The following is a 131518-nucleotide window of genomic DNA, read 5'->3' as shown; positions in this document are numbered from 1 at the left end:
CCAGTGTTCCTGTGACTCAAACTCTGAGGGTCCTGGCTAGAGGGACTTGCCCCTCTGCTCAAGGTCAGACTGATGCCACATGTGGATCAGGAAGGAATTTTACCCCATGGTCAGTTTGGTCCAGGTGTGGGGTGAGGCATCTTCCTCTGTAGCAGGGGAGTGGCCTCTACCTGGGATCTCTTGAGTGTATTTTAACAACTTTTGCAGCAGCAGGATGTTGGCTGCTGCAGTCCCATTTTCCCTGTGGCAGTGTTGGGTGTGATGTCTGTGTTGTATCAGGGGTGACTGTCATTTTGCTCAGAGGTTGGACTATGGCTTTGTCTGGGCTTGTTTGTACAGGGCTGATCCTGCCTCAAGTAGGAGATTGGATTAGATGTGACCTCCGAAGGTCCCTGCCAGCCCCGCTCGTTCATGATTCTAATCTTTGTGGAGACTGCAAGCCCTGCTGGACCCAGGTGGGGTTTTGGGGTTGGTGGGGAGGTGGAGCAGAGGGGGTCTCTTGCTGTGCATCCCTCCCTTATGCTCATGATAGTGCAGGGTCTGGAGGGGAGGCCCCCCCATCTGAGCCTGGCAGGGCTGGAGGCTGGATGGCCCTGCCAGTGTCGTGTGTGTGGCTCAGGCCTTGCCTTGTGCTCAGGGGTGTCCTGTCAGGGTAGCTGCTACAAGATGGAACAGGACTAGGCGCTGGCACTTGTGCTGTCACTGCCCAGCCCAACAATAAACATGCCTTATCTTGACATTTTAATTCCCCCACTATCAGGATGTTGATTTAATGTGGGCCCTTTGTCAGACAGGCTCCCTGCCTGGTGGAGCAGCCAGCTCATTCACATGCCAGGGGTGTATTTCACGCAGTGCCAATTCCCCGGGTCAGGAGAGAAGCAGCTTTTGAAAACAAATTAGACCCCATTACGCAGATTAGAGCTCCATTCATCTCCCTGCTTTCCTCTCCTTCCCGGAGCCACTGAGGAAGGTTTGACACTCTCCTCCCCTCCCCTGGAGCAGCCTGTCTGCCTCCACCAGGCTTCTTGGATGGAATCCCCCGTGGGATGGAGAGGGTGGATGGGGGACACTGGGTGACCCCCCCCCCCATGGCATAAGGCCCATGTCCCCAGTGGGGGGATCCTCTCCAGGGTGTGTTTCCAGCAAAGTTTCCATCTGCAAGGTGTATTAACATGCTGTGCTGCCCCCAATGCTCCTAACTCAGCCCCTGTGGCCCTGCCTCCCACCCCCAAATGTGCACAATGCTTGGGTGCCTGTGAAGGGGCTGAGGTGAGGCCTGGGGCTGGGCTCTCCCAGCCCCACCGAATCCAAAACAGCAGGAGAGTCCGTCTTGTAGTCTGGGCCCTGCTGTGCCAGGTGCTGCCCGCTCTGCCCTGGAGTTTAGCACCAGGGACTTGCCCAAGGCCAGGGGAACTGGGTGGTGGCAGAGCCAGGAAGGGCATGGGCTCCCTTAGGCCAGCGCTCCACCTTGCTGCTGGCTCTGGTCTTTGCCTGGGGCTGGGCCACCATGAAAGGGGAGATGGGAACTTCCCTCCTGCCTGCACCTCCTGGCCCCTCCGTGTGCTTTGAGGTATGACCTTCCTTACAGGAAGTGCAAGGGAGCATGCGTGCACATGTGTGTGTGTGTATATATACACATGCCAGCCTGCGTCTCAGTCATGCTGTGCTACCAGACACCGGTGTCGCAGTACATAACACGGCAAATGACAATCTGTCATCTTATTTTTTAATGTGTTTCATATACATATTTAATATATTTTTGTATTCTGCAATATATTAGACTGTATAACTTTGCCATAAAAAATCCCTCGGACATGCTCATCACTGGTTTGGAAAATTACATTAGCGATATATATTCCATCTGCATAGCACATTAGACCATTATCAATTTATTCTCCTAATAAATTTAATTCCTGAAACTTTGAGTGGGCTTCAGAGGGGAGGTTCGCAGGGGAAAGGGGCATTCTCATGCCAGCCAATTTCTGAACAATAAACTGATGAATATTAACGAACACCTCGCTTTGCTAATAAAAGGCATTGATTATTCATCACTACCTTCACGCTGAAGCAAGAAAGCAGAAACTTTCAAAATATTTTTCTTTAAAAAAAAAAACCACAAACCCAAAAAAGAATAAAACCCGCCCACTTTTCAAATGATCTTGGTAAGAGCCAGCATTTATTATTTATTGGTTTAATTTTCAAATAGGGCCGCACAGTCAGGCCGGACTCTGGAATCCCTGGTCTGCAGGGGAACGTGATGATTTCATTAGCCTCAGCTCATTCATTAGAGATGAAGGGAAATTGATTTCCTTGATCAGGGGGCGGGTGTTTAGTGAATGTTTGTGACGCAGCAGGTCAGTGCTGCCCCCTTTGCTTCTGCCATTGGCTAGCCCTGCCCCAGACATTTGTGCCCCCATGTTTCGAGACCCAAACTGGAGCATTCAGAGCTTCTAAGGCTTCTTGCTGGTCTCTGGGTCTAGCTTATGGCTGTCTCCCAGGGCAGGATGGTTCCTGTTACAGTGGCTTTGCCCGATGCCCTGATCGAGATAATTGGAGAGCTCCTGATAGGGGCTGAGGCCAGATGCTGGTCTGGGCCTCTGCCGGGGGTCATCCCCTCCCTCAGCCCAGCTGCTGCGCAGTGCTAAGGGAAAGTACTGGGAGATGGGGCCCAGCTGGGTCCATCTGAATCTGGGTCCAGCAGCACTGGGTGGCCCAGGCCCCAGGAGGCTGACTGCCAGCTTCCCTGCCTGTGGCTGACTGGCTCTGAGGTGCTGGCCCCCATACCCCGGAGACTGGGGTCCCCCAGCAGGATAGGTGGAGGCCCACTGTGCCCCATGCTGGCAGAGAGCTCCCAGCAGCCAGCCACTTTGCTGCTCCGGAGGCTGTGAGGGCTGATTGGAAGTGACAGCATGGTGGCCCAGATGGCCGTGGCTCCTCAGTAAAGCACTGGGATTAGCAGAAGCTCAGGGTGGTGCCTGGAGGGAGGGGAGGGGAAGGGGATGCAGTGCTGTGAACCAGGGCCTGAAACAGGAGGAGAAAGATAGGGGGAAAAAAACATCCTCTCCCACCCCTGGCTGGGGCACTCCTCCTGCTGCAGCCAGTCCTGAGAGGCCTGGGCCGTGTCAGCCCCTAGGCTTCAAAAGCAGGTTGGCGCATACAGATCACAGCACCATGGAGTGGAGGGCAGGAAGCTCCCCTGCCTGTCTGCTGCTCCCCCAGGGGAGCATGTCTCAGAGGGAGACATACAGAGAGAACTCGGGCTCTTGTATTTGTGCTGCTCCTGGTGCATTGGGGCAGAGCTTGGAGACTTGAGCACCGCAGCAGCAATGCTGGATACTGCATCTGTCTCACCTGTAATACCAACCTGTTCCCAAAAAACAGTGGCTGGAAATTGGAGTGCATATTGTCTGTGAGACGCTGTGGTCAGAGCAGTTTCTGCCACATACTAGGCACAAGCGAACATGAAGGCTGCACAGGATCCTCTGAGGCTCTGTGTACTCCTGCTGCTACTCGGTTACTTACTACAGGAAAGATCTTCCCCTTCATTCTGCCTTTCAAAGACAAGGTGCATATGTTATTCTCAGGCACATTGTATGTGAGAAAATATGTTATGAGCCTGGCTAGGAGGGCTTGGCACTGGTAGTGCCATGTGGAAGACCCTGTGCTCCAGGACAGCCCTAGAGGCTTCTGCCTAGGAAGGTCCCCAGTGGCCTGGGTGCTATGACAAATCAGACCAGCTAAGCCCATCTCCTGGAGGGGAAAGCCAAGGCCCTAAGGGGTTCAGGTGCTGACATATGGCAAGTCTGCAGCAGAGCCAAGGATGCCCAGGTGTCCTGAGTCCCAGTTGGCTCCTAATCACAAGCCCATCCAGCAGGCAGTCCTTTGGGATGCTATGAGACTCCTTATGGACTGGTCTGCACATTCCCAAGCAAACCTCCGTCACCTTGCATGTGCCCCAGTCACACCAGATCTGGATTGGGGCTCTGGCGTGTGGGTCCTGGGCCCAGTGCCTGGCAGATACAGCCAGGCAGAGACCCCACACAGGATCACAGCTGCTGCTCACTGGGCTCCCAACAGAGACGCAAGACTCTTCTGCAACTGGCACAGTGGAGAGAGCCCACTGGGCCCCCAGGCAGCCTTAATTTCCTTGGAGAATAAACATTGCCAGCATCATCCAAATAGGATGAAATAAATGCCAGCACTGGGGAGGGGGAGGGGAGAAAGCAGTTACCCCCCCCACCTCCCTCAGTCCCCCTTCCCCCCCAGGGTTTGGCAGCCACTGTGCTGGGCTCAGGCCCCTCATCTGTATTCTTCACCACTCCCTGCCAGCCCCGCACAGAGCGAATTTCAGCTGAAACTCATAAATAAATCCCTGTCTGCCCAGGCTGCATTTTATTCATTGCTCCTTTTGTGAGACACTGGCATAAAGCAGATCCCCCCGGATTCAGCTTTAATCTCACATGTTAAATATTAAAGCTGTGGCTTCTATTGCCTCCACCTCCTCATGGCCAGGCACCCTCAGGAAGGAGCCCCCCCATTTCTGTGGGGCACCCTCCCCAGGGTCTCCCTACCCTGGGGGGGGCAGGTCTCTAGGGGCATCTAGTGTGTGGTGGAGATAATGCCACTTCCTCCTACACCTTCCTCTAGCTCTGCAGTCAGCTGAGTCCCTCGTGGGGTCTCCTCCAGCCCAGGGGGCACAAGCCCCACACTGGCCACGAGGGTCACAGACCCTGGCTTGGTCCCTGGCTACTATCATTCCCCAGCTTGCTCACAAGCACAGCTGAGTCCCTTTGCTGTCCCCAGCCTGTTGACTGCAGCATGCTAGATGTACATCTCAGGCACTAGTGCCCTCCTGAGCCTGGCAGCTGGCAATCAATACTATCTCTGAAACAGCTTTTGCTGAGCCTGGTGGGCTGGGAAAGAGAGGGCAAGCAAGTTTTGTGAGGCTGGAGGTTGGGACATGGTACCAGCAGCTCCAGTGGGTCCTTGCTGCACCAGGTACTGCACAAACACACAGGAGGAATGTCCCTGCCCATGGAGCTTGTGACTGCCTGAGACCCACAGCACTGCAGTGCCATGGGAGGACACAAGCAAGAAGCCTGAGGCCAGTTGCCAGCACTGCGGGGTGATGCTGGTGCTGGGCTCTCCCCAAGGGGCTGTGTATACCACATCTGCCTTGTGGCTGTGGATCCATCTTGGCAGGCCCATGCTGTTCCCCCCAAGCCAGGGACCATCTGGGGCAGCTGCACATGCAGGGGCTGACTGCAAGGGATTGCATGTATGTATACTTTGTGTCAGGGTTGAGGGTTGTCTTATGCAGTGTAGATTCTGGTTGTATGGGATGATTTGGATAGGGGTGATCCTGCCTCAGGCAAGGGGTTTGGACTAGATGACCTATGGAGGGCACTTCCAGCCCTACTTCTCTATGACTTTATGTATGTGCATGTGTGTGCATATGTGTGCAAGCAGCACAGATACATACACCATTGCATACAGCCCTCAAGACAGACCGTGGCAGGTGCAGGGCAATCATACCTGAGTGAGAACGGTTCCTTGGGATAGGGCGGACATTATAGGTCATGGAGGGCACTGGGCTGAGCTCCAGCACCTGCCGTGACAGGGCCTGTCTAGCAGTGACAGCCCTGCACAGCCGCTCCTTCTCCCCCTCCATAAATCAGCCTCAATTATTGGGCTCCTGCTGCCTCCGTGAAGGGGGGAGTCCCTGGCGAGCCGTGAAGGGAGCAGCAGCTGCGAACATAACCATCCGTCTCTGCTGTAAACATGATTAGTGCTGGATCCGGGCGCGGGTGGCAGCGGGGGCGGCTCTGCCGATGCTTAATGACAAGGTGAGGTATTAATGGGGGGTTGCAGTGCTGGCCAAGCTGATTTCCCAGTGCCTGAAACACTGGCAGCTCACAGAGGGCAGGGAGTGGGTGGGCAGGAGGAAGAGGGGGCTGTAGGTTCCCATGGGCCGGAGTGGTCACTGGGGTGAGAGCAGGGACCCAGGACACCTGTATTCCTGCCTCAGCTCAAGCACAACCTGGTATGTGAGTGCAGACCTGTGTTACTATGTCCCTTTGGGCCTCAACACCCCTCATCCCCCTCCAAAAATTAACCCTTGCTGTGCCCTGACCCAGCGATGTATACCACACACTCCTCCCCGGGGGCTGAGCAATGCCTGGCACTGGGGTAGGGGGACAGAGGGGGAGGCATCAGCCTCGTTGGAGCCAGCCAGGGACTGTGGTAGTGTGAAGAACCAAAGAAAGACTGCGCTGAGACCACAGCCCTGCCCAGCCTTTCCCAGGTAGCCTGCAAAGAGACCTGGGGCCAGAACTGAAGGGAAGAGACTGCGCTCAATTAACTGATGTACGTGTGTGTGCGTGTGTGTGTGTGTGTGTGTGTGTGTGTACAGACAGACACATACAAACAAACACACATATACACAAGCCCTGACATTGGTGGGGGGAAGTAGGAAGTAGTATGTGTATATGGGTAGACAGACAGATACACACACACGTGTGCCTGGATATTGGTGTTTGTGGGACAGAAAAGAATGTGTGTGTGTGTTTTGTGTGTGTACAAACAGCCAGACACACAGAAGACTTGACATTGATGGGGGGGCAGAAGGAAAGAGCGTGTGTGTAGACAGACACACACACACACACACGCACGCACATATACACATACCCTGACATCTCTACGGGGGCAGCAGGAAGGAGAGGGGGGTTTACTCTCTGGGCTCTTGCACCCTGTCCCTGCCAGCTCAGCCCTGTCCAGGCCAGGGCCCCTCCTGGAGAAGGCTGCTTCTGCATCACATTACCATGCTGTGCTTGCCAGCCTCCCCCGCCCCAGCCCCCGCGGGGACTATGAGCGAAGAACCAATTCGTCACCTGCTTGGTCGGTCGGAGCCTTTGCAAGAATTACAATCAGCTGGAAAAACCCCGTCTGCAGCATGCGTGGGTTTTGCGGGGGAGAGGAGGGCGGGTAGGCAGCCGCTGGTTTTCCAGCAGGATTACTACCTCCGTCAGGTGATGGAGTGCCCTTGGTTCCTGGCAATGCCTTTGGGCAGTAGGCCCACAAAGCCCTGCATGGTGGAGGCAGGTTCCCTGCCCAGTACAAATCACAGCTCCTCTAGCTCATTACCCCTGTGATTCTCAGCCGGGTGCTGTAATGCCCTGGGGGAGCTGTGAGCTCCTTTTAAAAGTGCCGTAGGGGCACTGTGCAGTATTAGCTGTGCAAACGTTGGTGCAGAGTCACAAGAGAGGCCCAGCACTTTCCAGCAGGAATCCAGTAGGGCCGGAACAGCCTGCGAGTGGTTTGCCAGAGAAGAATCGCTCTGTTCACGTCTGTAGTCCAGTGACGCATGAAAGCAAGAGCTGGCATTTGCCGAGGGGCCTTAAGCCTGCAAAGGTTGAGGCAAGCTGCATTAGACCCAGCACTGAGACACAACCCAGGAGTCCTGGAGCTCAGCCTCACCTGCATCCAATTGTAACACAGGGGATGGGGCGGGGGGAGGGCCCACTCCCACGGAGCTCAGCAGTCTTGGGTGGACTCTAGGCACTGCCTGAACATGCCGGGGAGACAGTCTCGCTCTTGGGTGATCAATGATCATGCTCACCCCTGTCCAAACCATCACAACCCCATTGTCTGACTGCTGAGCAACATGACACTCACCCCTGACAAAGCAGCAGGCATCACCCCCACCCCAGGGATAGCAAGGGAGTCGTGCCTGCCATTGTCCCGCTGCTGCAAGGTTGGGGGGGGGGCGGTCATAGACACTAAAGTGATCCCAAGCAGAGGCTGTGCCCTTGCTGGAGAGGAAGGGGACCCCCCGCCCCATCTATACCAGCCTGACCAGGGGTGAAATTCCTTCCTGCCCCCAGTGTAGCATCAGAGGGACAAGACCCCCTACCCAGGACCCTCCAGCTTTGGTCCCAGCAGGAGCACTGGCACAGCCCCATTCTTCCATCCATTCACGCTGTCACAGGGTCCATCCAGCCATTCGGAGTGATCAGCCATGCCATCCAGGCAACCCCATACAGACCTCGCGGCCCGCCAGCCGCATTCAGACCTGTCTCTTTCCCCATACAAACCTAGCTACTCCATCTACCCAGGCATCCATCTGGCCATTCAGCCTTCCACACATCTGTTTGTCTATCTGCCCATATGTCCATCCATTTGTCTGTCTAGCCATCCATCTGTCCTTACTTCCTTCCACCCATCCTTCCATTTGCCCATGTGTCCATCCATTCATCTGTCCGTCCAGCTCTCTGTCTGTCCCTCCAGGTGTCTGTCCATCCAGCAGTCCATTGGTCCAGCCACCTATCTGTCCATCCATCCATCTGTTTGTCCATCCACGCTTCCCCTCTTCCATCCATCCATCTGTCCATCTGTTGCCAGTCCATCCAGCCACCAGTCCATCAGTCTGTCCATCTGTTTGTGTCTGTCCAGCCACCCCGTCTGTCCATCTGTCCCTCCATCCGTTCAGCTGTCAGCTGGTCTGCCAATCCATCTGTCTTTTCAGCCGCCTACACGTCTGTTCTGGCATCCACCCCTGGGACCGGGGGGAGGTTACCTAGGGGCAACTGGGCCAGGTGGATTGAACCGGGGAGGTGACCCCGGTGGGTTGCGGGGGGGAGACGCGCGGCCGCCGGGATGCGTTGTTGCCATGGTGACGCCGGGTTCCCCCCAAACTGGGCCTGCTGCTGCCGGCACCGGGCTGCGGAGCTGGGGGGGGCGGTCCGCGCACCCACACCTCGGCTGCATGGGGTGCGCGTGTGCACAAATGTGCGGGTGCGGGGGGGGGGGGGTCTGTGCGCGCGTTAAACAAGTGAAACTGCGGTAGTGACCGGAGGCGTGTGCGGGGTGTGCAGGGCTGTGCGTGTGCGGGCTCCCGGGGCCAGAAGCAACACCCCCCCCGCGCCCACGCGTGCTGCCCTCGTGGGCCCGCGCCCGGCTCCGGTTCAGCAGCGGGTCCCCGAGCTCGTGGGCGGCCCCGCACTCCGGACACCGCGTCCAGCTCGCCCGGCAGCCCGGCGGGGCGGGGGGGGGAGGGGATCTGGCTGTCCCGGCCCCCTCGAGCGCAGCTTCGGCACCAGCTGCACCGGGGCAGGGCGGGGGGGAGGGGGCAGCAAGGGCAAGCGGGGGAGGGGGGCCTGGCCGGGCTCCGGCCACCAGCCCCCGGGGAAGCCCCCCGCGCCTCCCCCGGCTCCATCGACCGGGCGGCACCCACCCCCGCAGCCTCGGCCGGCGTCTCCCCGTGGCCCCCGGGCCAGGACCGCTCCCGGCCGCTGCTGCCGCGCTCGTGGCTTCACCTTCGCCTTGAATTATTCCCCGCCTGGCTCCCGCCGCCGCCGGGTTCAGCGGGGAGCGCGGGCAGGAGCCCCCCGCGAGCGGCCCCCGGCCCCGCGCCGAGCTGGCTCTTGGTGACGCCGCACGTCCCCATTAAATGAAGCCGAAGCGAGAAGATTCCGTTAAATGGCTGCAAATAAATTAACGGAGCGTAATTGCTCGGGGAGGCAGGAGCAGGCTCCGGGAGCTAATTGAGATGGGAAGGCGGGAGTGACACCCTGGCAGGCAGCAGCTCGGACGCCCCCTCCTCACTACGCCCGGGGGCATCCAAAGGGCACAGCTGCCTCTCTGCACAGCTCCCCTCAGCCCCACCTCCTTGTGGGGGGGTCAGTGCCCCCTGTGCACATAGGGGGGGCAGGCCCCAGCTTCAGCTGAGTGTCAGCTGCTGTCCCTGAAATGAGCAGAGCCCTTTTCCTGGAGCAGGGCTGTGCCCACAGCGAGGTAGGGGGTCTTATACTTTGATCCAGGGCTCGAGGCACAGAGGGATAGAGAACAGACACCACAGTCAAGATCCAATGCTGGAGGCCCCAGCCCCAGCCCCTTTCTCCGCCCAGAAGCCCCCCTGCTCTCTGCACCCCCCCATGCTGTTCTGAACACCCAGCATCCACAAAGCTGACCCCAGTGCTGCCCCAATCCCTCTTCCATGCTGCCCCCTGGGGACAAGAGCTGTGCCACCGGGGTCAGAGGGAGACATGGGGCCAAGGACACTGGCAGCACCTAGGGGCCCCAAGTCCTAGGAAGGACACCTGGTGCTGGGTGAACACACTACACACACCAGGTTTCACACCTATACTACCCCGTGCAGCACCTAGTGCCACAATGAACACCTTCAGCCTTGCTATTAGAACAACACAGACGCAGCTGAGGCTCCAGGTCACTGGCGGGTGTTTAATAGCCAGGTTGTTTCCAAACACGACCGTGAGTCTCACCCACCACTTGCCTTTGCTCCAGGGATGCAGAACGCTGGAGACTGCCTGGAGTGGATTTAGGCACCGCCCATGACTGTAGCCAAACACAGTGATGATAGGAAGGTCCCCCCCTTCTTGGTGTCTGTGCTCTCAGCCATGTCGCATTCATCCTGAGCAGGACAGCAGCGGGGAGCAGCCGAGTGCCCCCCTTCTCAGGCTTTGCACTGGTGCATCTCCTGGATTTCTGACCTCCCAGGCAGGAAATGTCACCCCACGCATGAAGAATCACCCCCCTCCCCACCCCTGCCCCATCTCACACACAAGCCAAGAGCAACACGCTAAGAACCACGTGAAAGAAGCCTGTGTTCCACCACACGCCCCAGAGACCGCTCAGTCTGTGTTTATTTGCCACCGAACCAAAATGAAACCGAAAAGAGAACGAACCGTAGTCAGCTCGGACGAAGCAGCAGCAGCAGCAGCAGAGATCCATGCGCCATTCACCACAGGAAGAAAGGGACGAGGAGCCTCAGAGCCCCACACTGTTGAAAGGGGGGCTGAGGCCGGCGTGTAAAAAAAACCGATTGCGATAGGGAGTGGGGGGCGTTCAGAGCTCGCCTGAAGTCTTTATGACGTGGAAGAGGGTGACATTGTACAGGACCTGGTGGCCGTTGTTCCAGGTGTACAGCACCCGCTCCCGTGGGTTGTAGTCCAGCATGGAGATGTGGGAGTACTGGTTGTGGAAGGGGATGTCCGTGTACTCATAGCTGGAAGTGTTCGTGTAGTAGGCAAAATAGATCTTGGCACCAGCCAGGTGGGAGTTGGTGACATAGAGGGTGCCACAGATCATGAAGGCCTCGCCGGCACTGCGCTTGGGGTAGCCTGTGTCCCAGCTGCGCAGGACCTCTAGCGTGTGTGGGTCCACGCGGCTCACCACAATGTTGCCGGCATTCTGGTTGGTGGTGTAGACGGCCCAGAGCCCGTTCTCATCCACCATGAAGTCGATGTCAGAGAAGCCACCCCACGAGTAGGGGAAGGTGTTGTTGTAGCCGGCACCACTGAGGCTGCGCTGCACCAGGACGCTGCGGGAGCGGAAGTGGTACTTCACTGCCACGTTGCTCTGGTACTTGTTGTAGTACAGTGAGCCATTGAATACCACGTGGCCTGTCCCAGCCCAGGGATGTGGCAGCAGGTGTTGCACGAAGTTCTGCCCCGTCACGAAGTCGTTCAGCGTGCGGAACTCAAGCACGCGTCGCCCCTTGTAGTAGCCATCCATGTACCAGACCTGGGTGGGCGAGAGCCACACAGAGGTTAGAGGCATCTTGGGCAGGCAGGCAGAACCCCCTCACTGCCTGCCCCACTCAGGGACCTCCCTAGGCCCTGAGACAGCCCAGGGCAGAGACACCATGGAGACCTTGCAAGCCTCTGGGGAGGAGGGCTCTAGTTGTATGTGCGGGGAGCTGCACCCTGAGCAGGGCTTGGGGGCCAGCTGTGCCAACAGCATCCTCCACCTGCTGCAGGCAGCGATGACCCCTCCACATGCCATGCTGTTGCTTGGGGCTGCAGCATCCCAGCCCCACTCAAGAGCTGGAGTCAATGCACAGTGCATCCCTCGGGCTCCAGATTCAAAGCCAACAGCAGCCCCAGTGCTCAGTGTCAGCTAGTCCAACACACCGGCTTAATTGCTTCAAAGGAGAATGAAAAGGGAGTGAGTGCATGTTCCTCCCTCCACAGGCTTCAAGTTGCTGAGTCCCCCTGCAGCAGGCAAGCACATGCCCTGCAGCAAAGTCTGTGCGTGGGGCCCTGCCTGCTTTGTGGAGGAGCTTCTGAGTTCAGCCCTATGGGGGAGAGGGATGGGAGATGCACAGAGGACCCAGCCCCAGCCAGGGAAGACCATGCAGCTGCCTCCCTGTGGAGGCAAAAGCTGTGACTGCAGAGGAGAGGCATCAGCAGCCACTGCAGAGTCCAGGCAAACTCCTGACGCTGGCCGAAAAGCCAAGAGGCTTTTTCCCTGCTCAGTCAAATGCTCCAATCCTTGCCAGAGCCCAGCCTGGTCCCTCCAGAGGGCACAGGCTGAGATTCTCAGGCAGCCTCCAGATGCTGGCAGCAGGGAAAACCTGGAGGAGTCCCCTGGCACAGAGGGGGCCCAATTCCTGGTGCAAGGTGAAGGAGGGAGGGTCACTGGTTCAGGGTAACAGCCCCTCCTTCCCCTGCATTCAGGGCTCTAGCTCAGCCTGGTGATAAATGAAAGGCCGATGGCATCTGAGCCAACGGCTCCTGCCTTCCTCTCAAGGCTTTAAAAAATCCAATTTCTCCCAGTGCCAAGGGCGACGGCCCATCCATTAGTGCCTGCTGTTGCCCAGGCCATAAATAACGATGTGCCATTGGAAGTGACGCCTGGTGCCGCCATCCATCCCCTGCCCTTGCTAATCACCTGCGCTGCTCCTAGTTGTCCATGCAGGGCAAGCATTCCCCTGGGGTGCCAGGGTGATAAGGGGTCTGGGCCTAGGCCTGAGCCTGGATTGGGGTCCCCTATGCCAAGCGCTGCGCAGACACAGGGGAAGGGGCAGCCCCTGCCCCACAGGGCCCCAGATTGCCCACAAGGCTCCCCAGTCAACGCACCATGGACAGCTACACCCCAGCCCCACAGCTCATGGAGAAACACCCCGGACACCTTTTATTTCCATGCTCCCTGGCATGGCAGCCTGCAGCAAACCTCAGTTCCCCATCCCCTCTGAAAGAATGCTGTTTCTAACCCAGAGGCTTCTTAGTTGGCATATAAGTCATCCCAAAGCCAATGGAATTAGGCCGGCTGAAGACCTGGCCCCCAATCTGCTAGTGAGCACTCCCTTGTCAGGAAGTGCCCACCTGTGACCAGTCACTGGGGCCCTGTCAGCTGCACAGGGTTGGAGGGGTGGGAGTTGCTGAAAACGTCAAATGCAAAACCTAATGGAGAACATGAGAAGCTGTGGCTCTGGCCCCAGATTTCTCCCTCCAGACTCAGACCTATACATGGAGGGTGCTGCTGGCAGCCAGTGTGCTAGCATTTATCACATGTCCTTTGACCCCACTGCAGCAATCCCAGCCTCCCTCTGCCTCTGCCGAGCTTAAGACACAGGAGGCTGAACATTGGCAATGGATGTGCCAGCCCCTGATGGATGTTTCTCCATGTTGGATTAGACTTGTTTCTCTTTCTCTCTATCCACCATGTGCCCTACACACCAGTGTCAGGCTAATTTCTAATGAAAAGCCATGTTGTGACAGAGGGACCCAGCATGGGGGATTTTGCAGCTGGGGGATGTCCCAGCGAGAACCCCTCAGCAGCCTCCCAACCTGATAAGCCTCAGGTAGCAGCCTTGGGTAGCAGTCGCAGCTGCTTTCTATGGGGCAGGGAGGAGAAGGTGCCCCTGTCAGGAGATGCACGAGCAAGAGCCTGGTGCCAGTTCTGGGCTTTGCAAAATTTGGACTTTCTGGGGCTGCTTTGAGCTCTCACAACCCCAGGAATGAGCCCACTTTGTGGCCAGACCCCCAAATTGCCAGGGGAAGGGTGTGGCTGCAGCTTCAGTGGGTAACCCTAGAGGTGATGTGAAGACCAGGCGGCCCCCAGAGCCCCTCACAGCTTACACCTGCAGCACTCACCCTGCTATCAGCACTGGGAGCCATGGTGTCTGTCATCCAGGACCCAAAGCGTGACCCTGAGGCCCGAATAGTGATGGGGTTGCTGACACCCGTGAGCTTCCCACAGCCTGGGTAAGGAGAGAAGAGAGACCAGTTACAACAGAGGAGAGAGGCTGGTCATGGCAAGGATGCCTCCCTCAAGGCTATGATGGAAGCAGGACCCTGCAGAGCCCCCACAGCCAGGCAGAGGCTCCAGCCACTCCCAAGCACCCTCAAGGGGTAGTCATCAGCTCCCACCGCAGCAGGCCAGGAGCGAAGTGGGTGATGGGTATCTGGAAAAGCACACAAACAGGTGCTGACGGGCCCCCACCCTGCTCTCAGTAGGGTGGGGGCTGTTCCACACGGAGGCATGTGTGGCCAAAGCCAGGTTCACATGCATGTACCTGTGTTCCCACTGAGCGCTTGCTCCTTTTTCCAAATGTGATACTGGGAGGCCAGAGCTACAAGAGCCCCCAAACCAGGAGAGCTCCAAAGAGGGAGGGTGGTGGGGGGACACATTCATCCCTTTCCCCAGTGCCCCCTGGAGTTCAGACTGTTCTCAGCTGCTGGCCCAGCCCTGCCCAGCTTTGCCGGCTCTATGCTAAAGGACCAGGCACCGCCAAGATGGAGATCACTCATTCTGGGGCTAATTGAAGCTGGCACCAGGCAGCCGCCAGTTTCCTTTCCTTTCATGGCACAGCGCTGATTCCACCATCATTGTGCCTAGGAACAGAAGCGGCTGCACCAGGCCGGGAGCAGGGAGGTAGAGCTGCAGGGGGGCAGAGCATGGCAGCTTCCCCGGGCAGGCAACAGAACACCATCTGCAGTTTGGGGGACAGGGGGTGGAGCTCACAGAGCTCCCACACAGGAGATGGCTAAAGTAAGCTCAAAGGAGGGGGCACTGCAGTCACTGCCCATCAACCGACTCGCAATTTGTTGTAAGCAGGTGCCAGCCTGAGGTTGCCCAGACCTATTTTACCGGGTCACAAGTTGCCCTGGCTTGGTTCCTGCAGGGAGCACTGCAGCTGGGGACAGAATCCAGAAGTCCTGGCCCCCAGCCCCTCCCAAATACCTGGTGGCAGCAACAGTGAAATTAACACCACCACTGCAGGGACCTGAGTCACTGGGAAGACCCCTAGGCACATGAAATGGGCGCACACAGGGCTCAGGATGCACCAGAACATGCATGAGCCAGGCCTGGGGTACGGCAGGGGCTGGCAGACAGGGGCAGACTCAGGTAGGCAGAGTCACATGCACAGGGGAGGAAGAGGGCACATACCCAGCTTCTGCATACAGGCATGCAGCCGGGCCTCCAGCACCAGCACGCGCTGCTGCAGCTCCTCGTAGTCATAGGCACCCATCTCCTCCTGGATGGCCAGCAGGCTGCCTGACAGGTTCCGCACCTCCTCTTTCAGCTGCACAATGGTGCGTGTGTCTGCCTTGTACTGATCCAGCACCGGGATCAGTGGCAGCAGCTCCGTCATCTTGTCCTTCAGCTCCTGCCAGCACAGAGGGAAGAGGCACAGCATCACTGCCTGGCTCCAGCCTGTGTTCCCCTTCCCACCCTCAGGCATCTGGGAGGGTGTGCACACTGGTATCTACAAGCTAGTATTGCCCCCTCCCTTCCGTTGGCTGCCTCTGTTCAGGCAGCATCCAAGCCTGGAAGCTCTACACAGCCACAGCTCAGTCCGCAGCTGGGACCCATGCCCAACCCCACCAAGCAGCCTGCTGCACAGACACCACATGAAGCAGCCCCTGTCCCAGTCCAGCTGGATCCTGGCTGCCTGTTATCCCCATGCCCTTTACTGCACCTCTTGCCACAGCCTCAGCTTCAAAGGCTGGAGCTCCATCCCAGGGAGGGCTTGTGGCATGGAAGGCCTCCCACCAGGCTCTTCAAAGCTGGCTGGTAATTGCTGCTGCACCTTTTATGATGGCTGCCTCAGGGGAGTGAGAACTCAGGCCTTGCAGAGGGCAGGGATGCCAGGAGCCTGTGGGGCCAGGCTGGGCTGGGGGCAGGCGCCAGCTCTCGGCAGTGCTCACATGGAGCAATTGCCATGACCCTGAGCACCTATCCTGCTCCTGCTCCTCCTCCCTGGTTCACCCAGCACAGAAGGCAGTTACAGCCATGGAGCCAGAGCCATCCCCAGCATGACTCCCAGCCCCCTCCCTCACCTGCTCTCTCTCTCTGCAATTTCCCAGCAGGCATCCTTGGGCCATAACTCCTGCGCTCGATGGGATTGCATTCCCATCTCTGGGGCGAGGCACCTGCCGCTGTGATTAAACCAGCCACGGCGTTCGCTACAGCTCGGACATTTAATCAATGCCTCGTCTCTGCAGCTGTCAGCGACATGGCCCTGCTCCCACTCTGGCTCCCCCTGCCCCCACCCCACTCCCTTTGGCCTTGTTTCAGCACTCCAGACAGGCAGCTCTGGAGAGCTTCATCCATCAGAGAATGTGGGTTTGGGGGCAAACTGGACTCCACGCTCAGGGCTAGGGGAGAAAGGGGGGGGGGTCTGAAGGGTCCCGCACAAGGGGTGTCAATCACCACAGTTAGCAGCTGTCACCTGTCAGGCAGCACCTGGGTGGGTCACAGCCCTTTGCTGCTGGCCACAGGATCCCCAAGCCAGGCCAAGGGTCTGGAAGGGTGTGAAGAGCAGGGCCAGGATCCCTGGCTGCCTTTTCACTGCGCCCTCTCAGCCCTTGGTCCAGGTGGGCAGTGCTGTGCCAGCTTAGCAGCTTTTGCATCCCTGGTGCCCTAGTGGGGTCAGAGCTGGCACAGCCCCGGTCTCATGGAGAGGCAGAGGGAATGAGGGGGACCAGACTGGGGCCAGTGACTTTCACCCTGGGCTGGGGCTTTGCACCATGAAAGCAACAAGTCTCTGAAAAGCCGTTGAGACTGGGACAGCTTTGAGGCAGGGACTGCTACTCTGCTCTGTGTCTGTGCTGTGCCCAGCACAGGGCAACACTGGTCCCTGCTGCTGACCAGGATGTTCACAGCTGCTGGGGACTCTGGGCCCTTGCCAGACACCAGGGCTGTACCGCAGCTGCTCCTGGCACCCCAGAGTTTACACCAAGCCCTGCTGGCCCGAGGGCAGTGGTGCCGAGCATCCAGGTACTGGCCACTGTGAGCCCCTGGGCACCAGGGAGGGGGCAGCTTGGGGCAAGCTCCCAGAGCTACCTGGAAGCTCTTTGCATTGAGGCTCTTCTGGCTCTCAGTGGCCACCTTCAGCCGGGAGTCCAGCCCCTTCATGAGCGACTCTGTGTTGCGCACGTACTGCAGGTCACGGTAGGTCCGCAGGTCCAGCACCTCCATGGACTGGGAGATGTTCTGCACCTGGGGTAAAGGCAGAGCCCAGAAGTGAGAGTAGAGTCCAGCACCACCCCACTCTCCCTGAAGGCTGGTGCCAACTTGGCCCCCACTCTGCTCCCATCTCCCAGCCCCAGCCCTATTGTTCCTAGCACAGCTTGTCCCCACCCAGGGCCACACAAGCCCAAGCTCAGCAGCACTCGGCATACAGGACCAGCCTGGCAGCAACCCGCTGCACGGACTCTGCCTGGCAAAGGGAGCAGGGGGAGGTGGGGGGAGGCCAAGCCGCCCACGCCCCAGTGCTATTAGCAGGCCTTGGAATATGACAGAGCTCTGATTTAATGAGCTAGCTCCAGAGCTGCCTCATTAGTGCCTTGCTCCCCACCTCTGCCTCCCCAGGAAGGTCACCGGCAGCTTCTCCATCCAGATCTCCCTGAATCCAACTCCATGAGTCCTGCTTCTGTCCCCACTGCTCCCACTTTAATAAATGTCCTTAAGGAAAGAAGGATGGAGCAGAGCAGATGCCAGGCTGGAAGCCCCTTCTTGGTCTGGGAAAGCAGTGACTATGTCTCATGGCTGCATCTGCTGCCCTCCCTGGCTTCATGGAGCTCTGTGATCGGGCAACAACAGAGAAAGGAGTGGGACCATGCACAGCTGCTGACACCTAGATGCTCTGGGCACCGTGGCTGTCCCTCCTGGCTGGCTGGAGGCTGGGGAGGCTTGGCTAATCGAGGTTTACCTGGTGGTGAGTTGGGCCCAGCCCGGCCCGGCCACTGCAGAGGCCAAGCGGAGGATGGTAGCAGGCAGCTGGGTCTGGGGCAGACCTGTCCCTACCCCCTGCTCTCCTGGCACTCGCTTGCTATTTCCCTGCCTGCTTTCTCCACCCTGCTGCTCCCTGAGGCAGGGGCTGCCTCTTGCACACACCTGGGCAGTGTTCAATACAACAAGGCCATTCCCTTCTGGACATGTATGTCACATGGCATATGCATGTCCTTACAGGAGAGGGAGGACATTAGGGCACCAGAGGCTTCCCTGACCTCTGAGAACTAGCTCTCTCTGACTCTGCTCACACAGCAGCAGGGTAGAGGTATGTTTGGGGGAGTGGGCTGATTTGGGCAGCAAGGAAAGCCCCGAATCTGAGCCCTATCCATGCCCTGCTACACAGCCTTTGACAGGGTGCTTTGCAAACACTGGCAATAAAAATGCAGTTGTTTCTCTCAGGCAGCAATTCCAGAGCAGGGGAAAGGCAACAGTGGTTCCCCCTACCAGCAGTGGAGAGGCAGCAGCAGCTCCATCTGCCCCATGGCTGGTTCTGCTGCCGCCCTGCGCCCCCTCCTCCACTCCGCTGTGCTCCCTGGCTGCCTGTACCTCTACACCACCATTTGTCCTCCTGCAGCAGCAGACAAGCCACCTCCTCTGCTGCCTATATGAGAATGACTGAGCGGTTCAGTAGGACTGAGCCCAGCTGGGGCTGGAGGGCTGTTGCTAGAGGTGAACCTGGCTCCTGGTGGAGTGAGGACAGCTGTAACCACCACTGCCCAGAGCAGCCAAAGGCCAAGGGAAATCACCGCACTGAGTGCCACAGCAGTTCCAGTTCCCACAGCACCAGGGTCTGCAGCTACCCACATCAGTCACCACCTGGCCAGACCTGGAGCTCCCTGCCAGCTGCCCTCATGGACTTGTGCTTGGTGGTCCTGCCTGTCCTCACCTCCCACACACTGGATTTGCAGGGTCGCAGCCAGTGAGAGGGGACATCCCTGCTCAGATAGTTTGATGAGACTAATAACTACACAGGTGGATTCACAGTGCCTGGCCCCTTAGATGCTCCATTAAGTACTAAAAAGACCCTACCTGCATGTCACTGGGAAGGGGAGAGAGGGGGACTCCCTCCTGGCCTCTTCCAGGCAGCCAAGGAGGCAGTTCTGACAGCAAGGAGCCACCTGGGGGGGGCCAGGCTGAGCCAGCGGGTTTTCAGGGCCAGGGATGCCACAGCTACTGCTGCTGGTCCAGAGTGGAGGCCAAGCCCTGGACACACATGCGGGGCCAGGGCTCTTACCTTCTCCATGAGCTGCCGGAGCTGGCGGCTGCGCAGGTCTCGGGAGCAGGTGCCCTGCACTGGGATGACAGCCGTGCACAGGCATTTGCCATCGGGGGCCTGTGCTGAGGTGTAAACCTGCCAGCCCTCATCAGGGCTCTGGAACAGTGTCTGTGGGGACAGGGGGGGAGCGGGGGGGAGGCAAGAGAAACATGGTTAGGGGCAGGGACAGCACACCAGGGCCTGGCTCTGGCTCCAGCAGCCCTTGGGAAGAGCTGCAGCACTGCAGGTGCATCAGGGAATCCAGGTATCACCTTGCCGCCCCTGCAGGCAGCCCTGCCAGTGCCCACAGTTGGAACCCGAGAGACACATGCCATGTGTCCTGACTGGCACCCTCCCACCCACCTGCCAGGTACCCACAGGGCAGCAGCAAGCGCAAGAGCTGGAGAAATATTTAGTGGCTGGTGGGCAAACAGCAGAGCCTCGCTGCAGAAGGGAGAGCAGGGAGAAGGGCACTGGTTGCCTCTGCAAAACCCAGCCCCACTCCGTGATTGGCACAGGCAAGATTTCTGCCCCCCTGCCTGTCTCTGCCAGCCAGGCCTGAGGCAAACACTGCGCCCACAGGCCCAGTTCTAGGATAGTGGTGGCAAGAGGAAGTTCCCCACATAGGCAATACCAGCAGTAGAGCTTTTATCCCTTTGGTGCCCAGGTACCTTGGGAGCCAGGATGGAGTTAAACTCCACCCGCTATGATCCGCACCTGGCTGCAGTTTATCACCAGCACTGGGTAGCTCAGGAGGCCCCAGGGTACTAGGGCATGGGGGCGTTGCCTACTCACTCCACCTGGTGAAGTCAGCTGCTCAGCTGCTTCCAGCCCCACCCACCCAGCACCCAGGAGCTCTTACACAGAAGCACCTACATTTGCCCACAGGGGCCCTGATCGGGGGGGAGGGGGGGAAATGGCGGAGAGAAAGGCAGGCCTCGAGACAGGGACAGGCCTGGGTGGGAAAGGGTGAGGAGGTGATGACTAGCTCTGAGGAAGCCAGGCTGCAGCCACAGGCAGCTCTTGGGGAACCCCAGGTGCTGCCCTGCTTTCAACCTCACCACCACAGCCCACTGTGTCCCCCGCCCCCAAGAGGGCTTCCCCACCAGGCATCACCTTGAGTTCCCCAAGTGTCATTTATGGCCGCCACCTTGCCTGGCAGAAACTGCATTGACCCAGCACCCTCCTCCCAGGGCTTCCAGCTTCTAGCCTCCTCCTGAGCTCTGCAGATGCTGCCCTCAACTCCCTTCTCCCCTGTGCCTGTTGTAGCCCTTCTGCCACCTTCTCGGGATGTGCTGGGGACCAGGCCACCTGCTCCCAGGGGCTGTGCCTGCTTATGCAGCACCTGAAGCAGCAGGGCCATGCTCTAAGAGCATGAATGAGGCCTCACAGGGCTGGAAGCCACAGAGTTCCTACTGTATTTCTCTCACCCCATGGGAAGAGCCATGTGCCTCACTTGGGAAAGGCAAATGAAGGGGGGAAAGACCCATCTTTGCAGCAAGTTTCTGAGCAGCAGCAGCAGGAAGCAGAGCCCAGCTCATCATCCTCTCCCTGGAGACCTCCCAGCAGACTCTACCTTGGCTTTTGCCCTGTCCAAGCTTAAGGGGCAGATCCTGCTTGTACCATATTTCCTTGTATGCAAGTCTCACCCCCCCACCTTTCCCAGAAGCTGTGTCTAGGGGGAAGCGCATGTTGCTTGTGACAAAATACAGCGTGTATGGCTGGGGAGATGCCTTTCTGGCTCCTGAACACAGAGTGAGCTGCTGATCCTCTGCAAGAGCCGGCGCAAGGCCAAGGAAGAGGCAGAAAGCAGGTGGAGATTAAGCCCAGAGAGCAAAAGGGGCCTCACTGTGCCCCCCCTCCCCTTCTATTTATAGCTGCTTTCCCTGGGGCTTCCCATTGCATCTGGCTGCTTCCTCAGCCATGGCTCCTGCCAACAGATGGGGACAGGCCTGGCCCCTGGACCACAGCCGGCTGGGATTGCCTCCCCCTTCCCAGCAGAGAGGGTCTCCCACGGATGGTCTCCCACAGATGCTGCTACTCCTGCTTGGTGCCCTCATTCCCCGCTCCCCCTGGCAGGACTGGGCTCCACCAGAGACTGGGGAGAGCTCTCCCATCCTGCCCAGCCCTTGCGGGGGGTTTTGCAGTGCCTGATGCCATGCAGAGACGGCAAGTGTCTGAGCTGGGGGCTGCTGCATGGGCAGCCCACTTCATGCCCCGGCTGAGAGGTTATACCAGCCCCATGATAACTGAGCTGGGACATCCTAAGGAAGGCTGCCACCCACTCACACAAGCAGCCAGGGATCCTCCTGGCCCATGGGCCCTGTCATGTACTCACTCAGGGAAGCAGCATCCCCAGGGCCTGCACATGCGTAGGCAGTGGGAGAACACAGTATGGCCTACGCTGGCTGCTGGTGTGGCTGCAGGGTGGCACAAGGGTGGATGCAGGACCCAGGCATCTTGGTTCCCTGCTCTATGCACCAGAACCCATCCCCTGCCAGAGCCAGGGCAGGACCCAGCCTCCCGGCTTCACCCATGGGGCTGTGAATGGCCTGGGCTCACAGCAGAGGCAAGGCCCTGCCCGAGGTGAAGCAGGGCTTGGGGAGGTCACAGCACTGAGCTGGGCAGTGCCAAGCTGGACAGGGAATCCTGGTCCCTGGCTCTGACCAGGGACTTCCCTAGGTGCTGGACTCAGCCCCAGCCCTGCCCCTGCGCCCCATGCTGGTCCTGCTGCCCCTGGGCATCCCTCAGGCTGCAAGTCCTGCTGGAGGGGCAATAGCCCCACAATGATGCAGTGAAATGCCCCATGTTGGAGGTTCTGCTGGGGTCTGAGAAGGGTTTTGGGGGCACAGGTCAAAGTGCCCATTGAGCTTATGGCTGGGGTGAAGTGGGATACGCACCCCAGGGCCAGGTGGGGAGAGGCTGTGAGTAGGAGCAATCAGGCCACCGGAGCTACCAGACTGCAGTCCAGCAGGAAGAGCCCCAGCCTAGGGGGAGAATTGAGCCCGGCAGCTAGGGCAAGGTGTGAGCCCAGATGCTCGAGTTCTTCCCCTTGCTGGAGCCTCCGTGCTCAGGCAGGGCTCAGGCACATGGGGACCCCCTTGGCCAGGTCAGCTCAACCCCTACCTCCTTCCTGCCTAATCCGAGAGCTGGGGAATCCCCCCAACAGGAGCTCGCATCCCCCATGGACACTGTCTTGGGCCCAGCACCTCAGACTAAACCGCCAGCAGCCCCGGGAGCCGGAACCCAGGAGTCCGGGCTCCCCCCATGCAGTGCACTGGCCCCAGGCTCAGCCCCTAGAGACCAGGTGGCAGCGAGCTTGGTAGGAAGACCCCGGGCAGGCACCTGCTGGCCACAGGGCGAGGGGCCAGCAAGCAGGCACCGGGCGCCCGCCACCCACACTGCCCAAGCCAACACGAGCAGGAGCGGGGGGGGGGGGTCTGTGCCCCTCCTGGCGGTGGTGGTGCTCCCGGTGCCCCCTCCCCGCCCGGCTGGGGGCAGGACGCCGGGATTCCCTCCCTGCTCTGCCCGCCACTGAGAACCAGGCGTCCTGGGGGGGCCGCATTGTGCCCCCGCCCAGAGCTGGCCCTGCCGGGAGCGCCAGGCTGCGGGCGGGGCGGGCTCTGCCCGGGCTGCGGCATCCCCGGCTGGGCCGCCCCCCCCGGCGCGGGACTCACGATCCGCTCGGAGGTGCCGGCGCGGGAGACCGCGGTGCCGTTGAGCCCCACGAGCGCGGGCAGCGTCTGCGACATCCAGTTGGTGACCATGGCCATGGTGCTGAGCACGGCGCCGATCTTCAGCAGCGGCACCGACATGGCGCCCCCGCCGCATCCCCCGCCCGCCCCGGCCCGGCCCGGCCCGGCCCCGCCGCAGGAGCCGAGCGAGAGGAGCCGCCGCTCCGCGCCCGCCCTTATAAGCGCCGGCTCCGCCGTGACGTCGCTCCCGGCCGGGGGCCAGGCCCGGCGCCGCGGGGAGGGGCGGCGGGGGCGGGGGCGGAGCCGGCGGACGCGGCCCCGGGAGCCCCGCAGCGGCAGCGCCCCTCACTCCCGACCCGCAGCCCCCAGCCCCCAGCCCCCCCGACCGAGCGGCGCCCCCCTCACTCCCGACCCGCAGCCCCCCGCCCCCCCGACCGAGCGGCGCCCCTCACTCCCGACCCGCAGCCCCCCGCCCCCCCGACCGAGCGGCGCCCCTCACTCCCGACCCGCAGCCCCCCGCCCCCCCGACCGAGCGGCGCCCCTCACTCCCGACCCGCAGCCCCCAGCCCCCCCGACCGAGCGGCGCCCCTCACTCCCGACCCGCAGCCCCCCGCCCCCCCGACCGAGCGGCGCCCCTCACTCCCGACCCGCAGCCCCCCGCCCCCCCGACCGAGCGGCGCCCCTCACTCCCGACAGCCCCAGAAGGCGGCACGGGCCGTGCCCGGCGAGCCCCCGGGACACCGGCCAGGGGTGGGATGGGGTGGGGATAAAGCCCCGAGATCACACCTCTCCCCGGCCGCTGGGGGCGGGGGCGGCGCTCCCTGGTGGCCGCGTGGGGCAGCCCCTTCGGCCGCCCGGGAGCGCCCGGGAGTCGGGGCGGCGCGGGGCCAGCACCCTGGAGAGCTCCGGCCGCGGCGCGCGGGGCCCCCGCCGGCCCGACCCCGCAGGGCCCCGCAGCCGGCGCAGGGCCCCGCCCCCCCAGACCGAGCCCGGACGCCCCAGGGCAGCGCCTCCCCCCAGCGGCGCCCCAACACGCGGGGCGCGGAGCTGCGGTCCTGCAGCGCCACCTTGTGGGCACGAGTGGGCACTGCAGGCCCCACGCGCGGATTCTGCCACCCGGGGAGAGGCAGAGCCCCGGGGCAGGGGCCGAGGACTCGCGGAGCCCGGCCTGCCCCGGGCGCGAACTAGCGCCTCACGAGTCTAGACCTTCCCCCACACCCCACTAGCGGCGGAACCCAGCGCCCTGGCCAGGGACGGCATGTACCACGTATGATGCATATACACGGGCTGTGCGCACAGCGCCTGGCCAGGAAGGCGTGTGCCATGTATGACATGGGCACAAACGGGCACAATCTACAAGCAGCACAGGCCATGAGCACAGTGTTCAGCTGGAAAGGCATGTGCTACATATGCGCATACACACAGGATATAAGCACAGTGTCCTGGCAAAGGAAGGCATGTGTCACGTATGGCGCATGTGCACAGGCCATGAGCATGGCACCCGGGCAGGAAGGGTATGTGCCACATATGTTGCATGCACACATGGGCACAATCTGCAAGCAGCACAGGCCGCAGGTACACAGACTGGACACACATGCCCAGGCAGAATTTGCAGGCAGCACAGGTATGTCACACAGAACTGGGAGGCACATGGCTGTGTGCACATGACAAGGTGACAGCTGGAGACTGGACCCTCCCATGTCCAGCCCAGAGCTCCCAGCAAGGCCCATTCCCACAGCCCCCCCGCCCTGCCCGCCTTCCACATCCCTGCCACTCTTTATTCCAGCCAGATTCCCAGTGTAATCACTGCATACAAATTGCTCTTAATTTGGGCTCCTTTTCTGGCACTTGGTTGGTGCTAGGGAATGAGACTCCATCATAACCAGAGCCAGAAAAGTGGCAGTGGCTCCCTGAGAGCGCCAGGAGGCCTGGCGGTGTGGGAAGGGCCTGGTCAGGCATGCACACGCAGGCAAATATGCATTTGCTGCATACATGCATGCACACATGTGACCTGGGGCAGCAGAAATGTCCCCATGGCAGCACACAACACTCTGTGCCCTGTCCTGCCCTAAGCCCAGGGCTGCTTCTGCAGGCCTTGGGGCCCCTGCTCTGAAGTAGCTTCAGCTGCCTGGCTGGAGGCCTGATACCAGGGCAGATGGGCCCCTGGGCTGATACTGCAGCTACCCTGGGGCCTCCGAGTTCTCTGCACCCAGGCCTGTCTCCTGGGAGCTGCACAGTGACTCCAGACCATGCTAGCCTCACCCCTGTTCCAGGTTCCAGGGCTCCAAGTCAGAGCAGGGAGCTGGCCCCAGACCAGGCCCTTCATCTTTGCTGAGAACAGCAGCTCCACAGGGTCGCAGCACAGGTGGGCAACACATTTGTGCAGACCATAGATCACCTTATCCTACCCCCAAGACTCATCAGGCTGACAGAAGCAGAGGAACAGAGCATCGTGAGAAATCATGAGAGAGCAGGTGTATGCATGCTCACATGGCACACACATGCCAGTGCATGCAACCACCATGCACACCAAGCACATTCACCCAGGCAGACACAGCACCACACAAGCTTGTGTGCACAGCCCTGAGAGCCAGGCCTGGCCCTAGAGAGGGAAGGAGAAGGGCCTGGGCCAAAGTCCAGGAGACATCCTGCGTGACCCTGGGGCATCCTGCATGCCACGCAGACCATCTTGCACAGCCAAGAGAGCTGAAACTAGTGCTCCTTGCCCTGATACACACGTGTTGCAGGCTGCACCTACTTAGCCAGCCCTCCTTCCAGCCAGGGACTCGGGTGCCATCACCTTTCCCTGCCATGGACCCAATGGGAGTTGGAAGGGGAGCAGGCTGCCCCTGGGGCCCTGAACTTGCTCCAGCCCAGCTGGCCCCAGAGCCTGGGAGCTTTGCATGGTGACAGGACCCAGGTCCAGCCTCAGAATGCTGCCCCTGGTGCCAGGGATACAGCAGACTCCTAACCATCCAGCCCCAGGGCCACAACTAGCCCTGCACTGCCCCATGTCCGGTCATTGTAAAACACCAGGGCAGCACACTGGCCCATCACACCCAGCCTGTACACGCCTTGTACCTGTACACTCCTTGCACCCACACACCAGCCACTGTTGCCTTCCAGGAGCCCCCGCTTCCTGGAGCGCCTCATACATATTCATCAGGCAGAGCTGCCTCATAGGAAGCTGCTCTGCTAATTGTGAGTAATGCTGGGCTAGGATGAAGCCTTCAGTAGAGCTTGGTGCTGGACAAAGCCCTGCTGCCACCTCCATCACCTACTGCTCCCCCTGCACCTCCTGCTGCACCCCAACATGGCCCCCAGCCCAGGGATCCCAAGGAGCCGCCAGGGCCCCTTGCACTCTCCCTCCCACACAGGAGCCTGCTCCCAAGGGGCTGCACTGTGGAGACCCTGGGTAGCCAGGGAAAGGCAAAGGCTGGTGCCTGGAGAGCTGGTTGCAGGGCACTGCTGGGCTCTGAACCATGACCCCATCACAGTTCTCACCCCACTGGGCTGGCCCAGCCACACCAGACCTGAGCAGCATGGCAGCCAGAAGGGCCCACGGCTGCCCAGAGCCACAGCAGAACACAGCAGGACCTTGCCCCTTCCCCCTTGCCCTGGCACCCATTGCTGCATGAGGCCAGGCTGGGAGATGTGGGCCCCACAGCAAGCTCTGAGTGTGACCAGGACAGCAGGCAGCAGATGGGGCTCAGGAGGGCCCTGGCAGGACCTGCAGCACTGAGGGGCACCAAGGAGCACAGCCAGGCCCCCCATCACACTGAGAGTACAAAGCATGGCCCAGCCTGTGTCCTGAGATGCCCCAGTGGCTCTGTGCTCCTCTGCCCCAGCAACAAGCAGCATCCACTTGTCCCCCAGCCCAGCAATGGGGCAGGGGCAGCTCAACCTCAGCTGCAGAATCTGGGGGTTGCCAGACAGAAGCCCAGGGGCCAGGCCCTGCGGGGCAGCAGCACCGACTGCCCCAGGCCAGCTGGGACCTCTCCCCTGTAGAAGTGCCCAGGCCTCATGGGCAGGACCGGTCAGGCGGGCGGCCTGCACCCTCAGTGCCCCGGGAGGGCGAGGGCAGGACCCCAGCCGCCCTTGCTCTAACCACTCTGGACCACAGCTACCCCGAGCGGGGGACGAAACCCAGGTGTCCTGGCTCCCCAGCCCTGGGGCCAAGCAGCCTCCCCACCGCTCTCGACAGCCGGCGCAGCCCCTGTCCCCCGCTCCCCAGCCAGAGCCCAGCGCCAGGGACCCGCCCGGGCGCAGGCGCTGCCCCTCGCTGGGCCCAGCCGACCCGGGCCCTGCGCAGCCCGGAGCGGGCACGTGGGCAGGAGCCACCCCCGTGGCCTGGGGCCCCGCTCACCTGGGCGGCTCGGGACGCGGCCGCGAGCAGCAGGAAGAGGCCGGGCAGGAGGCGCATCCTGCGGCGCGGAGCCCGGCCCCGCCCGGCCCGGGCTGCTTTGCCGCCGCGGCCCCAGCGCCCCGCGGTCCGGCCCGGCCCGGCCCGGCCCCAGGCGGCGGCTCCCCGCGGCGGCGGCTCCGGGCTCGCGGCGCCCGGGACCCGCTCTGCGCCCACGGCCCGGGCAGGGCTGGGCTGGGCTGGGCTGGGCCGCCCGGGCCGGGCCGGGCGCAGCGAGCGTGCGCGGGGGCGGCCCGGCCCACAGCCCCGCCCCCGGACGCCGGGGTCCCCGGGGGGCGCCCTGGACCTGCGTTTCCCGCCTCCCCCGCGGAGATCTCTGGATCCCAGTGGGGGACTCCCCTGCGGCCGGACGTGCCCGGTGGGGTCCGAGCCGCTGCCGCCTGGGACCCCGACCCCGATCCTCCTGTGCCCGGGGCTGCCTGGGGCATCTGCCCCCCCGCCGAAGTTCCACGTGCCGGGCGGGGGCGCTCCCGGAGCGCAGGCAATTAGCGGTAATTGCAGCCGCGCCCCCGCCCCCGCCCGGCACCTGCCAGTCAAGCGCCACCGGGGGGCAAGCGGGATGGGGGGGCATGTCGGGCCCGCCGTGCCCCGCATCGCTGCCCCCAGCGCTGGATGCCGGGGCAAGGGGTGGGAGGGGTACGGCTCGTTCCCATGGAAACCAGCGGCGCGGCAATGTGGGAAACTGGGGGGCTGGATGCACGAGACAGAGCCAGTTCCCATGGCAACGCGGGGGCACGAGGGTGGGCTCCCGGGGGGTCGATACAGCTCGTTTATTGGTACAGTCTCCGCGAGGGGGGGGGCCGGGCAGGGGCTGCCCGGGGGACAGGGGTGCATGTACCTGGGTGTGTGTGCACGGGTGTGCGTGCACGCATGTGTGCAAGCACTCTGTGGGTGTGTGCACACGTGCGTGCATGTGTGTGTGTGTGCGTCCCTGTGTACCCCCCCAGCGTGTGTGCACATGTGTGTGCACGTGCACCTGCGGGTTGTGCACTTGTGCCTACTCTTGCACCTGAGAGTTGTGCACAAACTGAATGTGTATGTGTGTGTATGCACACCTGCACATGGGAGGGGGTGTGCACACAGGTATGCATGGGTGTGCATGCAGGTGGGTGGGTGTGCATGTGCCTGGATGCATGTGCACACATGCTTGCATGCACAGGTGTGTGAGCATGCACCTGGGTTGTGTGCATGTGTATGTGCATGTGTGTTTGTGCGTGCATGAGGGTGTGTGCAAATGTGTGTGGCTTCACTCACCCCCTGGGCCATACACGGGCCCCAAGCACCTGCCCCAGGCCCCCTCTGGCCCCTGCCTGCCCCAGGTGTCCCCCTCACTGCATGCCCCAGCAGGCTGGATGGACAGACAGATGGTCGTGGGGGCCAGGGTGGGGGCATCTGCGTCAGGCTAGGTCCAGACCCAAGTCCAGGTCCTGATCCTGGCCATGTCTCCAGTGCGTCACTAGGGCGGCTCCTCCCGGAGCCTCATAGCACCATAGGGGAGTGGGAGGGGGGTAGTCCACACCTCATTCAGTCTGTGGGGGGGCCACCCTGCTCCGTCCACAGCTGCCCTGGGTGGGCATTGAGTCCTGAGAGCGCCCGGGTGGGCAGGCAGGGGGGTTCTGGGGACGGAGGGGCCCAGAGCTGCCCCCCTTCCTGCAGTAGCTCAGCCTACGAAGCAGACGGGGCCCAGCTCAAAGCCGAACTTCTGCCCCGCACCCCCAAAGTCGGTGACGGCCACATCAGCCAGCGGCAGCCACTCCACATGGGGCCCCCGCACCTCCAGCACAGTGCGTGACTGTCCCCGACGCACCTGTGGACACACAGGCCAGAAGTCAGAGGGCAGGGGTCAGAAATCAGAAGGGGAGCAAGCAGGTCAGAGTGGGGCAGGGGACAGGGGCAGTGGGCAAGTATTAGAGGAGCAGGGGACAGGGGGCAGAGGTGACGGAAGGCAAAGGTAAAGGCAAGGACGGGGCAAGGGCAGGGTCTGTTGGGAGCCCTGGGATGCCTAGCTCACCTGGCAGCCATCAGCAAGGGCATGGATGGGTGCGCTAGGGTGGCTGTGTCCAAGCTCCTCGCCATTGGCGCCGCGCAGTCGCAAGGCCCGGGTAAAGCTGTTGGCTCTGGCATCAAACCAGGCAGCTGCGTTTTGGCAGGTGAGTGCAAAGGTCTGGTAGGCGCTGGCACTCAGCAGCCGCAGGAAGGTGACCTGAGGCACTGGCACTACGTGCCCATCTGCATCCACATATGAGAACTGCAGGAGGGGGCATGGGGGGGCAGGTGGGTGCCAGGGCATGGCCACAGAGCCCCTCTGCCCCCCAGCTCAGGACGACTCCCTGGAATCCCCACCTACCTTCTGGCCCCGCTTGAAAGAGCTGAACCAGGACTCTGGCTTCTCCCTGCTCCAGGCGGCCAGTCGGACCTGGGGAGGGAGGAATGGGGAAGCTGGGGGGCACCAGGCCCTAGCTCCAGCTCTCCACAGCCTCAGGCAGCACCAGGCCTGCTGGTGCCCTCACTCTCAACCGGCAGCCCCGTGCCCCCATCCCCCTGTCCCCTGCACTCACAGCCTCAAATTTCTTGTCAGGGAAGAGACAGGTCTCGCCGCCAGCCGTGAAGTTACAGAAGACTCTGAAGGCATCTCGGGAGCAGCCCTGGTTGGGGTCGATCCAGTACTCGCCTAAGGAGGCAGGGAAGGGTCCAGGAGGGGCTGCTGCATGGGCCACAGCTGTCCCCCTGCTCCAAGACCACAAAGGGGGGAGCAGACAGATGGATGGACCAGCTTCCACCCTCTCCAGGCTGACCCCAGTCCTCTCCCCAGAGCCCTGCAGACCCAGAGGAGCTGGCTCCCTTTGACCCCAACTCACTGCCTCTCTGCTTCTGACAGACCTGGACCAGACTCCAGGGTTCCCAGTCCTTCCCCCAGTGCCCCCCAGATCCCCCACAGTGACCCCAGCCAAATCCTCCCAGTTTCTGAGCCCCCATTGGCAGCCAGAGCCCAGACTCCAAGGTCCCTGCCCCTTGGCTGTCACCGTCAGGCAGATGAGGGTGGGAGAGCTGCAGCTCGGCACAGGCACGGCCAGGACTATCAGGGGTCCCACGCGGGTGCCGCAGCTGCTCCACCTCAGCCTGCAGGGAGCTCAGCACCGCATGAACCTCCTCCAGGCCCTCGGTAGATTTGGGGGACAGGCCTGGTGCTCCCCGGCGTTGCCTCCGGCTCCCCGCCAGCGGCAGTGGCTCCAACAGCTCCGTTGAGGGGCCCTGGGGTAGATAGGCATCAGGTCAGATAAGGCAGGGGCAGTGCCATTCTCCCCCCCCCCCCCACCTTGCGCTCACTCACCGGTGGCCCCGGGGGGCCAGGGGGTCCCATGTCTCCTCTGGGGCCCAGCGCCCCCTGCAAAAGGAGGAGAGATCCATGCAGGAGGGAGTCTAGATAGATGCCTGGGTTCTCTACCCTCTCTGGGAGGGCAGCAGACAGTGCCCTCTGCCCCATCTTAATGCCCCCGCCCGGCCATACTCACCGGGGAGCCCTTGGAGCCCTTCTGGCCCACCGGCCCCTGCAGTGAGAAGGGGAGGGGTCAGGGAGTGCCTGGGCAGGCTGATTCAAGGCTGATCCCCAGGCCTCAACCTGCCCCCCACAATCCCTACAGGCACAAAGACCAGCTGCTTGGACAAGTGTGCCAGTGATGTGTGTGCACACAGAAGTGGTGTGTGTGTGTGCCTGGAGTGTGCATATGCAGTGCATGCACCCTCATGACCCTGTTGGCCACATCAGACCTATGTGGCCCCCCCACAGCCTAGCACATACTCACCGAGAGCCCAGGTGGTCCGGGGGGTCCAGGGGGACCCAGGGGACCGGCCATGCCCTGCAGGAACAAGATGGGGTCAACTCTGCCCCCCCACCCCTGCTACCACCCCTGCTGCCTCCCCTGCAAACCAGCCTCTACCTCCAAACACTGGGTCCCTCTGCTCAGTGCCCCCCTGCAGCCCAGCCCCCACACAACCCCTAGGAACTAGTCCCCACCCCTCTCAGACCTGCCATCCCCTGGGTCCTCACCCAGCCCCCCACCGCACAGGCCTCCCTGCAGCTGTTGGAAACCAGCCCCTACCCCTGAGTCCCTGCCCAGGCCTCCCACCCCATACTCACAGGATCCCCTTTAGGCCCCATGGGGCCCTGGACGCCAGGCAGCCCTTGGTCCCCCTTCTCGCCCATCTCTCCAGGGGGACCAATGAGCCCAATGAGTCCTGCATGGCCCTGGGGGGCAAGAGGTGCCAGTGTCAGAACCCCGCCCCCAGTCCCTGGGGCCCTGAAGGGGTGGAACTGGGATCATGGGGGCTGTGGTGGTGGGGTGTCCAGAGGGTCACAGCGGGGGGAACTCACCTTGTCGCCCTTGTGCCCAGGGTCACCCTTGAGTCCTGGCAGCCCCAAGGGGCCCTGCGGGGAAGGGGGGAGGGAGTGGGGGTCATCTTGGCCCAGGCCAGCCCTGTTCCTAGTCCAGCCCAGCCCAGCCCATCCCTAGCCCTGTCCCCATCACACACTCACCATGGGCCCTGGTGGCCCTGCCTGCCCTGGTGCACCCAGCAGGCCCTGCTCGCCCTGGGGGAGACACAGTGTTGGTGTGGGGTGGGGAGTAGGATGGGGGCCCCAGATCCTGCCCCTGCCCCCCACCCCCTTGCCAGGGTCTCTTCAGGGAGCAGGCTGCAGCACACTCATATACACCCTGAAGTGCTGGAGCATGAACAAGCACACATGGGCCAGAGCACATCTCACACAAGTGTGCATACATACCAGAGTACACCTTGCACAAGTATGCATGCATGTGCCAGACCATACCCCTCACATGGGTGCCCACATGCACAGAGCCAGCGGCTGGCTCAAGTGGGCTGAAAGCTACCCAGCACCATTTCCCCTACCCACCCCCCTGCTCCCCCACTGCTGTCACTCACCGCAGGGCCTGGGATCCCATGCAGGCCGTCGGGGCCAAGTCGGCCTGGGGGTCCTTGCACCCCCACGGGCCCCATCTTTCCAGGTGGCCCCTCTGTGCCTGGCTCCCCCTGGCGGGAGACAAGCTGCGTCAGAGCATCATCAGGCTGGGAGGCAGGTGGGGAGCTGTTCCCCTCCTGTGGACCCAATCCTGCCCTAAGCCAGGGCATGGGCTGGCTCAGGGGTGGAGGCGCAGGGGCTGTTCCCCCCACCCTCTGATGCAGCATCTGCCCAGCTGGCTCAGGGTGGTCATGTCACAAGCACAGGGGTCTCAGTGCTGCCCGGGGGGCGGGAGGGGGGCGATCACTGCTCACCTTGGTTCCCTTGTCGCCCTGGCGGCCCTCGCGTCCCATTGGCCCTGCCGGCCCCTAGGCAGAGACAGTAATCAGCACTGCCCTGCATCTCCCATGGTGCCCCCCACCCTCTGCACCCCCACTGAAGGCCCCCCTGCACCCACCCGCACTCACCCTCCGTCCTGGGGGGCCAGGGGGGCCAGGTTCCCCTGAGGCGCCAGGTGGGCCCTGGAAGAGACCAAAGCAGTGTCAGCAAGAGCTGGGGGCGGGGGGCACACAGGAGATTGGAGGCAGGGGCAGTGCTGGGGTCTGGGTGGGGCAGGGCGGGTCAGCCCAGCCCCCATCACCATTACTTACGGGGGCACCGGGGTTTCCACCATCACCCTTGTCCCCAGGGGCTCCGTCCAGGCCCTGTGACAGAGACAAGTTAGTAGCTCTACCATCCTCCCCCTCCCCACACAGAGCAGAGGGAGAACCCAAGTGTCCAACCTGCCTGATCCCCTGCCTCCAAACCCACAGATACCCCTACCCAGCGCTGGAGAGAACTCAGACATCCAGGCCCCAGCCCCCCGCCATCTTAACATCCCTCTCAGAGAAAGGAGAGAACCTAGGTTCCTGGGCTCCCAGCCCCCCTGCTCCCACCCCACAGCACCCTCTGGCCCCCCACTCCCCAGGCTGGAGGGAACCCAGGCATCCAGACCCCAGGCTCCCTGTCTCTCTCTCATCAGGGGACAATGCTGATGGATCCCACACTGCAGGAGCCCCACCTCCCCCAGCCTGTCCCTGGGGGTGGGAAGCAAACTCACCGACACGCCAGGGTCTCCGGGGGGGCCAGGATCTCCGGGGAAGCCAATGGGGCCCTGCGGGGGTTGGGGGGGGCGCGAGTGTGAGTGCAAGGGTGGAGCACTCATGCCAGTGAGTGCTCATCTTGGTCCTCCGTTCCGACCTAACATGAGTATGTGAGGGTGTGCAAGGGGCCAGTGTATGTGATGGTGACTCACCTTCGGTCCCTAGATCCCCCCTGCAGCCTTCAATGCCCCGCTGCACCCTCCCTTGTACTCACCAGATCGCCCTTGGCCCCATCATCACCAGGGGGTCCCCTCTTGCCTGGCGCTCCAGCTGCACCCGATGGCCCCGCATCGCCCTTCTCACCAACATCTCCCTTGGTGCCCTGCCGGGGAGAGGGTATCACAGCCAGGCAGGGTAGGGGGGAAGGATGGTGTCAGGACCTTCCCTGACCTGCACCAGCCCCCACCGATGGCTGTGGCATGGTGTCACCCCCCTCCCTTCCCCCACTGGATACTTACAGGGTGTCCTGGCTCCCCTGCAGGCCCTGGGTCCCCCGCCTCACCCGGCTCCCCCTGCAGTGAGACCAGGCTGGTGTCAAGGCCCCAGAAAGGGGATGCATGGGCATGGCCCCCCCAGCTGCATGGGGTGGACCACATGCCAGAGGAGTGCTGGGGGGACACAGGATGCAGCTGGCTCTGTGGGGGTTTCAGGGCATGTGCCCCCTACCTCCTCCACACTCACCTTCTCCCCGACAGCACCTGGTTGCCCCACTCCACCCAACTGCCCCTGGGGGCCCTGCAGTGACAAGACATGGGGGGAGGTTACCATGGCTGGACCCTCCCCCCAGCCAGGGGGCCATGTGCCCAGACCCCACAGGGCAGTGCAGCCGTGGTGCTAGGAACAGCCCCCCATTGCCTGCCAGACCCTCTCTGCCCCCTCAACCTCTCTTCAGACCCCCAAGCCCTCCCCAGGCTGCCCCTCAGTGTCAACAGCACTGACCTCCCCGCCATTGGGGCCCTGTGGCCCTCGGGGACCTGCAGCTCCAGGGGGACCCTGCAGGGAGGAGAGCAGAGAGTGTCAGAGTAGTGGGGGTCAGGGGGGAAAGTGGGGGTGGGGGTCAGGGGGGTCATACCATGGGGCCAACGTCTCCGTTCTCACCCTTCTCACCAGGAGGGCCCGGCAGGCCCTGAGGAGGAAGCAGAGGGCAGGGGGGGCAGGTTAGCAGGAGGCAGAGTTCATGTCACCCACCCCTGCCTCTGGATCCCAGTCTCCCCCACCCACTGCCCTGCTCTCAGATTTGTCTGGTGGTACCCCTCACTCCTTCCACACAGCCCCCCACCCCCACCCCTGCCAGTACCCCTCACTCCAAACTCTCAGTCCCATGCCCCCTTCCTTCCTACCTGCAGTCCATCAGGCCCGCTGAGGCCAGGGAGGCCCCGTGCTCCCTCATCTCCCTTCTGCCCAAACATCCCCTGCTGCCCACGGCGCCCAGGCTCCCCATCCAGGCCCTGGAGGATGGGGGACAGGTTAGTGTCAGCTGGGGGCAAGGGGCACCAGACATGTCCCCAGGGCATGGGGAAGGGGAGGGGGCTCCTGGCTGGGCAGGCACTGGGGAACAGTGGGTGGGTGCTGGCTGGAGAGTCACATAGGGGGCCTGGGGTCAGCAGGGCTTGTTGCAGGGTGGGGGGTGTCAGGAAGGCTTTGGGGAAACTGGAGGGCTCTCTGGATACTCACCGCAGGGCCTGGATGCCCAACGGGCCCCTGAATCCCCGTTGGCCCTGGTGGGCCCTGGAGGGGGCAAGCAGCATCAGAACCAGGTAGGCACAACCCCCCCACTCCTAGTCCCCACCCCCTCCTTGTCCCTGGGGTGGAGGGAAGCCCAGCACTAGCTGATACCCCCTAGGCCCCCATACTCACCGGCTCCCCCTTGTCCCCCTTGCTGCCTTTCTGTCCTGGCAGCCCCATCTCACCCTGCAGGGCAGAGAGACCTGGTGAGACCCTAGTCACAGGGGAAACCAGAGCCTGTTGCCAGGGAACTGTAACCAGGGAAAAGCCATCACCAGGGGAACCCCTGAACAACTCCCACCCCCCACTTCTTTCCAGGGAGCTGTCACCATGGAAACCTTGCCATCCCCAGAGAAACTCCCATCCCGAGGGAACTGTTGCCAGGACAACCTACCATTCATCACTAAGGACCTGCCACTGGGGAAACCCCCATCACCAAGCCAATCAACCAACTTCCAGCTGACTGTAACCAGGGGAACCATCCCCAAGGAGACACATCCCCACAGGCAAACAGATCAGTGCTGGAGAGACCAGTCCATGGCCAAGGAAACCTGCTTTTACCAGGGCAGCCATCGCCAGGGAGAGCATCACCAGGGATGCCTGTATCACTACCACAACACACCACAGCCAGGCAGCTTCCATGGAGATCACAAGCTCCACAAGACCGCCATAGACCTGCAACCACCTCCCTGCTCCCCAATCCCCTACCTTGTCTCCGTCCTCCCCAGCGGGGCCCGGGGGGCCAGCTGCACCTGGCAGCCCCACGGGGCCCTGGATCCCATCATGCCCAGCTGAGCCCAAGGGGCCCCTCTCACCCTGTGGGGGAAGGGGCAGTGTCAGGGGGCATGGCCCTGGCTCCCCACCAGTCACTCCCCCGCACACACCCTGTGGGAGCCCGGGCACAGACAGAGAGAACCCAGGCATCCTGGCCCTGTTCCCTGCCCTGCCTTGAGGCAGCACCTACCGGGGATCCCTTCTCGCCAGCAGGGCCGGGAGGGCCATGTGCCCCGCCCCGTCCTGGCAGCCCGATGCCCCCGGCAGGGCCTGAGGGACCACGCTCACCAGGGGAGCCCTGGGGGAGAAGTGCAGGGGTTAGGGCAGAGACAACCCCCACCCCCTGGGACTCCCTGCCCAACTCCCCCATCCCATCCTGCCCCTCCCAGCTCTGAGGTCGGGGGGGGACTGGTTCCAACACTCACTGTGGGCCCAGGAGGGCCAGGAGGGCCTTCCCCACCCTTCAGGCCAGCTGGACCCTGAAGGAAGAAGAGACAGGATGGTTACAGATGGGAAGAGAGGCAGGTGGTCCTGCCCTGAGCCACATTCCCCCGGGGGGAGTATGTGGAGCGTGGGGGCCATGTCCCCAGGCCCCGGCTACACTCACTGTCTCGCCAGAGGCACCACGGGCACCGGGGAAGCCGTGGACACCAGGCGGGCCACTCCTTCCAGGGGTGCCGGCTGGGCCGGGGTCTCCCTGTGGGACAGAAATGTCAGAGTGGGGGAGCAGAGGACTCCCCTCTCAGGCCTACCATCCTTCCAGAGCAGCAGAGAACTCAGGTGTCTGGACTTCCAGATCCACCTGCTCCAACCCAGCCATACCTCACTGCCCTCCCAGAGCAAGGAGAGAACCCATGTGTCCGGGCTGCCCGCCCCAGGCACTTACCTTGGTGCCTTCTCTGCCAGCAGCACCTGGCAGTCCCTGCTCCCCAGGGGAACCGGGGGGACCTGGGTGCCCCCTCTCCCCCATCGGGCCGGTCTCCCCTGAGTGACCCTGGGGGTGGAGACAGGCTGTGGTGAGCTAGGGGAAGCAGCTGGTGGGCCAGGATAGGAGGGCAGGGAAGGCGGGGTCTCACTCACCTGAGGTCCCACGACCCCTGTGGGGCCAGGGGGGCCAGTCTTTCCATGGAAACCCTGTGGGACAGGGAGGGGCGAGGGTTAGTACGGGGTGACCTCTGGCCCTTAATTGGGCAGGGGGCAGAGGCAGGGGGCACTCACTGGCTCTCCACGCTGTCCTGGGTGTCCTGGCAGCCCGTCCTTGCCAGGGGGGCCCTGTCAAAGGCAGAGCAAATTGAGGGGGGCAGCAGAACCACAGGTATCCCAGCCCTGCCTCTGGTCAGGAGTGTGGGGGGGGGCATGTCTTCATGCTGTGGCCCTGCCCTGGTACACGGGCACATGCATGGACATGCCCTCACACGTGTGTACTTACTGGAGGCCCCTTGGGACCTGGGAAGCCACTGGAGCCTTGTGGCCCCTGGGGGCCCTGTTGTGGGGGGAAACAGCCATGAGACCCAGAGGAACCTGCCCCCCAGCCCTAAAGCCCCCCCCCGGCCCCAGGCCCCAGCCCCCCAGCGCCTACCCCCAACTCTAGAGTCCCCCACCCTGCCCCAACCCCCATCTTCCTCAGACCTCCCAACCTGCCCCAGACCCTCCAAGACCCCACCCACCCTCCACCCTGCAGCCCCCTCAGACCCCACCTCCAGCCCCAAAGCCCTCTATCCTGTTTCAGCTCCCCAGGTACCACCTCCAGCCCTGGAGCCCCCCAGCCTGTCCCAGGCCCCCCAGCCCCTACTCCCAGCCCTGCAGCCCCCCAGCCACTCCCCCACTCACCTTCTCCCCTGCAGTGCCAGGAGCCCCATCGTGGCCAGAGTCTCCCTGTGGGCAGAGGCGCCGGCTGAGGCAGCACAGATCTGGTGAGGGGTGTGGGGCACTGCCCCCCCACTTGGTGCTGGGGAGGGGAAGGGGGATAGGGGGGAACCATGGCAAGGATCTGGCCCAGATGTGGGGCTTTGGTACCACGGGTGAGGGGGGATGGGCTGCAGACAGACAGACAGAGGGTCGGATAGACGACAGACGTACCTTTGGGCCCGGCTTCCCTGTGCTCCCTGGCTGGCCCCGCTCCCCAGGCAGGCCCTGGCAGGGAGGAGGGAATGATCCATCAGTCCTTGGCAAGGGTAGGGGGACAAAGGCCCTATTGCCACAGGATATGGCTGGGCCGGGGGGGGGCGGCATCTGATTGGGGAAGGTTGCCATGGAAACAGGGGTCCCCGGGGGCTGAAAAAGGTGGGTTGCCATGGAAACAGGCCCCCACGGGCCAATGAGTCTGGTCTTTGGGGGCTCACAGAGGATGGGATGGGGGAGGTGCTCACCGGGGGTCCACGTGGTCCTGTCTGCCCGGTCTGGCCAGCCTTGCCCTGCAGGGATCCTGGTATCAGTGTGTGGGCCACAGGGCTACTGTGTGGCCATGTGTGGCCTGGAACATGCACACACCTCCACACTGAGGCACAGTGCACATGAACACACATGTGGACATACATTTGCATACATGCCTAGGAACTATGTGCACATGCATTGACATGCCTAGGCATGTAGGCACCCAGTGAATGTGCCACATGCCATGTGCATGCACTATTCAAATGCCTGCACTGTGCATGTTCACCACATACATACATGCACATACATGTACAGGACCCTGGACACTCACCCTTTTGCCTTTCTCGCCGGTCAGCCCCACAGAGCCCTGGAAGCCAGTGGAGCCCTGTGGGGTGAGCACAGGTCAAAGGTCACAGGTCAGGTTGGTGGCCAGTGCAGTCACCCATATGACCACCTCCCAACATGCACTGGGGCAAAGACCCCCCCCCTCAAACTCTACAGCTCACCTTGGGGCCCTGGCGCCCGGGGTAGCCTGGCAGGCCTGGGATACCCAGCTTGCCCTGCGGAGAGATCGCAGTCCAGCTCAGCACGAGGGCATGTGGAGTGATGGAAGGACAGAGGAACAAACAGACAGGACGGGCACTCACTCACCTTCTCTCCAGCCAGGCCAAGTGGCCCTGGCTCCCCTGCGGTGCCCATCTGCCCCTTCAGGCCCTCGGGGCCATCCTCCCCTCGCAGCCCCAGAGGCCCCTGGTCACCCTGGAATGGCAAAGATGGGGCGGGGGCTGGGCAGGAGCAGTAGGGATCACCCTTCCTGCCCTGCCTAGCACCTCCCACACCCCTCCCCAACCTCTGACACTTACCCTGTCACCCTTGGTGCCCATGTCACCCTTGAAGCCAGGGAATCCATCTTCTCCCTGCACAGAAACAGGTCAGCAGGGTCCCCCCCCTGCCCTGCTGGTGCCCCTCACTTTTGACCCACAGCCTCCAGCCCCTGCTTACCTTCTCTCCTTTGCTGCCCTTCAGGCCTCTTGCTCCAAAGGTCCCCTGAAAAGACATGAAAGGTTCAGAACAGAACAACTTCTAGGGCAGGGGCACAGGACAGGGCCTGGTAGCCCCAGGGGAGGGAATGGGACTGACCCCTGACTCATTAGGTGCAGGTGTGAGGGGCTGGTAGGGCCCCTCAAAGCCCAAGGCAGGCCCAGAGGATGTGTGGGAGTGGAGCTGAGGGGCACCAGGGTACCATGGGGCGAGACGTCTAGGGGAAGCTACAGTCTGCACCCACCTTGACTCCTCGAGGGCCAGGGTAGCCAACAGGACCTGCAGTGCCAGGTGGGCCCTGGGACGGAGACAGCATTAGAATGCCCAAACCATTCACATGCCACTACCCCACCCCCCAGGTACTGCCCCCAGACCCTCACCACCTCTGACCACCGCCCCAGCAGTCCCCTCAATTCCCAGACCAGGTGGAGCCATGGCTGTGCCCATGCCTCACTGGGCGCCCCTACCTGGAGGCCCTTATCCCCGGTTGGCCCCTCTTTGCCTGGGTGACCCTAGAAGAAGAAACAGTGATGGGACTAGGGTCACAGCCCCCTGACCCTGCCCCCTCCACCCAAGCCCTGTCCTCTCACCAGGTTGTTGATGGAGGTGATCCAAAGCAGGCAAGAGTGCACATGTGGGCATGTGTGTGCAGGCATGTATGTACATGGGAGTGTGCAGGTACACAGGGAGAGCCTGCCTGTGCTTGGGCATGTTTGCATATGCAGTCACACAGGGGCACACAAGTTGCGCTGGCATGGGCCTGTGTACATTGGCATGCGTACAGGGATGCAGGGAGCTGGTGGTGCCTGTATCTGGCCCTTACAGGGTGAGACCCTCCCTGCCCTGCCCCGCCCTGCCCCCATGCCCTGGTACTCACAGGGGGCCCATCAGCCCCAGCCACGCCTGGGATGCCTGGCTTGCCCAGCACGCCCTGTGGGAAGACAGGATGGGTCAGTGTGCACCCAGAATCCCCCAACTCCTCCACTGCCAGGGCAGGGGGTGCTGAGCCCCACAGGGTATGGGGAGGGGGAAGAGCCCAGGACAAGCCCCACCCACTCACCTTCTCCCCTGGCAGCCCCACGGGCCCCTGGGGGCCGGGCAGGCCCTGGCGGACAAAATAAAGCAGGTCACTGGGGCAGACAGACAGGTGGATGGGCAGACAGACAGAAAGACAAGTGGATAAACAGACAGCCATACCTGGGGTCCTGGGTTCCCCTGCTGACCGGGGGGGCCTGGCTCGCCCATGATGCCCTGGGGGTACAGTGCGGGTGCCGGTCAGTGTGGGCACATGCCTGTACCAGCCACACACAAGCCTGTACATACAGCCCGACTGCCCTCACACAGCCCTCCCTATCACAGTCACCCCTGTGCCATCCTCCCAGTGCCCTTCTCCATGCCCTGTATCTGTGGCTCCTGGCTCTCAACCCCAAGTCAGGAGCCCTCTGTCCCCTGGCTGTAGGGTCCCAGCTCCCTGCACAGTTAGTCCCCCACCCCAGTTGTGGGCTTGCACCTGGTTGCCTTTGGGCCCGGTAGCTCCATCGATGCCACTTGGGCCCTGCAGGGGGTAGGGGGAGAGAGGAGAGCATCAGAGCAGGGCGCAGGGCAGGCAGAGGGATCAACAGACAGAGGGACAGACAGGGGTCCTACCGGCGGTCCTGGGGAGCCAGGGACACCTCGCGATCCGGCCAGGCCTCTCATACCCTGGGGCCAAAATAGACATGTTACCACTGGGATGACATTGCCCCATCCCCACAACAAATGTGACTCACCCCCACCAAGAAACTGAGGCATGGGGGTGAAGCATGAGGGGTTCATCCCAACAAAGAGCAGGACAGTCTGCTGCTAAACCCAGGCATCTAGGCTCCCAGCCCCCCGCAACCCAACAGCCCCCTGCCCCAGGGGGAGCAAGTACCCAGGCATCTGGGCTTCTACCCCCTTTCCCCATCCCCTAGTACTCACGGGCTCCCCTGGCTGCCCCCGGGGCCCTGGTAGGCCATCTGTACCCTGCAGGAGACAGAGCTGCGCTAAGTGACCGCTCTGTGCTGGAGTCCCCCTCCTTCCCCCACCCCAACCCAGCACTTACCTTGGGGCCCATCTCCCCAGGGGGGCCCGGAGACCCCGGCTTCCCAACTTCGCCCTGTGGGGGAGAGCCAAAAGTGAGGGGGAGTATGATGGGGGGGCATGCAAGGAAGGGGGTGTAAGCTCACACTTACCTTGTGGCCCTTTTCGCCCGGCAGCCCCGGGAGACCATCGAAGCCCCGGTCACCCTGTGGGGACAGAAGGGACCAGCTTCAGTGCTGCAGGCACTGGTGGGGGCAAAGACGGAGGGGGGGGGCAGGAGCCCTGGAGGAGGCAGAGATGCCCACTTGCCCTGGCTCCACTTTTGCCCCACTCCCCATCCCAGAGCTGGGATAGACCCCAGGCATCCAGGCTCCCATTAGCCCCAGCTCTAAGCTCCTAGACCCCCTCCCACAGCAGGAAAAGAACCCAGGTGTCTGGGCTCCCACCGCTTCTCAGAGCTGGCAGAGAACCCAGGCACTGGGGCTCCCAGACCCCACTCCACTCACATAGCTAGTAGAGAACCCAGGTGTCTGGGTTCCCAGCCCCCTGCTCCAGACCCCCAGGCCTCATTGCCCTCCCAGAGCTAGGGAGAACCCAGGTGTCCAGGCTCCCTGCACCCAATGCCCAGCCCCACCTTAGGTCCTGTGTCACCTGGAAGGCCCCTGGCACCATCGGCCCCAGAACGGCCCTGCAAGACAAGGGGGGTCAAGGAAGCCAGGAGGCACCAACTGTGTGCAGTGTGGAGGGGAGGGGGCAGGGCCTGACACTTACCCTCTTGCCTAGCCTCCCTGGTGGCCCCATTGGGCCTTGGATCCCCCGTGGACCCTGTGGAGAGAGCAGAGGGGCTGACACCTGCCTTCTCCAGCACCTGGCTGCACCCCCATAACCCCCAGCCTGGCCCTTTCCCCCCCCCAGCTCCTCTTCGCTGCCCCAGCACCTGGCTGCTCAGCCCATGCCCCCCGTCCCCCTGCACCTGGTCCCCTACCCTTCCAGTGCCCAGCTGCACCCCCCTGCCCCCCTCAGCCCAGCTCCCCTGGGCAACCCCCAACACCCACATCCTACCCCAAGACTTACCGGCAGCCCCATGTCACCTGCATCGCCCTTCAGCCCAGGATACCCTGGGAGACCCTGGGGACACAGCAGACGGTGACCAGGCCTGATCAGCCCAGCCCTTTCCGGCCCCGAACTCCCCCCCTCCCATGCAGCTACTCACCAGGGGCCCGGGGCGTCCAGTGAGACCCATGGGGCCAGGGGGACCCTTCATGGCCAGCTGTGGGGAGAGGAGAGGGAGGGGGGTGAGGCAGGGGCTGGGGAACAGCTGGGGGTCAGGGGGGCTAGGGGAGACTCACTTTGGCCTGCTGCAGGATGGCCTGGGCCTGCGCCTCCTGGAATGAGACTGCTGGGCCTTTGTGGGTGTCACCACCGAACTGGAACTGGAGAGGCAGAGGGAGGTGGGGAGGGCGGTGAGTGGGGGGCCCAGGGCTGCACCCCCCACAGCCCCCACAGCTGACCTCCCATGACCTCCAAAGCTGACCTATGACCCCCCCCAAGCTGACCCCTCTGTGACCCCCAGAGCTGACTTACTGTGACCCCCCCAGAACTGGACACCCCCCAGAGCTGCAACCTCTCTACACCCACAGAGTTGATCCCCTGTGAACCCCCAGAGCTGACTGCCACAACCCCCCAAAGCTGCAGGCCCCTGTGACCCCCCCAAAGTATCCCCCTATAATCTCCCCCCAAGCTGTCCCCCATGACATTCCCATGACCCCACAAAACCACAGCCCCTTGTGACCTCCAGAGTTGACCCCCAGAACTGGAATCCCTCACACCCGTCAGAGCTGACCACCTCCCCTTGCACCTCCACACATCTAGCTGCAATTCAGCCCTGCAAAGCAGCTGGAGGCCCCCAACCCTTTCTGCTCCACCTGCCTTCCCCCACTGTACCCATACCCACCGGCAGCATGATCATTGTGCCCGGTGGTCCTCGCGCCCCGTCAGCTCCTGGCAACCCTGGCCGCCCAGCGGGACCCTGTGAAGGAGGGGCAGCCATCAATCATGGAGCATCAAGTCGGGGCTTGCAGCCCCCAGCCCCCTCCCCTTGCTTCCCTTCGCTGCCGGGCAGACGTGTGCTGACAGGGAGCGGGCCGCCCATTCCTCAGCCCCTGCAGCCCCCAGCACAGCAGGGCCCAGGGCTGCAGCTGCAGAGAGACCGCCCCCACATCCCTGCCCCCCAATGCTGCGCCATCCTTACCCAGTCGCCAGGGTCCCCTGGAAACCCTGGAGGCCCTGGGGGCCCTGTAGGGCCCATCTCACCCTGGGAAGGCATAGAAGAGAGTCAGACCCAGCAGAAACCCTCCAGCCCCTCCCAGATGCTCACAAACCCAACCTGACCCTGACTGCTGCAGCCTCCACCCCTGGTCTGCCCCCCAAGTCCAGCCTGCCTCATGCCTGCAGGGGCAAGAGGACAATAAGTCCTCCAGTACTGCTTGCTTCTTACTGAAGGGCCTGGAGGTCCAGGTGGCCCCTCAAACTGCCGGCCCTGTGGGGAGGGAGAAAAGGAGCCCATTAGAGCCCTGGTAGGAGTGGAGCTGCATCCCCCAAGGCTCAGCCCCATGCTCACCATGCTTTTCCCATACCATACTCACAGGCTCTACAGCACCCGGCTCCCCCTTCTCGCCCTTCAGACTGCCTTTCTGGAAGACATGAGGGGCAGCGCGGGGTTGGAGGGAGAGCACACGCCCCGCGCCTCACACCCTTGGAACCCCAGCTAGACACTCCACAGGCACAATGCTAGTGTATGGCCCACAGATGCCATATGGCCTGTGGGCTCCCTGCCTGTGCCCCCTAGTCTGGCAGCTTCAAGAGGGCAGTACCTGCATGGTCCAGACCATGGTGTCATCAGGTTCTGCAGGGCCAAAGCGGCCATGTCCCAGGGGCTCTGTGGCCTCCTTGTACTCCTCATACCCCTGTGGCCATGAGCCGGTGGCGCTGGGGTTCCCATCACGCCCAAGCACCAGGTCCTGCGGAGAAAGGCTGCTCGTTGGGGGTCACCAGGCCAGGGGCTTGGGGGGGGCGTGATGCTCACTGGTGCCTGTGGTACCTCATGGAGGTTGGTGCGGCCAGGGCTGGTGGTCACAGTGGGGTCAGGATTGGAAGTGGGCACTGGAGTACTGCGTTCATCCTCTGACGGGGCCACAAGTGACTCATCCTTGGAGGCACGGAGACAGAAGAATGCATCAGGTGCCTCCTGGGAGCCAGCATGGAACCCAGGGATGGGGGCAGCAGGAGGCGTTGGGGCTGTGCACAGCAGTGTCAGGTCCCAGATGGTGCTGTGATGAGCCCAGGCCTGGTTCCTGTCCTATGTGGGTGCCATAGGCTGGCAGACCTGTGCGGGGCAGCTGCTTCCAGCTACAGGGTATTACAGGCTGGGCAGGGGGCTCTGGCCTGGGTGCTGGAGAAGGCAGAGGTGTAGGGAGTGGGTAAGGGGGCTCAGGAGTCAGCAGCTGGCTGTGGGGAGGGGCTGGCAGAGGGCCCAGTGTGGCTGGGGCTTCCTAGGCAGGGCTGGGATCAAGGGACCCAAGCGATGGTCCTGGGCAGGCACCGGCCGCCCCCACCTTTCCCGCCATGACTCATCGCCCTGGGGCCAGCCATGCTCTGGCCCCCAGCCTGGTTCACAGCCGCCAGCTGCAGCCTGGGCCGGGTGCCGGCGCCGGGACTGGGCCAGGGGCTCCCCTGGCCTTGGGGGCAGAGGTCCAGCCACAGCTCCAGGGAGCAGGGTGGGGTCCAGTACCTGGCCCAGTGCCATGAGGGGCGTGGGCACTTCCAGCTGCTCCTTGTTCCTCTTCTTCTTGCCTTTGCCCTTGCCCTTGCGCCGGCCCTGGCCTTTAACTTTGCCTTTGCCTTTGCCTTTGCCTTTGCCTTTGCCTTTGCCTTTGCCCTTCTTTCCCTTCCGTTGGGGGGTGCTGGTTGGCTCTGACCTACTCTGCTGGAGAGGGGCAAGGAGAGCATGAGGAACAGACAGATGGACCCATGCTGCCCCCAGCCCCTGCCCTGCTGGAGGTGAGTCTGTCTTCCACCTACCTGCTCGGGGAAGGGCGCCTGCAGTGGGTAGGCCAGGGGCGCATCGCAGCTGGGCATGTAGCGCTCGCAGTACACCTGAGCGGCCGCTGGATCTGGCACAATCAGCAGCTGCTGCACATCACCCTGTGGGGGAAGAAAGGAGAGGCTTGCACACATGTGTGCACAGGCAGGGAGAGGTGTATCCATGTAGATAGGGCTGACGGCATTGCACAGGCACTGCTGTCTGGGAGTCAAACCATCCTGAGCTTCATCCTTTGTCTCAAATACTGCCTTTGGACCCCCTTGCCCACACACACACGCACCTGGCTTGGCCTAGTCCCTTGCTTGCCAGGCAAGCAGGAAGGGGCAGGTGTCTGTGCAGGGGACGGGGCGGGGGGGGAAGCTGGCACCAGCTGGGCACAGCTGGCACTGGGTGAGTCATGGCACAGCGATGGGGTCATGCCAGGACACATGTGCCCTGATGCCCCCGCATTGCTTTCCCAGGGAGATCGCCTTCCCCGCCTGGCTCCTGGGCTGGCCCAGCCAAGCCCAGGCCAGCCCAGTCTGACTTGGCCCCCCAGATGTCCCAGCTGGGTGGAGCCCCAACAAAGGGCCCTTGTTCCCAGGGGTGGGGGTGGATGCCCCCGTGGCCCTGTGAAAGGGCCTCTCTCTCCCAGTGGCCCCTGACATTTGCCTGGAGCAACGTCAGCAGGAAGGAATGTGGGGGGCGGCAGAGCCCTGGAGGGTGCAGGTGGAGGGTGGCATGCACACCCAGGCATGCTTGCAAACACACTTGAACACCTAGCATATGTATTGCATGCTTCCACACACACGCGCATCACATGCTTACACACACAGACCTCAGGCATGCTTACCCATGTGCTTGCACAAGCATCACATGCTTGTACATGTATCACATACTTGCACACACACTCAGACATGCATCACACTCCTGCACACATGCTCACTTACATTGCATGCTTGCACACATGCTCACACACCCAGGCATGCTCACACATGCTCTTGTACATGCATTACAGACTTGCACACACACTCACATATGCATCACATACTTGCACACGCATTCACACACACTACACGCGGCCTCTCCTGCATGCCCATGAACAGGGGCACACGGACACCCCCTCCTCTGCCCAGGCTCCACACCTGGAAGACCTCCTCATCCATCAGGCGTGCCCCGAAGACTGTGATGCCCTCGGTGCTGACCACAGGCTGTGGGCCCCGTGCCAGGGGCAGTGTCGCCACAGGCGTGCAGTCCAGCCACAGCGTCACAGCCTGGCCCTCCACGCTCAGCGCCACCCGGTGCCACCTGCAGGGGGGCAGGACGCCTGGGTTCCAGCCTGGCTCTGGGAAGGGGCTGGGGTCAGAGCCCGGCGGGGAGCCTGGACGCTGGGGTTCCCCGCCTGCCCGGCCCTCATCTGCCCTGGGCCAGGTCGACCCGTTGTATTCCAGAGATTCCAGGTCTGGGAGGGGAGACGGGACGGGGTGAGGGCAGGACACCTGGGCTCCATCCTGCCTCCGGGAGGGACGAGAGTCTGGGGGGCTCCCCGTGGCTCACCTCCCGTCGGCCAGGTCGATCTGGCGGAAGAGCGGGTACTGCGGGGGCTCGGGCTGCCCGTGCTCGTCCTCGTAGAGGAAGACGGGGGAGCGGCCGAGCTCCACGCCCAGCTGCTGCACTCCCCGCGCGTCGTACACCGAGAGCAGGAAGGCCTGGCTGCCCCGCCGCGGCCGCACCGTGGCCAGGATGGAGAAGTCCTCGGGGAAGGGGCCGTCTGGGCACGGGCAGGGCAGGACGGGCCGGCTCAGCGCGCCCTCACTGCCGCCCCCAGCCCGGTGCCCCTCACTCCCGCCCCGCAACCCCCCACGCCCCCTTCCCGGCGCCTCTCACTCCCGCCCCGCAACCCCCCACGCCCCCTTCCCGGCGCCTCTCACTCCCGCCCCGCAACCCCCCACGCCCCCTTCCCGGCGCCTCTCACTCCCGCCCCGCAAAACCCCCCGCCCCCAGCCCGTTGCCCCTCACTCCAGCCCCGCAAAACCCCTCGCCCCCATCCCGGTGCCTCTCACGCCCGCCCCGCAACCCCCCCCCGCCCCCATCCCGGTGCCCCTCACTCCCGCCCCGCAACCCCCCCGCCCCCTTCCCGGTGCCCCTCACTCCCGCCCCGCGGCCCGGCCGGTACCGGGGAAGAGCTGCCGCGTGGGGGCGCTGAGGTGGGTGCGGTTGTCCACGCGGAAGGCGAAGTCGCTGTCGGGGTCGCCGGGGCGCTGGGTGCAGATGCCCGCGGCGATGGAGACCCCGTCCCTGCCGTCCTGCAGCCCCAGCGCCTGCAGCACGTCCACGGGCGCCCCTGCCCCGCGGCCCGGAGCCAGGGGTCAGTGCCAGCGCGCCCGGCTCCCTCCCCGCCCACGGCCTCGGTCTCCCGCCCCCCGTTCCGCCGCCCTGGACCGGCTCTGCCACTGCCCGAGGTCTTGGGGGAGAGGGGGGGAAGCAGGAGCCCTCGGCATCGCGGGGGTTAATCCGGAGCTTCCAGGTGCGGGGGGGGGGGGGGTGGAGGCACCTCAGGGGCAACGGGGCCCCGGGTGGGGCCTGTCGGTGCAGGCGGGGGCGGGAGGGGCTGAACCACAGCCAGCCCCCTCCCGACTCGTCCGCTCCCAGGCTCCCTGACCCCGCCGGGGCTCCCGCTTCCTGCCACGCTCCCAGCGGTCCCGGCCCGGGGCAGGCTTCCCACGGCTCGCGGGGAGAGGGGCCAGGGGGCCGCAGGTGAGGAGCGAGGGGCACTGCGGGGCAGTGGGGGCAGGGGGGGCAGGTCGGGAGTGGAGGGCGAGCGGGGCTGGGAGGCGGCAGGGGGCCGCAGGTGAGGAGTGAGGGGCCCCGGGGGAACAGGGGCTCCGTGGCTGGGAGCCGGGGATCGCGCCCCTCCCCCCGCCCGCGCGGGCCCGGGCCAGGTGCGGGCGGCGCCGCGCCGCGCCGCTCTGTCCGTGGTGCTGAAGCCGCCGCTCCCGGCCCAGGTGGGTCGCACCTGGCGGCGCCGGATGCCTGGATCCCGCGGGAGGTGGGGCAAGGGGGCACGTGCCCGTGTTGCGCGTGGGTGCGGGAGGAGGCGCGGAGCTGCCGGTGCCGGTGTCGGTATCGGTATCGGTGTCGGCGCCGCCAGGAGCGGGACCCCCACCCGGGACCCGCCGCCTCGCCCGCCCCCCGCGACTCCCCGCTACCTGCCCGCGCCGGGGGGGGCCGGGGCAGCAGCAGCAGCAGCGGCAGCAGCAGCCGGGGGGGCGCGGCGGGGCGCGGGCGCCGCTCCATGCTCGGGCCGCGGCTGGTCTGGACGGGTGCTCCGGGGAGGCCACAGCGCCCGCCCCCCCGCCCCGCCCCGCCCCGCCCCGGTGCCCCGGTGCCGCCCCCTGGCTGTGCGGGGCGAGTCGGGGCGGCGCCGCCGGGCCGGGGAATGCGAGCGATGCGGCCCGGCCCGGCCCCTCCCCGCGGGCCCCGGCACCCCCCGGTCCCGCTCCGGCAGCAGCTGCGGCTCATGGCTCCGGGCCGGCGGCAGCGCTTGCTCAACGCTGGCAGGTGCAGCCTACGCTCCCGGGCGCCAAGTGCAGGGCTGGGACCCAGCCCGGGGCTCCGACCCTCCTCCGGCTCCCGCTGCCTGGACCCCGGGGCCCCCTCGAGCGCCTCCCGGCAGCGACGGGGGGCCGGGGGGGAGGGGAGAGGCGGGGGGCCTGGCCGGGCCCCCGGACCAGCTGCGGGGCCCCCCGGGGCCGCCTGACTCATCCATTGCCTCATCGGTGAGTCACGGGCTCGGCCCGCGGCCGCCGGCCCCTCCCGCTGCCCGCCGGGCCGCACAGCTGCAGCCCCCCCGCACCGAGGCCCCGGGCCGGGCGCCCCGTCGGGTCCCGCCCCGCCCCGCCCCGCCCCGCTCGGGCTGGCGCTGATCCCGGTCCTGATCCGGATCTTGTCCCACGTGGGCCCTAATCCCCGGGCTAGCTGGGGCGGGGGCAGCCATGGCCGCGGGGCGCAGGACGGTGCTCATCACTGGCTGCTCCTCGGGCATCGGCCTGCACCTCGCGGCGCGCCTGGCCGCCGACCCCCGCCAGCGCTTCCAGGGTGAGGGCCGGAGGGTCCCGGGGGCCAAGGGGCGTTGGCCCGCCGCGCCCGGCCGAGGCCGAAGTCCAGGTCGAGGTCGAGGTCGAGGTCGAGGGCAGCGGCTGCAAAGCCTCTCCGGGCGCCGCGACCTGGGCCGTGCCCGGGCGGGGCGGGGCGGGGCGGGGCGGGGCGGGGGCTGAGCCGGGCGCCCCGCCCCCAGTCATCGCCACGATGCGGGACGTGGGCCGGCGCGAGCCGCTGGAGAGGGCGGCGGGGGCGGCGCTGGGCCGGACCCTCAGCATCCGCCGCCTGGACGTGTGCAGCGACGAGTCGGTGGCCGAGTGCCTGCGCGGCCTCCCCGGCGGCCTCGACGTGCTGGGTGAGGCCGGCGGCCGCCGGGGGCGCCAGCTGGGGGGGCCTGTGCTGCGCTGCCGGGAGGGGCTGTGGTGCGGGGGGAGGGGGACACCTGGAGAGGGCGCTGTGGCAGGCGGGGCAGAGGGCCCCCTGGGGGGCACTGCGGTACAGGAGGGGTAGAAAATCTCCTGGGGGGACTTCTTGGGGACACTATGGTACAGGGGGAAGTGGAGGGGCACCTGTAGGGGGCACTGCGGGGAGGCCGAGGGGGGCTTGGGGGCTCTGTGGTATGGGGGAGGGGACAGGCAGGGGGGCCCTAGGGGGTGCTGTGGGACAGAGGAAAGGGGAGAGGGACCTGTAGGGGACACTGTGGGGGGGTAGGGGTACCCTCATGGGGGTGCTGTGGGACAAGGGGCAAGGGGTCCCTAGGGGCAGGAGGGGGCTCCGGTGGGCAGGTTGTGGGGGCTGGGGCCTGAGCTGCCTGCCCGACAGTGAGCAATGCAGGCGTGGGGCTGGCGGGGCCACTCGAGGGCCTCTCAGTGGCTGAGATGCAGCGTGTCCTGGATACCAACTTCCTGGGCACCGTGCGTCTGGTGCGAGCCGTGCTGCCCGGCATGAAGCAGCGCCGCGCTGGGCACATCGTGGTCATCAGCAGCGTCATGGGCCTGCAGGGTGAGGGCCAGGGCCAGGGGGCAGGGGAACCCCACCTCACTGGGTGTGGTGGGCACGGAGCGATTGGGCAGAGCTGTCCCCAGAGGGGGACAGGGAGGCAGCAGGGTGCTGTGACCCTCCAGCTGCTCCCCTCAATCATCATTAACCCCAGCTACCTCCCAGTCCCCTCTGCCCCTGGCTCAGCCCCTCTGCCCTCTACAGGCGTCATCTTCAACGACATCTATGCAGCCTCCAAATTCGCTGTGGAGGGCTTCTGCGAGAGCCTGGCCATACAGCTGCTGCACTTCAACATCCAGTGAGTGGGGGGGGGGAGGCAGGGGGAACAGTGGGGTAGCACCAGGGGCTGTGGGCCTGCCCTGGATTCTCAGCCTCTCCCTCCTCCCACAGAGGTGCCTCTGGGTCCTGCCCGGAGCCCTGGGAAGAGTGGCATCGTACAGCCCAGGGGCTCTTGCAGGTGGGTGGGGTGGGGGGTGGCCTCAGGAGGCACTGGAGTCCAACACCTCCCTGATGTTGCTTGTGCCCGCAGCGTGTCCCTGGTGGAGCCCGGCCCAGTGCACACAGCCTTTGAGCAGCAGCTGCTGGACGAGGCCTCACACCGTGACTTCCCGGACACTGACCCCGCCACGCTGGGCGCCTTTCGGGATGCCTACGTGCCAGCCACCCGCCGCCTCTTCGCTGCCCTGGGCCAGAGCCCTGAGGATGTAGTTGAGGTGCGTGGGACCCAGGGCAGCCCCAGAAGCCTGAAAACCTGGGGGTGGAGGGCTCATTCCCCTGCCCTGTGCCCCAAGACCCCTCCAGCCTCCTTCACAGAGCTAGGGGCCCCTCCATGGAGCGTGGGGGCTACAGGTACCCACATTTAGCACCCCTACTTCATCTGCAGCCCCTAACTCCCTCACATGGCTAGCTCCCCCAACAGCATGGTCCAGACCAGATAGACACTGGGAGGGGGAATTTCCTGGACAGACAGTGGGATGTGTTGATGGTCTGTGCCCACAGGCCGTGGTGCGGGTGTTGGGGGCTGCCCGTCCACCCCTCCGCACACAGACGAACCGAGGCTACAAAGTGCTGGTGGCCCTGAAGCGTGTGGACCCCTCGGGGACTCTGTCTGTCCACGCCTCCCACCACCTGCTCTTCAGCTGTGGTGGCCGCCTTCTTGGCCCTGGCCTCCGCTTCCTCCAGTGTCTCGCCTGTGGCTGCTGCCGACCCCAGGTGGTCCCTGCCTGACCCCAGACTGCTGTCCTGGCTGCGGTGCTGGGCAGCTCCTTCCCGGCACCAGCCCAGGGAGCCCCCAATCACCCCTCAGCTGACTCCTATATAACTCTTGATTGCAAGTGACCCAGACCTGCTGACACAAAACCATCCATCACTCACAGCACGCTCCTGCCTCATGAGCAGCTGCTGGCACCAAAAGCATTGCCCTCCTGGTATGTGGCCCATCCTCAGGGTTCCCTGAGCCCAAAACACACAGACAGCAGCTGCACCTGTGTTGACTTTGCTCTGAGCCAAAGATCTTCCTGGAGCTGCTTTGGCTCCTGATGCACTGAGGCACCCCCAGCTCTCACAACCCAGAGATCTCCCGCTTCTCCAGAACCAGCTCCTTCTGGGGGGCAGGGGGCAGGGCAGAGGGGAGGGGCAGCAAGATCAAGGCACTCTGTAAACCCAATAAAACGTGTCCTAGATTCCATGTATTTTCCAAAATATTGTCGCTTTCAGTGATGGCAAGTTAGGTCCTACACAGCATGGAGTGTGCATATGTGTAAATGCATGTGGGCATGTATGTGAGTGTATGTGTACAGGGGTGTGCATGCGTGCATGTTACTGACCTAAACTTTGTCCTGTTTGCAAACACATACAATGGCTACATCTCACCCACTTGACTCAGCTGACACCATCCAGACAGACCTAGAGCCAGGGCCAGTGTTGCTAATGCTTGTTGCTGTGCCCCTGCCACTCCCGTGCACACATGCCCCCTATGCCACTGAGGAATCTGCCCTTTGCAAAGGGCTGGGCCAAGCCCTGGGGCATGTGCAGGGAAAGGGCACCATCACCCAGGGTTGGAGAGCTAGAACACATGGCCTGGGAGAAAAGGGTAAAGACTCATTTGGTCTGGGGCACAAACACTAATGCTGAACCCAAACGTGAGGGGGGCAGGCCTGGTTCTGGCTGCAGCCTGGTCTCTGGTCAATGGGGGCCAATCTCTGCACTGCAGTGGGCCTGGTATTGCTGTCCCTCACAGCCTCGATTCTTATGTCTGCCCCCGCCTAGACTGTGGTCCCATGGTGTGCATGTGGGGGGAATGTAGAACAGTACAGGGACAGCTCTAGGATAGCACAGAGCTGGGTCTAGGACAGGGGCTCCTTGCGCAGCCCCCCACCCCTTGCTGGCACCACCCCAAAGGGGCTGGCATGAACCAGAGATTGCTGGGAAGGTGCTGCCCTTCCGGACAGTCACACTCACCCCCCAGGTTAGCCATTAACCCAGGGTAACCCCGCACAAGGGCAGTACTGTTTGCTCCACCAGTCTCGCAGTTGGGAGTATGGCCACCAGAGCACTGCACCTCCTTGGCCTGCTGCTGCTGCTGCTGGGGCCACAGCTGGCCCAGGGTGGGCCCCTGTGAGTGTAGGGAGGGGGATCGAAGGGGCTGAGGTGGGGGGCATGTACCGGCACCTGCAGCTTGTTGGTCCCAGAGCTGTGAGCTCGAGCCTGGCAGTGGTGGGGAATAGGGGCCTGGCAGAGTAATGGGGCCAATTGACAGCCCCACCCCTGCACCTGTCTGCCCCACATGGCATGGGGAGGCAAAAGGATGCACCCAAGGCCCTGGGAGTACCCAGGGGCAGAGCTTGGTACCAGACTGAGGCATGAGGTGTCCGGCTGAGCCCCCCCACCCTGCAGGTACCTGCTGGCAGCCCCCAATGTGCTGCGCGCTGGCAGCCCCGAGATGGTTGTGGTCCAAGCCCAGGACCCAGGTGGCAGCCTGCTGCAGGATGTGGCTGTCACCATCCGGATCTTCGACTTCCCTGCACAGAGGGAGCTGCTGAGTGAGGCAGCTGCAACACTCTCCTCGACTGGCAGCTTCCTAGCCAAGGCCATGGTGCAGGTGGGGACAGCTGGGCCACCACCCCTGCTCCCTGCTAGGACATTGCCAAGGGGCCAGTGGGGCAACAGCGGGTGCTCTCCTGGGCAGGCCATGCCCTGAGACATCACCAGGGGGTGCTCCGCTGCAGGAGGCAGCTGGGAGTAGGGGCAGCCATTGCAGCTGTGCCTTTGCTGCATGGCACAGACCCCCAGATGAATGGCATGGTGGGATGGAAACACTGCCAGGGGCAGACCCAGGCCTCCCTGCCCCTGCCACTGATCCTGCCTCTGGGGGGCAAAGCACAGCCTTGTCCCCACCCTCCCAGCTCTGCTGTGCTCCAGGTCCCAGTCAACTACATCTCGTCTGACCCGGCGGAGAAGCAGTACGTGGTGGTTCAGGCCGAGTCCAGCCTCTTCCTCCTGAAGAAGACCATCCTGGTGTCCCCACACACTGGATATCTCTTCTTCCAGACTGACAAGGCCATCTACACCCCCGGGCAGAGCGGTATGGACAGGTGGCACTGGAGTGGGGGCAGGCGTGGGCAGGGGAGCAACTCTGCCCACCTCTGTGCCTTTCCTTACAGTGAGGTACCGGATCCTGTCTGTCAACCACATGATGGACCCACTGGAGACAACCTGTGTGATTGCTATCCAGGTATGGAGCTGGTGATCCCACTGATACCACGAGCATGGCCTAGTCATGCAGGCTCAGCCCGACAGGGAATCCTCAGGGCAAAGGAGCCAGATTCCCTACTCACAGCCTGTGCTGGAGCCAAGGCACGCCTCAGCAAGCTCCTCCCCACAGAACCCCGAGGGCATCACCCTGACCAGCAACTCCTGGCAAATGGAGAAAGGCTTCTACACTGCCACCTTCTACATTCCTGAGCAGAGCAGGTAGATGCTGCCAGCCCCAGGGCCTCTGACATGGGGTGGGGAGGGGGCAGCAGCTGGGGGAGCTACATGGGGTGGTGGGGGATAGAGGGGCTTGGCAGAATCTGTCCTCTGTCCTTGGCAGAAGCAGCTCCACACCTGTTCTTCTCTGCCCCTGCAGAACTGGCACCTGGAAGATCGTGGCCTGGTTCCAGCAATCACCTCAGCAGCGCTACAGCACTGAGTTTGAGGTCAAGGAGTACGGTGTGTGGCCTGCTCCGCTCTGCACTTGTCCTAAACGCCCAGGCCCCACAGCTTCCCCAGGCAGCTCTGGTCATTGGCACGGTCTCTCCCCACACAGTGCTGCCAGCCTTTGAGGTGGAGCTGGTCCCAGACAGAAAGTTCCTCTACCTGGATGGGGAAAGAGATAGGGAAGTGCTGACCTTCACTATCAATGCCAGGTGAGTGGCACTCAGTCCAGCCCAGCCTGTCCCCACCCATGGGCACAGACCCTGGCAGAGCAGCCTGGATGAGTATGCCAGCCCCCACAAGCCCCAGGGGACCCTGCTGTGCCTTGGACGTACCTGGAGAGCATCAGGGAGAGCAGGTGCAGCTGTGTTCCTAGCTCTGCCCACCTGGAAATGCAGCTGCCTCTGGGGTGAAGCCGTTGCCCTCATGCCATCACCCTCTCTATGCCTTGGTGGATCAGGTTTATGTTCAACGAGCCTGTGGACGGCTATGCCCTGGCCATCTTTGGCGTCCGCACAGAGAAGCAAAGAAACTCCCTGCAGGAATCACTGCAGAGAGTTGATGTGAGTCCTCACCTAGGGAGGGGCAGGGCGGGGGTGGGGGCGGGGGTACTCAGGCCCCACCAGGCTCTGGCTGGGATTGGGCCCTATGGCAGGTGCTGCCAGGGCCCAGCACGATGCCTCTCTCCACAGATCACGCAGGGGACAGGGACTGCGACCCTGACACTGGACGTGCTTCACAATGCCTTCAAGAACCCTGAGGAGCTCGTCGACGCCTTCATTTTCATCAATGTCACTGTTTTCTCTGCGGGTGAACAGCCAGAGAGGGGGACAGATCCCGCGGGCGGCAGCCTCCAGGCCTCCTGTGTCCTGATGGGGATCTTCCAGGGAGCAGGAGGCCTGAACACTAAGCCCGGGATAGCCTCCTCACTGTATCTGTCTGTCCATCCCCCTGTCAGGGCAAGCAGCACTCCCCTACTTCCCCACCCGTGCCCACTTCTTGCCTGCCTATCCCCACTGTGCAGGCCCCGTCCATCTGTCTTTCTCTCCATAGCTTACTCCCCCTCCCTCAATCCTTCCACTTGTCCCTCTTCCTAGATGCTCAGTATCCATCTACCCTGCTGTTCTCCCCTCTTATGGATCCACCCACTCATCTATCCATCTACCCACCCAGGCATCCATCCACCCACCCATCCACCTATCCATCAATCTACCCACCTCTCCACCTACCCACCCATCCACCCATTCATCCATCTACCCCCTAGCACAAACCGTGCCAGGGCCATGTCCATTCTACCTGAGCCCCCTTCCCACTCAGGCGGCAGGCACTGATGTGCACTGATAGTGCTTCCATCTCCGCAGGTGGGGACACAGTGCTGGCTGAGAAGTCTGGCATCAGGATTGCACGTACACCCTACCGCATCCAGTTCTTCCGCATGCCGGGGTTCTTCAAGCCAGGGATGCCCTTCAGCATCAGGGTACATGCCTGGCTTGGCCCCGGGTACCCAGAGCTGGGGTTTCCAGCCTGCAGGAGCACCAGGCCTCATGCCTGGGGACAAGGGGCAGTGAGCAGCTGCTCCTAGCCTCACAGGGACATCTCCAGTGGGGAGAGGCAGAAGCTGGATGGGTGCTGGGTGCAGGGGAGAGGCCCAGCAGGCTTGGCTCAGAGTGTGGGGGCTGCAGCCTGTTAGCAGGAGCTTGGGGTCACCCTCCACCCTCCCCAGGTTTATGTCACCAATGTGGATGAGTCGCCAGCTGTGGGTGTATGCGTCTGCAGTGGGACCCAGCAGAGCAAGACAACAGAGGAAGCGCTGGCCTTTCTGAACCTCAACACAGCTGCTGACCAGAAAGTCCTAGAGATAGAGGTACTGGGGGTGTGGGGTGGGGTGGTTGCTGGGTCCAGGGGCAGTCCCCCCACACAGAGACCTGCCAATGCCCATCACTCCTGACCTGCAACCCCTTCCCCCCCACCCCAACACTGGGCTCCCCCCTGCTGGCACCCAGGAATTTGCTCTGCTCCTTGCCACAGGTGCAGACATGTGAGGTGGGGCTCAGTTCAGACCAGCAGGCCCGGGTTAACATGACGGCACACGCCTACCAGACCCAGAGCGGCTCCGGGAACCTGTTGCACATCCAGGCAGACTTGCGGCCTCCCAGTGTTGGCTCTACCCTGCAGCTCTTGCTCCAGATCGGGCAACCAAACAAAAACATCAAGCAGTTCACCATCCTGGTAAGGCTGTGGGCCAGGATGGGGGTGCCCCCTCATTGTCTGTCCCTCCAGCTGGGCAAGGAGCCTCTCCATGCCTACTTCCTGCCTGCCAGTCCCCACTGTGCAGGCCCTGTTTGTCCCCCCCTCTGTCCATGACTTTAGGCCCCCTCCCTCAATCCCTCCACTTGTCCCTCCCTTAGATCCTTGGTATCCGTCTACCTTGCCATTCCCCTACCATCCACCTATCCATCTCCATATACCTGCTTCATCTATCTATCTATCTATCTATCTATCTCTTCCTCCCTCAACAGGCAGATCTGTTAACTCTCTGTCCCTCCACCCTTCCCTCTCTTTCACCTCCCCCAGGTGCTGAGCAAGGGGCAGATTGTGGGTGCCTGGGTGCAGCCGTGCAGCCAGGGCAGCGCTGTCACAGGGTGGGGGCTGCAGGTGGAGCCATCGATGTTGCCATCCTTCCGTGTTGTGGCCTTCTACTACCTGGGAAGTGGAGAGATTGTGGCTGATGCTGTGTGGCTGGGGATCAAGGACAGCTGCATGGGCAGTGTGAGTACTGTAGGGGAGGCCTTGGGGGTGCACCAAGGGGCTCGGTTTCACCCTGCACTCCCTCCAGCTCCGCGTGGGCCCCACAGACCAGATGGATATGCAACGCTCATTCCGCCCAGATGATGAGCTGAGGCTGATGGTGACGGGTGACGCCAGGGCCCTGGTGGGGCTGGTGGCTGTGGACCAGGCCCTGTTGGCTCTGGGCAAGAAGAACAAGCTGACACAAAAGAAGGTGAGGGACCCCCATCTCTCCCCAGCTACCTGAGTATTTTCCCCAGCATGCATCCATGTCCAAGCTTATGCATGTCTCCCACCCCGAGATCTGGGACATGGTGGAGCGATATGACATCGCCTGCAGTGCGGGCAGTGGCCAGAACCATGTGGGGGTGTTCACAGACGCTGGCCTGGACATGATCACCAACATTGGCATCAGAACTGTGGCCAGAACTGGTACCATCTGTGGGGGCAGGATGCACGGGCAGCACTGGCTGAGATGGGGATGGGGGGCGGGATGAGCCTGTCCCCAGGGGATCCTGATGGAACCCAGGAATCTGGTTCAACTTGGTTTGACCTGCAGTGGGTCCAGATCCTGCTGCTTAAGCTTGGGGTCCCAGCGAGGCCATGGGGAAGGGGGCAGCGGCTGTGTCCCCCCATCCCCTCACCACTGCCTCTCCCCTGGCAGAGCTGCCATGTCCCCAGCAAAGCCGTCGCCATCGCCGATCCCTGAAGAAGCTGGAAAGGAAGACCAAAGGTGGGGAGTAGGAGCAGGGGCTGCAATGCCCCACCCCGGCCCCCCAGGAGCTGGAGCCAGCTGGGGGCAGGGACCATCCAGTGCTGGAGGTTGGCCCATGCTCCAGCCCATGCTGGCACTTGACTAGGACAGCCCTGGCCTGGTCTGGCCCAGGTGCTCCCCATGCCCTTCCTGGAACATGAGCGGGGGCTGGCACCTGCATGCCTGGGTGCCTCGACTTGACACTGCTGCCCCCCTGCAGTGGATGAGTATGAGACGCCACTGGAGCGGCAATGCTGCATGGCCGGGATGCAGGAGAGCCCCATGGGACACACATGTGAAAAGCGTGTGCACCGTGTGCGCCAAGGCCCTTCTTGCCGTGCTGCCTTCCTTGACTGCTGCCACCTCAGCCAGGACCTCAGCCAGGAGGAGCGGGCCCAGCTACTGCTGGGGAAATGTAACTGGCACATTTTGGGGCGGGGAGGGCAGGGCTTGTGGGGATCCCAGTCAGCAGGGAGCCGGGCCAGCCAGGGAGCCGGGCAGGGCCTCTGCCACCAGCTCTGCTCTACCCCCAGCTGCTGACTACGAGGACGAGGAGGAGTGCTGGGAGGAAGACTGCTCTGAGGAGATGGACATGATGGTGCGCAGCTTCTTCCCCGAGAGTTGGCTCTGGAAGCGGGAGGTCCTGCCAAACACCACTGACAGCTCTGGGTAAGGGCTGGGGGGGAAGGGCTGAGGGCACCCCTGGAAGCCTGGATTCAGTGGGGGAGGGGACTTTGAGACCAGCCCCTGCCCCAGCCCCACAGGCCTGGATGGACTTGTCTCATGACCCCCCCACCCCATCAGCATTGTGAAGCACCAGATCAAGACCAGATTGCCTCACTCCATCACCACTTGGCACATCCTGGCTGTCAGCATGAGGAAAGACAGAGGTACTGGGACCTTCAGAGGCTGCAGCTGAGGAGTGAGAGACACCAGCAGGGCTGGGGGAGGGAGGGGAGGGGGGCAGGGAGCTGCAGGGTTGGAGTGAGGGGCACTGGCAGGGCTGGGGTGGGGGGCACTGCAAAGCGGGCACTCATGTATCCTGGTGCTTGTGGTCCCTGCTCTGCTGCCCATCCCGGCAGGGATTTGCGTCTCAGCACCCTACACAGTGCTGGTGAAGTTGCCATTCTTCATGGACCTGCGGCTACCTCTGGCTGCCATCCGCAATGAACAGTTGGAGCTGCGGGCCGTACTCTACAACTACCTGTCTGAGGATGTGCGGGTGAGCTCAGGGCCAGGAGGGCACTCAACTTGGTGGAGGGCACTCGCCTGGCTGCCCCACGGCCTGACTGACATGGCTGGCTTGGCCCTGCAGGTACGCGTGGAGTTCCCATTCCAGGAGGGGCTGTGCAGTGCAGCGCGGCCTGAGAAGCCGGCCCGACAGCTAGTGCGGGTGCCACGAGGTGCTGCCCGAGCTGTGCGCTTTGTGGTAGTACCACTGACACTGGGCAATGTCATGGTCGAGATGCGGGCATCTGTGCTGGCCTATGGCTTGCATGACTCTGTGAGGAAGACCTTCGCTGTGCAGGTGCCTGTCCCTATCCCCTGCCCCTGCCCCTGCAAATTCTGCTCCTGGGTCCTGACCTCTGCCCTCTACTTCTGTCTTCCAACCTGCAGCCAGGGGGAGAACAGCAGCGGCTCCAGCGCAGCATCATCCTGGACCCGAGAGGTTGGTGCTCACCCCATCCATCCATCTGCTCACTCTGTCTGTCTGTCCATCTAAGGGTATCAGGCCCTGCCTTGCCACATCCTGGGCAACCAGGAGCTCTTGCAGGCCCCCGAGTCTACAACCAGCCCCAGGAAACCCCCCTCCCCCTCCCCCAGCTCAGCCTGGCCTTGGAGCCCTTCATAGCTGGTCCCTGGCCTGGGCGGCAGGTGCCTGGCTCCCAGTAGGGCCCCCGCGGGAGTGGACCAAGGGAAGCCAGCAGCAGAGGTCTCTGGGGGGAGTTGGGTAGGGGAAGCCAGCAATGGGGGTCTCCCTGCCCCCCTGGAGGCAGCAACCAGCAATCTCTTGGCAGGGGAACCCCAAGTGGAGCTCATCGAAGGCCGCCACTTAGACAACTTGGTGCCTGATACAGATGCTGAGGTCTTCCTCAGTGTGCAAGGTGCGTGCAGAGGGTGGAGGCATAGCTGTTGCAGGCTCAGCTCCAGGCGGGCACATTGGGTAGGATGTAGCCACCAGGCCAGCCCCCCTGCATGCACAACCTTGCACACACACACACAGAAACACTGCAGCTCAGTGCACATGTGGGCCTGTTTGTGCACACTCATGTGGAAACACTTAGGTCACCAGGCAAACACACACCCAGGCTCTCATGCTGGTGCTGCCCTTATCCCCTGCCCTCGGGGCCTCTTACATGAGTCCCCCCGCATGCCTGAGCCTGGACTCTGTCCTCCAAGTGTGGCTGGGCCTGGCTAGTGCTGACCCAGTGGTCTCGGTGCCAACACAAGCAGCAGCAGCTGGTGCAGAGAGACCCACTCACGGCCAGCTTGAGACAGGGGAAGGGGCTGGGGCAGGAGTATGGAGCCATGCCCAGTGCTATCTGCTTCTCTCCACACAGGCAACCTCCTTGGGGAGACGCTGCTAGGGGGGCTGGAGCTGGGGGGTGATGTGCTGCAGCAGCTGGTGGTGCTGCCCAGTGGCTGTGTGGAGCAGAACATCTTCAGAGTGACACCCAACATCCTCCTCACCCACTACCTGGATGCCATGAAGCAGTGGCACCGTATCGGGGTGGATCACCGGGACCGCACCATCCAGCACATCCTACATGGTGTGCAGTGATTGGGGAGGGGGGATGGCCCTGTTCCTGTGCCCCCAGCTGGCCCTTGACCAGGGCTTCCTTGGTCTCCCATAGGCTACGCCAGGCAAATGCAGTACCGCCAGTCGGACGGCTCCTACTTCCCCTACAGCGGCAGCACTGGCAGCACCTGGTGGGCACGATAGCGGCCTCAGCCCCAGGTCAGGGGGACAGACAGTGCTGCCCTGCTTCTCACACTACTCTCCATCCTGGCAGGCTCACCGCCTACATCCTCAAGGTGTTCACCATGGCCCACCCGCTGGTGAACACCATAGACGCCCGGGTCCTGTGCTCCAGCGCTGCCTGGCTCATCCACAACAAGCAAGGCTCTGAAGGCAACTTCTGTGAGAATGCCCCCATCTACACCCCAGCGATGCAGGTATCCAGCTCCCACTGGATGGGGACACAGCTAGCAGTGGGTGGAAAATGACCCCCTCCCCGAGCAGGAGACCAGGCAGGAAGGAGGCCACAGCTGGCAAACTCTCTTTTTTTGTTTTGCAAAAATATTTTTTCTCTCTTTCTCTCTCTATATATAAATATATCACTACCTCTAACAACCTGTCAAGCAACCACTGTGGTTCACATGACAGATCAAAATACACTTTGACAGTTAAACTAATGTAGTCCCATTACACTCTCTTGGCTATGCCAAACCATAACACAGCACTTGCTGCCTTCATTAGGTTACAGAGTCAACACCCCTCCTCTGGGCTTACACCTCCTATCCATGGCTAGGGGGGGCCATCCACACCACCCAGCCCCCAGCAGAGACCTGATCCCTGACCATCTCCGGTCCTACCAGCAGCGGGTGGTGGCTGGGGCTACTGACCCTCTGATCTCAGCTACTGGCTCCAGCATCCCACCTTTCTTTCCCTTGGCAGGGCGGGTACCTGGGCTCTGAGCAGCAAACTTCCCTCACTGCCTTTGTCCTCATCGCACTCAAAGAGGCTGAACTGATGTGTGCTGAGCATGTGCATGTACGTGAGCACCTGCAGGATCCCCTGCTCTGTGCTGTGGGGCTGGGCCAGCTCCTAGCAGGCGCTGGGGTGCTGGGGGGCAGGTGTCTGGCTCCTTGGGGTGCCTGTAGCAGCTGCACTCTGTCCCCCAATGCTGCTGCTCTGTCCCACTCAAGGGCCTGTCCTCCAGCCTGCAGCAAGCCCAGAGCTTCCTGGAAAAGCGCCTGGGCAGTCTGACCCAGGTCTACAGCATTGCCATCAGCTCCTACGCCCTGGCCTTGGTAAACAGCTCCAAGGCCAATGACGTCCTGGACTTATTTGCTTCCCACAGTAAGTGTGTGTGCTGCACATGCATGTACAAAGGACAGCGTGTGTGAGTGCACAAGAGTGTGCACAAATGCACGGAAGGGCATAGGAGCAGGTGTGTGTGTAGCTGCACACACAAGAGGACGGTTGCACCTGCACTAGCAGGAGTGTGTGCAAGGGGCCGTGCCTGCAAACAAGCAAGCATGCAGGCATGCCAGAGGCAGGCGCCAGCATGCATGAGAACGTGACCAGGTATAATCATGCAGGGGGGTACGAACATGCACAAGGGGCCATGTGTGTGATGGCACACGCAAGTCCATGCATACATGTCAAAGAGAGAGGCATGAGAGCGCGACTGCCCGTGGGCCAAGTGTGACTGCCTCTGGCCCCCAGATCGGACACACTGGCCCACAAACAAGCAGGACCCTGACTCCCTGACAAGTGTGGAGGCCACCGCCTATGCCCTCCTGCAGAAAGTGAAGCTGGGGCAGCTGGAGGAGGCCCATGGCATTGCCCGCTGGCTGGTTCAGGCCCGTGCCTATGGTGGCGGATATGAGAGCACCCAGGTGAGAGCTCTCTGCCCCCCAGGGCTGCTCAGGGACCCTCACAGTGGGCTGGCTGGATCTCAGCTGCTCCTGGGTGCCTGGAGTACCCCCCTGCCACGCCAGGGGCCTGCTGGGGGCAACAGGGCTGGGGGAGGATGGACCAGGCCTTAGTCAAGCCAGCAAGGGGCAGCAGGAGGCAGCAGGGCACAGATGCTGCAGTGATGGTCTCTCCCGCCCCCCAGACCACGGTAGTGGGGATGCAGGCACTGGTTGGGTACCAGCTGGCGCTGCCCCCCCAGCATGCTATGGAGCTGAGGGTGCAGGTGAGTGCTCCCAAGCGGCACATAACCGAGCACTGGGCCATCGACACCTCCAATGCCTACCTGAGCCGCGCCAGCACCAAGAAGGTCAGTGCCCCCCTTCCCCGCCCAGTGATGCTGGGCTGGATCAGACCCCCACCCCCCACTCATCACCAGCCCCTCCCTTGCAGTTCTTGGCTCAGGACACCCTGCAAATCAGCGCCAATGGGATGGGCATTGGCACAGTGACGGTGAGTGTGGAGTGGCTGGGGGCTCCTGGCAGGGGAGCGGGGAGGCCCAGGGCAGGATGATGAAGCTATTCCCAGCCCAGAGCAGGCAGCCAGGACATAGGAGTTCTCACCTAGCTCTGGAAGGGCCTCATGCTCTAGGGCAGGGTTGATCCAGGACTGCTGGGTCCTAGCTGGTGGGGGACAGGGGAGTAGCTCTTGGACATGTACTGTGGCCCCCCCAGATGCTGACAGTTTACTACACACTACCCACGGAGAGGGAAGGCACCTGCCAGGCCTTCCATCTGGACGTGGCTGTTCAGGACACCCCCAAAGGTATGGCCAGGTCCTGTGTGCCCCCCCAGTCCTCCCCACTGGGCACCATGCCTCAGCCTCCTGCAGCCACACTGACCCCAGGGGTTTGCAGACAAGAAGAAGCGAAACTTTATAGACACCTTCTGGCTCAGGATCCGTGCCAGGTAACACCCCCATCCTCTCCCCCACCAGCCTCTGAGGCCTGGACACTATGCCCAGTTGGTGGAGAGGTTGTGGGGTAGGGGACTGTATTCACTGCCCAGAGATGTTGCGGATGTCCCAGCACCTGCCTTGGTGGAAACCCCTGCCCCCTGCCCCGGTGTCCTTGCCCGAGCCACCTCCCCTCCGCCCCCCCACCTGCCTTCTGCAGGGGGCACAGAGTGGAGAGGCCTCCCCAACCCGAGACCCTGCCCATTAGCTGAGGCAGCCTGTTCCCAGGGCACAGGGGGAGCAAAATGCCACAATGACCATCGTGGACATCTCCATGCTCACTGGCTTCTACCCCGACCTGGACGACCTCAAACAGGTACCTGAGGGCTGAGGCCATCTGGAGAGGGCGGGTGGGGGTGGGTGGAAGGGGGACTGGCAGGGCATTCTCTGCTAGTGACCTTTACCCCCTGCTGCACCGGCCTCAAGCTGAGAGGTCCCTGCCATGCAGTGACTGGCTTTGACAGTGACAGGCTTTGCTGTTTGTTGTGGGGTCTAACTTACCTGGAGCTCCCAGGGGGGGAGGGAGAGGTCTCTGATCCTCTTGGGGCTTGGAACAGTTCTGGGAGCTGCCTTGCACCATGGCCAGTTCTGTGCCTGCTGCCACCCACAGCTTACCAATGTGGTGGAGCAGTACATCTTCCTCTACGAGACCAAGTCTACGCTCAGCAACAGCTCTGTCATCCTCTACTTCAGTGAGGTGAGGTGTCCCCCTGCCCTCCCTCCAGTGGCAGCACCCCTGAGCCAGCCCCAGGCACTCTAGTGTCTCCCCTCCCAGCCACAGTGAACAGGGGTCCTGGGGTGCTGCCCCAACCACACTCCAGCATGGCCCCCGTGCCTGCTGCCCTGCTCAGCACAGGCCAGGACAGGAGGGGGGCTCTGCCCCATGACCCGCTGCCACGTGGCATCTTAAGCAACCAGAGGCAGCAGGGGCGTGGAGCAGAGCTCAACGATGGAGACAGAGCTGGGCTCCCCACATATCTGTCCGTATCTCTACAGATGTCGAGTGAAGAAGAGGTTGAAATCCGGTTCCGCATCCACCAGCAGGTGGAGGCAGGGATGCTGCAGCCAGCCACTGTCACTGCCTATGAGTACTATGAGCCCTGTGAGCATACGGGGTGTGGGAGGGGCTGGGGGCACTAATGGGGTCTGGCTACCATCCCCCAGGACAGCTAACAGCCCTTCTCCAGGCACCTGCATTCAGTATTGCCTCAGTCCCCAAACTCAGCCAGACCTGTGGGAATCCACCTGGTCTGGATTGGGTGCCCCAGGACACACAGCCCAGGTATCACTGTGGCTGCAGGGGGGACAGGGAACAGAGACCCCAGGACCAGGTGCTGCAGGGCAGGGGCAGAGGCAAGGAGTGCCCCTGCCATTGCCTTCCTTATGACCCTCAGCACGGCGCTGCAGCCGCTTCTACAACCTGCCAGCACAGAGTGGGCAGCTGAAGAAGATCTGCCAGAAGGAGGTCTGCAAGTGTGCTGAAGGTAATGCCTGCCCAGGACCCTGAGATGGGCCCCCATGTGCTGCAGTGGCTCAGCCCTTCTACACTGACCTGTTCCCCCTTTTTTCCATTCTCAGAGAGCTGCCCACAGCTGCATTCTAGCAGTAGAGTCAGCCAGCAGGACCTCATGGAGGCAGCCTGCCATGCCAGGGTTGACAATGGTGTGTCCTGGGCTTGGGTGGGGGGAGGCACCAGCCATACTGTGGGGAGGGGGTGGATGCCAGCCTCTGCAAGGTCTTGTGCTGCGTATGTTCCTTGCTGGGGGGGAGCTGCAGGGGCCTGGAGCAGGGGTGGGGGGGCAAGCTGTGATACCAACTCCCCACATGCCTGCCCACAGCTTACAAGGTGCAGCTGGAGCAGCGCACGGCCAAGGACAACTATGTGTACTACACCATGCGGGTGCTGGATATCATCAAGATGGGTGTGTGCGGGACCAGCAGGGCTGGCAGTCCCAGGGGGTAGGGGGCAGAGCAGGATGCACCCTTCCCTGGCAGGCAGGGCTGTCTGCAATGTCCTGGAGAGGCACCAGGGGGCGCTGTGCCACAGAGGGCAGGGGGGGCACTCCCCAGGCAGGCAGCAGGGCTACAGGGGGCTGAGCCAGGCCCCTCAACAGGGAGCAGCCCTTTGCCTCCACATGCTCCCTGCTTGGTTGTGCCAGTTCCTGTACCAACCTGCATCATGTGGTGGGCATGGGGGTTCCTCCCCAGGCACTGACATGGACGCAAGTGGCCAGCCCCGGCGCTTTGTCTTGCACACCGCTTGTGAGGAGCCACTGGGCTTACAGGATGGGGAGCAGTACCTGGTCATGACATCGGACTCAGACCTGTGGCTCACACAGGAGAGGTGCATCTTGGAGCCCCTTGGGTGGGGGGAGCTGGAGACAGGGAGGGAATATGAGCTGCACAGGGAGCCCGTGCCCCTCTCACTCCTACAAGCACCAGCATCCAAGCTGGAACAGGGCAGGGGCCACCCCCATACTTGGCCCTAGGCCCCAAAACCTGAGAACGGGCTCCAGGCCTCGTAATGCCAGGAGGTCCCTGTCCCAGCACATGCCAGGCCTGCACATGCTTATAGTACAAATGCATGAGTGGCCCGGTCATCACCAGGGCAGGGAGGGGGTCAAGTCTCCAGCCGCACCCAGAGCACAGCTGAGCCTCTTCTACCCTCTGCCACAGTTTCACTTACGTCCTGGGCAAGAAGAGCTACATCCTGGCCTGGCCACAGCAGGGGGAGGTTGGACACCAGGCGCTGGCAGGGGCCTTGGATGACTTCTCCAACCACATGAAAACCGTGGGCTGTAGCACCTAGGGTGGCTGGACCCCCTGTGCCACCACACCCCACGGGACTGCTGAGCCTCAGGGGTGGGGACCCCAGATGTGCCCCACCTGCCTCAAGATGCCCAATAAACCCTTGCTGTGCCACGCTGTGCTGTGCCGTGTCTCCTGCTCCAGGAAAGCCAGTGCCAGGCCAGGGCAGACCTTGAGGCTACCCAGCTGCTAGAGAACGCACCCAGGGGCTTAGGCCCAGCTCTAGACTTTGCCCCCGGCAACAAGGGGGCAACAGAGCCCTGTGCCAGCCCCAGCCGTGGGGCGTGCGCTAGCGGCGGCAGGAGTGGAACCGCGGGGCCAGCGTGATCTCCCGCACGCACTCCCAGCCCCAGCCCCGACACGCACTGGACACTATAACCACCACAAGACCCCGCCCCAATCCCGGTCTTCGCCGCAGCTGGCTCTAGGGAAATGCCCCGTGCACCAAGGCGAAGGCACCACCGGAAGTACCCGGAGCGCTAAAGCAGGCGCACGGCCGGAAGTGTCTGCGTCCCGCTCTGCAGCCAAGGGCGCCGTGCGGCGGCAGCATGGGGCGGGCCGGCAAGGTGGGGGGCCGGGATTCCTGGGGGGCCCTGGGCCCTAAGGATACATTGTGGGGGACCTCGAGGGGGGGTCCGGGGAGAGGGTCTTGGGGGGCCCGGCCCCACGTGGCACTGATTCCCCGCAACCCCAGACCCGGAGCCAGAAGGCGGAGCGCGCGGCCGCGCGGCAGCGGGCGCAAGAGGACTTCGCCGCCGTCCCGCACTCCTTCGTCTTCCACCGCGGCCGCGTGGGCCGGAGCCTGCGACAGCTCGTGCTGGACGTGCGGCGCGCCATGGAGCCCTACACAGCCCGGGCCCTCAAGGTGCGCGGGCCCCGAGCCGGGCGGGCAGGGCGCGCCGGGGCGCGGGTCACTCGGGTCTCACTCAGCGTCTCCGCAGGTGCGCAAGAAGAACGCGCTGAAAGACTTCGTCGCCGTGGCTGGGCCCTTGGGCGTGACGCACTTCCTGGTCTTCACCAAGTCTCCCAGCAGCATCAACTTCGTGAGTGGGGGGGGGGCGGCGCAGGGCTGAGAGCCCTCGGCCTGGCCTGGCTCTGGACTGCGTCGTGGGCAGAGCTCCCTGCTGCACAGGTGAAGCACCTGGGCAGTGGTTGGGGGACACTCCTAGCTCACAGGGAAGGAGCCTGCATCGGGTTGGGCAGCTGTAACCCACCTCTGACCAGGCAGTGCCTCCTCTGCGTGCAGGCCAGCACAGATGACAATCCCAGCCTTACTGAGTGTGTTCCTTGATGCTGGTTCTAAAGTAAATGTGCTGATGCATTTGGTGCAGGAGCTGCCGCCCACATGCCCAGGGCCCTATGCGGCCTGTAGCAAGTGGGCCTGGGCATAGCACTTCCCCACTATCGATGCCTGTATGTCTCCTTTCCTTGCAGAAACTATTCCGGCTCCCCGGGGGTCCGACGCTGACATTCAGAGTCACTCAGGTGGGTGAGGACTTGCAGCTACCATGGTCTCTCTTGGCTTGGGTGGGAGGGAGCTATTCCAGTGAGTCCCAAGGCATTTGCAGCTGCCCCTGTTGGCACTACTAAGCCTCACCCCCCTCCTCCCCTTCTCAGTATTCACTGATCAAGGATGTAGTGTCATCACTGAAGCGGCATCGCATGCATGAGCAGCAGTTTACCCACCACCCACTGCTGGTGCTCAATAACTTTGGGCTCCCGCAGATCCATGTCAAGCTCATGGCCACCATGCTCCAGAACATGTTTCCCTCCATCAGTGTCCACAAGGTGAGTGCTGGGGCTAAAGGGTCTGGAGCATGGTGGGGGGAGGCATGGGGTCCTGATTTCTGAGACTTACAGCCAGCTCTGCCCCCAGGTCAGCCTCAACACCATTAAGCGATGTGTGCTGGTCAGCTACAATGCCGAAACGCAGCTCCTGGATGTCCGACACTAGTAGGTGCTGGGGCTGCCCTATGACCTCAAGCCTGGGGACTTTGCTTAGCTGGAGGCAGTGATGAGAGTATAGTCTGCTGATATATCTGTGATTTGTCCAGTAAACGCTCTGATGCCTTCAACTGTGGGAACTGGGGTGGGGTGGAGGGGATGGGACATGGCCCTGGTCTCATATCATGATGGAGGGGGGAAGGGAACACCTTCTCATCCACTTGGTATTGTGTGGGGGTGGGAGGCTGCACTGTCCTATAGGCAGGGCCCTACTATGCCTGGAACCCAGCACTGACCCACTACCACTCCCTGCAGCAGCCTGAAGGTTGTGCCTGTGGGGGTGAGCAAGGGTATAAAGAAGCTGCTGCAGGAGCGGTTTCCCAACCTGAGCCGACTGGAGGACATTAGTGAGCTGCTGGTAAAGTGAGTGCAACTGGGGGGAAGGGGGCCATGGGGTCCCTGCTGGTACAATAAACTTAGCTAGGAGCTGCCATGCCTAGCTGCTGTCACCTGTGCCCTGGGTAGTTCCCATAGCCTGTGCTCTGTGCATGCCTCATAGGGCTGCACCTCTACAAGACAGGAGCAGTTAGAGGCAGGTGGAGGGGCTGGGAGCCAGGATGCTGGGGTCCTGTGGAGGTGCAGGCAACCCAATAATGCTTCATGGTCTTCATTCTTCCCCCATCTGTAGGGATGTGAACCTGTCAGAAAGCGAGGCTGAGCAGGATGGGACCCACAACATCCTGGAGCTGCCCCAGGCCTATGCTGGACGCGGGAACATGAAAGCACAGCAGAGCGCTGTGCGTCTCACTGAGGTCTGTGCCTGGGGTAGGCAGGGAGGAGGGGAATAAGGGCCATCTGCCCGGCTGGCTGTGATGAGCAGAACTCTTGATCTAACTGTGATCTTCAAAGTAAACATTCTGATCTGGCCATGTGGCCCTGGGGCCTCCATGTTGAGGGGCCCCACAGCCCTTATCCCAATGCTGCCAGCCCACCCCATCTGATGGCTTCTGCCCCCTCCCCATAGATCGGCCCGCGCCTGACCCTGCAGCTCATTAAGGTGGAGGAGGGGCTGGGACAAGGCAATGTGCTCTACCACAACTTTGGTGAGTGCACCCTCCACCCCTCACTTCCCTGTGCCCCGCAGGGCTGAATGTGGGTCCCACTTACCTCTGCCTGCCTCCCCCCCCCAGTGCACAAGACAGAAGCTGAGGTGCAGGAGATGCTCGCCCGTAGGGAGGAGAAGTTGCGGCTGAAGGCTGAGCGGCGCTGCAAGCAGGAAGCTGATGTGGACCGCAAGCAGCAGCAACGGGAGGAGAACAGGTGGGGTAGGACTCTAGGGAAGGAGCAGGAGTAGGGCCTGGGCAGAGGCTGAGGGTCATACCCTGTGGTTGCAGGAAGAAGAGCCTGGAAGGGATGAAGAAAAAGCAACAGCAGCAGGACAGTGACAGTGATGCAGAGGATCCTGGGATATCAGAGGACCCGGATAGGGCTGGGACATCAGATGATGATGCTGAGTACTATCGGGAGGCTGTGGGCGAGGAGCCTGACAAAGGTGAGAACTACCTTACTTCCTCCCCCGGGTGGGACTGAGAATACTGCCCTAGATGCAGCTGATGACACTAATGTGACTGAACAGGTGCTGTGACTTCAGTCCAAAGTAAACACACTGATGCATCTGTGCCTAGACTGCAAAAGAAGGGCCTCAGCCCTGACCATCTCAGCCCTGCATTGACTGGCCAATTTTCTTTCCCTCTAGATCTGTTCCCAAAAAGCATCAAGAGGAAGCAGGGGCCCTTACGGCCCCACAGGCCCAACAAGAGACTCCGACCCAACCCCCCAGGGCACCCATCAACAACCCCGTCGGGCAGAGCTGGCCCCAAGGCTAAGAGGAAGAAGCCTCCGGGGCCCTGGCTACAACAGGACTCCCAGGGGCGACCAAAGCAGAAAGGACGTAGGCATTTGGGGCAGCAGGGCCCCAAGCTCCCCAGTGCGAAGCTGAGGACAGGTCTGCTGGGCCAACAGGGGAAAGGCACTGGGCGGAAGCCTGGACGGCTCAGACAGGGAAGACATTAGCGCTGCCTCTTTTCATGGATATGGGGGGAGAGAGCACCCCACTTTGTTGTATGCACAATACACCACTTGCAACAAGGTCCATGGTTTGCATCTGCTTGTGTGTGGGGCTACAGCTCCTGAGATCTCTCTACAAGCCTGCAGCACCCAGAAAGCCTCCTCCCCGCAGTAGTAGTAGGGGCTGGCATAGTGCGTAAGCCCTGTTCTTCTGCCCTGTGGTCGCAGCCGAGGGAGGAGTCATCACTTCCTGCTCCAGGGACCTCTTCCCTTTTCTTGCAGCAGGCAGCTACACTGAGCAAAGTGCCCAGGCTACCATCTGCAGTGCCAGGTAAGGGGCTATTGGGTGGGGGTGGAGACCCTTATCCTGCTGCAGGCTCAGCCCTTCAAAGTAAACGTTCCCTTGGGTTAGAAGCTGAGGTCCCGGGGAGAAAATATGGATTACCCCATCCCCACATGGCCCCGGAGCAGCAACTGAGGCCACTATCCTGCTCCCCAGGGAAAGAAGCAGGTTTCCCACCAGCAAGATCACAACAAAGTGCCCCCAGGGCCCCCTCTTTTCCCTGCTGCACCCTGGCAGGGTGCAGAAGCACATGATATGGCCCTGCTCTGGGCCTCCCTAACCCTATCCCCTGCTCCCCCAGACAACATGGCAGCTGTAGCCAAAGGCTCCAGTAGGGGCAACTGCAGCCTCTCAGGCTTCAGCGACTTCCAGGAGCAGCTGTGGCCAGTGCTGGTGCTGGAGTTCGTGGTAGCTGTGGTGGGCAACGGAGCAGCACTGTATGGACTGGCTAGGCAGGCACAGCCCTGGCATGCAGGCACCATCTTTGCATGCCACCTGGCCACTGGTGACCTGCTGTATGCCCTGGCACTGCCTGCATTGGCTGCTTACTACTACCCACCCAAACACTGGCGGTACGGCTTGGTCCTCTGCAAGCTCGAGCGCTTCCTCTTCACCTGTACTCTCTATGGTGGCATCTTCCTTGTAACCTGCCTCAGCCTGCTGCGCTATGCTGCCTTAGTGCACCCATTGGCAACCCGTGGCCGCCTAGGCCTGCACCGCGCCCACCAGCTCAGCGGGGCCGTGTGGCTGCTGGCAGCCATGCTTTCAGCACCCACACTGCACTTCTCAGGACTGCAGCTTCACCCAGGCAACACTACTGAGTGCCTGGGCACAGCCCCATTCCTGCTCCTGCCTTCTTACCTGCCCTACAGCCTGGTGTTGGCAGGGGTTGGTTGTGGTCTGCCTGGGCTGCTGACACTGTTCTGTTGTGGGGCTGTGGCTCGTGCTGTGCTACGTAGCCCAGGGCTGGCACAGAGGGAGAGGCAGCAGGCATGGGTGCTGGTGGGTGTAGGTGCGGGACTCTATGCTGTTTCCTACTTGCCTTACCACATCCTGCGCAACCTCAACCTGTGGCAGCGGCTGTGGGCACCAGCCAGGGAGGACTGTGGGTTCTCGCAGCGGGTGCATGCTACCCTGCAGCTCAGCAAAGTGCTGGTCACGCTCCACATCTGTGCCCACCCATTGCTCTACGCCCCTCTGGCCAACAGCCTGCGCCGCTGTTGTGCCCGGTGCCCTCATGGTCTCCCCCAGGGGGAAGCTCTGGAGCTGCAGGGGGGCAGGAAGGACCCCTAAGCAAATGGATGGCTTCTGCCCTCTGTGCACAGCTCTCCTGGCCCAAGGCCCCACTGTAGCCACTGCTCAGCCAGGGGCCATGAGACCAAGAGGGAAGGGCAGGCAGCCCTCACAGCCAGACATTAAAGCAGCAACTGAGCAGCTACCTGGTGTTGCTTTTTGGTGTCTCAGCACCTCCCAACATCTAGATGCAGCAGCTCTTCCCATTTCCAGGGCAAATGGCTCAGATCCACACAGCCCATGCGCCTGCCCCGTGCTGCCACGCTGAGTCAGCCAGAGCAGGGGTGGGTGTGGGCGGGTGGAGGAAGGAAAGGAGCCATGTGGTACCAGGCTGGGACAAACCTTTATTAGTGATCAGCGTCTTCCCCAGAGGCACCATTGGCCAAGGCCTGTGCGGCACCAGCTCAATTGGTGGATGGCCTGTGGGGACAGAGACCGTGAGAAGCAGTCCTAGCAACCTTAACCCCAGCTTTCCCGATGGGCACCTTCTCCCCCCACCCCCACCCAGCAGAACCCGGACTCACTTAGCCCATTCCACATTGAGGATCAAGTGGTCGTAGCCAAAGCCAGAAACACCAGCAATAGCACGGGCGGCATCCTCCCGACGGTGGAAGCTGATGAAGGCGAAGCCCTAGGTGAAAAGCCCATGGTTAGAGCTGAGCTGAGCCGAGCCCTTCCCCACCACCCCAGAGGCACCCTTGCTGCACCTTGGACTGCCCAGTGGCCTTGTCCTTAGCCAGATAGATCCTGGAAATAGAGCCGAAGGGGCGGAACAGCTCCTGCAGATCCGTCTCACGAGTGTCTTCAGACAGGTTAGTGACACGGATGGTGGCATTGTCATCAGCTGCAAAGAGGAGAGAGAGTCAGGGCCAGGCCCAGGCTATGGGAATGAGCCCCCAGGACAGGGTCTGAGCTCCATCCTGGCAGCTCTTTGCCCAGTAGGGAAACTGAGGCAGGGAGCAGGGCCAAGAGGGGTCCAGGGGTCTGATTACCAGGACTTACCCCTGCGGTTGGGTTGCATGGACTCCCCACGGCGGCAGGCCCCATCCCTCAGGCTGGGTGGGACATACTTCCCTGTCTTGCTCTGCGCTGCCTGCACTGGCTCTGGCTCTACAAGGACAGGAAAGCAAAGTTAGAAGAGCCCAGAGCCTCTGGGACCCCCACCCCAAACCCCACTACCCCACCCCCAAACCTCCAGGCAGCTTCTCCTTCTCGCCAGTAGACAGCCCCAGTTGCTCAGCCAGTTCCTTCTGCATAGGTCCCAGTGTGTCTTTGTAAGGGCAACGTGTGGTCCAATGGTCACCCTTGCAGATGCGGCATGACACAATCTTCTGGCCCTTCAGCTTATTCATGGGGTCTTCCTCCTCTTGGCAGTTCAGGTCCTGCAGCAGGTGTAGGGGCATCAGCACTGGAACTGCCCCTCTGCAGGGAGCTCCCAAGCCCATACTGGATGCCCATGGTCCCTCCCCTAGGACCCCACACCTCTGTCCTGGGACCTGGCCCCAACCCCTACTCACCTCCTTGCTAGTGATGAAAGTCATGAAGACATCGTCACTCACAGTTGTTGTGGCAATGCTGGGACCAGGCGCATCAAATTCTGAGTTGCCAAACTTCTTCCAGTTCTGGGAAAGAGGCAGGCAAGGGAGGTGTCAGGCTGGGAAACCCCTCCACCTCATCCCACCCAGCTAACTGGGAGACTAGGCAGAACTGCCCCCTGGTGGCATCTGTTAAATGTAACTAGCTCAACCCAAACCAGAAGCAGTGCTGGGCGTGGGGGCAGAGATGCCACCACAAAGGGAGGAAATGGACATGGACATATGCAGGAGGGAAAAGGGAGCAGGGCAGGATAAACAACTTGGGTATGGGAAAGGCCCAGCCCTGCCTCATTCCAACCCTCCAATGCCCACTCCCTCCATTTTAACCCCTCTTGCCCCAGCAAGGAGCCCACTCACCTTGCGGCGGGCCACAGCCTTAGAAGCCTTCCTAGTCTCAATACGGAAGGTACGGATGATCTGGGGGAGAAAGACCCCATCGCTCACCACATGAGAAATGAGGGGGGTAACATGCACCCCAAAGATGCAGGGAGTGCCCCCCCAGCATGACCACCCCCCATAAGCAGGACACAGGAGCAGTGGGCACAAGGGCCATGATCCATCTCACACTTTCTCACATGCCCCTCACGGCTCAGGGTGAGGGAATCTTGCCCCAGCCAGGGAAACAGTCCCCAAGACAACCCCAGTCTAACCCCTCCAGTACTCACCTTCACCTTGCGCCCATCCTCCTCCTCACGGTACTCCGTGATAGTTTTGATGTTCCCATTGATTAGCTCCTTTGGGGATGGAAGAGGACCTAAGGGGACAGGGCAGGCAGTGAGATGACTGGACCCACAGGGCTCCCTGGGGCAGGGCCCAATCCCCACTCCTCACCCAGCCTGGCTCTTACCATCTTTCAGCAGCTCTGACTCAGCCTTGGCCTCGGCTTCTGCAACACTGGCACTCAGGTCCCCACCCAGCACCGCAGTGAGGGGGATGTCCTTGAGCAGCTCACTGGTGATGCATTTGTCTGGGGAAGAAGAGCACAGCTAGGCCTTGCTGCTGAGTCACTTATTGGGGGAAGGAACAGGGAACCCCTATGGGCTGGGGCCAGGGTACCACAATGCTACCCAGCACTGGGTGTGCTCATGCCCCATCCCTGGAGACCTTACATGATTCCACTGCAATGACAGAAACTCTTAGCTCTGTAGGGCTTGGGGTGCCCTACAGACAGTATCTACACCCCTCCGCCCTAGGTCTCAACAAGCTACAAAAATACAGGTTGCTCAGGAAATAAAGTTGGAGGGGAGCAGAGAGTGGGTCTGAGGGGAGGGGATTATCTCTCCCCCCAGCTGGTCACCTGCACTGTGGGACCACCACCAGATCAGATAAGGGGCCTGGGGGCTGTGTCTTGTTGGGGGAAGGCCCCCGAGCCATGATCCACGGCAGCGGCAGGCACCCAGCTTCCTCAGTGGGCCTCGGAGCAACACACAGGCCTTTGGGCTGGGCTGGAACATGACTAGTGCTGGGGGAGTGTGAGGCCAGGTGCGAAGGAGCCAGGAACCGAGGGTGTCCGCTGGGAGGGGCCGAGTCAGCCCACAGTCCCGTGGAGGGGGGGGGGCCGCGCCGGGCGGAGGAGAATGTGCGGGGGAGGAGTCCAGCCCGGGTGCGGCCTCTCACCGTCGTCGCCTCCCTCCTCTTCCACCTGGTCGGCCCAGCTAGGCTTCGAGCTGCGGAAGCGAGAGAGTCAGAGCCGCGCAGACAAGAGCCTCCACCCTCCCCCACTTCAGCCACCCCCACCCCATACTAGGCCCCCGCACACCCCCAATCTCCCTCGGCCCCCTAGTCCCTCCCTCATTTCTGCCCCGGGCCCCGGCCCAGCCCGCGCCCTCCCCCCGGTCTCACTCGTAGTCTCCTGTCGGCATCGCGCTCCCAACGCAGCAGCTACCACTAATCTCCTCGCGCCACAAACCGGAAGCAGAAGGGCCTCACCAGCGAGCGCTCCCCATGCGCCTAGAGAGGCCGGAAGGAGATAGGTGAGGCAGCGGCAGAGCAGCCTTAGGAGCTGAAGGACCTGCAGGAACTGACGGATTCCCGCAATGCATTTTGGGAAGTGTAGTCCGGAAGGAACTTACGCCTACTAGAAGCCGGACCCCGGGGTCGCAATGCATGCTGGGAACTGTAGCACCGGCCCCGGGCCACGCTGCACGCTGGGAGCTGTAGTTGTCCCTACAGCGCGTTGGCAGGCCTCGTGGCCAGGCCAGGTCCGCCCCAGCTTCAGCCCACGTGGATGTTATTTTCCACGGCACGAAAGGGTTAAAGGGGATGGGGGTAGGCTCAGGGCCCATCCAACATAAACCAGGAGCCCGGACTACTGGGGGCCTCAGGAGGCAACTGCAGCCCAGGGCAGAGCTAGAGCCAGGCCCCAGGCCCGGGGCAACAGCTGGAACCAGCCCGAGGAGCAGGCAACTCCCGACCCCTGCAGAGGATTATTTAAGGGGTTCCCAGGGGTTCTGAAGAAGGGCATCAGGCCTAGAACAGGAAGTGTCGTCAGGTCCCTGCGTAAGTTCACGGTGCACTCAGTTCTGGTCCCAGCACCTCAAATACAAGATAGACTAGAGGTTGTCCAGAGAAAGGCAGCAAGGATGAGGAGAGGTCTGGAGGGGCTTCTTTGTGAGGACAGAGTAAGGAGCCTAGACCTGCTCAGTTCAGAAGAGAGACATTTGGGAGGGGGTGTACAGGGATCGTCTTCAGCAGACAAAAACAAGGGGTCACAGTGTGAAACGAGCTACTTGCAAATTTAAAACTAATGAGTACTTTTCTACCCACCAGGTCATGAAAGGGTGGGACTTGTTACCACCACATGCAGCAGAAGCTGACAGTTTAGCTGAGCTTCACAAAAGGACGACACATTCTTGGAGGAGAGGGGCATCCATTACTATTGAACCCAGGAGCAACTGGCACAGCCTCTGAATCAGACCTTCCTGAATCTTAAATGCTGGAGGCTACAAGAAAGGAACAGTGGAAAAAGACCCTGGTCAGACCTGCTCACCCCCCACCTTGTAGCCTTTGCTTGCTGTATGACAGGATACTGGACAAGATGGACCTGTGGTCTGACTCCGTAGATGGCAGTTATGTTCTTATAGAGACTTGGGGGTGGTTTTGCCCTGCATCCTGCAAGAGCTGGAGGAACATCCCTCCTGCTAGCAGCTCCATGGCACCCAATACGGCCAGAAAGGAGGTTGCAGCCTAGAAGCTGTCTTCAGCAGTGCAGCCTGGAGCCAGCTTTGTCCCCCCACTTGGTGCCAGGCCCCAGCCTCCTCCACAGAGCTGGGAGATGCTGAGAGAAGCAGGGGGAGGAAAGGGAAAAAGAGAGAGCTTGCCCCAGCATGTAATTTATAGGAGAGATTTATTTGAAGAAATATTACAACATATAAAAACTACATAAAGTATTAATTTCCACTTGTATAAAGTGGTCGATTATTTTCAATACAAGGCATAATAAAAACATCATCCTTTAAATCCAGAATGCACAGGAGGCGGCGTTGGGGGGGGGAGGGGAAGAGGGGGGCACTGCACAGCTGATCACTAAAATGATGATTAGTTGAGAACGCGACCGTCACAGACAGCCCTTGAGCTCGGCCGGGGAGACGAACACTGCTCACGGGTACAGCTGAACAACAGACTCAGCATGGCGAACCAAAACAAGGAACAGAACAAAACGAAACAAAAATCAGTGCATGTTTGGGAGTCCTGGAGCTGGAGAAGGAGATGGGAGGACAACGTGTCAGTCCGCAACTTCCATCTTCTCCACTTTGCTGCTCTCTGTGGAGAGAGGTCAGGCCAGTAAGGGAGCAGGTGAGGCCTGGGCATGGCTACCACCAGGGAATGGCTCTGGTGCCAGCCAGCCCCACTACCCCTCAGGCCCAGATCAGAAGAAAGACTTTTCAAAGGGACTTGTAATTTTGTGGGCAGACCTGGAAGCTGCAGCCCTGCCCTCAGAGAACATGGACAGTAGCTGCAAAGTTTTATGGCCACCCACCCAAGCCCAGGCATGTCCCCCCTCAACCCAGTGCTCCATGTACCCATGGTTTCCTCTTTCATCTTGGCCAACCGGCACATCTTGATCTCTAGCCCGATGGCCTTGGCTAGTGGTGGAGGCACTGCATTACCAACCTGTAAAAAGGAATGGGGGACTCTGAGCTCACCCACACCCTGCCTTGCAGCAGCCTCAGGCACCAGAGCTGCAAGCAGCAGCAGCTCAGCTGTCATAGTGTCAGTGGCCACTCATCAACTGTGTCCCTGACAACCTTTACAGGGGGCAGGGGCACAGCACCATGGGGAGCAAGAATCTGAGGCACGCACCTGTCTGTGCTTGTCAAGGATGTTCCCGAACAGTCTATAGGTGTCAGGAAAGCCCTGGGACCGTGCACACTCCCGCACGCTCACCACGCGGTGCTGCTCAGGGTGTAGGACACGGCCCTGTGGGGGGATGGGAGATGGGGTTAGCCACAAGGCAGGCGGCCCTGGAGTCAGGGCTGTGGAGGAGAGGCACTCCACCTCGCCCGGCAGCACCTGCCCAAGTGCAAATTGCCCTGTGGTCACCCCAGGGCAAGGGCCAAGGACTGGAGGCCTCCTGCTGCATTTGTGGGCCATGGAAGGGCAATTCTCAGCCCCACAGGGACTACATCCCAGTCTCTCCCACCCCTGCTTGCCCAGGTACCACCACACGCACCTGCTTGCCCATGGGTTCGGGGTTGGTGACAGTGGTGCTGAAGAAGCCATCCCACTCCAGGCGCCCGTACAGCCCAGCCCAGTGATTGTGCCTGTTGCCCGTGTGGGGCAGACACCAAGGGATGAGCGTGTTGAACTGCCGGTCCGCAGAGTCACAAGGCTTCCCTGGGAGGGTGAAAAACAGCACGTACTTGGGTTGGGCTGCCTACGGCAGAGGGCACAGGCACCTGCAGAAAACCAGGGAGTAGCCCTTGTCCCTGCCAAGCAGCCTCTAAGCCAAGATAGGCCTCCTGCGCCTGCCCCTAAACCAAGATGGGCATGGTACCAGAGCCCGGTCTACCTTTTGCACACCCCCAGTACCTTCAGCACAGGAGCAGACACCACGCAGTGCGCCGGTGCTGCTGCGCCCATTCTTCCTCTCATGGTGCGTGTAACGCAGCTTGCGGGTGCTGGTGCCATCCGACAGCCGTACCTCGATGTTGGGCAGATCACGCCAGTCTGAGCCAGGCGCCAGGGGGATGTGCCTCATCCGAGCCGCTACCAGTGCACTCATGTCCTGCAGCAGCAAGCGTGAGCCTGACACTAGCTGCCCAGCACCATCCCAGACAGGGCTTCTGGTCTGAGTGACCCCCAGGCACTGCCCCACAACCACAGCTACCCAAAAAGTCCTCACCTTGCAGATGTGGTCCCTGAGGATGGGCTGATATTGAGAGCCCCGGATCTGCCGCTGGAACCAGGACTGGGGCTCCCCATTGTATGAGATCTCTAGTGCTGAAGCCCCGTTCCTGATCTCGGGCAGGTCAGACATGGTGTCCCGGACTGTGATGGTGCGGAAGGGGCCAGAGTACGTCCTGCAGCAGAGGGGTTGAGGGGCCAGTCAGGCAGCCAGTCACAGCCTAGCTGCCCTCAGCCCAACTCTGACTTGGGGAAGGTGCTATGCTATGGACCTGCCATGCCCTTCCCCGGATACCCAGGGAAATTGGAAGCATCTGCACTGGTTCCGTGGGCCCCATCCCACTCTACCCGACCCCATGGCCACCCACATTCACCTGGTGATATTGCTCACAAACTTCTTGTCATCCACCACAACACTGAGCTGGCAGGCACGGGGCGCAAACACGTGCAGTGGCTCAGGGAACATGGGCAGCTTCTCTCCAGGGGCTGCAGCCAAGACAATGGCTCTCCGACGCGTCTGGGCCACGCCATACTGGCCGGCCTGTGGGGAGGGGGCATCCAGAGCCAACTCCAGCAGGGCACTGGGCTCTTCCACCCCTACACATCACACCCACTCACCCCCCCAGGGAAGCAAATGCCTGAGCTGACACAACATCTCCACCCAAGCCTAGGCCCCAAGCAGAAGGGCCTCAAGCCCAACAGAACCTCCACCCAGGGCAGCCTCATGGAGCCCTGCCAGTGCTGCTCAGGCCCCAGACTTCTACCTGCAGTACGCCAAAGGTGCACTGGTAGCCCATGCGCACGAGGCAGCGTAGCGTGAGCTTGAGCACCATGGAGCGCTTGAAGGAGACGAAGTTGCGCACGTTCTCCAGCAGGAAGAAGCGGGGCCGGTAGTAGTCGCAGTAGCTGTAGGGACAGGTGGGAGCAGGGACAGTCCAGCAGGGAGACTGGCCCGGGACCCATGACCGGTGAGTGGCATCACCTGCCCCCACACCCTGCCACCCCACAAGCACCTCTAGGCTCACACAGTGCCAGAGACCTTTGCAACACTAAGGAGTCCAACTTGGCTGCGATACAGGAGGCCCCAGTGCAGTGCTAGGCCATGGGTGCAGTGTGCAGGGGCTAGGGCCATGGGGCTCTCCCCAGGCCAAGCTCTCATGCCACATGGACCTTCCCGTGCTGTAGACTCCAATGCACTGCTGGCAGCTGTGCTGGGACTGCCAGGGACATGCTACATCTGTCCCCTTCCAGCCTCTCTCAAGCTAGAGCTAAGAGACTCCTTCCTCCCATCCACCTCACCCCAGGAGAGCCCCAGTGCCCCCCACCTGAGGAAGGAGACAACAAGGGAATTCTTGAACTTGGAGTAGGTGCGGGAGTTGAAGCGATTCATGCCACTGAAGCCCTGGCAGGGGGGACCACCACACAGCAGCTCCACATCGCCTTTCTGTGGCAGCTTCTGGCCCAGAGTGTTGGTCTTCTCGCCGGCCATCACCAGCTTCAGCAACACATTGCAGTCCTCCGTGAATACTGTGCTGCCCGGATTGTTCAGGCGGAAGGCCTGGGCTGCTGGCTCCCACATCTCAATGGCCCAAAGTGTCTCTGAGGCTCCTGGAGGCAGCACGGAGGTCAGGCTGGGTGGGATGTGCAGAGACTCCTCCCGCCACTCCCAGTCCTCCACCACTCACCCGCTTGGTGGAAGCCCTCAGAGAGGCCCCCACAGCCAGAGAAGACATCGAGGGTGCGCAGCTTGGGCAGCTTTGCCTCAGCTGGCTCCTGCTCACTCTGCTCTGAGGCTGATGGTGACTTGCCTTTGCCTTTACCTGCAAGGGGAGGGAAGAAACTCTCAGAAAAGGTGGACCTCCAACCCCACACTTCACCCAAGGACCTCTCAGCCTCTTCATCTCATCTCCAGTCCCAAAGCCACCTGGACTCAGGCCCTTTCCCTGCCTGGCTGACCTCCAGCAAAGAGGATGCTGGTAAGGGAGGGCAGAGTCACCAGCATGAATGGGGGCCTAGCAGATGCCAACACCTGGGGAAGGCACCAGCATCAGGGGCCTGGGCTGCGATGGGGATTTGCTAGCCCCTCACAGGGTTGCTGAGGGAAGCTGCTTCCTGCCTGGAGGAGCAAGTTTGGTCCCAGGCTCCTAGGAAATGCTGCGGCTCCTGGTACAAGCCTTCACTCAAATCCACCCAGGCAAGTCCAATGCTCCATCCCATCCCCCAAAATTCCCTGCAGAGGCCAGGGGCAGCTGTGACCACGAAGCAGGACAGCCCGGAGCAGCCACAACATGAAACTACCTTTGCCTTTCCCTTTCCCCTTGCCCTTGTTCCCGGAGCTGCGGGCATGGTTCGGGGGGTCCTCAAAACTCTTGGTCTTCGCGTTGTAAGCCTGGAGGAAAGTAGGGGCCAGAGCTGCACTCGCCTGGTTGGCACCATCTGCCCCTCAGAGTCACGGCTGGGATGTGGTGCTCATAGGTACCAAAGCTTCCAAACCCTGAACGAGGTGGCAGGGCCCAAGGCTCAGGGCAGCCCCTGCATAACACTGAGCCGCTGCTCTCCCACAGCCCCAGCGGTGATGGTCCCTGGACCCGAGCACCACAGAGCACTGCACATTACCTCTAGAAAGTAAAAGCGGTCAAGGCCATTGGCTGAATAGTCCTGGATGCTCTCGGTCAAGTCCTCCCCATATACCACAGTGCAGCGTCCCTGCACTGCCCGGAAGTCCACTGTGGCTTCCTCATCACTCCAGTACAGCAGATTAATGTCCGAGTGGTAGCTGGCCTTCATGGACTTGTGGGTGTTTTCGGGCCTGCAGGGAGCGCGTATTAGCCCAAGATGGTAGGGAGGATGACTGGGGGAAGGACCATACCCCTCACACCACGGCTGTGCTTCCACCTTTCCCCTGGCTAGGCTCCTTGGAGGAGAGCTTGGCTTTCCTGCCCGTGGTGGATTTAAGCCAGCAGGGAGCAAGTCAGAGAAAAGCTTGGCCATGTCCCCCCAGTATGAATTAAACCAAGGCCAATATTCACCTGTATGGCACATGGCCTCTGCTCCTGGGCATGCCGGAGGCGGCCTTGGCTCCCCACGGGGTCCTCTACAGCTCCTGTCTGACCCCCGAGCCCACTCACCTGTAGAACTTGTAGAGGCGCAGCTTGATATCTGCTTCATTGGGCTTGCCGTTGCTTCGCATGTGACAGAAGATCTCCTTGACGCGGCCCACGCGGAAGGGTTCGGGCGCGTCCTGGTTGCTGCCCTTGATGTATTCTGAGTACTTGCGGTAATGCTCTGGGTACAGCTCCTCATCCACTGCCTCTTTTTTGGAGCGTTTGGCTGGGCTGGCTGGCTTCATACTGGGTTGGGGGAAGGGGAGCAGAGCCAGAGTTCAGCACCCCTGGCCTAGGGTGGGGGAGACCTGGCTGCTGTCCCACCTGACCCAAGGGACAGACTTATGTAGACCCCCACTATGCACATGCCTGTACACATCTTTCCTCTCCTGCCTAACCCAGCCAACCTGACTTGGTTTGGGGCTTACACCTGGTTCTCTTATGGGCTACTTCATGGGCTGCTGCACAGGAAGTCCTGCCCTGCTTAGCCCCTACTCCTATCCCAGGTCACCCACCTGAAGGAGAAGGCATCAGGCAACAGGTAGACGCCATCACCCACACGGTATTGTACGCCATTCTTGCTGGCTAGACCATAGAACACCTTCCCATCCAGCTCCTCCTGGGGCTCAGCTATCCGGGGGATCTCCTTTTGACGTACCTCATCCAGCCGTGTGCAGCTCATGCAGAATCTGGTGGACAGAGGCCACAGGCTGAGCGGGAGAGGACAGGACCAGGCAGAAGAGTGGGGAAAGAGGATGCCATGGGCAGACTGAGGGGTGGAAGGAGTCTGGGGCTTGTTCCTGGAAGCAACTGCCTTCTGCAAGCACAGCTCCCAACACAACATAGGCTACGCCACCACTGTGCTCAAATCACCCAGGCAGCCCCACTAGGAAACCACAGGCACACGGCCAACAGGGCCAGGGCTCCACGCCCACACAGAGCCTACTGTGGTGCCATCTTGAAGCTGAGCAACACACATGCGTGATGGCAGTGCCAGGGGACTTGGGTGACTCATGGCTTCATGTCAACCTCCCTGGAGAGGCCTCTGGGTTCCAGCTGGCTCCCAGCCACCCCTACCAGCTGCTCCACCCCACTCTGTGCCCTCACTTGTACTTGTTGTCTTCAGAGGGCTGGGTCTTGGGCGGGGACTCAAACCGTGAGTACTCCTGGTCGTACCACATCTGGTAGAAGTAGGTTCTGCCGTCATCTTCCACCATCTTGATCTGCACGTCCAGCCCCCCCTGCAGGGACATGCAGGATCATGGGACCTGCCAGCTTTTGCCCCAAATGGTGGCATCAGGGAACCCTTTCAGAGGTCCTCAGCAGCAACTGGCCACTACTTAGGTTTTATACCATTCATTAAAGCAAGAGTCAGGGGACTGGCAAGTGCAGTGGGACACTGGATTCCTGGCTTCTTTAACCCCAGCTCTGCTGGGAGGCTTGGAGCAAGTGACTCTTGGATCCTTTCCCTTACCTCTCGGGGGCTCAAAGCACCAGGACATGAGCTCAGCCAGCCCATCTCCCTCCAAAGCAGACCCTTCCCCAACCCGGAGCAGAGGGTGCCATGCCCACCTCCCTGGCCCAGTTTTCCGAGGGTTGCTTGTAGATGACGTTCACTTTGCCATGGATGTAGGAGAGCTGCATGTCCTCACACTCGTCTACCAGGAAGAGCTCCAGTGGGTCCGAGGTCGCCCCCAGTACAGTATCACTGCCTCGGCAGAACCAGTGGGCATGGAACATCTGCCCACTGCTGTCCTCCCACAGTGCCGTCACCCTGCAGGGGGCGGGGGGAGGTGCAGGGGCCAAGTTAGTGCCATCTCGATACTATCAAGAAGAGGGAAGGGCCCAGGCACCCTCATGAAGCTCAGAGACCCTGGGGCAAGAGGCAGCACAGGGGAGGTGATGCTGCCCGACTGGAAGACTGTGAGCTGCTCACTTCCCCTGTGCCCACTTGCTCTGGACCATCCAGGACAAGACCTTCAGTGCACTCCCTGAAGGTACATGCCACGTTCAGCATAACAGGCCTGGAGCCAGTCCAAGGCCTCTGGGAGAAGGGGAGCCCACTCCACCCCATGGACAGGAGACCCATAGGTTGCCCTGATGCCACCCAGGCCCCTCCCTCAGCCTGGCCCTGACAGACCTGGCAAGGTACAGGGGCTTGGTGGGGTCGTCAGGGCTCACGGAGACGCAGTCGCCCACCTCCAGGGTCTCCGAGTCAATGCACACCTTCTGGTAATAGTCCTTCTTGGCGTCACTCTGCAGGCAAAGGGTCAAAGTCAGAAGATGCCAGAGCAACCAGTACATGCTTATGGCCACCATGGTCCCAGCCCTCAGCGGTGCCACCCCCAACCACAGATGGGACCCAGTGCTGCAGTCACATTGCTGCAGATATCATCACCATACTGAGGTACCACCCCATAAGCCCCATGGCAGCAGAAAGGCAGGGGCCAGCCCTCCCGCCCCCTTCCTCTCACCTTGATGGGCTCCCCCACCCAGGAGATGCGGCTCTTGTTCTGTTTCTTCTTCCTGCCCTGTAGCATCTTCTTGGGCGATGGCATCTCAGGTATGTTGTCATCCACCTCTTCGTCTTCATCAGCCTCCCGCACAGCCAGGTTGGGGCACCTGGCAGGGCAGCAGGACAGCCAGTGACCCACAATGAGGAACCCTCCTACCTCTGCCCAGAAGCAGCCCTCCCACTCCCTCATCCCCAGGACACAGCTGAGCTTGCCTCTTCCACCCTCCCCAGCAGCTACTGGAGCTGGCTGCATGGGACCAAGGTGCTCAGCTGGATCCTAGCTGCCTGCTCCCAGGCAGACCAAGCCCAAGCCCGTAGGCCCAAGGAGTCCTGAACTCTCCCATCCCCCTACCCTGCCCCAGGCTCTGCTCACCTCCGCTGCAGGCAGGCCTGCTTGCTCCGCCCACTCCCACCAAATTTCACCATGTTCTGGCATGCCTTGCACTTCCCACACTCCGGCTGCTGGCAGACCTGGGGAGAAGGGGGTGGCTGAGTAGGGGGCTGTGGGATCATGCTGGCAGCAAAGGAGACAGTTGGGGCCAGAGGGGCCTGGGGAACCTGCAGCTCTGGACAGGGAACAGCTCACATGTGGCACAAAGCCCAGAGTGGCACTGGGTCTCTATCTTTGCCAGGTGACTGGGTCCCAGCTCTGGGGGGAAAAGAAAGGTGCCTTACTGTGGCCCCAGCCCGGTACCTCACAGACGCCGCAGCGTCGGCGCTTCATGGCATTCTCCTTGTCGTCCTCCTTCTCGTTCTTCTCAATCTGCTCCGAGAAGAAGGTGTCGAAGATGAGGTAGACCAGCTTGGTGGTGGTGGCCTTGGTAGGACCCTTGTCTCTGTCAATCTTGGTGGGGTGCCGGATGGCCTGCCTCCGCGCAGCCCGCCTGCCACCAAAAGCTAGGTCAGGGACAGCAACTGGGGCAGGAGGGGGTTTCAGCTCCTGCTCCTGACCCCAGCTCACAGGATGACAGTGAAGGGTTCCGTTCGTTGCACAGCACAGGGACGCCCCAGCCCCCACACCTCAGTTTCTCCCCAGCTATATCCCACCTCTTCCCCAGCGTGACCCCAGCCAGCTTGATAAGGTCCCTCATACAGGGCGTGATAAGGACAGGCGGCTCATCACTGTCCCCTGCCTCATCGTAGCTTTCCACCTGCTCCACCACAAACTGCGCGTGCCGCAGCAGCGAGTCCTCCGTGAAGCGGTTGAAGTTCAACCCAGCGGGGGGCACCGTGGTCTGCAGGGACATAGGAAGGAGGTGGGGGGAGCATCACTGGCTACCTTGCAGCTGGAGACCTGAGGCCCCCAACTCCCCTCCTACCCCTGGCTTGGTCCATGACCACCATGAGTGATGACATGCTTGGGCTAAAAGTCTGTTCCCTGAGGCCAAACCCTGCTCCAGTGGCAGAAGGGCAAGAGTGGGAAGGGCTGGGTAGTTTGGTGCAAGGGGGCTGGCGAAGGCCAGGGCCACACCTCAATCTTGTTGAGCAGGTCCTCATAACTGACATCAGGGTTGTTCTGCAGGAACTCCACCACAATCTTGCTCATGTAGATCTTCTCCTGCATCAGGGCGAAGGTGGGTGCATACTCCTCACTGGGTTCCATCAGGATATAGTCCGCAAAGGCTGAGCACAGGGAGAGTATGCAGGGCATCAGTGATGGCCCGTGGGCTGGCCGCAGTGCCAGGGGCAAAGGGCAGGCCTCACTGGCTAGCTCCTCACACACCTACCTGTTGTGAAGCCGATCAAAGCCTTCTCTCCTCCGTCGAAGCCCGTGATCCACCAGGCATTGATGGGGCCCAACTTCTTGGCTCTCACGCCACCTGCAGAGGGGAATGGGGAGCCTTGGTAAGCAGGGAAGGGATCCTCTGTGTCCCCTGTCCCACTGGCACCAGGGAGCAGGAGGACTGAGGGATCAGAGGCCCTGAGCCAATTCTGACTGCAGCCATTCAGAGAGCAGCCAACACTCAGCGCAGGTCTGTGTGCCACAAATGCTAGCCCAGCCAGAGCCCCACTACTTTAGAGACTGCCCCATCTCAGCCTCCACAAACTGCTCCAAAGGTAGTACCACCCTCCCTGCCAGGAGCCCAGGCTAATGGGATGCAGCCATGAAGGCCCGAAGGCTCTGGTTGGACCCCAGAGATGCATGCGCAGGGGCGTCCCATGAAGGGTGCTCACCGTCCAGGCAGGGGTTGTCGTCATAGATGGGCTTCACAACGCCGCTGAAATACAGCTCGATGTTGCGCTCAATCAACCCCGTGTCGAACGGGCATAAATGCCCTTTCTTATCATAGACACTGTGTTGGATGGCAAGAGAACAGGCTGTTTTCCCATAGCACCCCAATCCAATGCTCCAACCATGTTACAGCCAACAATGTCTCCATGCCAGACCCCAACCATCCCCCAGCCCAAGACCTGTCCTGACCCATCCTAGGCCAGCCTAGAACCACCATGTGCTTCCCCAGCTAAGGCAGAGAGGACTGATGCCCAACACCCATGGGTGCTGCTTCCATGGACATGCAGCATCCGTCAGCCATAACTCAGCACTTGGACAGGGCTTACCTGAAGGAGGTGACTTTGTGCTGGGGCAGATCCTCATAACTTTCAAACCCATCCTCGTTGGCATCAAAGATGGACAAGCGCTCATCCGTCAGCATCTCTGGCTCCTCCAGCTGTAAGAGAAGGAGGGAGGCATGCACATGCCACTTTTAGCTTCAGCTCCCAGCCCCATGGCCACAAGCTTGAGCCCACCCAATGAGCCACAAGGTTCTTACTGCATCAGCAGGATCCCCCTGGAAGAACTTGAGATCGGGGTCATCTAGATACTGCCGACAATCAACACACTTGGGGGGTGTGGTCTGCCAGGGAGACAACACGAGATGTCATGAGTCAATGGCCTCAGCATCATTAACACGTGAGTTCCCCCCACCATTCCAGGCCATGCCAGGCCAGCACCACCCTCCCCAGGGGACCAGTCACCCCAAACCCTCACACTCTGCACAGACAGAATCTGTGTATTCACCCCTACTTACTCTAGCAGGTGGCAGTGTTTTAACCTGAGTCACTTCATCTTTTATCTCAGACCTGGGCACAAAACACAGGGGAAAGGACAGAAGGTGGGGGGTCAAACACAACCAAGCCAAGTTGTTCCCACAGGTCCAGACCTGAGGGCTAGTGCTCACACTCCCTGTCCAGCAGGGATGGGCAGCCCCAGGCACTGCCCAGACTCCTGCTGTGCTTCCAGAGGTGGTAAAAGCCAGGTGCCCATGTCCAGGGCCACACAGCATGGAGCCCAAAATGGCTGGACACAAGTGCAGAAACCAGCCAGGTGCTTGGATGCTGGGGGGCCATCAGCTGTTCTTACCCTTCTTTGGTTTCAATTTTAACTCTTTTTTCATCCTGCTCCTGAAGAGGATGAGAGAAAGCAGTGTCAGGGCAGGGGGGCCCCACAGTAACCTGGTCAACCCAAAGCTCTGTCTCCACCACAGTCTGACCACCCTCTGCCATAACTTCATCAAGCCCTTGCCCTGTGCACCTTTTCATCTGACTCCTCCTCCTCCTCCTGCTCCATGCTCATCTCCTGCTTCACTTCTCCATTCACCTCATCCGACTTGCGCTTGTTAGATCTGCAGGGGCAAAGGCAGGACTGGGCTGGAGTGTGTTGGCTTCTAGCAAAGTTGGTCATGTGGTGAAGGCAGCCCCATACTGCCAGGACCCAGATTAGCCACCTTCACAGGTACTATGAACTCGCCGAGCAGCCAGGCAAAACCATATGGGGAAAAGGAAGGAAAGTTGGGGGGAGGAGGGATATTCCGTAGGGAGATGGAGTGCGAACAATGTACTGACCCTTTGGCAAACATGGCCAGGATGGTGGGCTGCCGGCCAGAGCTCCGTGTGACCCTGGCACTGCTGGGGGACTCTGGCAAAGGAAAGGGTGTGTCGTTGGCACCGTGCGGGGAGGTGGGGTGATGGGGGAGAGGGGCGAGGGCAGGGGTAGGGGCAGGGGCAAGGGCAGCTCAGGAGTTACTTTTGCTCTCGCCGTTGGATTTGCTCCTTCGTGCCTTACGAGCCTTTGCTGCTGGCCCCAAGGAGGAGGAGGAGGAGGGTGCTGTGGCTTCCTCCAGCTCCATGGCACCATCCTCCTCCCCCTCAGGGCCAGCCCGCTCAGAGTCCTCATCACTGCCATAAGTGCCGTTCTCTGAGCACCCATTGGACTTCTGGCCGAGCACCACAGTGTCCCCGTTCCCTACCGAAAGCTCCCGGCGCAGCACGGCCTTCACCAGGGCCAGGTAGCCCTCCTGCAAAGCAAGGCAAGGTGCACTGAGCACAACCTGTCCCAGACCTTCCCCAACCCATGCCCTGTGGCCACGCAGCTACTGCCTACCTCCGAGAGCTCCTTTTGGAGCAGTTGGGTCTTGAGGTCATGCAGCTGGTTCTGCACATCTGCCTGCAAGAAGCCATGGACCAGACTCAACTTCTCACGCACACATTCCTGCAGGAACAGAGAAAAGGAGAGCACTTTGCTGGGAATGAGCGATCACAGTCAACTCTGCCCCCCCACAGGTCTCCTGGGACACCTGAGGGAAGTCATAGGATGCCCCATGATCCCCATCCTGCCTGTCTGTTGCTGCATGACTAGCAGCTTGTAGCACAGAACAGTTGTGAGCACAGGACTGAAACCCCCTGCAGAGAATGCAATGGCATCTCAGGCCAGCTTGTAGCGGTATTTGCAGAAGTAGGTGTGAATGGGACCAAGGCTCCTATCAGGCAGGAAAGCATAAGGATGACAGCAGAGCCCTACCTTCTCGCTTAGGCCATCTTCATCCTTTTCCAGGTCCTGAAGCCTGCAAGATGGATAAGCTGCTGTCATGTACCCAGGTGTTTCACTCCCTCAGGTAACAACCTCATGCTTCTCTGCAAACCCACTGGAAGTACCAGGGCAGATTTCCCAGGCACACTAGCAGGAAAAGGGATAGGGTACACCTCCCACAGAGGCCGGCGCCCTGCCAGTGCCGGCAGCCCAGACTGGACTGATGCCACATGGGGAGCTCCTAAGTCCCACTGGAGACTCATAGAAAACAGGACTGAGGCTGCTTCCAACTGCATGATGGGTCCTGATCACCTGGGAGATGCAGGAAGTGCTGTTCTGTAAACAAGCCAGGGTGACAAGCACGAAGACTGGGCTTCTTTGTGGAAACCCCAGGTCCCACTCTTGGACACGAAAGGAAAACCCGCAATATGGCCTGGGGGCTCCGGCTTCCACAGCATTTACTCATTTAAAGCACGAACTTTGGCCCATATCCCTCCTGAGGGGGTTGCCCTGGCCAGAAGAGGCCAAGCTAGTGTGACACCATGGGACTTTTTGGTCCCTCTAGGACAGCTCCCGGCTACAACAGCCACTTCCTACCCTACTGCAGCTCCGGAAACCCCCATGGTCAGGGCCAAGGGCCTGCAAGTCTGAGGCTGCCATCAGAGAGGCTGAGATCCCACTGCAGCAGCAACAAAGGCTGGGCAAGGAGCACGAGGATGAGCACAGGCTGGTGGCAGTGCCTGGGCCTGGACAGAACCCTCCTATGTACTAGGGATGGGCACTAAGGGCACCCATAATGAGGTCACAGGCTGCGGCTGTGCCTCACAGGGACAAACAGGGAGGTTAGGCAGTGGCTGCAGGGGCACACAAACTCACAAGGCTCCTGCGAGTGAAGGCAGAAAAAGCCCCAGGCCCTGGCCTGCCCAGGCTTTGCCTCCGTAAGGGGAGAGCGCCACAGAGCACCTCTGTCTGGCAGAGAAGAGGGCGCAAAGGACCAGGCGCCACTTGCCATGCTGTGGTGCAGTCCATCCAGCGCATGTGGAGAACTAGGCCTGCCCAGCAGAGCCTGACCTGAGCTGGCAGGGACAGGCCAAAGGGGAGGAGCCTCGACTGCTCTCACAGGCACAGGCGGGCCCGGCAGCGGGGATGCCGGCGCCCCAATCTCTCCTCACGCAGACACCATGGCACTCCCTGCTGCCCTCAGATGAGTTCCCGCATTCCCTCCTTGGAAGGCTCCCATGATACCACCTCCACTGCACAGTGGTGACGCCCTGGGCCCTCGCCTGGCCACCCAGGGGCCCAGTTGGCAGATGGCCCACAGGGAGCGGGTGTGTGCCGGCAGCCACTGAGGCCACGTGGGCTCCCCATTCCCGCGCCTCCCCACTGCGCCTGCACCCGGCCCCTGCCCGTCCTGCCAGCAGCTCTGCAGATAGGCCGAGCAGCACAGCCCACCACAAACACCTGGCCTTAGTGGGGGGGGGGGGGGGGGGGGGCAGGGGGAGACAGCAGGTCCTATGTCCCACCCCTTCACCAGGAAAGGAGCCATGCAGGGAACCCGAGGAGGACGGGGGCTGTGCTCAGTGCCAGGGCTGCAGGAGCACCTGGCCGGAAGAGGTGTGATGGGGCCCCAGCAGCCCTGGTCTGACTCGCCAAGGCTGCCTGGGGGTTGCTCCGTGGTCGGGCATGGGGAGGCAGCAGAGATGCCCCTGCTGCTCCCATTCAGTGGTGCCGGCTGGACAATGGCAGTGAGGCGAAGCAGCCTTACAGGAAGCGCGCGCCACGTGCAGCTCCCGGTGCCGCTGCTGCCACCACCAGCCTTGCCAGCTGGACGGCCCACCCGGGCTGGCGCTCGCCCTGCCCTGCGGCCAGACGCAGAGGGCCCCAGTCTGTCCCTGGCATGGCCCCGGCTGCGGGATTCAGGCCTCTGGGCTGGGAGATGGCGCAGACCTAACTCCAGACCAAGTAGAGCTGAACTCTGAGGCCAGCTCCTTGTGTTGGGGGAGGGGGGGACGGGACATCCGGGACTGTCCTCAGCCCCCTGCCCCTCCCCCCACTGCAGCCTGGGGAAATGAGGGGCTCAAGGTAGCCCGGCTGCCAGGGTGAGAGGCTTCATGGGCTTCCCAGCACCAAGACAAAGGCGGCTGCTGGGGGGCCGATCACAGGCGCAGTTGGCGGGAGTGCCCATGAGAAGGGTCCTGGTGGGTGGGGGCAACCATGGCGCCGTGTCTGGCCCCTGCTCATGCCAGGATGACGGGAGCAGGGGGGCCATCCAGCGTGGCTGCAGCTGCCCGCCCCCAGCCCTGCCGCCAGGTGATGGGGCACAGCACCACTTCCTGTCCCAAACGGCTGGGGGGGCAGGGGGCACAGCTCAAAGCAATCAGGACCAGGCTGCCCCCCACCACCCAGCTCCAGGACATGCCCCCGTGCCAGGACTGTACCCCACCGTCAGCCAGGCCGCCCTGCCCGGCGCACCCCAACACGGCCCCAGAGCACCACGTGGGGCCAGGCGCCTGGTGGGGGTGACCCCGGGGCAGAGGTGACCCTGCTGAAGGGAAGGGCCTGATCCTAGGGGTGCGTCCGGGCCCCGCGGGCACGATGCAGGAGTCAGGGCGGGGGGTCCAGCCCCTGGGGGACCCGATCCTGGGCGCAGGGAGCCCTGGCCCAGGGGGAGGCCAGGCCCGGGTCCTGAGCGCGGAGGTCCCGATCCGGGGCCCGGCACTCACCGGCGGCGGAGCGCGGCGGGCAGCGCGGGCGCGGGCGGCGGCGGGGCGGCCCGGGCCGGCATCGGGCTTGGGGCGGGGGCGCGGGAGCCGAGGCCGGGCGCGGACGGCGATTTCGCGCGGAAACCAGCGCCGGGGGGAGGGGCGGCGCCGACCATCCGGCGCGCGGGGGGGCGGGCGCTACCACTGCCGGGGGGGAACTGTTCCACGCGCGGTGGTGATACCACTACCGGGTGGGGGGGGTGAGCTGTTCCACGCGTGCGGGAGACAGACGATACCATTACGGGGAGGGCTGTTCCACGCGTGGGGGGGAGAGCGCACTACCACTGCCGTGAGGGGGGAGCTGTTCTATGCGGGTGGGGGAAAGCGGCTCCAAGGAAGGCGGATTGTTCCACGCGCGGGGTGGGGGGGGGCAGATGGGCGGGACCACTCTCATAGGGAGAAGGAGGTACTACGAGGACCCAAAAGGGGGGGGGAGGGGATGATGGTACGGTCCGGGGTTGGGGTGTCCAAGCAAGGTAGAACGTTCCACTGAGGGTCGCGAACAAGGGGGCGCCCAGGGGAAAAGCAGTTGGGATGTACCATCCTCTTCCTAGGGACGGGGTGGGCTGTACCATGTCCCCAAAAGGTCTATAAGGAGACTTGGAACGTACCTGCTTGGACTGCCGTTGGGACGTACCAACCTCACACGCCAGGGGGAAACAGCGCGTACCAAGTGCCTCCCTGCCCAAGGGCTGACAGTTGGGCGGCTCTCACCTCCTCGGGGCGGGGTTTGGAATGTACCATGTGCGCCCAGGGAAAGGGGAACTGGAGGGCTGTACCACAGGGAGGGAGTGGGATGTACCAAGCGTGCCAAGAGTAGAGGGGGCAAATGGGACGTACCATTATTTTGAGGCGGACTGGGAGGAACCATTTCCACATGCGACACAGGGAGAATTGAGACATACCATCCTTAGGAGGTGGGAGGTGTCGGGTGTACCACCGAGAGCTGGGGTGGGGGGTCAGTTGGAATGTACCATAATCACACGGAGGGGTGCAGACGGTACTATCCTACCAGGCAGCTGGGTGTGCAGGGAATAGGGGTGGGTAGCAGCCCTTGTGCACGCACGGGAGCACCTGTGCCCTTGCGCAGTGGCATGTGCACATGCTCCTTACACACACGTGTAGCCCTTATACACTCAGACTTGTGCCTTCACTCATGCAGATGACACAGCCAGGCATGCAAAGGGAGATGGGCATGCACACCACCCCCCCAGCATGCATGGAGACCAGGCCCCTGCTCCTCCTCCTGGGACCCCCGAGGAACCTAAAGAGCCACTGCAGCCTCCCCTCAGCCAGGAAATGCTGGGGTGGGGATGCAACCCTGGGTGCTCCAGGCTGGGGGTCCTGCACCTCCCAGTCAGGTGCAGGGGCCCCGGGGGTGCGGGGCTCCCTCGTAGGCACCAGGGGGCACTGCTCCCTATCATACCTGCAGTCCCTTTCCAGGTGCCTGGGCCTGGGGGGGAGCTCTGCAGGGCCAGGGGGTTCCCCAGGCAGCTAGACATCCCTGTTCTGGTGTCCCCCCCCGCCCAGCTAAGGCTATTTTGGGATTTCTGCTTCTGGCTGTGGAAGCCTGGAGGAACTGATGCAGAAAGGAGAAGCCAGGCCCCAGCCCTCAGTCTGGCTGGAGCCTGCAGTGCACCTCCTGCCCACCAGGCCCCTCTTTCCATGAATCCCTGCCCCACACTTGCTGCGCAAGCGCTTGCCTTGCAGCTTCCTCCTGGTTTCAATCAAGCTGCAGCCACTGAGAAGGCAGTGGGGATGGGGCCCCTTCCGGAGCTCAGCTCCAGCACCCCCCATCCCCAGCCAGCCCCATGCCTGGCTCCTGGCCAGCTCCCAGACATGCCCCCCCCCATCTCCTACAGGCCCTGCTCAGCTCCCCCTCCCCCCACACACTCTGTAGTCCCAGGCAGGATTCAGCACATCTGGGAAGCATCGACTGGAGTCTGGGGGGGCAGCAAATGTGCTGGAGCTGGAACCGTTAGGGCTCCAGAGACCTCAGCTCCCCGCAGCCCCCCCGACCCCCTCCTCCTCCTCAGGATGATTCAGGCGGATGCGGTCAAGCCATGTCCCCCCACGCAGCCTGCAGCACTGATTTCAACTCTCACTGAAACCCCAGGGCTGCCAACGGGTGGAAAGCTGGGGGGTGGGGGGAGCAGCGTGAGTCAGGGAGGGTGGGAGAGAAGAAGCCCCAGTGCATGCATGTGTTTGGGCAGGAGCATGTGTGGACATGCGTGTGCATGTACTCGCTGTGCAGAGGGCTCCAAAGGCCCAACTGTGTCTGGGCCAAGAGCAGGGAGCGCGTGCCCCAAGACCCTGGGACCGCTGTTCCCACAAGGGATTCAGAGGGAACCCTGATGCCCCTGACCCTGGCTGAACAGACATGGGCTTAATTTTCTCCCTCCCTGGGGGCACCTCAGGCTCCCAGACTGGTTTGTCTGACCCATGGCTGAATTAACACAACCCCCACCCAGCCAGGCAGGGCTGAGGGGGCAGGAGAGGCTGCAGGAACCTGCCACGCATCGTTTCCCACCCCCCCACCAAGACCTGAGCCTCCTGCCAGCATCCACAGCCCCTGAGCATCTGCCCTGTGCTCCTGTGGGGTCCCCCTGCTTCCCTCCCACCACCCACCCCAGCCTGCAGGAGGGAAGCCCCGGGGCTATCTCTGCTCCCCTCCCACATGCACACAGACTCACACACACACATACACTCACACATATGCACTTGCACATGCAAGCACACGCATATTGGCTCAGGCCAGGAGCTCCTTGGACTGAGCTCGCTCTTACTCTGTCTGCAGGTTCTGGAACAAGGTGCCCTGATCCTGGGCAGCGCTGGGCCCTGCAGCACCATTCTCAGGCTATTTTGGGATTTCTGCTTCTGGCTCCGGGACTTGCAACCCCCGCTCCCCATCTATTAATACCCCCCTGGGAGGAGTGGGGAGTCCTGCAGCCCCCTGGCCTAGGCCACTTTCAGCACTAAGTCCCAGTGTGTGCGTGGGGGGGGGGGCTGTGGGGCTCCTCATGGGCTGGGGGGGTGCTTCTTTCTGTGGTGGAAGCTGGCCCAGCTGTGTTTACTCCGTCAGCAGCTGGGAGCAAGCAAAACCCAGGCCCTGAAGGCCAAACATTCCCAGGCTTCTCCCAGACCCCGCGGGCTGCAGCTGGCTCTGGGGGGAGGAGGGGGCCAGTGGGCCCTACGTCCAGGGCCAGCAGCTGCAGCTGGTGGGACTGGGGGGGCAGACCATGGGTCCCCCAACACCCTCCCTCTAGTCTCTGGCTGCCAGGGAGTTGCTGGAGCCTTTGCCAGGACCTGGCCAGGCCCCGTGGGAGCCCCCTGAGCAATGAACAGCCTCCCCTCCCCATTTCCAACACGTCCAGTTCCAAGAACGCCGGGAACAGCAGCCCAGGATGGGACAAGCTGCCCAGGCCCAGTCAACGCCTCCCCCAATTGGCCCCTGCGGCCCAGCCCAGAGGACTTCCAGCTGCTCTGTCTGGATCTGGAGATGCAAGGAACATGCAGAGGTGGGCAGCTCAGCCCCCCCCCGCCCCGCCCAGCCTGAAGCACAGCCCCCAGCCCTGCTGGTGCCCCTCAGTCCCGACCCAGAGCCCTAGCCCACTCCCCCAGTCCTGTCGGTGCCCCTCACTCCCAACCTGCAGCCCCCCCAGCAGCTCCCCCTGGTCCCAGCAGGGCTGCCCATCACTCAGCATTCACCTGGCAACAGCCCTGAACTCCCTGGCCCAGGCCCAGTGCATGTGCATGTGCGCGTAGGGGAGGATGTCTGGGGGGAAAAAACCTCCGTTTCCAAGGCAACTGCTGTCTGGACGAGTCAGAACAGGAGGGGAAGTGGAGAATCGGCTGCCACGTCAGCCTCTCACAGCGCGGGAAGCCTGGGCCTCTACTTGGTACAGTCTCCCTGCCTGCCCCGCACCCCCTCCCTACCCCCCAGGCAGCACCCCAGTTCCCCACTGCCACACCCTTATCTATGTGCCCCAGCCGGGACCGAAATCCCCCATCCCCGCCTGGAAGGGCAAAGCAAGTGCCTGAGTAAACCCAGCCACGGTCCCAGGCAAGCTGCATAAGCGAGAACAGCCCTGAGGCAGCTTCAGCAGGCAGGATGAAGTCCCACAGGCCTGTGACCAGGCAGCAGGGGCCATGGGGGACCCTGTGGGGGGAGGAGAGGCAGGAAAGAGGCAGACACGAGCAGTGGCGGAAACTTCGTTTTAATAGTCAGTGGTGGCCACTCGTATATGGGTAGTGAGGGGGCAGGGTTGTGGCTCCATTGTTTCCTCAGGATTGGGAGCAGGGGCAGCCACAAGGATCCCCTGGTTCCTCCCATGCTGACTGTACCATACTGCAGAGCCAGCCCTGCCCTCCCAAGCCTGGGTACCTGGCTGCAGCACTGAGGTCTGCCAGATTCCCCCAGGGCTGGCAGCAGCAGGATTAGGGGCCACTAGGTGCCAGAAGGCACAGCCAACACTCAGTGAACAAGATGGGCCCCCAGGACTAAGGGAGACTGAGGGAAGCCAAGGCATGGGGCCAGGAAGAGACAAGGAGCTGGAGAAGGGACAAGGTACATGGAGCTCCCTCCCACACATCCTATGCACTCGGGGCATGTGCATGTGCTATGCACACATCCACCCAAACACACTGGGGGGTGCACACACATCATGGACACACACCCCATATGCACCTCACACACACTGGGGGCATGTACATGCACCCAACATGCACTGGAACATGCACACACACTTCACATGCAGCACTGGGACATGCACATATGCTATATGCACATACAATATGTAGTGCTCCCACAGCGTGCACCCCCAATGTGCACCCTGCCTGTACACATGACCCCATAGCTCCTGGGAGCTTCCTGTGACCTGGCTTGCAGGGTCCAGGCCAGTGCATGCATCTGGCAGAGACATGGGGACACAGGGCATGCCAGGCTGTGGCATATGCCACCTTCTGGGGGCAGCTGACTTAACCCCAGTCCACTCCACGGGCTGGGCCAAATCCATTCCCACGCTTGCAGCTCATTCCCATTCACCGCATGGCTGCCCCTGCCCAGGCATGTCAGCCCATGATTCACACTAGCAGCTGCTGCCGAACAGGGGCCAGGCTCAGGCACCCTGCCCCCCTTCTCCCCTACCAGACCCAGGGCCAGCCCCCTCAGGGACCCCTCTGCTGCACTCAACACAGCCCCCAACAGCCGGGGCTTGGGCCCCGCTCCCTGCACTGCAGGGGCCAGGCGTCGCCAGCAGGGGTACAGCTTCCCCAGACCGGTCTGTCAGCTCTGGAGGGAGGCACCAGCCTCAGGGCAGGCGTGGGAGACAGACAGACACACTCATACACAGACACTCACACACTCGCTCGTGCTGCTCCCCCATGGCTCAGAGGCTGCCAGGGGAGCCGGGGAGGCAGCTGCAGACAGATACATGGACAGTCTATGCCCCACTGCCACCCCCGCAATTCCAGTGGGGTCCTGAAACTAGGGACAGTAGCACCTGCTGCTGTATGGAGGGACCGACAAACTGAGGCTGCAGCATGCCCAGGCAGGGCCTGGGAGTGCCTATCAAACCAAGGCAGACAGTCCTGCCTGGGGAGTGGAGACCGTGCTGGGGGGGGGTGGTCCTCTCTCAACCTAGATGTCTGCTCTGCCCTGGGGGCTCTGTGATGAATAAGGATGGCCATGCCCCTTGTGCTATGGCCCTAGACTGGCTGGACAGGCAGACAGACAGAGGCTGTGGTGTGCCCAGACTGCAGCTGGGGAGCAGGGGCTCAGCCCTGTCCAGATCCAGATGCCCAGCTACCTCATTGCCCATGGTGGGGGCTCAGACAGAGGTGGCACAGGCTGTTGTCATGATGGGCGCCGTGGGTAAGTCATGCTTGTGGGTACAGGGCTCAGGGGAGCTGGAGCTACGCAGGGGCCAGCGGCAGTGCTGGGCACGGTGTTCGCGGCCCAGCATCCCCCAGCAGCACAGCAGGCGCAGGATCTCGCGGCGCATGTCACGGCTGCGCAGCGTGTAGATAAGTGGGTTCACAGCTGAGTTGAGGGTGGCAAAGGCAAAGAAGTAACTGGCCTGGGCCAGCACGGGGCAAGCGAGGCGCCCACAGGCAGCATCCAGGAGCAGCACTACAAAGGCAGGCAGCCAGCAGATGATGAAGGCGCCCAGCACGATGGTGACTGTCTTGAGTAGCACCAGGCTCTGGGCACCAGCCCGCTCCGCATGGCTGGACCGGGCCACGCAGTAGATGTGGGCATAGATCGCTACGATGGTGCCCAGAATGACCGTGAAGACGCTGACCACGAACACCACATAGTCTTTGGCATACAGCGGCAGCACAATGGAGCAGGCCTGCAGCTGCCCCAAGCAGTTCCAGCCCAGTGCTGGCAGCCCGGCCACGGCCAGTGCCACAACCCAGCAGGCACTGATGAGCAGGACCATGCGGCCACCTCCACCACGACGGTAGGGCTTTACCTACAACATAACAACATACAAAAACATAAGAGCTGCCAAATTACACGTCCTCCTTGCCCAGTCTCCTGTATTACATGGCGGTAGAGAGCGGAGGCTGAAAGGGAGAGTGAACTGGGTTTGAGCAGGGCTTTTCCACTTGGCTCTCTCTCCCTTGTAGCCTCCAGCATTTAAGGTTTAGGAAGATCTAATCCAGAGGCCATGCCCCTCACTCTGTGCTCACAGCTACTAATGCCCCTTTGCTCCAAAAACTTGTCCAATCCCTTGCGAGTCTGGCTGAACTCTTCGCTTCCACCACCTCCGGTAGCTATGAGTCCCACCCTTTAATGCTGCGCTGAGGGAAAAAGATGCCAGTTTTAAACTTATGACCTGCTTGTTTCATGCTATGAACTCTCATTCTTGTCCAGTGAGAGACCGGCAATAATAAATCCCTAGGCACTTCCTCTTCCTCATTCATTTTTTCATAAACCCTTCTTATGCTCCCCTCTTATCTAGACTGGGCAGGCCTGGGTTCGGCAGTCTCTCCTCATCGGGAAGTCCCTCCAAACCGCTCCACATCCTTGCTGCCCTCCTCCGTACCTGTGCCAGGGCCACATGCCGCTCGATGGCGATGGCCAACAGGCTGAAGACAGAGGCGGCCAATGCCGCAAAGGCCGAGCCCTCACGTATGAACCAGGCGACTGGTGTCAGTACCAGGGTGTGCTTCCCCGACAGCAGAGTGTTGGCCAAGAAAGCGACGCCCGCCAGCAGGTCCGAGGCCGCCAAGTTACCCAGGAAGACATACATGGCTGAGTGCAGCTTCTGGTTGCGCCACACAGCCACCAGCACTAGCAGGTTCTCCACCACCACCAGGCTGCACACGATTACGATGAGCACTGACACAGGGTTTGAGAGCGGTGAGCCGCGCCGCTCGTCTGCCCCTCGCGTGTAGTTGTAGTGCTCCTGCACTGTCAGTGGGTCCCAGTAGGCTGTGTAGGGGCTGCCCATGCCTGCCCCGGCCCCACGGTGCCCATGCAGACAGCGGGGCAGGGCAGGGCAGGGCAGGGCAGGGACCAGACAGGTGGGACCTGTGGGAAGAGGCAGAGGTGAGAGGCTGCATGCAGAAGGAAGGAAGGGGCTTCCCCTTTCCCCCACCCCATCTCTGGGTCTTTCTCCCTCCATCCCCTTCCCTGACAGCTCCTGCCCACATACCACCAGGCACTCCCAGCCCTGGGTTCCCACGCTGTTGGTGGGGCCCAGTCACTATTCCATGGCCCTGTCCCAGGCTGCCGGGAGCTGGGAGGGAAGGATGGGCCAGGCCACCTGGGGCTGCTTGTTTGTCTTTGCTACCACAGCTTCCTTTCCCGCCATGGGTTCCAGCACCCCTAGCCAGGCTCCTTTTTCACTGGCTGAGGACCTGCGAGACTGGCTGCAGCCACCAGCACAGGCCAGAGGGACAGGGTGACCTGGGGAGCTCCCACCTTGCTCAAAGCTGAAGCTCAGCCCACACTCATTAGCTGGAAACTGGGGCCAGTAGCAGAATACAGCAACGCCATAGGCAGAGGAAGGCTAGGGCTAACAGGGCTTAGCCCCCAGAAGCACAGCTGCACTGCTCCAGCACCACTGCCATGTCCTGCCATTGCAGCATCATGCCCAGGGCTCCCACCATGCACCAGCTGTGCAACAGCCTTGCGGAAGAGAGGGGTGGCCCAGCACCACCCCCTCCACTCCCAGCCCCCCAAATAATATTTTCTCCCATCCCACCGCTGAGCATGGCCCCATGGGCAGATGCCAGAAGGGAGTCAGCTCACCTGGATCCTGCCCCTCCCTGTTGGGTGTTTTAGTTTCCCAATGGGAGCAAGAGCTGGTCTCTGGCTACAGGACTCCCCAGCACAGTGGGACTCTGAGCTCAGGGATGGGGAAGGGAGCCCAGGCCTGGTGCAAGAGCTGCCAGAGTCAGAGCTGGACCTAGGCTAGACCCCTTATCCCAACAGCTCCTAAGCCAGGCCTGGCTCCTCCACCTGCAGCTCAGGGTCTCACTGCTCTGAAGGGTTCATGGAATCAGAGACCAGCCCCTGCTGTCCTGGGGAAACTGAGGCTGCCAGCAGGGAGGGATAGGACCCAGGTGTCCTGACTCCCCTCAGAGCTCTGCCCATTAAACCAGGCTGCCCCCACTCCACACCCCGGTTTCCAGCTGCTGAGTCTGGGCTGGGGTCCAGTTCAGCAGAAGGAGGTGATGCCCCATGCAGCCAAGACCTCAGATTCACCCTCAGTGAATTTGCCCCCTCCTCCAACTGTCTGCCTGCCAGCCTGACTTATGCAAATTAGTGTGGTGGCTCATTTGCACACATTAATTTGCAGTTCCTCCCCACTCCTAGTTGGTCAGTAATGCCTCCCCAGTGGCACCCAGCAGGGGTGAGGAACAAAAAGATAATTGCGTAAGGAGGCATAATCAGGCCAGAACCCCTAGTGCCTCCCCCACAGGGAACCCTGGGCTAGTGCAGGGCAACTCAACCCATTGCACAGCTGGGCAAACTGAGGACTGTGGCTGCTGTGTGACAGGCACAAGGGGCCCTGAGGGAGGCAGAGGCAGTGGCAGGGCAGGGAATTTGTCCCATATTCTCCATTGGAGACCCCCCCCGGTTCCCCCTCCCCCCCCCCACCAAGCATCTCACAAGCCCCCTGCGCTCACCCACAGGGACACAGAGGAGGTTTGTCCCCTGCCAGCAGCACACACAGGCTGCCTTGTTCCAGCCACATGGAGCCTTCAGGGGGAATCAGGGGGCAGACAGCATGGCTTCCGCTGTGGGCTGGGGGGAAGGAAGCTGGCTGACCCTGGATCGGGGCCCCAGGGGCTGGAAGGGGGTTAAAGCAGGCCAGGATCTGACAAGCACTCCCAGCCAGGTCCCTCACTGGGGGCCCATGGGGCAGCGCTACCACCCCCGCCCAGTTCTCTGCCTTCCCCCCCAGGTCCCTGCGGGTCACAGCACTGAATGCTCCAAATATTTCAAGGTGTTTATCTGCAGCCACAAGGCAGGAAGCAGCTGGGGGGGGAAGCGGGGGAGCTGGGGCAGCTGCAGCTGCTCTGCAGCCTCCCCTGACCCCAGGGAACAGCGGTGTCAGGGACAAGGAGAGGATAGCCACAGACAGGTGCCAGGCAGCTCTGCAGAGACCTCAGCTGGTGCCCTTCATTCCCAATCTGCAGCCCCCTGCCCCCAGGTGCCCCTCACTCCCAACCCACAGCCCCCTGCCCACCCCAGCAGAGGGTCCCCACCAGGCCCCTGTGGGCTCCAGCGTGAGGCTCCAGGTTCCAGCAGCCAGGAGCCCACCCAGGACTGCCTGCCCCTGCAGTGGGGAACAGACACGTGTGTGCTGCCACAGAGGAGGGGGCACCAGGCACATGCAAGGGGACATGAGTGGGCATTGCAAGGGGGTGTAGAGGGGGCACAGGCAGCAAGGCAGGAGATGGGTGCGGCAGCACAGCCGTTACCCGCTTGCACAACCAGAAGCCAAAGAGGGGAAACGGGGGGGGGAATGGGTACTGCCCCCCCCAGCTGGGCCTGGACACCTGGGCCCCCCCACTACTGGAGCTGAAAAGGGGATTCCTGGAGGGTGATGACATCCCCCAGGCAGGTGGGGATGGGGGGAACCAGCAGGAGTGGGGGGGCAAGCAACACCACACCCCCGTGTGAGACCCCTGCCCAGCTCCAATGGCGGGGGCAAGACACACGTGGGGGGCTGCCGGGCCGGGCATGGTGGAGGCTCTGCCTCCCTGCAACTCAGGCCCCAGGGAGACCCCCGGGGAAAGGCCGGGGAGAGGAAATTCCCTAGGATAACGAGCAGCGGCAGGGTTGGGTGGGGCGCGGCCGCCTTGCCCGCTGGCACGAGTGGACAAAGCGAAGCTCGGGGGAAGCCCCGGCCACGCGAGCCCTGCCCCCCACGCGCGACCCTGCCGCGTGGGTCCCTCAGGCTCCGGGAGCCCCAGCGCCGGCCAGCGCGGCGGGACGGGACGGGACTGGCACACCGGGGGCCAGGCCGGGCGGGGCGGGGCGGGGCGGGGGCCCGGGGCTCCCGACAGCCGCGCGTTGGGCCCTTACCGGCTCCGGCTCCGGCTCCGCTCCCCGCGGGCTCCGCTGCCGCAAGCAAGCTGGAGCGGGAGGGAGGCGCGGCCGCCGCCCCGCCCCCCGCCCCCGCCCCAGTCTGCTCTGTCAGACGCCGGGTTCAATCCGTGCCAGCGCGGGGCGCGACTGGCGCCGGGCGAGAGGGGGCTGCTGGGTCACCCCGGCGCGGGGGGCCGACCCCTGGGTTCTTAGGCCGGCGTCCTGCGCGACCTCGCCCCCCGTGGGGCAGGGCCAGGGGCAGGCTCCCACGCCGGGCAACGGTCCCCCGCGGGCGGCAGCTGCGTCCGGCGCCCGAGGCTGGAGACGAAGCGGCTGCGGGGACGAGGCACGGCACGAAGCACCCTGGCCCCCGCGTGGAAAGTGCCGCGGGGCCCCGATCGCGGCAGCGCCACCGGCCCGATCCTGGACAGGGCTAGAGACTCCGAGCCGGCCCCTCCTCCCCGCGCCTGCCTGTCTGTCCCGCCGGCGGTGGGGGCGGGGGTCGGTCCCCCACGCTCGTGTCCGGCCGGGGACGGCGGCCCGGGCTGTCCAGGAATCTGGCTTCGGAGTGGGTGGAGAGGGAAACCCCCGCTCGGACCCAGGCGCACGGGGCCCCGTCCCCACGGCCCGTCCTGGGGGGCTCCATCTCCTGTTCCTGGGGGCGAGGAGCAGGATCCCCGGGCACTGAGCCAAGAGTGGGCGTGGGCCGGGCGCCAGGGGCTTTCTGCGGGGCTCGCCCGGGACAGGGAGGCTGGAGGGGGGGGTTCAGCGGGCCCAGCCCCCCCGCGCGAACACCCCTCGGAGCGGGCACACGGGCTGGAGGGCTGGGGGGCGTGTCCGTGCGGGGCCCGAGGCTCCGCGTCGTGCGTGGGCTCCACCTCCCACGAAGCTTCCTGGGAAACGTTGGGGAAGTGCGGGCCGCGCGGGCGGGGATTTCCACGGACCCCGTCGCATCTGTGCCAGGAAGTGGGGGCGGGGGGCTTTGATCCTGCCCCGCGTGGGATGGGCCGCGTGGGAGCTGCGTGGGCGGGGGCTGCCCTCCGGGCCCCAATCCGCGCCTCCGTGGCGGGGACAAGGCTTCTCTCTGCCCCGACCCCGACCCCGGCCCCGGCCCTGCCCCGGCTCCACCTGGCGACTGCTAACCCGGGACTTCACCGCTCGGCTCCGACTGCGGGGCTGCGGGTCGCGAGCGGGGGGCACCGGGGCGGCGGGGGCAGGGGGCGGCGCTCAGCTGCCGGGGCCGCCGGTCCCGCTCGCCCTAGTGACCCCGCTGGGCCGGTGTCCTTGTGCCACCCACGTGCTGGGGGATGGGCACTGACTGGTGTGGGACGCTCAGGTCGTGGCAGCAGCCCGGTCTGCGGCGAAGGAGGGGTTAAAGCCTCCTACTCACCCGCCCTCCAGCCCCGCGGTGCCCCCCACTCCCCACCCGCAGCCCCTTCCCCGCACGGATCCTGCTGTTCCAAGCGGCCCGGGACTCGCTGCCTTCGCCCGCCCCCTCCCAGAAACCAGGCATCAATCTCCGGGCGGGGCGAGGGGGTGATTCCGCGCCGGGGCCGGGGCCGGGGGGAGCTGGCGCCTGAGCTGGGATCGGGGGTGCCAAGCGCTCGGGTTTCTCGTCTAGAGGAGCTAATTGCAACCAGACGCCTCCTCCGGGCCAGCCTCGGCCCCCACTCAGCCCCGCGCCGGAGCCCCCGCCTTGCACACGCAAGGGCCCACGCGCCGCGGGTCGGGAGTGAGGGGCACCGGCGGGGCTGGGGGCTGTAGCCGCGGCTCTGCTCCTCCCCCTCCCGCTCACATGGACTCCATTAGCCCCTGGAGGGACGGGTCTGTCGCTGGCAAGCGCCGAAGTCAACAAACCCAGAGGCGAAGTCGTCCCAGCTGCTCCCGCCCCCGCTGCCCCTCTCCCCGGCCATAAGCTCATGCGCCGGCCTGGGCCAGGAGCCCCCGGAGATGGGGCAGGGGCAGTGAGTGGGAGGGGGGGCTGCAGAGGGAGCTGGCCGCCATGGCCCAGGGAAGGGCGGGGGCCGGGGGGCAAAGCCATCTCTCCTCTCAGCTGCCCCAGGACTCCGTGTTGCAGTCACCACATCCTTGATGCCAGCGCAGAGCTGGAGCACCCAGGACCGGGACCACCGAGTCCAGCAGCAGCTGGGAGCTCCAGCTACTCCCCCCTGCCCACCTCCCCAGCTCAGTGGCTTCTTGATGAGGATAAACATTGCTGTGACCCCAAGGCCAAAACTTGGGCTTCCAGGTTGCCCCTTGGCCACAGGGACATTGGGCGCTGCCCTGTCCCCATCTCAAGCCCCACAGTGGTGCCCCCCCCCCATGTCCTGATCCTGCTCAGCTGTGGCCCCAATGCCCTCTGGATGGGCCTTGCAGGAGAGAGGGGACACAAGACTCAGCATCTCTCACGGGACCATGCCACCAGGTGCCTGGATGGGCCCTGGGGCACAGAGGTGCAGCCCTCCCAGCTCTCCCCAGCAGTGGGCGCTACTGTGCTGGGGCAGTGGTGGAGGAAGCTGCTTTTGAAATCTCTGCCCTGCATGCCAGCCCAGACACCTTCTCCAAAGCAAACAGGCTAAGATGTGCCTGCACACTTCCAGCCTCCATGCCCACAGGCAGGAAAAGCAACAGGAGCTGCATGGGGGCCTTTTCCTCCCTGGACTCTCTCAGTGCCCACATCTCCCCATCACAGGCAGACACCACACCAGCCCACTTAGCAGAGCCTGACTGGTGCCGCCTTCGTGCCCTGCCTTGCTGGGACCTGTATGTGGCTGGCATTGGGATCCTGTGTCCCATCCTAGTGTCCATGACCTGGCAAAGTTGTGAACAGGGTGCAAAGGGGCTGTCCATGCCAGGAGAGCTGCCCTGATAACACCAGCTGACCCGGGAGCTGGAGGCTGAGCCTGGTGTGCCCAGCTCAGTCCAGCTCATTGCCACGCTCAGGCAGCTGAAGATGACTCTGCTGAGGCCTCAGCCTGCAGTGCACCAAGGAAGAGGAAACCGCACCGGTGTCAAGAGATAGCGCTCACCATCATTCACATCAAGTTCTTATTTCCAGCCCAGCCAGCTGTGCCTCAGAAACTTGGCATGACAGTGCTAGAGCTGTGTCAGCACTGTGGCTGCGTTGAGTGTCAAGGGCCATTTGCGCTCATGTGTGCGAGTAAGCTCCATGCTTCAGGGAGACCCCAGCTTCTTGGGCAGGAGATAGGATTCTCAGTATCTGCAGCCCAGGGCTCAGCCCAGCTATCCTGCTTGGGTGTCTGTCCTGTGCTCCACAGGCTGGTCTTGCCATGGGCCTGGGAACCTGCCTGCTCCTGCAGCCTTTGTTCTGTCTTGCACCCCCCAGAGCCATGGTGCATGCTGGGGGTGACCCCAGCTGGAGCATGGGGGTTGAGGTGACCTGGCTGTTCCCACACATCTAGCCCAGCACCCAGTGCCTGACAGGTTGGGAGCAGCTGCTCCAGTGGGAGTGAGGACCCCTGACCTGGGCTGGGGTCTAAGCTTGAGCCCAGCTGCTGAAGTGAACTTATGAAAGCTTGTGCTATACATAGAGCTTGTTTAGTGGTCTATAAGGTGCATCGCTACCCATCACACTCACATGGCTATAGCTACCTCTGTCTGGGCTTGAGATCACCAGCTCAGCTCCCAGCAGCTGGTTTGCCAGCTGCCAGTCAGCTCATACTCCCTTCAACTACCCCATTGCCTCTTCACACCTGTTACAGTTTGCCCTGACCTAGTTTTTGAGCTGTCTGCGTCTTGCTTATCTATACAGCATCTGGAGTGGGGGGATAGGAGGGAAGGGTCTCTGCCCCCGCAGGCTGCTGCTCCTATATGCTCCTACAGCAGAGATGCACAGGAGCAATCATGAGGATGCATCTCATCCAGCAAATGCTGTAGCTCACTCACTGCTGAGGCATCGCTGCCCAAGCCCTGGGGTTGAGGGGATCTTGCAGAACGACAAACCTCTTGCAAGAAGCAAACTGCAGCATGTGTTTTCTGCTGGGCCAGGGGAACTACCAGTGGTTTGGAACCAGGCAAGAGGGCCCCCTGTCGGCACTTGGGGATGATGCTGGGGGCGGCCGGTTCCCTGCCTGATACTGACAGTGCAGCTCATCCACAGCAAACTGGCACCAGTTTGACTATCTGGGTGCACCTAACCAATACCATTACACTGCCCCACCCCCTGCAGACACAGCACTGGGATTACAACACCTTCTAAAAGTGAACAAAAGACCACAAGCACAGCCATGTACTGGATCAGACCCTAGGTTCATGTTGCCCAGTTTCCTGTGTCACATGGTGGCAGAGAGTAGAAGCTGGAAGCAGGAGGAAACTGAGTCAGACCAGGATTTTTCCTACTGTTTCTCTGTTCCTTGCAGCCTGCAGCATTTAAGTTTCATAGTTGTTGATTGGGGCTGGAAGGGACCTTATAGATCATCAGGTCCAGCTCCCCTGCAGTTGGGCAGGAAAGACTTCTGGGATCAGATGACCCCAGCAATGTAGGTATCATGACACTTTTTGAAGATCACCAGGGTGGATGACAGTATACCACCTCTAGGGAGAGCTTGGTTGAAACCCTTGGTACTTGACTTGTAAAGAAGTTTCTCCTTATATCTAGCCTGAAGCAATCCTCAATCAGCCTGTGCCCATTATTTCTTGTCCTCCTCTGGGGGCGGGCCTTGGTGAAGAGATGTTCCTCCAGGCTCTGATGTATGCCCTTGATATACTTATAGGCTGACACCAAGTCCCCTCTGAGTATTCTCTTCTCCAGGCTGAACAGTCCCATGTCCTTCAGCTTCTCCTTGTGTGACCTGGTCTCTAGGCCTCTAACATGTGTGTGGTCCTCCTTTGGACTCTCTCAAGCTTCTCGACATCCTTCATGAAGTGCAGCGCCCAGAACTGGATGCAGTACTGCAGGTGCAGTCTCACCAAGGCGGAGTAAAGTGGGAGGAAGACATCCTTAGCCTTGCTTGAGCTGTCTTGGTAGATGCATGCCAGTGTTTGATTAGCTCTGCCAGCTATGGCATCGCATTGGTGACTCATGTTCATTGTGTTGTCTATCACAACACCCAGGTCTTGTTCAGATGTGGTGCTAGCAAGCATAGCACTGCCAAACCTGTAGGTGTTGTGGATTATTTCTCTCCAGTGGAGCACTTTCCATTTCTCTGTATTAAACAACATCAGGTTGAGGTCCACCCACCTTGCAAGCCTGTCCAGATCAGCCTGTATTGCCAGCCTGTCTTTGAGCATGACCATGCTTCCCCATAATTTGGTGTTGTCAGTGAACTTTGCTCATTTGCTTTTAATACCTTAATCCATATTGTTGATGAACATGTTGAAAAGCACTGGTCTGAGTACTGAATCCTGAGGGATGTCATTAGTTACCTTCTGCTGTGATGACTCAGTTCCATCTATCAATATTCTCTGGGTCCTACCATGGAGCCAGTTACTTAGCCACTGGACTGTACGGTCTAAGAAGTTCTGATTCAGAGGCCGTGTGCCTCACTCCCATGCTCAACAGCTACTGATGCTCCTTTGCTTCAAGAATGTGTCCAATCCCTTTTTAGGGATTACTGTGAAAAAGCCTTGTGAAGAAGCCTCTACTGCCCACATCTTTCCAGGTCGATATCGACCCATCCACCACCACTCACTGGGTGTGAACCCTAAGCCAATTTGCCCCCACCTGACCATGTAATCGTCTGCTTCACAGCCTGTCATTTTATTTACAAGAACAGAATGAGATATTGTATCAAAGGCCTGCTGAAAGTCTAGGTAGATGACACTTACCTCAACTCTTGCATCTAAGCATTTTGTGACCTGGTCATAAGAAGAAACAAGGTTAGTTAGGCAGAATCTACCTGCAATGAATCTGTGCTGATTTCCTTTCAGCATGATTTCCCCTGCTGAGTTCCCACAAATGTGATCCTTAATGATTTTTTCCAGAGTTTTCGCAAGGATAGAGGTGACACCAACTGGTCTATGAAGTTCATCCGGGCCCGCTGATTTGAACACACCCAGCTCCTCCAAATGCCCCTTCACTAAGTCTGTGCTAATAGTTGGTGGGCTGCTGTCCCTCCTGTGTCTATCTATGATCCAACTGGGAGATTTGTCCTGGTCTGTGTCTAGGAATACAGACGCAAGGAACTCACTGAAGAGCTCAGCTTTGTCCCCCTCTCTGTCACCAATTGCCCTAGTTTGTCCTGTAGGGGTTCCATGATACTCTGCATCTTCCTTTTGCTCCCTATATACCTGAAGATTTTGTAAACCTTTCTCCTGTCTCCCCTAAGCATCTTTTTTCTAAATGAAACAGGCCTGGCCTCTTTAGTCTCTCTCACTTGGGAGCTTCTCCATTCAACTGATCACTCCTGCTGCCCTTCTCTGAACCTTCTCTAGTTTATCTATATCCTTTCGGAGGCATGGGGACCAGAACTGGGCACAGTATTCAAAGTGTGGATGCACCATCGATATATAAAGGAGCATGATGATATTTTCAGTTTTGTTTATCATTTCTTAATCATCCCTAATAAGTTCCCATCTTTAAGAAAGGGAAGCAGGAGGATCTGGGGGACTACAGACTGGTCAGCCTCACCTCAGTCCCTGGAAAAATCATGGAGCAGATCCTCAAGGAATCCATTTCTATGTACTTGGAAGAGAAGGAGATGACTAGGAACAGTCATCATGGGCTCACCAAGGGCAAGTCATGCCTGACCAACCTGATTGCCTTCATGACAAGATAGCTGGCTCTTCAGATGCAGAGAGCAGTGGATGTGATATTCCTTGACTTTAGCAAGGCTTTTGATACAGTCTCCCACAACATTCTCACAGGCAAGCTAAGGAAATACAGGCTAGATGAATGGACTGTAAGGTGGATAGAAAACTGGCTGGATCACTGGGCTCAGAGAGTAGTAATCAATGGCTTGATGTCTAGTTGGCAGCCAGTATCAAATGAAGAGCCTCAGGGGCTGGTCCAGGGGCTGGTTTTGTTCAGTATCTTTATCAGCAACTTGGAAGATGGGATGGAGTACACCCTCAGCAAGTTTGCATGTCACCAGCCAGGCAGAGTAGTAGATATGCTGGAGGGTAGGGCTAAGATTCAGAGATTCTTAGACAAATTGGAGGACTGGGCCAAAAGGAGCCTCATAAGGTTCAATGAGGACAAGTGCCAAGTCCTGCACTTAAGACAAAACAATCCCATGCACTGATACAGGCGGGGGGCTGACTGGCTGGGCAGCAGCTCTGCAGAAAAGGACCTGGGAGTGACAGGGGACAATAAGCTAAATAGGAGCCAACAGCATGTCCTTGTTGCGAAGAAGCTTAATGGCATACTGAGCTGCCAGCAGATAGAGGGAAGCGATTGTTCTCCTCTATTCAGCACTGGGAATGCCACATCTGGAGTACTGTGTCCAGTTTGGGGTCTCTCACTACAAAAAGGATATGGAAAAATTGGAGAGAGTCTAGAAGAGTGCAGTGAAAATGGCTAAAGGGCTGGGGCACATGATTTGTAAGGAGAGACTGAGGGAACTGGAATTAGTTTGAAAAAGAGAAGACTGAGAGAGGATTTAATAGCAGCCTTCAACTACCTGAGGAGGGGTTCCAGACAGGATGGAGCTGGACTGTTCTCAATGGTGGCAGATGACAGAACAAGGAGCAAGTTTCAAGCTGCAGCAAGGGAATTTTAGGTTGGATATTAGGAAAAAACTCTCTCACTAGGAGGGTGGTTAAGCACTGGAACAGGTTACTCAGAGAGGTTGTGGAATCTTTATCCTTGGAGGTTTTTAAGACCTGGCTAAACAAAGCCTTGGCTGGGATGATCTAGTTGGGGATGGCCCTGCTCTGAGCAGAGGGTTGGACTAGATGACCTCCTGTTGTTTAGAGTACGGATTCTTAAACTCCTCAAAGCAGAACCTGAGCCCCAAAAGCCTTCTAATTCCTCATCCTGGCAAAGGACTGGCCACACAGTCATCATGACACTGCTCACACGCACTCAAAACCTGGCAGGCACTGGGGGGACTTTCGCACTTTCACACAAAAGTCCCTTCAAATTTCCTCAGTGTCACTACTCCCCCTGCTGGGAGCACACATGGCTGCACTGAACAACCTCATGCCAGTTCCAGCATCAGCTAGGAGAGTCTGAAGAAAGGCAGGAGGCAGGGCAAGGTGGCACCTTCTGGACTGAGAGGCGTAAGTTTTCAGATGCTACAGTCTCACTTCTCACATGCTATGAAGCCTCAGGCCTGGCGAGTGTGTTTGCCATGGGATCTCCGTGTTGCAGGTAGAGGAGCTAGAGTTGGACTGATGTATGTTCAGGGCTCTAGCAGGGCAAATGTATCTAAATGTGTGTGCAACACACTTCCACACGTCACACAAATCCCTGTGTGGTTCACCCAGTGTGACCTTGTGTCCAGACTATGACATTTCTGCTCTCTGCTGCCTCTTACAGCACTGTGGCCTTCTCATGAGCACTTTTCGCTCTGTCTGTCACTGGGCTCCCTTCCACATGCACTATGTTCATTCCAGAGTCAATTTGGGTTTCATTCCCATTGCTGCCTGCAACCCATGGCACTGGATACCTCAGCAGGGGCTGGGACTTGGTGCAAGATACACACAGTATCTTGGGACACCAGCTGAGGATCTGGGAAGGGATCCCACAGGACGGGAAGCAGCACCTCTACCTCCTCCCCGGCATCCACTGTAGTGTTCTTGCTTGCCTTGGTCTCCCCTACCCCAACCCCCACATCTTCCCCTGCCCCAATCCTGATCCCTCTTTCCTTCCCCCTGCCTCATCCTCTGTCTCTCTTCTGCTCCTTCCATCCCTCTCTCCTATATGCATACACACACGCATACATATAAGCATATTATGTGCATATCTACTTATATAGCTAACATATGCATAAACACATACATGCACATCGTACACATATTCACTCGTAAATACATGTACACGTATGTACATATTGACATTACATACACACATGCATATACAAGGTGCCTGCATACTCCTACATAAATATACACACGTGCATACATACCTACACACACAAATATACACACATACATCATGCATGCACATTCATTCATACATAAGTGTCTACAGACATACACAGGGACGCATACAGGCATATACGCATACCCACAGACACTACACGTGCACATACGTATACATTCATATGCACAGGGGTACCTACATGCGCGCGCGCACTACCACCCACCCGCGAAGCCCCGCCCCACCCCGCTTCCCCCTTCAATTACGTGCGTGCCCCGCTCCGCCTCGCGGATGATGTCATGGTGCGCGCCGGAAGCTGCAGCTTGAGCGCACACGTGGGGGGGGGCAGGCTGCTGCCGCGATGATTCGGGTCGGGCTCGGCTTCGGCCTCGGGCTCCGGGGCGGCGCTGCCGCGCGGGTGAGACCAGCGGAGGAGGAGCTGGGGCCGGGGCCGGGACCGGGACGGGGCGGGGTGTGGTGCGTGGCGGTCAAACAAGGGTGGGGCGGGGTCAGAGGGAGGTCAGGGGTCAGCGCTGGGCTTCCGTGGGGAGCGGTAAGAGAACAGGGTGCTCAGCGGGGCCTTGGCAACACTTGTCTTTAAGAGGAGGTTAGATGTACACCTAGCTGGGGTCGCTTGACCTCAGTGCTCTTTCCTGCCGTGGCAGGGGGTCGGACTAGATGATCTGCTCAGGTCCCTTCCGACCCTAGAAACTATGAAACTTAGGCTTGGCTGGGGTCCGGGGGCCCTGGCCAGCCTGCCTGAACCAGAGGATGCCCTACCTAGGGCCCACCACAGGGCAGCACCAGCCTTCTTCTAACCTGCTGGTCCTGAGTAGATGAAGAGGACTGGGTCTCTGCCCACCTGCCCCCTCCCCCTTTGAAGCTGCCTGCTGTGGGGTTCAGCTGTGTGCTCCAGCAGGCCTTTATAACTCCCCCTTGCTTAGGCTCTGCCCACCTGGACTCCTGCACAAAGCAGGTGGTGTCTGTGCCCACTTATTCCACAGTGGCCGCAAGTTGGGGAGCTGCCCCCTTGGCTCCATGTGTTCACTTTGCCCCAGCCTTGTTTTCTTCTGCCCAAAGGCTTTGGCCATGTTCTCTGGCCAGACAGGGCCCCTGGGGACCTCCACAACCCCCGCAAGCCAGGTGAATGTGGCAGCCCAGGCAGGTGAGTCCTGTTCATGGCTCTGCTTCCCAATGCCATCATGAAGTGATTTTGCAGGCACCTGCCTCATACTGTAAGAAGTGGGTGTGCCAGGGTCAGGGGCATGGAATGTGGTATGGGAAGGGCTCCGATCTCCCTAGAAAGGGTGGGGCTTTCCTGTTACCCGAGCAGCTTCTGCAGTGAGGGGGTTGGTCTCTGTGTTGCTGCTGGTCAGCAGGGGCAGTCCTGTTTCTCTGGGGTGGGCCAAGTGCTCTGCATCTGGTGGTTTGAGAGGACCAAGCTTTCTCAATGCCTGACCCAAGCTGTGCTCGCATGTCCCTTGGGCTTTGCCTCCCCCTAGAGAAGCCACCCCCTGTGATCCTGGAGACTCCGATCCTGCGGGAGTGTCCTTTTGCTGTCCCTGTGCACCACACACCTGTACAGGCATGGGTGGAGTCCCTGCGGCACTACGATGACCAGCCTGTGGGCCTGGCTGATCTGCACCCTGACGTCTTTGCTGTGACACCTAGGTATGGCCAAGCCTAGGTCTGGGGCTGCTGGATTGATGGGTAATACCTCTGCTCATAAGCAGCAGCCTGGCCTCTTCCTCCCTTCTCCAGCCACTTCCCAACTCTGTGTCCTGAGTTCTTCAGGCTGGTGTGTTCATATATACACACAAGTGTGTACATGCCTCCCGGCCAACCTCCAAGGTCATTCTCCTGCTTCCTTGCAGGTTGGACATCCTGCACACGGTGGCCATTTGGCAGAAGAACTTCAAGAGAATCGTGAGTGTGGTTGGGCAGGCACTGGAACCTTAGTTGGCACTAGTGGTTTTGGTACAGGGACTTGGGGGCAGGACTGTTAGACTATGCTTCCTACCTGGCAGCAGGGTGGGGCTGGGAGCCCAGACTCCCGGGTTCTATCCTAAATCTGGGAAGGGAGTGAAGGTGTAATGGGCTTGAGCTGGGGATGTGGGCCCAGACTCCTAGGTTTACTTCTCTTCTGTGCTACCCCTTGGCTGTGGGCTCTTGGGTGATTTTTTTTTTTTTTAAACCCCTAGCATGGCTCCCAGAGCTCTCTCTTAGGGTGGTTCTTGGCAGGTGCCCTGACCCAGCACTTGCTGCCCTCCCCTCCAGAGTTACGCTAAGGTGAAGACGCGGGCAGAGGTGAGGGGTGGCGGCAAGAAACCCTGGAGACAGAAAGGTACTGGCCGGGCCCGGCATGGCAGCATCCGTTCGCCTCTGTGGCGTGGTGGTAAGTGTTCTTCAGACCCCCCAACCCTTCCCTGTAGACTGGGGCCCTCTGACCTGTCTCCTCCCCACCCCCCCAGCAATGGTTGTGAGTATGTGGGACCAGGAGGGGCCCCTGCCGTCAGCCTCCTTCCCTGTCCTCACAGCCACAGGTCCCCTCACCCCTCCCATTCACCTCCCTCAGGCTCCTGCCCTAGCTGGAGGCTGCTGTGGACTAGGGCTCCCTGCTGTCAGCCTAGACATCCTCATATGTCCCTGCTGACTTCCTATGCCTCTTTCTTCTCTCCTCCCCAACCCCTTCTCAAGGTGGTGTTGCACACGGCCCCCGAGGTCCCACCAGCTACTACTATATGCTGCCCATGAAGGTGCGGGTGTTAGGCCTCAAGGTGGCGCTGACGACTAAGCTGATGCAGGTACCAGGAGCAGGGATGGGAGGAGGTGCAGGTGTCAGGACTCCTGGGTTTTCACCTCAGCTGGAGGGAGAAGAGCCCTGAGAGTTGGTTAAGTGGTCCAGAAGAAGTCTTAGGGGATAAGATGGAGAAAAGCTCTGATCCCGGACTCCTGGGTTATTTCCCCAGTGCTGGGTCTGCTTGCTGAGCTGGAATGAGGTGCTCTCCTCCTGGGGCAGGACTGTCCCCATAAGGGGTTAATCAGAGGTTCTCATTGGGCTGGGAACAGGGTCCTGTAGCTCCACAGGGTTGGGTCTCTATTAACTGGGTCCCAGTCAGTCCCAGAGCAGAGAGGTCTGGGGCAGGTGGAGGCTGTGAGTGAGCACCAGGCTCAGCGGAGCAGCCTGGGGAAGGAGCTTACAATATCCCCTGTCCTTCCCCCCCACAGGACAACCTGCACATTGTGGACAACTTGGAGCTGCCAACACCCGACTCACAGTACCTGGCCAACCTGGCGCGGTACCGGCGCTGGGGCCAGTCTGTACTTATTGTGGATGTGTGAGTGGGGTTTGGCCAAAGACAACCTGTGGGATGTGTTCTCTCCCCCACCCCATGGGACCCCAGCGGGGAGTAACCTTCCCGCTAGCCTTTCCATCTGGCTGAACCAGCCCCCCCGCTGTCTGGAAGCTAGGACAGCCTTGTGGGGGTGGGTATGGGCTTCCCTGGGCAGCCAGGGCCCCAGCCCATGAGCATCTTCTTTCTTTTCTTTCTGTCTTTTTTTTTTCCAGCAATGAGATGCCTGAAAATATCACACGGGCAGTGGCTGGCCTGAAGTCCATCACCCTGGTGCCAGGGCTAGGTGAGCACCTTGTGGGGGGGATGGGGAACACCCCTTGCTGCCACTGCTGGAGCCCAAGCCACCAGGACACAGCACCTTTTCTCCCTGAGGTCAGACACTTAAATGCAGCCATCTCTGGGATGGTATACAGGGACCCTGTGGCCCATGCAGCTGCCTCCAGGATGTGGCGGGGGGGATAGGTAATCAGGCCTTTTGGCACTGAAATGTTGGGGTGGGGCAGAGGCAGCTGCGTCTATGGGGACCCCTCGTCCAGAGCTGATGCAGCTACCTCTGGGGTGGGATGTGGCAACTGGTGGCTGACATCCTACTGGCCTTCCCTGCGAGTGACCATCCTGGAGCAGCTGTCTGCAAGGGACCCCCCTGGCCAGCTGGCCTGGTGCAGGCCCCCAACCTCCCCTCCCTTTGTCCCCAGGCCTCAATGTGCACAGCATGCTGAAACATGAGACGCTGGTGCTCACACTGGACACAGTGGCCTTCCTGGAGGAGAAGTTGCTCTGGCATGATGTGCGCTACACGGCTCTGTACCCCTTCCGCCTGCCCTACTCTGACTTCCCTTAGCTGCCAGGCTGCGGGGCTGGAGAGAGATGGACTGCATTGGATGTACCAGAGCATGTGAAGGAATTTGTGGGGCAGTGACCCACTGCTCTACTCTCTCTGCGTGGGGGGGGGCCTGTGGGGCTGGTTTGGGCTTTGCTGTGGTGGGGGGGGCTTCAGCCCCTGTCCCAGCTCCCCCTGGAGCAAGGAGGTGAAAGGAGTCATTAATTAAAGCTGCCCTTGTCTCCATCTTGCTGTGCCCCGCTTCTGTGGTGGGGGTGTGGCCTAGTTGCAGCCTAGGAGGGGCAACACATGGGTGCATGGGGGTGCACTGTCTGTCAGGCCACACTCCTTGTTTAGCCAGTGGCCAGGGGGCAGGCAGGAGCCTTAATGGCCCTTTCCCCCCCCCCCCCCAGCGATGGCCAGGGAGCAGGGTCACCAGCAAAAGTGGCTGCGTTGCTTCTGGAAGTGGCACAGCTGCTTTTATAGAATGTGAGATTGACCACCCCCCTTTGTTGCTGACTCAAGAGGCCCCAGACATCCATGCAGCCTGGGGAGACAGGGTGAGAGTCTATATGCATTCTTCCCCCCCTCCCCCCTCCAGCCACTGTCATTTGCCCAGCGGCCATTTCCTTCCTGTGCTGCTAACTGCAGCTTTCTGAGTTGAGGCTGGGCTTCCTTGGTCTCCTGTGCTGTTCTCTGAGTAGCTCCCCTGCAGCCTCAAAAGCTGTTTTCCTCCCCCCCCGCCCCAAGTCTGCCACATACCCCTAACCACTGTTGTTCTCCAGAGAACCCAGGCCTTCTGACTTCCAGCTCCATGGTGTGACTGGCCTCAGCTCAGGCTCCTTCCTGGAGCTGACTGAAGAACCCAGGCATCCTGGGCAGGGCAGGGCAGGGCTAAGGTCTCGGTCTCTACTTTCTTTTCCCAGTTTGGGAGCACCAAGCACCTGTCACTCTTGGTTCCAGCCCCAGGGAGATGCCTTCACAGAGTTTACCCAGAACAGTGGGCCCCAGCCTGGGCCCTGTATGTGGGACACGGGCTTGGCTCTACAAGGGCATATCTGTGAACAACAGACCTTATGCACAAGCACTGGGGCGGGAGGGACACTTGGGCCTTTGCTGCCAGCCAAATACAGGCATCTCTGTGGTGCTGAAAGGCCACTGATCTGTTTGGGACCGGAAGTGACAAGGAAGCCTGGTGCTGCAGCTGTACTGGGGGGGAGGAGGCTTCTCTGCTTCTTCCCTCCCTTCCACCACCAGGGGTAGAACCCATGAGTCTGAGCACCCCACTTCTCCCCCAAAAAGTTTTTTTTGGGCTGGGGATATCCCTGCAGGACCAGAAGTGGCAGGGAGTTGGTCCCTTCCCATGCTTGGGCTGTTGGGATGTGGCTACTTGGAGTCCCTCAGCACCAGGCTATGAGGCCCCTGCCCCGCCAGGACTGGTAACTGCCCTTCTGAGCCTCTCATTGGGAGCTCTGGCACTGGTGGAGACTCCCAGACCCCTGCCCACCCTGTTGCACTTGGATGCTGGACCTAGGCATTGGGTCCTGAATACTACAACCCTCAAGCCAGGGGCACAGCGGTGCCAGAAGAGGGGTGACATGAGGGTGGAGGGGTTGTGGGGCCATGGCTGTAGAAGAGATGCATTTGTCTGGGGTGGTTTGTCTGGGCTGATCCTGCCTCAAGCAGGGGATGGACTAGATGCAACTTCTGGGGGTCCCTGCCAGCCCCACTTTTCTCTGATTCTATGATTTTCATTCAAATCAGTTATGGGTACCACAGGCCAGGCCCTAATCTGGTCCCTCTGCCCACTGCAGGGCTGGCACTGGCCGTGAGATGAGGTGCTCGGGTCTCTGCAGGACAGGTGTGTGGTGTGGAGAGCTAGAAAGTGGCTGCTTCAGGGGAGCGTTGGGTGTCCTTCCCAGGTGCACCTGGGGTCTGTTCCTGGTTCAGAGAAGCCTCCAGCAGCTGAGCTGTTCCTTTTGCACTTGGGTGCAAAGTCCGGGCTGGGAGATAAACTGTCCCCAGGGCTTTTTGGCTCTGCCCAGCTCCACTCCTGCTTCTGGCTGGCGCTGGCGCTAGCACCAGCGGGACCTGGCTGTGCCCAGGTTCTGGTGAAGCCTCCTTGCCGTCCCCCCTCCCTGAAATGGTCCTGAATTAGCCAATGAAGCTGAAATTGGTTACTTATTCCCAGTTCCTTATTCCTGGTTCCTTTTTTAAAGCTAATTTAGACCCAATAAAAACTTGTTATTAATGAATTGCACATCCTAAAGAGAGACTTTCATTAGCTATACATATGTACTAATTAATATGTAAAATAATATCCCACATCAAGTACAGAGCCCTAAATGAAGGTTAGATTAGGATGGGATTATGGGACAAAATACTTCTTGGGTCATCCCAAATTTCCTGTCGATGCCACTGGGGGACTGTCGGGGTTCTTTGGGAACACGGTCCTGCCTGGCCCAAAGCACAGTTTGGCTGTGCCAGGCTGCCAATCAACAGCCCCAGTGCCCACTGTACTATGTATAATGGCTTGAATAAGGAACAGGCTTTCGGGTTGGGATTATGGCTAGAAATCTTTCTTGAGCCACCCCACGTGATGCTTGGGAGGCACGGGGGGGGACTCTGCTGGACATCTCTGACTGGAGACTTGCCTGGCCCAAAGCACAGTTTGGATGTGTCAGGTTGCCAGCTGACACCACCCTTGCCACTGTGCTAAGTAACTGGACCCAAATAAGGAACTGGAATTTGGGCTGGGGTTATACCTAGAAATCTTTCTTAGGCCAGCCCACACCATACCTCTGTGGCACCGGGAGACTCCTGCACATCTCTGAGGACAGACTTGCCCAGCCCAAAGCGCAGTTTGGCCTTGCCAGGCTGCCAACAGACAGCACCCCAGCCACTGTGCTAAGTATATGAAACAGAACAAGGAACTGGAGTATGGGCTGGGATTATACCCAGAAATCCTTCTTCAGCCACCCCACACCATGCCTCTGTGGCACAGGAGGACACTGCTAGAAATATCTGACCAGAGGGTTGCCCAGCCCAAAGCGCAGCTTGGCTATAGCAGGCTGCCAACCACTGACTGACAGCCCCACAGCCACTATGCTAAATACATGGACCCGAATAAGGAACTGGAATCTGGGCTGGGATTATACCAAGAAATCTTTCTTGGGCGACCCCGGACCATGTCTCTGTGCCACTGGGGGACTCTGCTAGACATCTCTGACCAGAGATTTGCCTGGCCCGCTCTAACCACACCTCCCTCCAGCTGCTTCAGGCCTGACCCCAAGCCAACCCCCCTCCCCTCCACTGCTTTGGATCCGATCCCACTCCCCTCCTCCTTCCCACCACTTCAGTCTGGTCCCATTCCCACCCTCTTTCCACTGCTTTAGGTCCGACCCTGCTCCCTTCCTTCCCCCCACAGCTGCTTTGCGTCCGCCTGGCCCACAACTGGCTGCCTCCCTTCCCCTCCCTCCCTGCCCCGTCTCCCTGTCCCTGCCGGTTGTTCTGGGGGGGCATCCAGGATGGGCAGCCACCATGATACCCCATTGGCCTTTAGGCAGGGTGGCAGGGGGCAGCCCAGCTGCTCAGATGGCTGGGGCACGTTCCCCAACCCCAAAATTCCCTGGCAGCAGTGCAAACTTGGGCTCACACAGTGTGTGCCACCCAGTCAATTGCCACCTGCCCTCTTGAGGGTGCATGCGCAGCTGGCTAGAAGCATTATGGTCAGACAGGCATACAGACAGACACACAGACAGCCAGAGTAAGCCTTTTATTATATTGATGGATATGGGGGACTGCAGTTAGCAGCATGGCATAAAGAAACCACACTCTGGGCCAGGCAAGACTCTAGTCAGGGATGTCTGGGGAAGTCCACTGGTGCCACAGTCATAGTGTGGGGTGGCCAAGAAGAATTTCCATTTCTAATCCCAGCCCAAAAAGAGTTCCTTATTCAAGCCACTGTCCTTAGTACAGTTGCTAGGGGAGGCAGGAGGGGAGCTCTGAGTTCACAGCATGGCAGAGCCAAGCCGTGCTTTAAGCCAGACAATACTCTGGTCAGGGATGCCTGGGAGAATTGCCCAGTGCCACAGAGTCATACAATGGAGTGTCCCAACAAGAACTTCCATCTCTAATCCCAGCCCAAAAAACAGTTCCTTATTCAAGCTGTTCTACTTTGAACAGTGGGTGGGGTGCTGTCAGATAGCAGCCAGGCACGGCAAAACTGCATTTTAGGCCAGGCCAGTCTGCTGTCAGAGATGTCCATGAGAGTCCTCCGGTGGCACAGAGGTATGCCATGGGGTGGCCTAAGAAGGACTTCTAGCTGTAATCCTGGCCCAAAAGCCTGTTCCTTATTCAGGTCCATATATTTAGCATAGTGGTTGGGGTGCTGTCATTTAGCACCCTGGCATGGCCAAAATGCGCTTTGGGCTGGGCAAGTGTCTTGTCAGAAATGGCCAGGAGAGTTCCCTGGTGGCACAGAGATAAGTCATGGAGTGGCCAAAGAAGGATTTCTAAGTATAATCCCAGTCCAAAAGCCAATTTCTTATTCAAACCAATGCATTTAGTACAGTGGGAATGGGGGGCTGTCAGTTGGCAGCCTGGCAAGATTCTGGTTAGAGGTGTTCAGGAGAGTGGCCTGGTGCACCAGAGTCATGGTGTAGGGTGGCCTAAGAAGCATTTCCATCCCTAATCCCACCCTATAAACCAGTTCCTTATTCAAGACCATATACTTAGCACAGTGGCTGAGGTGCTGTCAATTGGCAGCCTAGCATGGCCAAAAGGCACTTTGGGCTGGGCAAGTCTCTGGTCAGAGATGTCCAGCAGAGTCCCCCGGTGGCACAGAGACATGGTCTGGGGTGGCCCAAGAAGGATTTCTAGCTATAATCCCAATCCCAAATCCAGTTCCTTATTTGGGTCCATGTACTTAGCACAGTGGCTGGGAAGGTGGTGTCAGTTGACAGCCTGGCACAGCCAAACTGTGTTTTGGGACAGGCAAGTCTCTCATCAGAGATGTCCAGGAGTGTTTCCCGGTGGTACAGAGATGTATTTTGGGGTGGACCAAGAAGTATTTGTAGCCAAAATCCAGCCCAAGATCCAGTTCCTTATTCGGGTCTATGTACTTCGCAGTGGCTGGGGTGCTGTCTGTTGGCAGAGTGGTATGGCCAAACCGCACTTTAGGCCGGGCAAGTCTCTGGTCAGAGATGTCCAGGAGTATCCCCCAGTGGCACAGAGATATGTTCTGCGGTGGCCTAAGAAGGATTTGTAGCCCAGAATCCAGCCCCAAATTCAGTTTCTTATTCTGGCCCATATACTTTGCACAGTGTCTGGGCTGTTCGTTGGCAGCCTGGCATGGCCCAACCACGCTTTAGGCCACTCAAGTCTCTGGTCAGAGATATCACAGAGTGTCCCTGAGTGGCACAGAGATGTGGTCTGGGGTGGCCCAAGAAAGATTTCTGGGTATAATCCCATCCCAAATTCCAGTTCCTTATTCAGATCCAGATACTTAGCACAGTGGCTGCAGGGCTGTCAGTTGGCACCCTGACACATCTAAGCTGAGCTTTGTGCCAGGTAAATCTGTCCTCAGCAATATGCAGGAGAGTCCTCCAGTGCCACAGAGGTATGGCGTGAGGTGGCCCAAGAAAGATTTCTAGGTATAGTCCCAGCCCAAATTTCAGTTCCTTATTCAGGTCCAGTTACTTAGCACAGTGGCAAGGGGGTGTCAGCTGGCAGCCTGGCACAGCCAATCTGCGCTTTGGGCTGGGCAAGACTCTGATGAGATGTATCTGGTAGAGTCCACCGGTGGTACAGGGATATTCTGATGGGTGGCCCAAGCAAAATTTCTAGCCATAATTCCAGCCTGAAAGCCAGTTCCTTATTCAAGCCATTATATAGTGGGCATGGGGGCTGTTAGTTGGCAGCCTGGCACAGCCAGCCCATGCTTTAGGCCAGGCAGGACTGTGGTCAGGGTTCTTTGGGACAGTCCCCCAGTGGCATCGACAGGAAATTTGGGATGACTCAAGAAATATTTTGTCCCATAATCCCATCCTAATCTAACCTTCATTTAGGGCTCTGTACTTGATGTGGGATATTATTTTGCATATTAATTAGTACATATACATAGCTAATGACAGTCTCTTTCTTTAGGATGTGCAATTTCTTTAGGCCAACCTGGTGGCCTTCTGTGACCAGGTCACAAAATCCTTAGATGCAGGGGTAGCGGTGGATGTAGTCTTTCCGGACTTTGACACTGTATATCACCCCGTTCTCATTAAAAAAATTGGGTGACTGTGGTGTCAACAACCACACAGTCAAATGGGTCACCAACTGGCTGGAGGGCTGCACCCAGAGAGTGGTGGTGGACGGGTCATTTTCGACCTGGAGGGATATGGGCAGTGGGACTCCACAGGGCTCGGTCCTCGGGCCCGCGCTGTTCAACATCTTCATCAGTGACTTGGACAAGGGGGTAGAAAGCACCCTGTTCAAATTTGCTGATGACACTAAGATGTGGGGAATTGTGGGCATGCTAGACAGGAGTAATAGGCTTCAATCAGACCTAGACAGGTTACAGGGGTGGGAAGATGAGACTAGGATGGGATTCAACACTGACAAGTCCAAGGTATTACAACTGGGGAGGAAGAACCAGCAGCTGGCCTACAGACTGGCCTACTGGTCAGGCCACAGCTGGAGTACTGTGTCCAGTTCTGGGTGCCACACTTCAGGAGGGATGTGGACAACATGGAGAGGGTCCCCCCCTCGCATGAGGCCACTCGCATGATCGGGGGCAGCAGGGCAGGAGAGGCTACGGGACCTGAACCTGTTCAGCCTCCACAAGAAAAGGCTGAGGGGGGATCTAGTGGCCTGTTACAAACTAGTCAGGGGGGACCAGCAGGCATTGGGGGAGTCCCAGTTCCCCCAAGCACGGCCAGGAGTGACCAGGAATAATGGTCACAAACTGGCAGAGGGTAGGTTTAGGTTAGACATCAGGAGGCGCGACTTCACGGTCAGGGCAGCTAGGGTCTGGAACCAGCTTCTAAGAGAAGTGGTGCTGGCTCCTACCCTGGGGGTCTTTAAGATGAGGCTAGACGAACACCTTGCCGGGGTCGTTTGACCCCAGTACTCTTTCCTGCCATGGCAGGGGGTCGGACTTGATGATCTGCTCAGGTCCCTTCCGGCCCTACAAACTATGAAACTATGAATTCATTAAGAACAAGTTTTTTATTGGGTCTAGATTAGCTTTGAAGAAGGAACAGGGAACTGGGAATAAGGAATAAATTACTGGGAATAAGGAATAGGGAACCGGGAATAAGGACCTGGGAAAAAGCAGCCAACTTCAGCCTCATCGTTGGGCAAGCGGGCGCGCATCAGGCACGTGATCGGGGTACATGTGCCTGGGTGTGTGTAGGTGTACGTGGGAGTGCGTGTGATTTCTGGGTCGTGTGAGGCCCGGATCCCGTCTATGGCCCTGCCCGATTCGCTGGCGCCGCAGCGACAGGATGGAGAGGAGGGCCCGGCCGGGGAGGGCCGTGAGCACGGCTGCACTCAGCGTGGCGCGGCCCCACCTGCCGCCGCCGCCGCCGCGCTCCGTGCCATGGCCCGCCTGGGCCCCCTGGCGCTGCTCTGTCTCTGCCTGCCCGCAGGTGAGCGGCGGCGGGGCGGGAGCCGGCCGGCCGCCCCCGGCCCGCGGGGCGTCGCTGCCCCGACGGCTGGGGCGGCGCTGGCCCCCGGCGGGGCGCCCCGGAGCTGGGCGGGGGAAGCCGGCGGCGGGGAAGGGCGGGGGACAGGGAGAGGACGGCGGGGGCAGGAGGCAGAGGCTGGATCGGGGCCCCGGAGGCCTCCGAGGAGACGCCAGCGGCAGCCCTGGATTGCGGAGAAAAGCCCCCGCAAAGCCTCCCGCCTCCCCGCAGTCTGAGGCCGGCCGCAGGGTTGCATCCGGAGGGGAAATGCAGCCACCTCCGGGGCGTGGGCAGCGGCAGCGAAGCGAGATGGGGCAAGCTGCCGGGCTCAGACGTGGGGAGCCGGGCGGGGGTCGCTGCAGGCCGGAGGAGCCGGCCGAGGCTCTGCGGGCTCCCACACCTCATTTCGCTCCATGTCGGGGCTTGGAGCCTCCCCCAGAGGTGGGCGCCGGTTGCAGGGCCCCCACTGCGGCCGCAGGGGAGGTCCGTGCTCATGCCCTCGCACCACTCCACAGCCCTGGCAGTGCCTCATCTTTGCAGTGCCCAGAGCACCTTCCACCTCCTCAGGTCCTGCTGAGACCCTGCAAACTCATGCCTTCCCCACAGCACTGTCCCTGCTGCTCCTGGTCACAGCCTGGGACCAGCAACCCCCATGGTCTCCTTGGAGGTCTCCCCAACCAGGGAAGCTGCAGACCCTCAGGCACTGGAGGGGCTCCAGGAGAGGCTGGGCAACCCCTGGTGGGGGATGATCTAGGCCCAGCAAAGCCTGTGCTCTGCTGTGGGGATTTCCCAGGCTTGGGGTCTTAGCTGGTTTTGCCCTCCTCTTTTCTGCTACCCGGGTGTGTGGGGTGGGGGGTTAAGCCTCTCCTTGGGTCCTTGGCTGTTGGCTGCAGCCCAAGCTGGGGATGGTGACTGAGCTGTGCCAATGCTCCTGCTGGGACCAAGCCTGAAGGTCTTGCCCCTGCACTCAGGGTCAGACTGATGCCCCCGGTCAGACTGGTACAGACTAGGGGGGTTTCCCTCACCTTTGCAGCAGGGGCATGACCTCTGCCTGGGATCTCTTCAGTTTCTATGAACTCCTTTGCAGCAGCAGGATGTTGATAGCCATAGCCCCCTTGCTGTCCCTGTGGCAGGGGTGACTGTCATGTTGCTCAGAGGTCATTTGTCTGGGGTGGTTTGGACGGCTGATCCCGCCTCAGCCAGGGGATGGACTAGATTTGACCTCTTGGGGTCCTTGCCAGCCTCACTTCTCTGTGATTCTATGATTCTCATTCAAATCAGTTGTGGGTGCCTTGTATGGGGCCTCAGGCTTGTCCGTCTGCCCCCTGTGGGGCTGGCACTGGCTGTGAGACAAGGTGCTTGGATCTCTGCACGGCAGGTATGTGGTGTTGGGGGCTGAAAAGTGGCTGCCTCCAGGGGGGCAGTAGTACTTCCTGGGTGCAGAGCAGGGTGGGACCTAGCTGTGCCCAGGCTTTGGTGAATCTTTGCCAACCCCCTTCCCCAAAGTGGACTTCACTGGCATTTTGATGCCACCTCCTGGTATCTGTGCCCCTCCCAGCATACCTTGACCGCTGCATCCCCAGCATCACCCCGCCAAAGCCTGTGATCCCATTCGGGGGCTCCATGGACCTCAACTGCACCTGTGCAAATGCCAGCGAGTTGAACTGGGAGGTATCAGTGCTGAAGAAGACACAGCAGGGGCCTGGCTGGGTGTCCCTGAGCATCACCAACATCTCAGACTGGAACCCAGTGGACCTGAAGTGCTACAAGCAGGGGGGCCCTGATGGCCGGGTCATTGTCAAGGATATGCTCCATGTTTATGGTGAGCACTGACCCCCAATCCCCAGCACCCTGCCAGGGTAGGGGACCTTCAGCACCCCCTGACCCAAGTGCCCTCATGAGGGTCTCCAAGCCAGGGAAAGCACTTCTGAAAAGTTCCATGGCAAGCAAGGGGTTAACAGTGGGACACAGGAGTCTTGGTTCTGCCGGGTAGGCTCCACTCCTGCCCCAGAGGCAGGACCACAATCTAGGAACCACAACTTCCAGCCCTGTATCCCATTCAACCTCCCCCCTCTCTCATTTCCAGCCCTGAAAAAAGAACCCAGGAGTCTGGACTCCCAGCATCTCTACCTTCGCATGTTTGAGCCTGTCCCTTCCCAGACAACCCAGGAGTCCAGACTCCCAGCCCAGCTAGAGGCCCCTTCCCCTGTCCAGCTGTCTGTGATCTCTGCCCCATCTCCCAACAGAGCTCTCCCACCTTGAGATCCTCCCAGATGCTGAGATTGTGGCCGGGCACAAGGGGCAGGTCTCTTGCCGTGTCTATGCCCGCACCTCCGAAGTGTCAAAGCCTAACCTCACCTTGACACTGAGCAGCGGTGGCCACGAATGGCTCAGAACCCACAGGAATCACTCTCTACAGTATGACTTTGTGCTAAAGCCTGAGCAAGATGGTACCGAGCTTGTATGTGAGGCCAAGCTGCACCTGGGCCAGCAGGAGTTGTCCTTGAATGCCAGTGTCACCCTACATGTCTGGGGTGAGCGGGGCTGAGAGAGGGGTCAGCATGGGGTCCAAGGTGCAGGATGCCTGGGTTAATTCCTGGATCATGCTGGGGAGAGGATGCTGGGGTCTGGGAGTCAGGACTCATGGGTTCCCTCCCAGGTCTGGAAGTGGGGGAGGGTTGCTGGGTTGGAGTAGTGGAAGGCTTGGTGCTCAGAGCCAAGACACCTGGGTTTGTTTGTTCGAGGCTGAGTCAGAGCTGGGGGTGGTGGAGGGGAGGAGCTACCTGGGTGGCCCCAAGAATCTGCTCAGCTCCCGCAAGTACCAGGTGGTAGCTTTGCCACTGAGGGAGTCCTACCTCTGTGCCCCACATCCCCTCTCATATGGGGCTGGAATTGTGGCCCTGGGGACCCCCTGTACCAGCCCAGTGATTGACTCCTCTTCTTTCCCTCCCTCAGCCATACCCTACAATGTCAGTGTCTGGGCTGAGCAGATGTCAGTGGCAGCTGGTGGCAACATTGTGGTGCGGTGCCATGCACAGGGGGACCCACCACCTGTGCTGCACTGGGTGCTTCCTTCTGAGGATGGCATGCAGCGGCTGGACAATGACAGCACTGTGACCATCATCGGGGCCCAGAGCACGCACAGTGGCGCCTACAAGTGCGTGGCTGAGAACCGCTTTGGCAGTGTCACAGGCCAGACTGATGTGGTTGTAGAAGGTGAGAAGCTGCGGGCACCGGGTGAGTTCATCCCTGCGGCTCCAAGATCCACCTGAGAGAGTGAACCAGCTGAATGCTGGTGGGTGGGGGGAGGAGTGAGGCACTTCTAAAGGGGATAGATTGATCAGTGCTTGTAGGTGGTAGGCAAAGAGATGCCTGATCTGGGGACAAGTGGTGTGTGCCAGGATCTAGTGACAGATGGATGCTAGCATCTCATGATGGATGGACAGATGAATGGATGAATGAATGCCAGGATCTAGTGATAGATGGATGGACAGATGGATGTGGATGATGGATGCGTGCTATTGCTGGAACCCTGAAATCACCAACTCAATGGTTACCAGTGCTAGCCAATCTGGACCCTCCAGGCATTCACCCCAACAAAGCTATATACAGAGAGGTTGTGCTCATAAATGACAACCCAGACCTCCTCATCTATAGATATTTAAAGAAACTCCCAACTTACCAATTGGTCTCTCAGAAACCTTTGAGGACACATATATACAAGGCCTCATAGGACATGACAGTGCAGCAACTTGGAGGAAAGCATGGAATGAAACCACCATTCAGAATAAACATCTTATTTCTGACCTAACAACAAATCCTTCTGGTTTCAACTTTCTGCAAAAAACATGGAAGGTTCTCATTTGGATCTGAACTGGTCATGGCTGCTGCAGTCACTTGATCCACAGATGGTGTATTAGAAGTTCTGCAGAATGTGACTGTAGCCACCCTGATCAAAATATGGACCACATAAGAACATTCAGCCATCTATACAAATTTGATGGTGACATTACATAAACACATTCCCTTTCCTCAAAAGCATTAGACTGGTTGACTAACCTTAAAATGGACTTATAATTGTTGCTCTAAGTCAGCCATATGAGAGAGAGAGGGATGGATGGATGGATGCTAGAACGAGTAATGGATGGACAGTTGGATGGATGGATGCTAGGCTCTAGCTGGGAAGATACATAGATGTCAGGATCCAGTAAGGGAGGGATGGATACTAGGATCTAGTGGTATGTGGACAGATGGATGGAAGGATGCTAGGTTTTAGTGATGGATGGATGGATCTAGTGGTGAATGGACAGATAAATGGACAAACAGATGCTAGGATCTAGTGATGGGGAGGGTGGGAAAAAGTGATGGGTGGAGTGAGCAGGATATAGGGGTTGGGGGGAGGAACTGGGGCCACAGCCTGGAGGAGCTGCTCAGTGACTAGAGGAGGAGGAGGAAGAGGGGAAAGGAAAAGGAGAGGGGGACAGGGATGGCGGGGAGGTCTCCCCAGCTCTGCCTGGTGGAGGGTGCCAGCCTCAGCACCATACTTCAGGCACAGGGAAGTCAGCTTCTCACTGCCACGCTTTTTGTCCTGTTTCTCTCACAGCCTCCTCTCTGGTCTGGATTGTGGTGGTTGTGGTTGTGGTCGTGCTGATTGTGGCAGTGGGTGGCTTCCTCCAGTACCGGTTTAAGTAACCAGGTTGGAGTACAACAACAGCCCAGCAGCGGACTCCGGGCCTGTGCCAGTGCCCTCTGACTGCATCAGCCGGCCCCCAGCTCCTGCTTCTGCTGCAAGCTACACAAACCCCCCACATCCGCCCATGCTGATGGAAGATGAGGGTCACACAGGAGGGCTCAGCTGGCTGGTCCAAGCTTCACCACTGAGTTCAGCAGCTCTGCATCCAACCTGCCCATGTCCTGGATCTGTTTTGACCACTGTTGCCACAGGGTCCTGGTTGGGAATGGGGCCTGCATGGCCATAGGGCATCCCTTTTACTTGCGGGGAGCACCTGCTGGCAAAGCCAATGGCCTTGGATTGGTGGTTAAAAGTCCACAGGAGAGCAAGGAGCTTGCCCCCATGAAAAGTCGTTCACATGGGAAACAGGCAGAACTCCATCCTCGGAGTCATCTGGGCTGGCTCCAGCTGGATCATCCACTGGGGGGCGCACATGACTGGGGTGAATCTAGGGGTGCTGTGGGGCAGTTACCTTCCCCCCTTCAGTTCCTGCTTCACCCAAACATTAAACCAGCTGGCTAGGAGGAGCAGCAGCATTTCTCCTCCTCCTTCCTGCCTCATTATAGTGTACCTGATTCCTGTTAATCTCAGTTGCTAACAACCCTCTCTCCTTTTTAATGGCTCCATTAACAAAAATTTTTTTGCTACTCTAGTGTATTTGCCTATCTGCGCCTACACATACCACTCCTCATCTGTGTCACAGCTGGGTCCACTGGTTTTAGTCCTACCTAAAAACCTTAACTCAGGTGTGCTTGCATTAACTCAGGTGAACATTGGCTCAACCCCAGTCATACCCATTCCCTCTCCCTTTCAGCCTCTTTCTCTGCCACCGTGGGACACAGGAGACTGGGCAAGAGGGACCTAGGGTCTGGCAAATGGCAGTTCTTATGGTCCTATCTTCATAACATTAACTCAAACGTGGAAATGACTGACAGTGTAGCACTGTCAAGATGCTTCAGAAGGCCAGCCCCAGCCTCTAATATTTTTGCTTTGATCTTAAAACTGAATACTCAAGCCCCAGGGCCCTGACAGAGTAATACAGCTTCTAGCTTTTTTTTACCTGGATGAACAATGTGTGCTGTGTTTCATGAGAGGATGCGGCACCATCTCCAGCCAGTGGCTTTCTGCCCTGAGTCATCATCACTTTGGTTCTGACTCTCTGCGAAGTGCAGAAGCTGCTGACTTGCTGGGCACTGGGTCACAGTCTGTTCTGTCCTGAGGTTAGGGAGGGTGTCACAGGCCTGTGATTTCAGGCTTGCAAAAAGCCCTATGGCTCCACTTACTCTGTGTATTCAAGGCTTTTACCAGCAGCAGCTGGAGCCTTGGAACGGACCAGGATTGGTGGGTGGCAAAGCTGCCAATGCCCCAGTGCCCACAGCACTGGGCCCTTTGACTTGGCTTTGTATAAATTCGGAGTCTGGGTGAATGCAGGCACCTCTCAGGTCACAAGGCCTGGGTGCTGCCTCTGTGATGGGGCATGAAACTTCCATCCCTGGTGAGGTGAGGGGGTTTGGCCCTGGGCCAGCGCTGTTCACCAGCAAAGGGAGGGCTTGATGTCAGTTTTAGAAGTGGGGAAAGTGGGGCACAGGAGAGACAGGCTGGAGTTCACTGGGAAGGCAAGCATCAGATCTGGAAACAGCATCCAGGAGTCCAGCTGCAGCATCAATCAGGCTGTGCCAGGGCATCTAGGGCTGCAACTCTAATGCTGTGAGCTCCCAGTTACAAGCCCAGGCAGGATGCTATGGGGATGGCAGGGGGCTGGGGGGACCCTATCTTGCCTCCTGCGGGGAGATGCCACCTGGCTTCTCTCCCACTAGTTCCTTGTCCCAGTTGCCACAGGGGTGTGCCAGGCACTCAAGGGTGCCCAGGCTGGCCACAGCTTCCACCTTGAAAGGTTTTGCAAACCAGGGGAGGCTGCAGCCCTGAAGGGACCCTCCGCTCTGCTCTCCACTGCCCCACCTGGGCCCCTCCCTACAACCAGCCCACCCCTCAAGCTACCTCTCATGCCCCCTTAGAGCTGCAAGGACCCATGGTGCATCAGGGAGGGGGCTGGTGGAGGGCTCTGGGTATCTGAGCTCTGCTGCAGAGAGGAAAAGGTGCATGGGAATGTTCAAGGCCAGGGGCTTCCCTGGCCTGGTCCTGGCAGGGTGACATGGCCCTGCTGGGTGTGATGTGGCACTGCATCCTGGGTGAGAGGCATGGGTCCAGGTTCATTGCCCATGAGCACCAGGCCCTTTATTTGCTGAAAGGAAAGTTAATTCAATCTGCTGGATGATGGAAACAGTGGGAGCTTCTTCACCAGCTGGGAAAACCAGGGGCCTTTTCTTCACTGGAGGGGCCTGTCTACAGCCTTCTTCCAGCCACAGGCTCTGCCTGTAGTCAGCCTCCCATCCCTTCAGCTCCAGGGACTCCTCCTGGCCAGCCCAGCCTCCCCACCCTATACTATGCAGTGGCTCTGGTCCCTGGGTTAAGAGCTGGGCTGTTTTAAAAGATTCTGTCTATCTATCTATCCATCCTTCTACCAAAACTTTCCTGTGCCTGCTATGCCTCACCTGACAGTACAAAAGTCATCATTGCCATTACATCATACACATTCCCATCACAGTATCCACACCATGTACTTGCACTCCTGCATGTCTGTGTGACCATTACCCTTGTCTGTCACACACATGCAAACTTTTCCTGCAACCTGAGCTTAGCCCCCTCCCCCCTCCTCTACCCCTGTCTGTCTTTC

General features: G+C 60.9%; 11 protein-coding genes across 20 annotated transcripts; 6 read left to right on the top strand and 5 right to left on the bottom strand.

Moving 5' to 3' along the window:
• Positions 1 to 10624: 10624 nt before the first annotated feature.
• Positions 10625 to 27634, bottom strand: OLFM2 (olfactomedin 2). Of its 2 annotated transcripts, none has more exons than XM_090059193.1 (6): positions 27359 to 27634; positions 19277 to 19426; positions 17092 to 17247; positions 15193 to 15412; positions 13896 to 14002; positions 10625 to 11541 (listed from the first exon to the last, which is right to left on the bottom strand). In XM_090059193.1, exons 1-6 carry the CDS (start codon positions 27413 to 27415, stop codon positions 10864 to 10866), a joined length of 1368 nt encoding a protein of 455 aa, XP_089915319.1. In that variant the 5' UTR covers positions 27416 to 27634; the 3' UTR covers positions 10625 to 10863. The 2 variants fall into 2 exon arrangements, with proteins under 2 accessions (XP_089915319.1, XP_089915321.1); XM_090059195.1 differs by lacking the exon at positions 27359 to 27634 and adding an exon at positions 22975 to 23320.
• A 536-nt stretch (positions 27635 to 28170) lies between these two features.
• On the bottom strand, positions 28171 to 49377 carry COL5A3 (collagen type V alpha 3 chain). 3 transcript variants are annotated; one of them, XM_090059187.1, is made up of 67 exons: positions 48797 to 49377; positions 47764 to 47931; positions 47145 to 47358; positions 46733 to 46895; positions 45587 to 45709; positions 45297 to 45491; positions 44607 to 44714; positions 44380 to 44526; positions 44152 to 44199; positions 44004 to 44045; positions 43758 to 43820; positions 43461 to 43535; positions 42856 to 42939; positions 42720 to 42776; positions 42581 to 42634; positions 42278 to 42331; positions 42141 to 42194; positions 41659 to 41712; positions 41529 to 41582; positions 41405 to 41449; positions 41093 to 41146; positions 40956 to 41000; positions 40643 to 40696; positions 40506 to 40550; positions 40323 to 40376; positions 39913 to 39957; positions 39690 to 39743; positions 39407 to 39451; positions 39268 to 39321; positions 39056 to 39163; positions 38911 to 38964; positions 38736 to 38789; positions 38401 to 38445; positions 38111 to 38164; positions 37862 to 37906; positions 37461 to 37514; positions 37250 to 37303; positions 37112 to 37165; positions 36918 to 37025; positions 36639 to 36728; positions 36457 to 36510; positions 36222 to 36329; positions 35966 to 36073; positions 35390 to 35443; positions 35207 to 35260; positions 34873 to 34980; positions 34605 to 34658; positions 34472 to 34525; positions 34214 to 34267; positions 33991 to 34044; positions 33747 to 33854; positions 33490 to 33543; positions 33041 to 33094; positions 32858 to 32911; positions 32705 to 32758; positions 32354 to 32461; positions 31950 to 32003; positions 31788 to 31841; positions 31554 to 31661; positions 31219 to 31272; positions 30928 to 30963; positions 30747 to 30800; positions 30439 to 30667; positions 29974 to 30086; positions 29763 to 29831; positions 29427 to 29663; positions 28171 to 29222 (listed from the first exon to the last, which is right to left on the bottom strand). In XM_090059187.1, exons 1-67 carry the CDS (start codon positions 49362 to 49364, stop codon positions 29076 to 29078), a joined length of 5829 nt encoding a protein of 1942 aa, XP_089915313.1. In that variant the 5' UTR covers positions 49365 to 49377; the 3' UTR covers positions 28171 to 29075. The 3 variants fall into 3 exon arrangements, with proteins under 3 accessions (XP_089915313.1, XP_089915314.1, XP_089915315.1); XM_090059188.1 differs by having other exon boundaries at positions 45297 to 45488; XM_090059189.1 differs by lacking the exon at positions 35966 to 36073.
• Positions 49264 to 52388, top strand: RDH8 (retinol dehydrogenase 8). Of its 2 annotated transcripts, none has more exons than XM_090059200.1 (6): positions 49264 to 49366; positions 49885 to 50043; positions 50511 to 50690; positions 50892 to 50985; positions 51217 to 51400; positions 51687 to 52388. In XM_090059200.1, exons 2-6 carry the CDS (start codon positions 49896 to 49898, stop codon positions 51912 to 51914), a joined length of 834 nt encoding a protein of 277 aa, XP_089915326.1. In that variant the 5' UTR covers positions 49264 to 49366; positions 49885 to 49895; the 3' UTR covers positions 51915 to 52388. The 2 variants fall into 2 exon arrangements, with proteins under 2 accessions (XP_089915326.1, XP_089915327.1); XM_090059201.1 differs by lacking the exon at positions 49264 to 49366 and adding an exon at positions 49581 to 49685.
• Positions 52389 to 52528: 140 nt separating this feature from the next.
• Positions 52529 to 67003, top strand: LOC149858787 (A.superbus venom factor 1-like). 5 transcript variants are annotated; one of them, XM_090059190.1, is made up of 41 exons: positions 52529 to 53303; positions 53583 to 53787; positions 54108 to 54270; positions 54350 to 54420; positions 54571 to 54659; positions 54817 to 54899; positions 54997 to 55096; positions 55345 to 55447; positions 55577 to 55694; positions 56246 to 56361; positions 56608 to 56748; positions 56913 to 57113; positions 57459 to 57653; positions 57721 to 57885; positions 57974 to 58103; positions 58336 to 58404; positions 58646 to 58840; positions 58959 to 59094; positions 59230 to 59315; positions 59508 to 59647; positions 59741 to 59953; positions 60043 to 60094; positions 60444 to 60530; positions 60987 to 61196; positions 61281 to 61356; positions 61440 to 61602; positions 62105 to 62200; positions 62356 to 62509; positions 62879 to 63051; positions 63273 to 63437; positions 63521 to 63580; positions 63802 to 63892; positions 63984 to 64035; positions 64310 to 64397; positions 64692 to 64778; positions 65078 to 65183; positions 65476 to 65565; positions 65660 to 65743; positions 65920 to 66003; positions 66290 to 66425; positions 66758 to 67003. In XM_090059190.1, exons 1-41 carry the CDS (start codon positions 53227 to 53229, stop codon positions 66888 to 66890), a joined length of 4983 nt encoding a protein of 1660 aa, XP_089915316.1. In that variant the 5' UTR covers positions 52529 to 53226; the 3' UTR covers positions 66891 to 67003. The 5 variants fall into 5 exon arrangements, 3 of the variants coding, with proteins under 3 accessions (XP_089915316.1, XP_089915318.1, XP_089915317.1); XM_090059191.1 differs by lacking the exons at positions 52529 to 53303; positions 53583 to 53787 and having other exon boundaries at positions 54108 to 54148; positions 54237 to 54270; XR_016443743.1 differs by lacking the exons at positions 65078 to 65183; positions 65476 to 65565; positions 65660 to 65743; ... (1 more) ...; positions 66290 to 66425; positions 66758 to 67003 and having other exon boundaries at positions 64317 to 64397.
• Positions 67004 to 67321: 318 nt separating this feature from the next.
• Positions 67322 to 70982, top strand: PPAN (peter pan homolog). Its single transcript, XM_090059196.1, has 12 exons — positions 67322 to 67455; positions 67584 to 67754; positions 67831 to 67932; positions 68324 to 68374; positions 68507 to 68677; positions 68766 to 68842; positions 69149 to 69256; positions 69522 to 69645; positions 69858 to 69936; positions 70024 to 70153; positions 70228 to 70385; positions 70590 to 70982. Exons 1-12 carry the CDS (start codon positions 67438 to 67440, stop codon positions 70904 to 70906), a joined length of 1506 nt encoding a protein of 501 aa, XP_089915322.1. The 5' UTR covers positions 67322 to 67437; the 3' UTR covers positions 70907 to 70982.
• A 115-nt stretch (positions 70983 to 71097) lies between these two features.
• P2RY11 (purinergic receptor P2Y11) lies at positions 71098 to 72759 on the top strand. Its single transcript, XM_090059199.1, has 2 exons — positions 71098 to 71231; positions 71545 to 72759. Exon 2 carries the CDS (start codon positions 71550 to 71552, stop codon positions 72534 to 72536), a length of 987 nt encoding a protein of 328 aa, XP_089915325.1. The 5' UTR covers positions 71098 to 71231; positions 71545 to 71549; the 3' UTR covers positions 72537 to 72759.
• A 101-nt stretch (positions 72760 to 72860) lies between these two features.
• On the bottom strand, positions 72861 to 76112 carry EIF3G (eukaryotic translation initiation factor 3 subunit G). Of its 2 annotated transcripts, XM_090059198.1 has the most exons (11): positions 75974 to 76112; positions 75749 to 75798; positions 74979 to 75098; positions 74797 to 74885; positions 74489 to 74548; positions 74054 to 74158; positions 73729 to 73918; positions 73539 to 73646; positions 73244 to 73380; positions 73061 to 73167; positions 72861 to 72956 (listed from the first exon to the last, which is right to left on the bottom strand). In XM_090059198.1, the coding sequence occupies exons 1-11, from the start codon at positions 75991 to 75993 to the stop codon at positions 72941 to 72943; spliced, it is 1002 nt and encodes a 333-aa protein (XP_089915324.1). In that variant the 5' UTR covers positions 75994 to 76112; the 3' UTR covers positions 72861 to 72940. The 2 variants fall into 2 exon arrangements, with proteins under 2 accessions (XP_089915324.1, XP_089915323.1); XM_090059197.1 differs by lacking the exons at positions 75749 to 75798; positions 75974 to 76112 and adding an exon at positions 75429 to 75709.
• A 1348-nt stretch (positions 76113 to 77460) lies between these two features.
• On the bottom strand, positions 77461 to 92782 carry DNMT1 (DNA methyltransferase 1). Its single transcript, XM_090060334.1, has 34 exons — positions 92627 to 92782; positions 89895 to 89937; positions 89478 to 89585; positions 89121 to 89391; positions 88940 to 89012; positions 88629 to 88719; positions 88458 to 88498; positions 88126 to 88177; positions 87868 to 87951; positions 87656 to 87765; positions 87272 to 87390; positions 86824 to 86916; positions 86568 to 86719; positions 86144 to 86331; positions 85791 to 85980; positions 85470 to 85567; positions 85056 to 85203; positions 84722 to 84837; positions 84154 to 84355; positions 83689 to 83822; positions 83097 to 83270; positions 82606 to 82827; positions 82094 to 82286; positions 81776 to 81866; positions 81163 to 81297; positions 80803 to 81085; positions 80242 to 80383; positions 79852 to 80018; positions 79476 to 79653; positions 79163 to 79358; positions 78804 to 78967; positions 78434 to 78550; positions 78154 to 78244; positions 77461 to 77893 (listed from the first exon to the last, which is right to left on the bottom strand). The coding sequence occupies exons 1-34, from the start codon at positions 92779 to 92781 to the stop codon at positions 77856 to 77858; spliced, it is 4659 nt and encodes a 1552-aa protein (XP_089916460.1). The 5' UTR covers position 92782; the 3' UTR covers positions 77461 to 77855.
• A 4084-nt stretch (positions 92783 to 96866) lies between these two features.
• On the bottom strand, positions 96867 to 103754 carry S1PR2 (sphingosine-1-phosphate receptor 2). The gene is made up of 3 exons (XM_090059387.1): positions 103215 to 103754; positions 99718 to 100205; positions 96867 to 99141 (listed from the first exon to the last, which is right to left on the bottom strand). The coding sequence occupies exons 2-3, from the start codon at positions 100123 to 100125 to the stop codon at positions 98494 to 98496; spliced, it is 1056 nt and encodes a 351-aa protein (XP_089915513.1). The 5' UTR covers positions 100126 to 100205; positions 103215 to 103754; the 3' UTR covers positions 96867 to 98493.
• Positions 103755 to 112465: 8711 nt separating this feature from the next.
• On the top strand, positions 112466 to 116622 carry MRPL4 (mitochondrial ribosomal protein L4). Its single transcript, XM_090059388.1, has 9 exons — positions 112466 to 112618; positions 113281 to 113365; positions 113703 to 113871; positions 114075 to 114126; positions 114478 to 114595; positions 114898 to 115004; positions 115429 to 115538; positions 115769 to 115839; positions 116252 to 116622. Exons 1-9 carry the CDS (start codon positions 112562 to 112564, stop codon positions 116395 to 116397), a joined length of 915 nt encoding a protein of 304 aa, XP_089915514.1. The 5' UTR covers positions 112466 to 112561; the 3' UTR covers positions 116398 to 116622.
• Positions 116623 to 123820: 7198 nt separating this feature from the next.
• LOC149858780 (basement membrane-specific heparan sulfate proteoglycan core protein-like) lies at positions 123821 to 130138 on the top strand. The gene is made up of 5 exons (XM_090059386.1): positions 123821 to 124016; positions 125611 to 125874; positions 126299 to 126586; positions 127008 to 127268; positions 128656 to 130138. Exons 1-5 carry the CDS (start codon positions 123836 to 123838, stop codon positions 128742 to 128744), a joined length of 1083 nt encoding a protein of 360 aa, XP_089915512.1. The 5' UTR covers positions 123821 to 123835; the 3' UTR covers positions 128745 to 130138.
• The last annotated feature ends 1380 nt before the right edge of the window (positions 130139 to 131518 follow it).

This window comes from Crocodylus siamensis, chromosome 8 (genome assembly GCF_052110815.1).
Source record: "Crocodylus siamensis isolate JL-2025a chromosome 8, ASM5211081v1, whole genome shotgun sequence".
Classification (NCBI taxonomy): domain Eukaryota; kingdom Metazoa; phylum Chordata; order Crocodylia; family Crocodylidae; genus Crocodylus; species Crocodylus siamensis.
Note: the sequence above shows the minus strand (reverse complement) of the source record. Positions and strands in the feature narration are given on the sequence as shown.

What these genes read in the sequence shown, in the direction of transcription:
- OLFM2 (XM_090059195.1), bottom strand. Translation starts at nt 23,112, where the DNA reads ATGTCGGTGCCGCTGCTGAAGATCGGCGCCGTGCTCAGCACCATGGCC. An exon ending in CCGGCACCTCCGAGCGGATC is followed by an intron (nt 19,427 to 22,974) that starts GTGAGTCCCGCG and finishes CTGTCCCCACAG; the next exon opens with ACACTGTTCCAGAGCCCTGA. An exon ending in TCCGGCAGCTCATGGAGAAG is followed by an intron (nt 17,248 to 19,276) that starts GTAAGAGCCCTG and finishes CCTTTACCCCAG; the next exon opens with GTGCAGAACATCTCCCAGTC.
- DNMT1 (XM_090060334.1), bottom strand. Translation starts at nt 92,781, where the DNA reads ATGGTCGGCGCCGCCCCTCCCCCCGGCGCTGGTTTCCGCGCGAAATCG. An exon ending in CTGGCCATGTTTGCCAAAGG is followed by an intron (nt 88,720 to 88,939) that starts GTCAGTACATTG and finishes TTGCCCCTGCAG; the next exon opens with ATCTAACAAGCGCAAGTCGG. An exon ending in GGGGAAAGGGAAAGGCAAAG is followed by an intron (nt 81,298 to 81,775) that starts GTAGTTTCATGT and finishes CTCCCCTTGCAG; the next exon opens with GTAAAGGCAAAGGCAAGTCA.
- RDH8 (XM_090059201.1), top strand. Translation starts at nt 49,583, where the DNA reads ATGGCCGCGGGGCGCAGGACGGTGCTCATCACTGGCTGCTCCTCGGGC. An exon ending in CCCCCGCCAGCGCTTCCAGG is followed by an intron (nt 49,686 to 49,884) that starts GTGAGGGCCGGA and finishes CCCCGCCCCCAG; the next exon opens with TCATCGCCACGATGCGGGAC. An exon ending in CGGCGGCCTCGACGTGCTGG is followed by an intron (nt 50,044 to 50,510) that starts GTGAGGCCGGCG and finishes CCTGCCCGACAG; the next exon opens with TGAGCAATGCAGGCGTGGGG.
- EIF3G (XM_090059197.1), bottom strand. Translation starts at nt 75,585, where the DNA reads ATGTTCCAGCCCAGCCCAAAGGCCTGTGTGTTGCTCCGAGGCCCACTG. An exon ending in GTCAGAGCTGCTGAAAGATG is followed by an intron (nt 74,886 to 74,978) that starts GTAAGAGCCAGG and finishes CTGTCCCCTTAG; the next exon opens with GTCCTCTTCCATCCCCAAAG. An exon ending in AGGATGGGCGCAAGGTGAAG is followed by an intron (nt 74,549 to 74,796) that starts GTGAGTACTGGA and finishes TTTCTCCCCCAG; the next exon opens with ATCATCCGTACCTTCCGTAT.
- PPAN (XM_090059196.1), top strand. An exon ending in GCGCTGTGCGTCTCACTGAG is followed by an intron (nt 69,646 to 69,857) that starts GTCTGTGCCTGG and finishes CCCTCCCCATAG; the next exon opens with ATCGGCCCGCGCCTGACCCT. An exon ending in GGGCGAGGAGCCTGACAAAG is followed by an intron (nt 70,386 to 70,589) that starts GTGAGAACTACC and finishes CTTTCCCTCTAG; the next exon opens with ATCTGTTCCCAAAAAGCATC.
- MRPL4 (XM_090059388.1), top strand. Translation starts at nt 112,562, where the DNA reads ATGATTCGGGTCGGGCTCGGCTTCGGCCTCGGGCTCCGGGGCGGCGCT. An exon ending in GAATGTGGCAGCCCAGGCAG is followed by an intron (nt 113,366 to 113,702) that starts GTGAGTCCTGTT and finishes GCCTCCCCCTAG; the next exon opens with AGAAGCCACCCCCTGTGATC. An exon ending in TTCGCCTCTGTGGCGTGGTG is followed by an intron (nt 114,596 to 114,897) that starts GTAAGTGTTCTT and finishes CCCCTTCTCAAG; the next exon opens with GTGGTGTTGCACACGGCCCC.
- LOC149858780 (XM_090059386.1), top strand. Translation starts at nt 123,836, where the DNA reads ATGGCCCTGCCCGATTCGCTGGCGCCGCAGCGACAGGATGGAGAGGAG. An exon ending in TGTCACCCTACATGTCTGGG is followed by an intron (nt 126,587 to 127,007) that starts GTGAGCGGGGCT and finishes TCCCTCCCTCAG; the next exon opens with CCATACCCTACAATGTCAGT. An exon ending in GACTGATGTGGTTGTAGAAG is followed by an intron (nt 127,269 to 128,655) that starts GTGAGAAGCTGC and finishes TTTCTCTCACAG; the next exon opens with CCTCCTCTCTGGTCTGGATT.
- S1PR2 (XM_090059387.1), bottom strand. Translation starts at nt 100,125, where the DNA reads ATGGGCAGCCCCTACACAGCCTACTGGGACCCACTGACAGTGCAGGAG. An exon ending in GGCATGTGGCCCTGGCACAG is followed by an intron (nt 99,142 to 99,717) that starts GTACGGAGGAGG and finishes GTTATGTTGTAG; the next exon opens with GTAAAGCCCTACCGTCGTGG.
- P2RY11 (XM_090059199.1), top strand. Translation starts at nt 71,550, where the DNA reads ATGGCAGCTGTAGCCAAAGGCTCCAGTAGGGGCAACTGCAGCCTCTCA.
- LOC149858787 (XM_090059190.1), top strand. Translation starts at nt 53,227, where the DNA reads ATGGCCACCAGAGCACTGCACCTCCTTGGCCTGCTGCTGCTGCTGCTG. An exon ending in TCTACACCCCAGCGATGCAG is followed by an intron (nt 61,603 to 62,104) that starts GTATCCAGCTCC and finishes TTCCCTTGGCAG; the next exon opens with GGCGGGTACCTGGGCTCTGA. An exon ending in TGGGCATTGGCACAGTGACG is followed by an intron (nt 63,581 to 63,801) that starts GTGAGTGTGGAG and finishes TGGCCCCCCCAG; the next exon opens with ATGCTGACAGTTTACTACAC.
- COL5A3 (XM_090059187.1), bottom strand. Translation starts at nt 49,364, where the DNA reads ATGAGGCAATGGATGAGTCAGGCGGCCCCGGGGGGCCCCGCAGCTGGT. An exon ending in CCATGGTCTGGACCATGCAG is followed by an intron (nt 44,200 to 44,379) that starts GTACTGCCCTCT and finishes CATGTCTTCCAG; the next exon opens with AAAGGCAGTCTGAAGGGCGA. An exon ending in CTGGCGAGAAGGGATCCCCG is followed by an intron (nt 36,074 to 36,221) that starts GTAGGTGCTGCC and finishes CTTCCCCCACAG; the next exon opens with GGTGAGAGGGGCCCCTTGGG.